This window comes from Nycticebus coucang, chromosome X, assembly GCF_027406575.1.
Source record: "Nycticebus coucang isolate mNycCou1 chromosome X, mNycCou1.pri, whole genome shotgun sequence".
Taxonomy (NCBI): Eukaryota; Metazoa; Chordata; class Mammalia; order Primates; family Lorisidae; genus Nycticebus; species Nycticebus coucang.
In genome coordinates, this window is record NC_069804.1 from 84,242,038 (window position 1) to 84,386,216 (window position 144,179).

A 144,179-nucleotide genomic window follows, 5' to 3' on the forward strand; every position below is an offset into this window, starting at 1 on the left:
CGTTGAAATTATATATTATTTTGGGTAGTATGGACATTTTGATAATGTTGATTCTTCCCAGCCATGAGCATGGTATGTTTTTCCATTTGTTAACATTTTCAGCTATTTCTTTTCTTAGAGTTTCAATGTTCTCTTTATAGAGATCTTTCACGTCCTTTGTTAGGTAAATTCCCAAATATTTCATCTTCTTTGGCACTACTGTGAATGGGATAGAGTCCTTAAATGCTTTTTCAACTTGACTGTTGTTGGTGTATATAAAGGCTACCGATTTATGGATGTTGATTTTGTAACCTGAGACACCTCTGTATTCCTTGATCACTTCTATGAGTTTTGTAGTAGAGTCCCTAGTGTTTTCCAGTTACACAATCATATCATCTGCGAAGAGCGAAAGTTTGATCTCTTCTGACCCTAGGTGGATACCCCTGATCGCCTTTTCTTCCCTAATTGCGGTGGCTAAAACTTCCATTACAATGTTGAAAACCAATGGAGACAATGGGCAGCCTTGTCGGGTTCCTGATCAGTGTGGAAATGATTCCAATTTAACTCCATTCAATATGATATTGGCTGTGGGCTTGCTGTAGATGGCCTCTATCAGTTTAAGAAAAGTCCCTTCTAGACCAATTTTCTTGAGTGTTCTGATCATGAAGGGATGCTGGATATTATCAAAAGCTTTTTCTGCATCAGTTGAGAGAATCATATGGTCTTTGTTTTTTAATTTGTTTATGTGCTGAATTACATTTATAGATTTACGTATATTGAACCAGCCTTGACACCCTGGGATAAAACCAACTTGGTCATGATGTATAATTTGTTTGATGTGTTGCTGGATTCTGTTTGTTAGGATCTTGTTGAATATTTTTGCATCTATATTCATTAGTGATATTGGTCTATAATTTTCTTTTCTTGTTGGGTCTTTTCCTGGTTTAGGGATCAGGGTGATGTTTGCTTCATAGAACGTGTTGGGTAGTCTTCCTTCTTTTTCTACATTTTGGAACAGGTTGAGTAATATAGGTACTAATTCCTCTTTAAAGGTTTGGTAGAATTCTGACGTGAAACCATCTGGTCCCGGGCTTTTCTTTTTAGGGAGGTTTTGTATAGTTGATGCTATTTCTGAACTTGATATGGGTCTGTTCATCATTTCCACTTGATTCTGGTTAAGTCTTGGAAGGTGGCGTGCTTCCAAGTATCGGTCAATTTCCTTCAGATTTTCATATTTCTGAGAATAAAGTTTCTTGTAATATTCATTAAGGATTTTTTGGATTTCTGATGAGTCTGTTGTTATTTCGTCTTTGTTGTTTCTGATTGATGATAATAGGGATTTTACTCTTTTTTTTCTGATTAAGTTGGCCAGAGGTTTATCTATTTTATTGACCTTTTCAAAAAAACAGCTTTTGATTTATTGATCTGTTGTATTCTTCTTTTGTTTTCAACTTCATTTAATTCTGCTCTAATTTTGGTTATTTCTTTTCTTCTACTGGGTTTGGGGTTGGAATGTTCTTCCTTTTCCAGTTGCTTGAGATGTCCCATTAAGTTGTTAACTTCCTCTCTTTCCATTCTCTTGAGGAAGGCTTGCATTGCTATAAATTTCCCTCTTAGAATTGCCTTTGCGGTGTCCCAGAGGTTCTGATCGTTTGTGTCTTCATTGTTGTTTTGTTCCAAAAAATTGGCGATTTCTTTCTTAATCTCATCTCTGACCCAGCTATCATTCAGCATAAGGTTATTTAACTTCCATGTTTTTGTATGGGTATGCAGATTCCTGTTGTTACTCAATTCAAGTTTTATTCCATGATGGTCCGAGAAGATGCATGGAATAATTTCTATTCCTTTAAATTTACTGAGGTTAGACTCGTGACCTAAAATGTGATCAATTTTGGAGTAAGTTCCGTGGGCTGATGAGAAGTATGTGTATTCAGTTTTGTTGGGATGAAATGTTCTGTAGATGTCTGCTAAATCTAAATATTGGATGGTTAGGTTTAAATCTAAGATTTCTTTGCTCAGCTTCTTTCTGGAGGATCGATCCAACACTGCCAAGGGAGTGTTGAAATCTCCAACGATTATGGAGCTGGAGGAAATCAAGTTACTCATGTTTGTTAGAGTTTCTCTTATAAATTGAGGTGCATTCTGGTTGGGTGCATAGATATTAATAATTGAGATCTCATCATGTTGAGTATTACCCTTAACAAATATGAAGTGACCATTCTTGTCCTTCCTTTCTTTTGATGGTTTAAAACCTACTGTATCTGCAAATAAAATTGCAACACCTGCTTTTTTCTGATTACCATTTGCCTGATTTATGGATGACCATCCTTTCACCCTGAGTCTGCATTTGTCTTTTAAGTTAAGATGTGACTCTTGTATGCAACAGATATCTGGCCTGAGTTTTTGTATCCAGTCAGCTAACCTATGCCTCTTTAGAGGACAGTTTAAGCCATTCACATTGATGGAGAGTATTGATAAGTCTGGTGGAATTTTGGGTATCGAGTTTTTCAAAGGTCCAGTGGACATTTTTAATCCTTTCACCAGTGTGGAAGTTGGAGTTTGATCCGAAGTTTCTGAGTGAGTTTACTTTTGTGGTATAGGATTGGGTTGGTCATTGTCGAGGATAGGTCTGAGAATATCCTGAAGAGCTTGTTTACTTATGGCAAATTTTTTCAACATATGAATGTCATTGAAGTATTTAACTTCTCCATCATAGATGAAACTCAGTTTAGCTGGATACAAGATCCTGGGTTGAAAGTTATTTTGCTTTAGGAGATTAAAAGTTGATGACCACTCTCTTCTGGCTTGAAAAGTTTCAGCAGAGAGATCTGCAGTTATTCTAATATTCTTACCTTTGTACGTAATAGTTTTCTTTCGCCGGGCTGCTTTGAGAATCTTCTCTTTCATGTTAACTTTAGTGAAGGTAATTATGATATGTCTGGGGGATGACTTATTGGGGTTGAATCGTGCTGGGGTTCTGAAGCTGTCTGCTATTCAGATTCAATTTCAGATTCTCTAGGCATGTCTGGAAAATTTTCTTTCATAATTTCATGCAGAAGGGCCTCTGTGCCCTTCGAGGCCACTTCATCATTCTCAGAAATCCCAATAATTCGTATATTGCTTTTTTTCGAATTATCTGAGAGCTCTCTGAGTGAGTGATCCGTTTTTGCTCTCCATTTCTCTTCCTCTTTGAGAGATTGGGAGCATTCGAAGACTTTATCTTCAATGTCAGAAATCCTTTCTTCTGCTTGCTCCATTCTGTTGCTGAGGGATTCTACTGTATTTTTCATATCTTTGAGGGCTGTAAATTTTTGCTTCAGTGTGGCTAAGTCTTTGGTGGTTTTGTCTTTAAATTCGTTAAATTCTTGAGACAACTTTTGAATTTTTCCTCAAATTCCTAATTCCATTTTATTAATCCTGTCTGCAATCCAAATTCTGAGTTCGATTTCTGACATCTCAGCCAGTTGTTTATGAATGGGATCTTCAATCACATCTGCCGTATCTTTTCTTGGGGGGGTTGATCTATTCTGGTTATTCATGTTGCCAGAGTTTTTCCCCTGATTCCGCCCCATGGTTATTTTACTCCCTTTGATTTTTCCCCTGGGGCTTTATCAATTGTCCGTACAGTGTTGTGGCCTGAGAAACTGGGGTCCTGTCTTGTGTGGTGGAGCTAAGTGGTTCTGTCTTGTTTTCAGCTGGTTTCTGTTCGATCCTATTGCAACTTCTACTCTGGCTTGAAGTCTCAGCTGTGTGGAAAAATCAGCAATTAAGTCACCCCGCCTGCCCCCCTCTGGCCCCAGTTGGAAAAGGAGAATCAAACCTTCCTACAACCGCACACCCAGGGCACCGCCTGAAAAGTCCCCAGTCTATTAGCCCAGTTCAAAGGGTCCAAATCAACTGTCTCAATTGGCACCTGTCTCGGGTGGGAGAGTTCAAGAGGTCTCTGGGAACTGGATCACAGGGGCCTGGTGACTACTATGACACGGCTCATCCCAGTGCAGCGTGGAGTCAGGAGGAGCCACCCAGCAAACAGAGCAGTCTGGGAAGGTTGACGTCTCCTTCCACACTTTGCCCCTCCGTCGGTCCCAGTCACTGGTATCTCTGCAGATGGCTAACCCAGTTGCCTGCAGTGAACAGACGCTCCAGGGGTTTGCACCTGCCTGAATCGCAAGGAATTCTGCCAGGCCCCCGCAGACTGCCGCTATTTAGCAGGAGGAGATGGGGCCTGACATCTTTGAGTGCTTGATGCAGGTGATGGGAAGGAGGTGTTCACTCAGGCTTAGCCCCGTCCCTGATGGATGCTGTTAACAGAACATAACAGAGAACTTTGAGGGGTTCTGTCTCTGTTCCTGCCAAAATCGCCTACAGAAGACGGGCTGTTCTGAGTTCAAGCTTCTTTGCTGCTGGAGGTTTGTGTCCTCTTTGCTGCTGAAGGTTTGCGTCCAATCACCTCTCTGGGTCGGCCCCGCCCTGGAAGCTTCCCGGGTTTGTGAGCAGTGTCAGGAAATCCCCCGCTCACCGGTGGCCTCCTCTGGTTGCCGAGGGAGACAGGGGGTGTGACCTCAGAATATCCAGAAGTGAGCCGTTCTTCCCTTAAAGAAAAAAACGGCTGTTTCTCTGCCTCCAAGGAACTGCAGCTCTGGTGTGGGCACTCAGCCAACCCTTTTCTCCTCTGTCTCACGCCCCAGAGTCAGCACTGAGCAGCCGCAGTTTATGCTGTGTCCACACCGCTCAAGAGATCTCCCAAGAATCCGAACTCTTGGGGGACAGGCCCCCAGACCCCAAGTGGGAGTGGGGGGGAAGCTAGAGTTTCATTCAGTTTTATGCCCGGCTGTATTGTTGCCCGCCCGGGGAGGGCTGCTGCACCACACCGCAGGGAAGTGCCACCAAGGCTTGATTTCCCCTCAGCAGAGTGCCCTCTCCTCGCTCACATGTCTCAGAGTCAGCGCTGACCTGACACAGCTCGGGCACTGTTCACTCCCCTTGAGAAATCACCCAAGGATCTGAACTCCTGGGGGATAGGCCTCCAGACCCCGAGTGAGATTAGGGGCGCTCAGCGGGGAAGATAGAGTTTTATTCAGTTTTGTGCCCGGCTGTAATTTTGCCCGGGGAGGGCTGCTGCACCGCACCGCAGGGAAGTGCCGCAGAGGCGTGACTCCCCCTCAGCCCGGTGCCTTCTCCTCGTTCATGTGTCTCAGAGTCAGCGCTGACCAGTCGCAGCTCGGGCACTGTGCACTCCCCTTGAGAAATCACCCAGGGATCCGAACTCCTGGGGGACAGGCCCCCAGACCCCGTGTGAGAGTGGGGGGGAAGCTAGAGTTTCATTTAGTTTTATGCCTGGCCGTATTGATGCACGGGGGGCTGCTGCACCGCACCACAGGGACGTGCCTCTGAGGCGTGAGTCCCCCTCAGCCCGGTGCCCTCTCCTCACTCGCGTGCCTCAGAGTCAATGCTGACCAGTTGCAACTCGGGGACTGTCCACTCCCCTTCAGAAATCACTCAAGAATCCGAACTCCTGGGGGACAGGCCTCCAGACCTCAGTGGGCGGGAGGGGAGTGTTGGGGATTCAGGGTTGCCAGCAAAGGATTTTTAAAGTTTTATTCAGTTTTATGCCCGGCAGGAGAACGCCACGGCACCCCAGTAGGGGAGGTAGGTCCAGTTTTTAGAAGGTCTCTCCTGTGGAGTGTAGTGGGAGGGCCTTTAATTTCTGCCCGTTTGTTTAATTGTGGGGCTCTTGAGCCGGTCTCATGGGGGAGGGGGACTCCGTCTGCTTGGTGGTGGATTTTGTACCTTTTGTTTGCATCCTTGTGATCACAGCTTGCCTCAGCAGTGTTGATGTGCGTTCTTCAACCTTCTCTCTTGGTGAGGCTCAAGTCCACCAGGATACTTACTAAATTCCTGTCCCTTAACTCTCCTTCTGGACGGGAGCCTCTGTTGAAAGCTGGCTTCCGTCCGCCATCTTGTCTCCCTCCCTCCCCAGAAGCTTCTTAATCTTCTTTTTTTTTTTCTGTCCTAAGTGTGTGACCTCATGCATACAACCTCTATAATCAACCTTGAATTTTTTGCACAGCTAGCTGTGATATTTGGTGAGGCATCATTTGGTCAACCAATGGTGTCCTTTGGTGTTTACAAGACTGACCACAGTGTATGGCACCCAGACTCTTAAGTTCTGTCCCGAAGTCAAATTATCAGCCTCTTTCACCAGCATGGCAGTGGCTCTAAATGTTCTTAGGCATGGGGGCCATACTTTCAAGACCCCATCAAGTTGCTTAGAGACATAAGCAAGTGGTCTTGCCCAGGATTCTACATTCTGGGTGAGCACTCCCCCAGCTATTCTACTTCTTTCTAATACATACAATTCAAAAGGCTGGCCAGGTCAGTGAGGCCTAACACCAGGGCTGCTTGCCGTTTTTCCTTTAGCCTCTCAAAGGTTTTGGTTGGTAAGATTTCTACTCTATTGTCCCTTTCTCTGCCCCCTTTTTGGCTTCATACAATAGTTTGGCCAGTCTGTATGTTTCACATAGTCTTTCATAGAAATCTCTAAGGCTTTCATCTGGCTTCTGCATGACCTCAGCCACCTTTGCATATGTTTGTGTATTTCTGGCTTTCCTACACTGACAGGGACAAAATCAAAGTGGGCTCCAGGGTATGAGAATGAAACCATTTAGCAGTCACCTACAAATGTCTACAAGTTCTGGATATTAAGGTTAAGGTTTGCACAAGGAGAACATTAGTATTCTTATTTCCAGTCTTAGCACAATTCTTAAGATAATACTTAGTTTTAAAAGTCCCTACAGAACTGATCCAAAGTTCTGGGCAATTCAAGCAAATATTCCTGAACATCAGTTGGATGTGGCCACTTGTGGGGCTGAGTTGAAGCCTTATCACATACTGGGAAATTTTCATTCAAGTTCCAAGTTCTCCAGAGGTATCTATATAGATAGTGTTTAATAGTGCACAAATTTTTCCAATGTAGCCAACAGGCGACCTTTGTTGAACCTTAAGACTTCAGAGCAAATATAACTACTGTATATAATTCTACATTCTTTGGCCAGTCTCTCAGTCCCATTTAACAGATTAGTATAGTTAGACAGCTATGTCTCATTTTATGAGGTGGTATTGCAGACAAGGCTAGTATCTAATACAGGTGAGCCACAGTTTTTCCTTTTTGAACCATTTTTCTCTAATTTCTCACTTTACTAAAATTAAATTATAGCAGAACTAATTTAACTGCCAAAATAAATTGTACTTTCAGTATACTCAGTCTGATTATTTCCATAAAATGCAGTGAGAATAATTTAGTCATTTGGGCTTCTCTTCCTTTTGAAATTGGCTTTGCTGAAACCGTTTATAAGGAATCTCAAGTTAGACTTGAAAGCCTTTCATGAGCTCAGGTTTCGTCTGTGCCGTTAGATATGCATTGGGTAAATTCCCCTTCTCTTGAGGTCCTAAAGCAAATTGTGATTCCCAGACCTGTCAGAAAGTGACATTCTTTACTCACCGCAGTTCAGAAAATGTTATTGATGAGGTATCTGGTCAGTCTTTTCCAGTGAACTGTTTTATTGGCCTTATAAAGTCAACCTTAATTCCTTAACAGTCTGGACACCTCTGAAAATCCTATTCTAGTCAAAGCCTTGGTAAAATAACCAGTGTCTTTCATTGCATCCTACAGAACTAAACAGATACGTATTGAACTTATGCAAATAACTCTATTGCTAGAAATTAAGAATACTTACATATGGTTTTCAAATTCTGGAGAAATCAGGAGAGAGAAAAATAAATGTTTCAAGTTTTGCTCATAAGTACATACATTGCTGAAAGCTACAAATAGCTCATGTATCTCAAAGAACAGAAAATTGTTTTCTTGACTTCTGGAAAACAGAACACAGAAAGAATTGCCAATGTTTCAAACAAAAAGCCATAACAAATCAGCTTGGTTCTGTGTAACTGCTTTCTGTTCTGTTTGAAGGTAGGTTAGCAATACTTATGGACATGTTAGCTTTCTAATTAAGGTTCTGGAAGTTTGCTTTTAGTCCAATGATATTTAATCTCTAAAGTCATTGGAAAATTGAAATCAAGAGAACTTGCCAGATTTTTATACTACTTTCCATGAAGGACAAACTTTGGACTTAGCCAGTTAGAAAAATACTTTCTGAGGTGAATTAAAATTATTACTGACAATAGACAGTAAAACAGACCAATATTTTATAATATTAAAACACATATAAACATAATCCACAGAAAATTAACCAATATTTCATATTTGACAATAATTTCTACACAGTTTTAACATACCAAATAAGCCTAATTTGTCTTTCTCAGACTTTCAGCGGTCTAAGTATTTTAAAAAGACCAAATTTAGAGTTTTGCTTTTAGGTTTGTCAAATATCAAAAGCTTAAAACATTTTTCAAACAGAATCACAAGCTAAAAGATTGTAAAGATAATACATAGCCAACTGGATCACATGCAAATTCCTTCACAAATTTCCTTTTATGAACCTTATTCAACCTGCACAGACAATTTACAAACATCCTAAACCTCTGGTTTGCCCTGTCTTTCATTTTTTCAGTAACCAGTCATTCTGTTTCAGGACAAAATTTAACACACAATATCTTTTCTTACACAATATCATTTTCCCTACTGTCTAATTTTTCTTACTCTGAAAAAAAAAAACACATAAAACAGGATCACAGTTTACTGTGGAGTTAATTATTCACTTGGCTACACTGCTAATTATAAGGTTTGAAAGGCAAGAATCTTAATCTTTGATGAAGACTCAGTTTACCAAACAATCTAAACAACCAAATTATTACATTTTACAAATGAGAAGACATTTTATAGACTGTAACAGGACATTAAGATTTTAAGTTACTGAGAAATGTTCTGAAACCACAACATAGGCATCATTTCTGATGTCTTTTAATTGTCCCCCTAAATCTCACATGGCCACATGGCATCAAAAATCACCAGAAGGGCCTGGACCTGTGTCCTTAATTCATTTATCACATGCAGAGTTCAAGACAGAAAGCAGGAAACCTGAATCCAGTTTCTCTAAGAATAGCCAGGAGGCAAATTTGACCATGTAGGCCAGACTGTGCCTTGTAGCTGCTGGCCTATGTATGGTGAACATGTCCCTTAGGCCTCAGCATAGCTAATTCTCTAGACCTCAGGATTCAGAGGCTCAAAAACCAAGGACATAAGTCCACAGTCAAATCTAGCAAATTTAGAAATATTACAGAGGTGGCAGTTTTATAATCTTCAAACATTTGAACTTTAATAACAGGTTTAAAACTAATTTTATCTCAAAAGATACCACAATCACCTGAACAACAGGCATTTGAGTCATTTCTGCTCACACAAAGTTCTCAATCTCCCCAGAGACATAGTTACTACACAGTCTCCTGTAAACCCTTTCTTAAAAAGCTTGAGCATAGTTCCCAATGGGGTGGGCTTCCTCTGTGTTTCCCATTTCCTTCCCTCAGACAAACCACAAACACATCAAAGATGGGGAAAAAAAGGGGTTCACAGATGGAATGGAAACGGTGATAGTCACACAACCATTTAGCCTTATTAAGGGGGGACAAAGCCCCACCTATTGTTATCTGCCTTAGTCAGTCTCCAAACACTCACATGCACACAATTCACCTTTTTCCTAACCTGGGCAGCCTTGGTTTCACCCTCAAAGTGCCACTTAGCCATATGAGGCATCCTAAGGTACTACAGTTGGGAACTAACACTTTTCTTGGCCCTGGAAGGCTACGGTGGAATTCCATCATCAGTCACACCACACCCACACTTTTTCATATACCTTCCCCCAGTCCTGTCAGAAATCTAATGCCCAGTTGATCAGATCCCTCTTCCACTCAAATATAGAGGGCCCCGACCAGTTTTACCTTGTCTGAGATGTCTCCCAGTGCAGATGCCAGTTCCTGCATTCTAGTTCCTCTCTGAGTTTGACTCCTCAAAGACCCACTAAGGGGGTCCTTTCTCTGCTCTGTCCAGGCATCCACTCAAGGAGGCAAAACTGCCATGCTGTAAGTGCTCAGTGGTTTACATCACCCTGGCTAATTGCTCCCCTCCCATGGATGTCCAGAGGATTGGCGACAAGCACCAGGTGAGTCTGAGCCTGTTCTCTCCTCGGGTGGTCTTGTTTCCTGGTCAGAGAACCAGAAATGTTGCAGGAAGCCAAGGCTCAATGGAGAGAAAGAACACCCAAACATCATGTTTAAAAGAGGAAGGGCTTTATTCCAGACCATGGAGCAGCAGCAGACCAGAGTCCAAAATGGCCATACTCCCTGACTGGCTCAGTCTTCTTTTTATCTCGTCAAAAAGTTTGGCACACAGATACCCTTCTCATTGGTTAGTTTGAATCAAGCTAGAGAATTAGCTTTTACAGAAGCAGAAGCATTAGTTTCCAGGTCCCAGGAAGTTAAGCTTCTATGAATTCCTAAGAGCTGAGTTACCATGGGGACGACCTTGCTGGTGTATCCTTGGGGTCTTCTTGAGAAGACCTCTGTTCTCTTAGACCTTACTTTTTCTGGGTACTCTCTTTTAATATAGTTAGGTATTTAAATACTTTTCTATTTCTTTATATAAAGTAATCTCTCAAGGAATAATATTCTAATTAAGAAATTTTCATTAATCTTAACACGAACTTACTCAAAATATATTTGTGGACTTTTTCCTTCCTTTTATAAGACAGGGTCTTGCTCTGTCACTTGGGCTGGAATGGACAGAGCTATAGCTCACTGCAGCCTCTGCCTCCTGGGCTTAAGCAATCCTCATACCTCAACCTCCAGAATAGTTGGCACTACAGGTATGCACCATCACACCTCAGGAACTTTTTTATTTTTTGTAGGGATGAGATCTTGCTATGTTACATAGGCTGGTCTCTAACTTCTGGCCTCAGATGGTTCTCCCGCTTTAGCTTCTCAAAGTCCTGAGACAGGTGTGAACCATCATGTCCAGACTTTTATTGCTTTCTTAATATTTTCTTCAGCAATATAATTTTCCCTGTGTGAATTAGCATACTTAGACAAAGGGGCACACAATTCCTATTTAAAAAATTTTATTGAACATCACACTTACCTAAAGTAAAAAGCTAATATATTACCTAAAGGTACCCTTTCTTCTCACAAGATCTAACCTAAAGTTTTTTTGTATTAAAAATATCGTCAAATATGAAATTAGTAAAATGCAGCATGTGAAAGTTTATGTTGAGCAATAAAAAGTCCAAAAAACGTTACCATATATCCATAAAATAATTACCACAGGACGTTTCCTATGTAAATCGTACTTGAATGCAATTTTTAGAACCATTAAAAAATGTATTTTGCAATTTGTTAATGGTAGGCATCCACATTTTTTTTTATCACATAAATATCTTCCTTTGATTAAGTTGACAATATCTGCTAGGATCCACAGAATGCAGCAAAAAACCAAAAACACAAACAAAAAAACGAGTAATTATTTCTCAAGGTTTGAAAAATCTGGTCCAGATTTAGTGTAGTTTCCTGAGATTTCTGCACTGAAGTCAAAACTAGGATTTTCTTTCTAGAATCTCTCTAATGTAAATTTTCTCTGCATTTGGTCTTGTGTTCAAGGATCAGCTATGTATTTAGATTCTAGAGAAGTCCTACAATCTGCTGCATCTCTCTTTGTCTTTGTAAGAACAATACAAAAAATTATTCCCTAAAGTTCATTATTCCTCATCAGCTATTGTAGAATAAAAGTCTGCCCTTGAAGATCTCATAGCCATCCTCAGCCAGAGCCACGTACCTGCTCTGTAGTCCACAGTAGATATCCTGAGTATGAGTAAGTGGCAGCCCTTCAACTTCAATGAACATTTCCTCCAAGGTTTGATACCACTGGCCCCACAGAGTTCTGCAAGGAACCAACCCATGTGCTCCTCAAATTGGGCTGACATAGTCCTGTGTTTTCTGGCCACAGCTTCATCAAGCAAGCCAAGCACATGCATGGAATCCCCTTATGATAAAACTGGATGAATTTGTTTATAGGATTTTACTAAAATTAGCTTTACCGGGGGGAGACAAGATGGCGGGCTGAAGCCAGCTTTCAACAAAGGCTCCCGTCCAGAAGGAGAGTTAAGGGACAGGAATTTAGTAAGTATCCTGGTGGACTTGAGCCTCACCAAGAGAGAAGGCTGAAGAACACACATCAACACCGCTGAGGCAAGTTGTGATCACAAGGACGCAAACAAAAGGTACAAAATCCACCACCAAGCGGACGGGAGTCCCCCTCCCCCATGAGACCGGCTCTAGAGCCCCATAATTCAAAAAGCGGGCAGAAATTAAAGGCCCTCCCACTACACTCCACGGGAGAGACCTTCTAAAAACTGGACCTACCTCCCCTACTGGGGTGCCGTGGCGTTCTCCTGCCGGACATAGGGCTGAATAAAACTTTGGGAATCCTTTGCCGGCAACCCTGAATCCCTGGCGCTCCCCTCCCGCCCACTGAGGTCTGGAGGCCTGTCCCCCAGGACTTCGGATCCTTGGGTGATTTCTCAAGGGGAGTGGACAGTCCCCTTGAGTGCGACTGGTCAGCATTGACTCTGAGGCGCGCCGAGTGAGGAGAGGGCACCGGGCTGAGGGGGAGTCACGCCTCGCGGCACTTCCCTGCGGTGCAGTGCAGCAACCCTCCCCAGGCATACGGGGCCCAAGACTGAATCAGACTCTGGCCTTCCCGCTGAGAGCTGAGAACCCCTACTCTCACTCGGGGTCTGAGGGCCTATCCCCCAGGAGTTCGGCTCCTTGGGTGATTTCTCGAGGGGAGTGCACAGTGCCTGAGCTGCGTCAGGTCAGCGCTGACTCTGGGACACGTGAGCGAGGAGAGGGCACTCTGCTGAGGGGAACTCAAGCCTTGGCGGCACTTCCCTGCGGTGCAGTGCAGGAGCCCTCCCCGGACCGTAGTATTGCGTGAAACTGAATGAAACTCTAGCTTCCCCCCGCCCCACTCCCAATCGGGGTCTGGGGGCCCATCCCCCAAGAGTTCTGATTCTTGGGGGATCTCTTAAGGGGTGTGGACCCAGCACAAACTGCCGCCGCTCAGTGCTGACTCTGGGGCGTGGGACAGAGTAGAAAAGGGTCGCCTGAGTGCCCACACCAGAGCAGCAGTTCCCTGGAGGTAGATCAACAGCCGTTTTTTCTTTAACGGCAGAACGCTCACTTCTGGATATTCTGAGGCCACATCCCCTGTCTCCCTGGGCAACCAGAGGAGGCCACCGGTGACACGGCTCACAAACCCGGAAGCCTCCAGGGCGGGGCCGACCCAGAGAGGTGTTCAGACGCAATTCTCCAGCAGCAAAGACGTTTGAACTCAAAACAGCCCGTCTCCTGTAGGCGACGACAGGAACAGAGACAGAACCTCACAAAGTTGTCTGTTCTGTTCTGTTCTGTTAGCAGCATGCATCAGGGACGGGGCTAAGCCTGAGTGAACACCTCCTTCCCATCACCTGCATCAAACACTCAAAGATGTCAGGCCCCATCTCCTCCTGCTAGATAGCGGCAGTCTGCGGGGGCCTGGCAGACTTCCTTGCGATTCAGGCAGGTGCAAACCCCTGGAGCGTCTGTTCACTGCAGGCAACTGGGTTAGCCATCTGCAGAGATACCAGTGACTGGGACCGACGGAGGGGCAAAGTGTGGAAGGAGACGTCAACCTTCCCAGACTGCTCTGTTTGCTGGGTGGCTCCTCCTGACTCCACGCTGCACTGGGGTGAGCCGTGTCAGAGGAGTCACCAGGCCCCTGTGATCCAGTTCCCAGAGACCTCTTGAACCCTTCCACCCGAGACAAGTGCCGATTGAGACAGTTGATTCGGACCTTTTGAACTGGGCTAATAGACTGAGGACTCTTCAGGCGGTGCCCTGGGTGTGCGATTGTAGGAAGGTTTGATTCTCCTTTTCCAACTGGGGCCAGAGGTGGGCAGGCGGGGTGACTTAATTGCTGATTTTTCCACACAGCTGAGACTTCAAGCCAGAGTAGAAGTTGCAATAGGATCGAACAGAAACCAGCTGAAAACAAGACAGAACCACTTTGCTCCACCACACCAGACAGGGCCCCAGTTTCTCAGGCCACAACACTGTACGGGCCCTCGATAAAACCCCATGGGAAAAACCAAAGGGAGTAAACCATGGGGCGGAATCAGAGGAAAAACTCTGGTAACATGAATAACCAGAATAGATCAACCCCCCCAAGAAAAGATACGGCAGATGTGATTGAAGATCCCATTCATAAACAACTGGCTGAGATGTCAGAAGTCGAATTCAGAATTTGGTTTGCAGACAAGATTAATAAAATGGAATTAGGAATTCGAGGAGAAATTCAAAAATTGTCTCAAGAATTTAACGAATTTAAAGACAAAACCACCAAAGACTTAGACACACTGAAACAAGAACTTACAGCCCTCAAAGATATGAAAAATACAGTAGAATCCCTCAGTAACAGAATGGAGCAAGCAGAAGAAAGGATTTCTGACATTGAAGATAAAGTCTTCGAACGCTCCCAATCTCTCAAAGAGGAAGAGAAATGGAGAGCAAAAACGGATCACTCACTCAGAGAGCTCTCAGATAATTCGAAAAAAAAACAACATAAGGGTTATAGGAATTTCGGAGACTGATGAAGTAGCTGCCAAGGACACAGAGGCCCTTCTACATGAAATTATGAAAGAAAATTTTCCAGACATGCCTAGAGAATCTGAAATTCAGATAGCAGACAGCTTCAGAACCTCAGCACGATTCAACCCCAATAAGCCATCTCCCAGACATATCATAATTAGCTTCACTAAAGTTAACATGAAAGAGAAGATTCTCAAAGCAGCCCGGCGAAAGAAAACTATAATGTACAAAGGTAAGAATATTAGAATAACTGCAGATCTCTCTGCTGAAACTTTTCAAGCAAGAAGAGGCTGGTCATCAACTTTTAATCTCCTAAAGCAAAAAAACTTTCAACCCAGGATCTTGTATCCAGCTAAACTGAGTTTCATCTATGATGGAGAAATTAAATACTTCAATGACATTCATATGTTGAAAAAATTTGCCATAAGTAAACCAGCTCTTCAGGATGTTCTCAGACCTATCCTCCACAATGACCAACCCAATCCCATACCACAAAAGTAAACTCACTCAGAATCTTCGGATCAAACTCCAACTTCCACACTGGCGAAAGGATTAAAAATGTCCACTGGACCTTTGAAAAACTCGACACCCAAAATTCCACCAGACTTATCAATACTCTCCATCAATGTGAATGGCTTAAACTGTCCTCTAAAGAGGCATAGGTTAGCTGACTGGATACAAAAACTCAAGCCAGATATTTGTTGCATACAAGAGTCACATCTCAACTTAAAAGACAAATACAGACTCAGGGTGAAAGGATGGTCATCCATATTTCAGGCAAATGGTAATCAGAAAAAAGCAGGTGTTGCAATTTTATTTGCAGATACAGTAGGCTTTAAACCATCAAAAGTAAGGAAGGACAAGAATGGTCACTTCATATTTGTTAAGGGTAATACTCAATATGACGAGATCTCAATTATTAATATCTATGCACCCAACCAGAATGCACCTCAATTTATAAGAGAAACTCTAACAGACATGAGTAACTTGATTTCCTCCAGCTCCATAATCGTTGGAGATTTCAACACTCCCTTGGCAGTGTTGGATCGATCCTCCAGAAAGAAGCTGAGCAAAGAAATCTTAGATTTAAACCTAACCATCCAATATTTAGATTTAGCAGACATCTACAGAACATTTCATCCCAACAAAACTGAATACACATACTTCTCATCAGCCCACGGAACTTACTCCAAAATTGATCACATTTTAGGTCACAAGGCTAACCTCAGTAAATTTAAAGGAATAGAAATTATTCCATGCATCTTCTCGGACCAGCATGGAATAAAACTTGAATTGAGTAACAACAGGAATCTGCATACCCATACAAAAACATGGAAGTTAAATAACCTTATGCTGAATGATAGCTGGGTCAGAGATGAGATTAAGAAAGAAATCACCAATTTTTTGGAACAAAATGACAATGAAGACACAAGCTATCAGAACCTCTGGGACACTGCAAAGGCAGTTCTAAGAGGGAAATTTATAGCACTGCAAGCCTTCCTCAAGAGAACGGAAAGAGAGGAAGTTAACAACTTAATGGGACATCTCACACAACTGGAAAAGGAAGAACATTCCAACCCCAAACCCAGTAGAAGAAAAGAAATAACCAAAATTAGAGCAGAATTAAATGAAATTGAAAACAAAAGAATAATACAACAGATCAATAAATCAAAAAGCTGGTTTTTTGAAAAGGTCAATAAAATAGATAAACCTCTGGCCAACCTAATCAGGAAAATAAGAGTAAAATCTCTAATATCATCAATCAGAAACAACAAAGACGAAATAACCACAGACTCATCAGAAATCCAAAAAATCCTTAATGAATATTACAAGAAACTTTATTCTCAGAAATATGAAAATCTGAAGGAAATTGACCGATACTTGGAAGCACGCCACCTTCCAAGACTTAACCAGAATCAAGTGAAAATGATGAACAGACCCATATCAAGTTCAGAAATAGCATCAACTATACAAAACCTCCCTAAAAAGAAAAGCCCGGGACCAGATGGTTTCACGTCAGAATTCTACCAAACCTTTAAAGAGGAATTAGTACCTATATTACTCAACCTGTTCCAAAATGTAGAAAAAGAAGGAAGACTACCCAACACGTTCTATGAAGCAAACATCACCCTGATCCCCAAACCAGGAAAAGACCCAACAAGAAAAGAAAATTATAGACCAATATCACTAATGAATATAGATGCAAAAATATTCAACAAGATCCTAACAAACAGAATCCAGCAACACATCAAACAAATTATACATCATGACCAAGTTTTTTTTATCCCAGGGTGTCAAGGCTGGTTCAATATACGTAAATCTATAAATGTAATTCAGCACATAAACAAATTAAAAAACAAAGACCATATGATTCTCTCAATTGATGCAGAAAAAGCTTTTGATAATATCCAGCATCCCTTCATGATCAGAACACGCAAGAAAATTGGTCTAGAAGGGACTTTTCTTAAACTGATAGAGGCTATCTACAGCAAACCCACAGCCAATATCATATTGAATGGAGTTAAATTGGAATCATTTCCACTCAGATCAGGAACCAGACAAGGCTGCCCATTGTCTCCATTGCTTTTCAACATTGTAATGGAAGTTTTAGCCACCGCAATTAGGGAAGAAAAGGCGATCAAGGGTATCCATATAGGGTCAGAAGAGATCAAACTCTCGCTCTTCGCAGATGATATGATTGTGTATCTGGAAAACACTAGGGACTCTACTAGAAAACTCCTAGAAGTGATCAAGGAGTACAGCAGCGTCTCAGGTTACAAAATCAACATTCATAAATCGGTAGCCTTTATATACACCAACAACAGTCAAATTGAAAAAGCAGTTAAGGACTCTATCCCATTCACAGTAGTACCAAAGAAGATGAAATATTTGGGAATTTACCTAACAAAAGACGTGAAAGATCTCTATAAAGAGAACTATGAAACTCTAAGAAAAGAAATAGCGGAAAATGTTAACAAATGGAAAAACATACCATGCTCATGGCTAGGAAGAATCAACATTATCAAAATGTCCATACTACCCAAAGCAATATATAATTTCAACGCACTCCCTATTAAAGCTCCACTGTCATATTTTAAAGATCTTGAAAAAACATTACTTCGTTTTATATGGAATCAGAAAAAACCTCGAATAGCCAAGACATTACTCAGAAATAAAAACAAAACAGGAGGAATCACACTACCAGACCTCAGACTTTACTACAAATCGATAGTGATCAAAACAGCATGGTATTGGCACAAAAACAGAGAAGTAGATATCTGGAATAGAATAGAGAACCAAGAGATGAATCCAGCTACTTACCGCTATTTGATTTTTGACAAGCCAATTAAAAACATTCAGTGGGGAAAAGATTCCCTATTTAACAAATGGTGCTGGGTGAACTGGCTGGCAACCTGCAGAAGACTGAAATTGGACCCACACCTTTCACAATTAACGAAGATAGACTCTCATTGGATTAAAGATTTAAACTTAAGACATGAAACTATAAAAATACTAGAGGAGAATGCAGGGAAAACCCTTGAAGAAATTGGTCTGGGTGAGTATTTCATGAGGAGAACCCCCCGGGCAATTGAAGCAGCTTCAAAAATACACTACTGGGACTTGATCAAACTAAAAAGCTTCTGCACAGCTAAGAACACAGTAAGCAGAGCAAGCAGACAGCCCTCAGAATGGGAGAAGATATTTGCAGGGTATAACTCTGACAAAGGTTTAATAACCAGAATCCACAGAGAACTCAAACGCATCAGCAAGAAAAAAACAAGGGATCCCATCGCAGGCTGGGCAAGGGATTTGAAGAGAAACTTCTCTGAAGAAGACAGGCGCACGGCCTTCAGACATATGAAAAAATGCTCATCATCTTTAATCATCAGAGAAATGCAAATCAAAACTACTTTGAGATATCATCTAACTCCAATGAGACTAGCCTATATCACAAAATCTCAAGACCAGAAATGTTGGCGTGGATGTGGAGAAAAGGGTACACTTCTGCACTGCTGGTGGGAATGCAAATTAATACATTCCTTTTGGAAAGATATATGGAGAACACTCAGAGATCTAAAAATAGATCTGCCATTCAATCCTGTAATTCCTCTGCTGGGCATATACCCAGAAGACCAAAAATCACAACATAACAAAGATATTTGTACCAGAATGTTTATTGCAGCCCAATTCATAATAGCTAAGTCATGGAAAAAGCCCAATTGTCCATCGATCCACGAATGGATTAATAAATTGTGGTATATGTATACCATGGAATACTATGCAGCCTTAAAGAAAGATGGAGACTTTACCTCTTTCATGTTTACATGGATGGAGCTGGAACATATTCTTCTTAGTAAAGTATCCCAAGAATGGAAGAAAAAATACCCAATGTACACAGCCCTACTATGAAACTAATTTGGGACTCTCACATGAAAGCTATAACCCAGCTACAACTTAACAATAGGGGGAAGTGGGAAAGGGGGGGGTGGGTAGAGGGAGGGGAATCGGTGGGATCACACCTGTGGTGCATATTATAGGGGTATTTGCGAAACTTGGTAAATGTAGAATGTAAATATTTTGGCACAGTAACTGAGATAACGCCGGAAAGGCTATGTTAACCACTGTGATAAAAATGTGTCAAATGGTTTATGAAGTGAGTGTATGATGCCCCATAATCATATCATTATATACAGTTATGATTTAATAAAAAAATTAAAAAAATATAAAATTAGCTTTACCATTAATAATACACTAATACAAAGGTAAAATTTGATTTTCTCTTTTAAACAAGATTGTTATATGATATTAATGGAAATAAAGTATTTTTGTTCACCTTTTGAATAAACTACAAAAATGTGGGGAGAAGAGAGACAGATTCACTTTGCCTCATTAGCTTGTTTTTCACTTCATTAGGTTTTATGATTGTTTGGAAAACTGAATCTCCTCTCTATCAAAGAATAAGATTTTTACTTTTTAAAATCTTTGAATTATTAGTTTAGCTAAATGAATGGCTATAATTTTATAATAACCTCTGATGATCCTGTTTTATGACAAATAATTTATGAGAGCCAAGTTTTTTAAACCTTTGATAAATTTTCCCAAATCAAAATTCTAAATTTAGTCTTTCTGATCTCAAACTAGCTTTTTAAATATTAGGGTCACTGAAAGTCTTAAGAGAGACAAGTGTAGATGATGGGAAGATGGCGGACTGACGCCAGCTTTCCACAGAGGCTCCCGTCCTAAAGGAGAGTTAGGGGATGAAAATTTAGCAAGTAACCTGATGGATTCGAGCAACACCAAGTGAGAAAGTTGAAGAACATCAACCCCACTGAGGAGAGCTGCGACCACAAGGAAGCAAACAAAAGGTACAACGCCCATCACCAAGCGGACAGGAGTCCCCCCTCCCCAACCTGATTGGCTTAAGGGCCCCACAAACAAAAGGGCAGAAATCAAAGGCCATCCCACTACACTTCACGGGAGAGACCTACTACAAACTGGACCTACCTCCCTTACTAGGATGCCTAGGTGTTCTCCTGCCAGGCATAAAACTGTATAAATCTGTAAATATCCTTTGCCAGCTACTCTGAGCACCCAGCACTTCCCTCCACTCTCTCTGAGGTCTGAAAGCCTGTCCCCCAGGAGTTCGGATTCTTGGGTGGCTCCTAAAGGGGAGAGGACAGTCCCCAAGCTGCGGCTGGCCAACGCTGATTCTGGGGCATGGGAGAGAGGTGAGGACAGTCAGCGGAGGGAGACCCTCACCAGGACAGCGCTTCCTCGAGGCGAGGTGCAGCAGCCCTCCTTAAGCAACAATACAACCAGGCATATAACTGAGTCAAACTCTCTACCAGCTGCTCTGAGCTCCCTGCTGCTCTGAGCTCCTGGCGTTCCCCCCACCCTTGCTCTGTGGTCCAGAGACCTGAGCGCCTGCTGTATGACCGGGCAGGGAGCCGGGTGGAGCTGAGTCTGTTTTTCGCTGCCCGGCGGTTCTGGGCTCCAGCCGCTCCCTCCACCCCACCCCCACTCTGAAGCCTGAAAGTTTGTGCTGTGATGGTACAACCAGGCGAGAGACTGGGAGGAACTGAATTTGCTCGCTGTTGACCGGGCTCCCTACGGTTCGGAGCCCCTGCTGGCTCTAGGCTCCAGGCGCTCCCCCACCTTCACTCTGTGTTCCAGAGATCTGAGCGCCTGCCGTGTGGCCAGGCAGGGAACTGGGTGGAGCCGAGTCTGTTGGCTGCCCGGCGGTTCTGGGCTCCAGCTGCTCCCCCCACCCCGCCCCCACTCTGAAGCCTGAAGGCTTGAGCCGCAGTGGTACAACCGGGTGAGAGACTGGGAGAAACTGAATTTGCTCACTGCCGACTGGGCTCCCTGCAGCTCTGAGCCCTTGCTGGCTCTGGGCTCCCAGCGCTTGCTCCACCCTCACTCTGTGGTCCAGAGACCTGAGCGCCTGCCCTGTGGCCAGGCAGGGAACTGGGTGGAGCCGAGTCTGTTGGCTGCCCGGCGGTTCTGGGCTCCAGCAGCTCCCTCCACCCCGCCCCCCACTCTTAAACCTGAAGGCTTGAGCTGTGGCGGTACAACCGGGTGAGAGACTGGGAGGAACTGAATTTGCTAGATGCCGACTGGGCTTCCTGTGGCTCGGAGCCCCTGCTGGCTCTGGGCTCCAGGCGCGCCCCCCACCCTTGCTCTGTGCTCTGGAGACCTGAGCACCTGCCGTGTGGCCGGGAAGGGAACTGGGTGGAGCTGAGTCTGTTCGCTGCCCAGCAGTTCTGGGCTCCAGCAGCTCCCTCCAGCCCGCCCCCACTCTGAAGCCTGAAGGCTTGAGCTGCGGGGGTACAACCGGGAGAGAGACTGGGAGGAAGTGAATTTGCTTGCAGTCGACCGGGCTCCCTGTGGCTCGGAGCCCCTGCTGGCTCTGAGCTCCCAGCACTCCCCCCCGCCCTCACTCTGTGGTCTGGAGACCTGAGCACATGCCGTGTGGCTGGGCAAGGAACTGGGTGGAGCTGAGTCTGTTCGCTGCCTGGCGGTTCTGGCCTCCAGCTGCTCCCCCCACCCCGTCCTCACTCTGAAGCCTGGAGGCTTGGGCTGCACTGGTGCGGTGGAGCCAAAGATTGGGAGGAATTGAGTGAGCTTGCTGCCAGTGGCTCTGAGCTCCCAGCACCCCACCCCACCCTCACTCTGAGATCTGGAGGCCTGTCCCCCCGGAGTCCAGATTCTTGAGGGATTTGTCAGGGCGTGGACAGTGCCCGAACTGCAGCTGGTCGGTCCTGACTCTGAGACACAGGAGTGAGGCTGGGGGTGACCTACATCAGAGCAGCAGTTCCCTGTGGCAGCTGAAGCCATAGCCCCTGCATCCCTGGGCAACCAGAGGAGGCCACCCCTGAGTATAGGATTTGCTTGAGGTGACCCACAGACCACGGAAACATCCAGGGTAGGGCCGACTCAGAGAACCCAGACTAAGTGCTTCACTGAGGTCAAACAGAAGCCAGCTGACAATAAGTCAGAACCACTCAGCCCCACCACACAAGACAGGGCCCCAGTCTCTCAGGCTACAACACTAAACGGGCCCTCAACAAAACCCTAGGGGAAAAATCAAAGGGAGTAAAACAACCATGGGGCAGAATCAGTGGAAAATCTCTGGTAACATGAATAACCAGAATAGATCAACCCCCCCAAGGAAAGAAATGGTGGATATAATTGAAGATCCCATTCATAAACAACTGGCAGACATGTCAGAAATCGAATTCAGAATTTGGATTGCATACAAGATTGATAAAATGGAATTAGGAATCCGAGGAGAAATTCAAAAGTTGTCTCAAGAATTTAACGAATTTAAAGACAAAACCACCAAAGACTTAGACACACTGAAGCAAGAATTTTCAGACCTTAAAGATATGAAAAATACAGTAGAATCCCTTAGCAACAGAATGGACCAAGTAGAAGAAAGGATTTCTGACATCGAAGATAAAGCCTTCGAATGCTCCAAAACTCTCAAAGAGGAAGAGAAATGGAGAGCAAAAATGGATCTTTCTCTTAGAGAGCTCTGGGATAATTTGAACAAGGCAAACATACGAATAATAGGAGTTCTGGAAAAGGATGAAGTGGCATTGATGGGCACAGAGGCCCTTCTGCATGAAATTATAAAAGAGAATTTTCCAGACATGCCTAGAGAATCTGAAATTCAGATAGCAGACAGTTTCAGAACTCCAGCACGATTCAACCCCAATAAGTCATCCCCCAGACATATCATAATTAGCTTCACTAAAGTCAACAAGAAGGAGAAAATTCTCAAGGTTATCAGGCGAAAGAAAGCCATTACCTACAAAGGTAAGAACATTAGAATGATTGCAGATCTCTCTGCTGAAACTTTTGAAGCCAGAAGAGGGTGGTCATAGACTTTTAATCTCCTAAAGCAAAATAACTTTCAACACTGGATCTTGTACCCAGCTAAACTGAGTTTCATCTATGATGGAGAAATTCAATACTTTAACGACATTCATATGTTGAAGAAATTTGCCACAACCAAACCAGCTCTTCAGACCTATCCTTCATAATGACCAACACAAACCTCTACTACAAACGTAAACTCACTCAGAAACTCTTGATCAAACTCCAACTTCTACAATGGCGAAAAGATTAAAATTGTCCACTGGACTTTTCAAAACCTCTATACCCAAAATTTCACCAAACTTATCAATAATCTCCATTAATGTGAATGGCTTAAACTGTCCGCTAAAGAGACATAGGTTAGCTGACTGGATACAAAAACTCAGACCAGATATCTGTTGCTTACAAGAGTCACATCTTAACTTAAAAGACAAATACAGACTCAGGGTCAAAGGATGGTCATCCATATTTCAGGCAAATGGTAACCAGAAAAAAGCAGGTGTTGCAATTTTATTTGCAGACTCAATAGGCTTTAAACCAACAAAAGTAAGGAAGGATAAGAATGGTCACTTCATATTTGTTAAGGGTAATACTCAATATGATGAGATTTCAATTATTAATATCTACGCACTCAATCAGAATGCACCTCAATTCATAAGAGAAACTCTAACAGACATGAGCAACTTGATTTCCTCCACCTCCATAATAGTCGGAGATTTTAACACTCCTTTGGCAGGGATGGATCGATCCTCCAACAAAAAGCTGAGTAAAGAAATTTTAGATTTAAATCTAATCATCCAGCATTTAGATCCAGCAGACATCTACAGAAGATTTCATCCTAACAAAACTGAATACACATACTTCTCATCAGCCCATGGAACTTACTCTAAAATCGATCACAACTTAGGTCACAAATCTAACCTCAGTAAATTTAAAGGAATAGAAGTTATTCCATGCATCTTCTCGGACCATCATGAAATAAAACTTGAGCTAAGTAACAACAGGAATCTACATACTCATACAAAAACATGGAAGTTAAATAACCTCATGCTGAATGATAGCTGGGTCAGAGATGAGATCAAGAAAGAAATTGCCAAATTTTTGGAACAAAACCACAATGAAGACACGAACTATCAGAACCTCTGGGACACCACAAAGGCAGTTCGAAGAGGGAAATTTATAGCACTACAAGCATTCCTCAGGAGAACGGAAAGAGGGGAAGTTAGCAACTTAATGGGACATCTCAAGCAACTGGAAAAAGAAGAACATTCCAACCCCATACCCAGTAGAAGAAAAGAAATAACCAAAATCAGAGTAGAAATAAATGAAATTGAAAACAAAAGAATAATACAACAGATCAATAAATCAAAAAGCTGGTTTTTTGAAAAGGTCAGCAAAATAGATAAACCTTTGGCCAACCTAATCAGGAAAAAAAGAGTAAAATCTCTAATCTAATCAATCAGAAATAACAAAGACGCAATAACCACAGACTCCTCAGAAATCCAAAAAATCCTTAATGAATATTACAAGAAACTTTACTCTCAGAAATATGAAAATCTAAAGGAAATGGACCGACACTTGTAACCTCGTCACCTTCCAAGACTTAACCAGAATCAAGTGGAAATGTTGAACAGGCCCATTTCAAGTTCGGAAATAACATCAACCATACAAAACCTCCCGAAAAAGAAAAGTCCGGGACCAGATGGTTTCACATCAGAATTCTACCAAACATTTAAAGAGGAATTAGTACCTAGAAACTCAAACTGTTCCAAAAGGTAGAAAAAGAAGGAAGACTCCACAACACGTTCTATGAAGGAAATATCACCCTGATCCCCAAGCCAGGAAAAGACCCAACAAAAAAAGAAAATTATAGACCAATATCACTAATGTATATAGACGCAAAAATATTCAACAAGATCCTAACAAACAGAATCCAGCAACATATCAAACAAATCACACATCATGATCAAGTTGGCTTTATCCCAGGGTCTCAAGGCTGGTTCAATATACGTAAATCTATAAATGTAATTCAGCACATAAACAAAGTAAAAAACAAACATCATATGATCCTCTCAATGGATGCAGAAAAAGCTTTTGATAACATCCAACATCCCTTCGTGATCAGAACACTTAAGAAAATTCGTATAGAAGGGACATTTCTTAAACTGATAGAGGCCATCTACAGCAAACTGACAGCCAATATCATATTGAATGGAGTTAAATTGGAACCATTTCCACTTAGATCAGGAACCAGACAAGGATGCACATTGTCTCCATTGCTTTTTAACATTGTAATGGAAGTTTTAGCCACCGCAATTAGGGAAGAAAAGGCGATCAAGGGTATCCACATAGGGTCAGAAGAGATCAAACTTTCGCTCTTTGCAGATGATATGATTGTATATCTGGAAAACACTAGGGACTCTACTACAAAACTCTTAAAAGTGATCAAGGAATACAGCAGTATCTCAGGTTACAAAATCAACATTCATAAATCAGTAGCCTTTATATATACCAACAATAGTCAAGCTGAAAAAACAATTAAGGACTCTATCCCATTCACAGTAATGCCAACGAAGATGAAATATTTGGGAGTTTATCTAACAAAGGACGTGAAAGATCTATATAAAGAGAACTATGAAACTCTAAGAAAAGAGATAGCTGAGAATGTTAGTAAATGGAAAAACATACCATGGTCATGTCTGGGAAGAATCAACATTGTTAAAATGTCCATACTACCCAAAGCAATATATACCTTCAACGCAATCTCTATTAAAGTGCCACTGTCAAGGGCGGCACCTGTGCCTCAGTCGGTAGGGCACCGGCCCCATATACCGAGGGTGGCGGGTTCAAACCCGGCCCCAGCCAAACTGCAACCAAAAAATAGCCGGGCGTTGTGGCAGGCGCCTGTAGTCCCAGCTACTGGGGAGGCTGAGGCAAGAGAATCACTTAAGCCCAGGAGTTGGAGGTTGCTGTGAGCTGTGTGAGGCCACGGCACTCTACCGAGGGCCATAAAGTGAGACTCTGTCTCTACAAAAAAAAAAAAAAAAGAAAAGTGCCACTGTCATACTTTAAAGATCTTGAAAAAACAATATTTCGTTTTATATGGAATCAGAGAAAACCTCCAATAGCTAAGACATTACTCAAAAATAAAAACAAAGCAGGAGGAATTACGCTACCAGACCTCAGACTATACTACAAATTGATAGTGATCAAAAGAGCATGGTATTGGCACAGCAACAGAGAAGTTGATGTCTGGAACAGAATAGAGAACCAAGAGATGAACCCAGCTACTTACCGTTATTTAATCTTTGACAAGCCAATTAAAAACATACAGTGGGGAAACGATTCCCTATTTAACAAATGGTGCTGGGTGAACTGGCTGGCAACCTGGAGAAGACTGAAACTGGATCCACACCTTTCACCACTAACCAAGGTAGACTCTTACTGCATTAAAGACCTAAACTTAAGACATGAAACTATAAAAATACTAGAAGAGAGTGCAGGGAAAACCCTTGAAGAAATTGGATTGGGTGAGTTTTTTATGAGAAGGACCTCCCGGGCGATTGAAGCAGCTTCAAAAATACACTTCTGTGACTTGATTAAACTAAAAAGCTTCTGCACAGCCAAGAACACAGTAAGTAAAGCAAGCAAACAGCCCACAGAATGGGAGAAGATATTTGCCGGTTATGTCTCTGACAAAGGTTTAATAACCAGAATCCACAGAGAACTCAAACGCATTAGCAAGAAAAGAACAAAGGATACCATCACAGGCTGGGCAAGAGAATTGAAAAGAAACTTCTCCGAAGAAGACAGGTGAGCGGCCTTCAGACATATGAAAAAATGCTCAGCAGCTTTAATCATCAGAGAAATGCAAATCAAAACTACTTTGAGATATCATCTAACTCCAGTGAGACTAGCCTATATCACAAAATCTCAAGACCAGAGATGTTGGCGTGGATGTGGAGAAAAGGGAACACTTTTGCACTGCTGGTGGGAATGCAAACTAATACATTCCTTTTGGAAAGATATATGGAGGACACTTAAGAGATCTAAAAATAGATCTGCCATTCAATCCTGTAATCCCTCTGCTGGGCATATACCCAGAAGACCAAAAACCACATCATAACAAAGATATTTGTACCAGAATCTTTATTGCAGCCCTATTCATAATTGCTAAGTCATGGAAAAACCCAAGTGCCCATTGATCCACGAATGGATTAACAAATTGTGGTATATTAACACAATGGAATACTATGCAGCCTTGAAGAAAGATGGAGACTTTACCTCTTTCATGTTTACATGGATGGAGCTGGAACCTATTGTTCTCAGTAAAGTATCTCAAGAATGGAAGAAAAAATATCCAATGTATTCACCCCTACTATGAAACTAACTTAGGACCTTCACATGAAAGCTATAACCAAGTTACAACCTAAGAACAGGGGGAAGGGAGAAAGCGTGGTTAGGAAGGGGGAAGGTGGGTAGAGGGAGGGGGATTGAAGGGATCACACCTGTGGTGCATCTTACAAGGGTACATGTGAGCCTTGGCAAATGTGGAATGTAAATGTCTTGGCAAAGTAACTAAGAAAATGCTAGGAGGGCTATGTCAACTAATGAGATGAAAATGTGTCAAATATTCTATGAAACAAGTGTATGGTGCCCTATGATCATATTGATGTACACAGCTATGATTTAATAAAAAAAAAAAAAGAAGAGAGACAAGTCAGGTTTATTCAATGTTAAAACCATATAGGAAACATTCTCAAATATGAAATTGTGTTTAACTTTGTGTTATACTTGTATAAAAATGTTATTAATATATATTCCAACATTGCATGATAGTGTTACAATTCTGATGTCTTGATGTACTCACATTGTATCAGTAATAATTATGATTATTATGCTAAATTGAATTGTTGCATGCCACAGAAATAACCAACTTTCTTTGTCAAGTGTCTCTTTACCCATGGCTATGCTAAGACTTTTGCCATCCATAAATAATTATTAGTTTATTTTGATTCACCTCAAAAAGTGGCCTTGATTGACTGATTGATTGAGACAGTCTCACTCTGTTGCCCTGGGTAGAGTGCTGTGGTATCATCACAGCTCACAGCAACCTCAAACTATTGGGCTCACGCGATCCTCTTGCCTCAGCTTTCCAAGTAGCTGGAACTACAGGCGCTGGCCACAGTGCCCAGCTATTTTTTTATTTTTTTTTCTATTTTTAGTAGAGATAGGGTCTTGATCTTCCTCAGTGTGGTCTCAAACTTCTGAGCTCAAGAAATCCACCCACTTTGGCCTCCTAGAGTCCTACGATTATAGGTGTGAGCCACCATGGCAGACCTTCAAAAAGTGATTTTTAATCTGGCCACAGTCCAAAGTTTGTTTCTTCAAGGAAAGCCATGGAAACGACAGATAAGTTCTCTTGAATATAGGTTTCAGATAACTTTGGAGATTATATCATAGGACTAAAACAAAACAAATTTCCAGGACTTTAATTAAAAAGCTGGTATGTTTGTGAGTATTGCTAACTCAACCTTAAACAGTACAGAAATTAATTACATGGGACTGCACCTATTTTTTAAGAGTCTTATTTAAAACATTTGATTTGTTTTCTTTTCTTTTTTTTTTTGTTTTTTTAGAGACAGAGTTTCACTTTGTCGCCCTCAGTAGCGTGCTATGGCGTCACAGCTCACAGCAACCTCCAGCTCTTGGGCTTAGGCGATTCTCTTGCCTCACCCTTCTGAGTAGCTGGGACTACAGGCGCCCACCACAACGCCCGGCTATTTTTTTGTTGCAGTATGGCGGGGGCCGGGTTCGAACCCACCACCCTCAGTATATGGGGCCGGCAACCTACTCACTGAGCCACAGGCACCGCCCTTGTGTTTTGCTTTCCAGAAGTCAAGAATCCTTTTCCCTTCTTAGGAGCTATTTACAGTTTACAGTAAAGTATGTATTTGTAAGCAAAAATTGAAGCATTTTCCCCTCTAGTTGATTTTTCCAGAATTTAAAAAGTATTTGGGAGTATTCTTAATTTATGCCGATATAGTTATTTGCTTAAGTTCAGTAAGAATTTGTTTTCCTCTGTAACTGGACACAGTGAAAGACATTGGTTATTTTACCAAGACTTGGATGCACTGGAATGGTACATTTTCACAGGTGCCCAGAGTGTGGTAAGGAACTAAGATTGACTTTAGAAGGCTGATAAGAAGTCCTTTGGAAAAATTTGCCAGGTTATCTTATCAGTGGCATATTGATCAGTGGTAAATAAAAAAAAATCACTTTCTGCCTGAGCCAGAGTGAGACCTCGTCTCTAAAAATAGCTGGGCATTGTGGCGGGTGCCTGTAGTACCAGCTACTTAGGAGGCTGAGACAAGAGACTCTCTCGAGCCCAAGAGTTTGAGTTTACTGTGAGTTATGACATCATGGCACTCTACCAAGGGCAACGAAGTGAGACTATGTCTTACCAAACAAACAAATAAAACAAAATCTCACTTTCTGACAGGTCCAGGAGCCCCAAGTTACTTTGGGACCTCAAGAAAAGAGGAATTTACCTAATTCATACAGGTATTTAATAGCACAGATAAATCCTTGGCTTGCCTCCAGAGGCTTTTACATCTAACCTGACATTCCTTAGGAAAAGTTCGGACAAAGCCAATTAAAAAAAAAAAGAAAAGAAAAGCCTATATGGCCAATAATTATTCTTACTGTACTTTATGCAAATTATCAGGTCAAATATAATGAAACTAAAGTTTATTGTTGCATAAACTAAAGTTTATTGGTCCTATTATAACTTGTCTTTAATAAAAATGGGAAAAGAGAATGAGAAAAAAATATTGTTCAGACTATAGAAGAAACTATAATTTCTAGCCTTGTCCACTACTTTTGAGCTTTTGTTATTTGTTTATATTTGGACTGAATCCTGAATTCTTTCCTGGCTACATGTCTCCAGATAACATTTTCAATTTTTCTTCCATTTTTTTGACTTGGACTCAATGAAATCACCACTATCTTTTCTGAAGACACTGCAAGCATACCTTGAGACATACAAACTCCAGGTGAAAAAATAAATCTGTTAGATTGCCACTGCCTATTTCTCTTTAACAGAAGATATTTTGAGTTTACCATCTAGATACTTCAGCTGGATGCCCTCCAGATTCTAAGAAAACTGTTGCATGAACCGTTCCAAATATTAACTTTTGTTTTTCTTCTGTTTGAAAACTCATTTGCAATACTAGCTCCTGGAATATGAACTAATCTGTTCATATGACTAAGAGACTAGCCAAAAAGATATAGTACAATATACTTAAATTTGTTCAAATTTGGGGTTTTTCTGGTCACACTCTTTAGTCCAAAGATAATAGTTCCCATTTAATATGTGAAACCTTCAAATTTCAAAGTGGGGGCTGAAAGAAATTTACCTCAAACTATTTCTTTGGCACATGGCTTCCAAAGAAGTAACACTGCAAAATTGTCTTTTGTGTGTGTAGTTGGGAGAAAATTTACATATATAGAGAATCTCCTTTAATGCAATCAGGTTTTTTCCATACTTGACCTAGAATAGATCAAATGAGAGTCTTCACTCCCTTTGCAATAGACTTACTAAAGGGTGGCTGGGAAGATACCAAGACACTTGGCAGCAAAACTTACTGGGAATACTAGTACAGAGTATATGCCAACAGATACATGATTAAAAATCAGTGACTCTGGGACTGATCACAAAGAAACTGCAAAGAGCCCTGGGGCTCAAGAAAAATCCTTCAATTTTCTAGCCTAGGTAATTGGGTAGTGATAGATTTCTTATTCGCTAAACAAGAGGGAACCTGTGCAGTATTAACTACTTGCTGTATTTTTATTAATATCTTAGGAAAAACTGAAACCCAAACAGAAGTTTCCCAACAAACTATGTGGCTATGACAATGCTCTATTAGTGACCCCACACTCGATGGGTGTTAGGGGTTATTCACTTGGATTCCCCAGAATTTTCAGATCAGTTCAGAAACTTTTATTTTTTTGAGACAGAATCTCATCTTGTCACCCTCAGTAGAGTGCCATGGCATCATAGCAACCTCAAACTCTTGGGCTCAAGTGATCCTCTTGCCTCAGCTTCTCAAGTAACAGGGACTACAAGTGCCCACCAAAATGCCTGGCTTTTTTTTTTTTTTTTTAAGAGACAGGGTCTTGCTCTTGCTCAGGCTGGTCTTGAACTCCTGGGCTCAAGCAATCCACCCACCTCAGCCTACCAGAGTGCTAGGACTATAGGCATGAGTCACTGTGCCTGGCCTCTGTAGGAACTTGAAGCTAGTTCTCACTCCTTCCCCTAAGGTTTAATATCTTATAGTTTGCTATTCACTTAAGTACTGTGCTAAGATTGTAAATTAAAGTAGCAATTTTTTGTCATGCAAACCTTAGGTTTGGGACTGCATATCCATGAATACTTGCAAACAATTGAAAACTAGTTTCATTCCTTTTATCCTGGGTTCAGCTACAACTTCGCCTCTTGTGAGCAGGAGGAAGCCAGAGGAGTTTCCAAAGGAGTTATCTGCCCCTTTCAACCTTATTAGTTTACAACTCAGGAATGAGGAGGGATAAAGCCCAAGGTGGGATTAGAACTGCCATTTATAAAATTAATAAAGGGCTACGAAGTGGGGACTGTGATAGGGAAAATATATATGAGGGATGTCTGGAAAGTATCCAGCTATCTAATGTGAAAAAGAGACATATGTGGCTGGGTACTTTCCATACAGCCTGCGCGCGCGCGCGCGCGCGCGCGCGCGCGCGCGTGTGTGTGTGTGTGTGTGTGTATAGACATTTTTCCCTAGCTTGCTTTCCTATAATTGAATACTACTCAGGAATCATATAGCCAATGGTCATAAAGATTATTAGCTTTCTTCATTGTTCCCATAGATAACATCACCCTTGTGAAAATTAAGTGTGGTTTTTGAGACTCTGCGTTCCAGTGGAATGGTTGGAACATCCACACCAATGGCCCATATCAAAAAACTGATTTAACTGGTCTTGTGACAATTTCTACACCCCTATTGTTCTGCCCTAAACCAAGCCAATTTAGCAAACCCAATGGCTTAGCCCTTTGCCTGCCAAACTATCTTTAAAAAGCCTTTCTCTCAGATTCTCAGGGAGATAGATTTGAGAACTTTCTACCATCTCCTTACATGATACCAGCAGTATTAAACTTTCTCTACGGCAAACCCTACTGTCTCAGTGCACTGGGTTCATGAATCTGATAAGGCCAACCCTGATGGGGGTGGGGTCGGGGGGGCAGTCTTTAAAACTGAGTTCCTGGCCAGGAGGGGAAGGGAAATCAGACACATATTATACCTCCATTCTGCCAGCCAATCTTTTTAAAAAACTTGGAACTCAGAAATAACAGTTTGTTTAATGAACCAAATAGTGAAGAATATTCTTCCTATGACACCTAATCCTTAGAGCCTCTTTACCACTTTATCTGGAAATGATCCCTGACTTTCATTAACAGATTTAAGAGATACTTTCTTTTGCATTCATTTTTCTCCTGAATCCCTAGTACTATTTGCTTTAAAATGGTAAGGCTTAAAGTCTAAAGCCAAATGCCAGTACTGCTATATTATACTTTGGGGGTTAAAAAAAAATTTGTACAATCTTCAGAAAAATTCTGGCCAGTGTTTTGAGGGAAAGTCTTAGGATAGGGAATGATTTTACAGTATGTAGATAATATCCTGATATCCAGTGAGACTGATGCTGAATCAACACAACATGCTACAATTGTATTAAATTTACTGGCTGACCAAGTCCATAAATCATCTCAGAAAAAGCTCGTATCTCACTTCCCATTGTCAAATACTTGGGGATTGAATCATCTCATAGGAGGTAGAAGCTCCTCCAAGATTGGAGAGTGGCTGTAAATTGAATAGCAGTCCCTACCACCCACAAACTATTGTGGGGATTCTTGGGTATGGCTAGGTTGTGCTGGATTCAAGCTAATAGCAAAACTCCTCTAAAGGGGGAAGAAGGAGGCGAAGCATGATGGCGGACAGGACAGACATGTAGCCCACCTCTCCCAAGCCACCAGGTGAGAGGAAAGGCGGTCTGGACCTTCCCTGTGTGTGGATTATTGGAGTGGACAGACAGCTGGAGACGCCCAGCGAACTGGCGGTTTGCTATATATGAGGGGTAATTTAAAATCACAGACTCTGTTGTAGAGATTCTTCCCTGCTCGGCCGTGCCGGCCAGCAGGCCCCTCCCCTACAGAGGTCAGCAGCTTGTAAATGCTGACAAAATTCAATTGACAAATAATTAATCCTGAACTGAGGGAGGCATCCGAAAGGAGAGCCACTCAAAACCACAGGGAGCTGGGCAAACTGTTGGACAATTGAAGGGAAGGGATCCTGCCCGGGAAACAGACATTTTGAACTACCCCAAAGGGCGGGTATCTTTCCCCCAGGTGTTGGAGGGGGCTGGCGGTTCAGGCTGCGCAGCGAACTGGTGGATGCCCATCCAAAACTCTGAACCATAAAACTCAGAACAAATCCCCCGAGCACTCCAACCACAGGAACCGGCTTGAAGCCTAGGACCCAGCTTTGGCTTCTGGAGCTGCGAAGATACTGAAGCCCTGGACCGGCTTTGGCTGCTGAAGCCCCGGGAACCAGCTTCAGGAGATACCGCGCGAACTCAACACCACTCCCCTTATGGCCGATTACAGTCGCCAGTTTGCAGGGGAACTTGGGAACAGAGTGGAGGGACTTCGGAAGCGTGGACACCTGCACTGAGTGGGAAGGTCTGTCGCAAGTGCTGTCCGGAAAAGAACAGCTGAGGTTGCACAATTCTTAGGTGATAAAATTTTACGGAAACTCCAAAATGGCGATCTGCCATGGAAGGTGGTTACCATGGTAATGGTATAAACTGTAAACCAGGTATAAGTCTCGAAACCACTCACAGCGCCACCTGATGTCCAGAAAGTATATTGCAGTATGAATATATTCCTACGAAAGTAGATCCCTACAGCAGACATATAGATATTTATAAGTATATTTCTACCACAAGAATATTTTTGCAATTGGTGCCTTTTTTTGTTTTGTTTTGTTTTTGGTTTTCATGAGGTTTTTTTGCTGTTGTTTTCTTTTTGTCTGATTTTTCCTCACCATTTTCTTAGAGATTTCGATAATTTTTTATTATTACATTTTATATAGATTTTTTTTTATTTCTAGATCTTCTAATTTCTTCTTTCTTCACACTTAACATTCCTTCTAACACCACTTTTTTCTCTCTTTTTTTTCCTTTCTTTCAATTATTTAATGTTATCACTATTTTTATTGCAGTTGTTCTTATATTGCTGTTGTCGTGGCTATTGCTTGTAAGTTTATGTGTTTCTGTCTGTCTCTGTATCTATGGGCCCATGTGCCTGGTAACCTTTGTATCTGTTTATTTGTTAATTTGGTCTCAATGAGCTTGGTGTTATGACCTGCAACCCTGAGCTCCTAACACCCCCCTCCACTCTCACTCCGTGATCTGGAGACCTGCCCCCTCAGGAGTCCAGATTCCTGGGTGAACTCTCAAGAAGTGTAGACAGGACCTGGACTGCAGCTGGCCAGTGCTGACTCTGTAGCAAAGGAGCTAGAAGACAACGGTCGGCTGAGAGGGAATTACACTGGAGTGGTGGTACCCCGAGGTGCAGAGCAACAGCCGTCTTCAACAATGACAAGGCCCACCCCCAGATATCCCATAGCCTCTCCTCCTGTAGTCCTGGGCAACCAGATGAGGCCGAGCATCTTCTCAGATGGCAACCACCATGGAACAGACCTGGGACTGAAACACAGGCCCCGTGAGTAAAGGGTTTTCCTGAGACAGTACTGACCTGGGTGGAACATGGGGACTAGAAAACACACCCGCAGAGCCGGGAAACTCCTAGGGTGGAGCTGATCCAGAGAACTGCTCTACTGAGCCTAAGACGCACCTGGCCCTTAGGGGATCACCAGCCTATAGACAAAGAAGGCCAAGAGGCTACAGCCAACAACTGATCGTGCTGCGAACACAAACCCGCAGGACTAAAGACAGGGCCTGAGACACAGGTTCTGGGAACTCAAATCAGCCTCTCCTCTGCAGAGGAATCTGGCAAGGTCACAAACAAACTCACACAGGGTTGTTCCCTTCACCCAGTAACATAAACTGAAAGTGGGGCTGGAACTGAGTGAACACTTAGAGCCTCCATCAAGTGCCCGAGGTTGACAGGCCACACCATTCCCTGCTGGATAAAGACAGAGAACAGCAGCCTAGTCGAGCACACACAGACTACCCTGTGACTTAGGCAGGTGCAAACCCCTGGAGTAACTGCTTACTGCAGACAACTGACTGGGTCACAGTCCTGTGGGGCTAGCAGCGACTGGGTCTCACAGAGCTGCAAGGTGGGAAAGGAGGCATCAATCTTCCTAGACTGATCTATTTACTGGTGGCTCTTCCTGACTCCATGCAGCACTGGAGCAAGCCATTTTAGAGCAGTCACCAGATCCCTGTGATCCAGTTCCCAGGGACCTCTTGAACTCTCCCACCCGAGGCAGCTGCTGAATGAGACAATTGACTTGGACCTTTTGAACGGAGTCACTCACCTGGGGACTATCCAGGTGGTGCCCTGGGTATGTGGTTGTAGGAAGGTTTGATTTTCCATTTCCATTTGTTGCCTGTGGTGGGTGGGGTGACTTAATTGCAGGTATTTCTCCACAGCTGAGACTTCAACCCAGAATAACTGTTTCACTAGGGTCACACAGAAACCAGCTGAAAACAAGTCAGAACCACTTAGCCCCTCTACACCAAACAGGGCCCCAGTTTCTCAGGCCACAGCACTGTACGGGTCCTCGACAAAACACCAGAGGAAAATCAAAGGGAGTAAAACAATCATGGGGCGGAATCAGCGGAAAAACTCTGGTAACATGAATAACCAGAATAGATCAACCCCCCCCCAAGGAAAGATACGACAGATGTAATTGAAGATCCCATTCACAAACAACTGGCTGATATGTCCGAAATCGAATTCAGAATTTGGATGGCAAACAAGATTAACAAAATGGAATTAGGAATTCGTGGAGAAATTCAAAAGCTGTCTCAAGAATTTAACGAATTTAAAGACAAAACCACAAAAGACTTAGACACACTGAAACAAGAATTTGCAGCCCTCAAAGATATGAAAAATACAGTAGAATCCCTTAGCAACAGAATGGACCAAGCAGAAGAAAGGATCTCCGACATCGAAGATAAAGCCTTTGAACGCTCCCAAACTCTCAAAGAGGAAGAGAAATGGAGAGCAAAAATGGATCACTCACTCAGAGAGCTCTGGGATAACTTGAAGAAGGCAAATATCTGTCTCATAGGAATTCCTGAAACAGAAGAAGTGGCCTCACTGGGTGCAGAGGCCCTTCTGCATGAAATTATGAAAGAGAATTTTCCAGATATGCTTAGAGAACCTGAAATTCACATAGAAGATAGCTTCAGAACCCCAGCATGACTCAACCCCAATAAGACATCCCCCAGGCATATCATAATTAACTTCACTAAAGTTAATATGAAGGAGAAAATTCTCAAAGCGGCCAGGCGAAAGAACTCTATTACCTTCAAAGGGAAGAACATTAGAATGACTGCAGATCTCTCTGCTGAAAATTTTAAAGCCAGAAGAAGGTGGTCACCAAAGTTTAATCTCCTCAAGCAAAATAACTTTCAACCCCAGATCTTGTACCCACCTAAACTGAGTTTCATCTATGATGGAGAAATTAAATACTTTAATGACATACATATACTAAAGAAATTTGCCATAACCAAACCAGCTCTTCAGGATATTCTCAGACCTATCCTCCATAATGACCAAACCAATCCTCTACTACAAAAGTAAACTCATTCAGAAACTTCTCATCAAACTCCAACTTCCACAATGGCAAAAGGATTAAAAATGCCCACTGGACTTTCAAAAAACTCAATACCCCAAATTTCACCAAACTTATCAATACTCTCCTTTAATGTGAATGGCTTAAACTGCCCTCTAAAGAGACATAGGTTAGCTGACTGGATACAAAAACTCAGGCCAGACATCTGTTGCATACAACAGTCACATCTTAACTTAAAAGACAAATACAGACTCAGGGTGAAAGGATGGTCATCCATATTTCAGGCAAATGGTAACCAGAAAAAAGCAGGAGTTGCAATTTTATTTGCAGACAAAATAGGCTTTAAACCAACAAAAGTAAGGAAGGACAAAAATGGTCACTTCATATTTGTTAAGGGTAAGTCTCAATATGATGAGATTTCAATTATTAATATCTATGCACCCAACCAGAATGCACCTCAATTTATAAGAGAAACTCTAACAGACATGAGCAACTTGATTTCCTCCAACTCTATAATAGTTGGAGATTTCAACACTCCTTTGGCAGTGATGGATCGATCCTCCAACAAAAAGCTGAGTAAAGAAATTCTAGATTTAAATCTAACCATCCAGCATTTAGATTTAGCAGACATCTACAGAACATTTCATCCCAACAAAACTGAATACACATACTTCTCATCAGCCCATGGAACTTACTCCAGAATCGATCACATCTTAGGTCACAAGTCTAACCTCAGCAAACTTAAAGGAATAGAAATTATGTCATGCATCTTCTCAGACCATCATGGAATAAATCTTGAGATGAGTACCAACAGGAATCTGCATACACATACAAAAACATGGAAGTTAAATAACGTTATGCTGAATGATAGCTGGGTCAGAAATGAGATCAAGAAGGAAATTGCCAAATTTCTGGAAAAAAATGACAATGAAGACACGAACTATCAGAACCTCTGAGACACCGCAAAGGCAGTTCTAAGAGGGAAACTTATAGCACTGCAAGCCTTCCTCAGGAGAACAGAAAGAGAGAAAGTAAGCAACTTAATGGGACATCTCAAGAGACTGGAAATGGAAGAACACTCCAACCCCAAATGCAGTAAAAGAAAAGAAATAATCAATACCAGAGCAGAACTAAATGAAATTGAAAACAAAAGAATAATACAACAGATCAATAAATCAAAAAGCTGGTTTTTTGAAAAGGTCAACAAAATAGATAAACCTTTGGCCAACCTAATCAGGAAAAAAAGAGTAAAATCTCTAATCTCATCAATCAGAAATAACAAAGACGAAATAACAACAGACTCCTCAGAAATCCAAAAAATCCTTAATGAATATTACAAGAAACTTTACTCTCAGAAATACGAAAATCTGAAGGAAATTGACTGTTCCTTGGAAGCACATCACCTTCCAAGACTTAATCAAAAACAAGTGAACAGGCCCATATCAAGTTCGGAAATAACATCAACCATACAAAATCTCCCCAAAAAGAAAAGCCCAGGACCAGATGGTTTCACATCAGAATTCTACCAAACCTTTAAAGAGGAGTTAGTACCTATACTACTCAACCTGTTCCAAAAGGTAGAAAAAGAAGGAAGACTACCCAACACATTCTATGAAGCAAACATCACCCTGATCCCCAAACCAGGAAAACACCCAACAAGAAAAGAAAATTATAGACCAATATCACTAATGAATATAGATGCAAAAATATTCAACAAGATTCTAACAAACAGAATCCAGCAACATATCAAACAAATCATACATCACAACCAAGTCGGTTTTATCCCAGGGTGTCAAGGCTGGTTCAATATACGTAAGTCTATAAATGTAATACAGCACATAAACAAATTAAAAAACAAAGACCATATGATTCTCTCAATCGATGCAGAAAAAGCTTTTGATAACATCCAACATCCATTCATGATCAGAACACTTAAGAAAATTGGTATAGAAGGGACATTTCTTAGACTGATAGAGGCCATCTACAGCAAACCCACAGCCAGTATCATATTGAACGGAGTTAAATTGGAATCATTTCCACTTAGCTCTGGAACCAGACAAGGCTGCCCATTGTCTCCATTGCTCTTTAACATTGTAATGGAAGTTTTAGCCACCGCAATTAGGGAAGAAAAGGTGATCAAGGGTATCCACAAAGGGTCAGAAGAGATCAAACTTTCGCTCTTCGCAGATGATATGATTGTATATCTGGAAAATACTAGGGACTGTACTACAAAACTCTTAGAAGTGATCAAGGAATACAGCAGTGTCTCAGGTTACAAAATCAATATTCATAAATCGGTAGCCTTTTTATATACCAACAATAGTCAAGTTGAAAAAACAAGTAAGGACTCTATCCCATTCACAGTAGTGCCAAAGAAGATGAAATACTTGGGAGTTTATCTAACAAAGGACGTGAAAGATCTATATAAAGAGAACTATGAAACTCTAAGAAAAGAGATAGCTGAGAATGTTAACAAATGGAAAAATATACCATCCTCATGGTTGGGAAGAATCAACATTGTTAAAATGTCCATACTACCCAAAGCAATATATAATTTCAATGCAATCCCCATTAAAGCTCCACTGTCATACTTTAAAGATCTTGAAAATATAATACTTCGTTTTATATGGAATCAGAAAAAATGTCAAATAGGCAAGACATTACTCAAAAATAAAAACAAAGCAGGAGGAATCACGCTACCAGACCTCAGACTATACTACAAATCGATAGTGATCAAAACAGCATGGTACTGGCACAAAAACAGAGAAATAGATGTCTGGAACAGAATAGAGAACCATGAGATGAATCCAGCTACTTACCCTTATTTACTCTTTGACGAGCCAATTAAAAACATTCAGTGGGGAAAAGATTCCCTATTTAACAAATGGTGTTGGGTGAACTGGCTGGCAACCTGTAGAAGACTGAAACTGGACCCACACCTCTCACCATTAACCAAGATAGACTCTCACTGGATTAAAGATTTAAACCTAAGACATGAAACTATAAAAATACTAGAAGAGAGTGTAGGGAAAACCCTTGAAGAAATTGGGTTGGGCGAGTTTTTTATGAGGACCCCCCAGGCAATTGAAGCTGCTTCAAAAATACACTATTGGGACTTGATCAAACTAAAAAGCTTCTGCACAGCCAAGAACACAGTAAGTAAAGCAAGCAAACAGCCCTCAGAATGGGAGAAGATATTTGTAGGTTATGTCTCTGACAAAGGTTTAATATCCAGAATCCACAGAGAACTCAAATGCATTAGCAAGAAAAGAACAAGGGATCCCATCGCAGGCTGGGCAAGGGACTTGAAGAGAAACTTCTCTGAATGACAGGCACACCGCCTTCAGACATATGAAAAAATGCTCATCATCTTTAATCATCAGAGAAATGCAAATCAAAACTACTTTGAGATATCATCTAACTCCAGTGAGACTAGCCTATATCACAAAATCCCAAGACCAGAGATGTTGGCGTGGATGTGGAGAAAAAAGGAACAATTTTGCACTGCTGGTGGGAATGCAATTTAATACATTCCTTTTGGAAAGAGATATGGAGAACACTTAGAGATCTAAAAATAGATCTGCCATTCAATCCTGTAATCCCCCTACTGAGCATATACCCAGAAGACCAAAAATCATACCATAACAAAGATATTTGTATCAGAATATTTATTGCAGGGCGGCGCCTGTGGCTCAGTCAGTAAGGCGCCGGCCCCATATGCCGAGGGTGGCGGGTTCAAACCCAGCCCCGGCCAAACTGCAACCAAAAAATAGCCGGGCGTTGTGGCGGGCGCCTGTAGTCCCAGCTACTCGGGAGGCTGAGGCAAGAGAATCGCTTAAGCCCAGGAGTTGGAGGTTGCTGTGAGCTGTGTGAGGCCACGGCACTCTACCAAAGGCCATAAAGTAAGACTCTGTCTCTACAAAAAAAAAAAAAAAAAAGAATATTTATTGCAGCCCTATTCATAATTGCTAAGTCATGGAAGAAGCCCAAGTGCCCATCGATCCACGAATGGATTAATAAATTGTGGTATATGTACACCATGGAATATTATGCAGCCTTAAAGAAAGATGGAGACTTTACCTCTTTTATGTTTACATGGATGGAGCTGGAACATATTCTTCTTAGTAAAGTGTCTCAAGAATGGAAGAAAAAGTACCCAATGTACTCACCCTTATTATGAAACTAATGTAGGACCTTCACATGAAAGCTATAACCCAGGTACAACCTAAGAATAGGGAGAAAGGGGAAAGGGAGGGTAGGGAGGGGGGAGGGAGTGGGAAGGAGGGGGATTAATGGGATTACACCTGTAGTGCATCTTACAAGGGTACATGTGAATCCTAGTAAATGTGGAATGTAAAGGTCTTAGCAAAATAACTAAGAAAATGCTACAAAAGCTATGTTAACTAATGTGATGAAAATGTGTCAAACGATCTATGAACCAAGTGTATGGTGCCCCATGATCATACTAATGTACACAGCTATGGTTTAATAAAAATAAATAAATATAAAAAAATAAAATAAAGGGGGAAGAAAAAGAACCACACTTACTTTTACCAGGGGGTGCCACAAGGCCTTTATTTTCTACTAAAAAGTTAATGAATGCGCACCCCTCCCAATTGGCGCCTCTGGATTTTTATGACTTTTGATTTGTTTATTCAAGACAAGGAATTGAACTGAGGGTATTGACACAAACTTTGGGGAATCATAAGAAACCTGTACCTATTTCCCCAAGCAGCTGGATGTGATAACAAAAGGATGGCCCACTTGTCTGAGAGTGGTGGCTGCCATGTATATCTTACAGGAAGTTGAAAAGTTTACCCTTGGGCAATTGGTGACTATTCATCACAGTATTACCTCTACAAGAACAAAAAGGCTTATGGTTAGCTGCAAGTAGCTGAATGAGTATCAGGCTACTTTATGAGGTAATCCTAATTAACTCTGAAGGTGGTATCCACCTTAAATTCAGCCACCTTGCTACCTACAGACTCTCATTCCACATTCTAAGATTATGTTCATTTTATTGACCAAGTGTATTTTAAGTCTCTCAGATTTGACTGAGTAGACCCTGTCAGACCCAGATGAGGAGCTCTTTATGGATGGAAGCAGCCATAAGAAATAGCCATATGGAACAAAGCTGGATATACTGCCATTACCAGCCAACGGGTAATGGAGCCATAAGCCCTACCCTTAGGACATCTTTCAAGAAAAATAAATTAATTGCACTAATCACACTGATTCTAAGTATGCTTTTGTGGTGGTACATGCTCATACAGGTATTTGAGTAAAATAAAGGTATTTTTCCTCTGAAAATGAGAAAATTAAATAGTGGACCACAAGTTCTTGAGTTATTAAAAACCATTTTACTGCCCAGGAAGATAGCCATCATACATTGCTGAAAACGTAAGAAAATTGTCTATAGTAGATTTGAGGGCCAAAAGAGCAGACTGGTACTTGTCCAACTAGTTGGCCTTAATCTTCCCTCCAATTGGATAGCTAGAGGACTCTTGTATGTACAACGCTACATCAGCAAGTTCTAGGGAAACTGATAACACACCAGCTGCCAGAGGGATAGGCAAACAGAAGCAGACACTGTTGGTGCACCCTGAGTCTATTTTTGTCTGTTAAGTCAATGGGAAAAAAACTTTTGGGTGTATAATTGTCTCAACAGCTATACAATGCAGGACACTTAGTTGTTAAAAATGCTTACCACCCACTTTTCAGTCCATAAGAGGTCAAAAGTTGCCTATTAACTTAGCTCCCTTAAACTGTTTACATGAATAACTAGGGGAATTTTAGATGACACTTTCATCTGGGGGGCCTGGGCCAGTATTTTACAGGAAGGATCCCAGAGAGGGAAGAGTACATCTTTTGATATACTTTGCTAAGTTGGTAGGGAGAGGGTGGCAACTTGAAAACATGTATTAAAAAGCTTTGGTTATAGGCCCAACATTTTTGTTCTTCCTTATAACCCAACTAGGTCCCATTTAGCAGGAAGTAGCCAGACAGATTAATGTCCTGATTCTCCAAGACTGAGCAATGAACTAGAAAGAGGTGAAGCATTATTATCCACCCCAAGAACAAATTTCATTGACCCCTTATATGTTTTAGATAATACTCTCCTTTAACTACTTGACCTTTTGATTTGTTTTCCAGAAATGGTAGGTTTTCTGCAAGACAAAGGAGCTGAGATTCCCTAGGTCCCTAGAAAAAGACTTCCTGTTGCCAAGATTCACTATCCCCTACAACTTTGGCTTTTTAGTTACACCATTATCAAGATACCTGGTCCCTCCTTTACAAGCCCATGAGCTCAATGGAAGAAACTGATTTAATGTACTTTCCCCCCATTCTCCAAAGAAGACACCTGCCATATTTTAAAATGCCTTTCTTTTTTTTTTTGTAGAGACAGAGTTTCACTTTATCACCCTCGGTAGAGTGCTGTGGCATCACACAGCTCACAGCAACCTCCAACTCCTGGGCCTAGGCTATTCTCCTGCCTCAGCCTCCCGAGTAGCTGGGACTACAGGCGCCCGCCACAACGCCTGGCTATTTTTTTGTTGCAGTTTGGCCAGGGCCGGGTTTGAACCTGCCATCCTTGGTATACGGGGCCAGCGCCCTGCTCACTGAGCCATAGGCGCCGCCCCTTAAAATTCCTTTCTTTGTTGGCAATCCTCACTGCCTTAATAACTGGATCTTTGTACAATGAGCAAATGGACCTAGACCAAAACTGCCTTGTGGTTTCAACAAGAATGTTCCCTTTTCTCTTTCATAATATTTCTATGTACTTTTTGTCTTAATAATCTGCCAAATGTTTGTCTATTTTAATTACAAAATACAGTAATCAAAACAATACCATACATACAGGCATAAAGATAAACATATAGATCAATAGAAAAGAATTGAGAATCCAGAAATAAACATTCAATTTAATTGACAAGAGTACCAAGACCATACAATAGGAATATAATAGTCTTTTCAACAAATGTTCTTAAGGCAATTGTATAAACACATGCAAAAGAATGAACCAGGACTCCTAACTCACGTTATATTGAAAAATTAACTCAAAATAGATCAGTAGATACAATGCAACAGATAAAACTATAAAAATCATAGAAGGTGTACAGGCACAGTAGCTCATGCCTATAATCTTAGCACTTTGGGAGGCCAAGGCAGAAGGACTGCTTGAAGCCAGGAGTTCAAGACCAGTCTGAACAAGAGCAAGACCCTGTCTCTACCAAAAAATAAAAATAGAAAAATAAGCAAGGTGTGGTAGCATGGACCTGTAGTCCCAGTTAATTGGGAGGCTGAGGCAGGAGAATCACTTGACCCCACAAGTTGGAGATTGCAGTGAGCTATGATGATGCCACTGTACCCTAGCCCAGGAGACAGAACAAGACCATGTCTCAAAAAAAAAATCATAGAAAAATATATGGATACCTCTTCATAAACTTTAATTTGGCAATGGATTCTTAGAAATGATACCAAAACCACAAGCAATGAAAGAAAAAAGATAAATTGAAGTGGACTTCATAAGAGTTGTGTGTCAACTCTTGGAAGAAAGATAATTCACAAAAGGAAAAAAATACATGCAAATGATTTATTTGATAAGCATCTGTTATTCAGAACATATAAATAACTCTTACAACTTAATAACAAAAAAAGACAAAAACCTCAATTAGAAACTGGGGAAGGCCAGGCATGGCAGCTCACAACCATAATCATAGCACTTTGGGAAACCAAGGTGGGATGATCACTTGAGACCAGGAATTTGAGACCAGCCTGAGCAAGAATAAGACCCCATCTCTACAAAAAATAGAAAAATTAGCCAGGCAGGGTGGTATGCGACTATAGTTCCGGCTACTTAGAAGGCTGGCAGGAAGATCATTTGAACCCAGGAGTTTGAGGTTGCTGTGAGCTGTGATGATGTCACTGTACTCCAGTTAGGACAGAGCGATACCCTGTCTGAAAAGAAAGAATTGTTAAATTAACATAATATTATGTAGCACTTAATACTGCATTTTTCAAAGAACAATGACACAGAAACACACTTGTTAATTATTAAATGAAAAATTAGAATATAGAATATTACAATATGTTGTCAATTTTATTATAAAATTATCCCATATACTTTTTTAACAGCTAGAAAGGCAATACACCCAAATGTTATAAATTATTGTTTTCTGGCTTATAAAATTTATAGATGTTCTTTACATTTTAATTTATACTATCTACTGTTACTTTTATCATCAAAGAAAATAACACTTTTTAAAAAACAAACCTAGCCCAATTTTGTTAGTTGCTGTCTTCACTCAAAAGGCCATACTGTGGATCACTGGGTGTTTGTCTTCTTGCTCCTTTAGGTACTGACTCAACATCTCTAAACACTTGTCAAAGTGAGAGAAAGGGTGGCAGCATCTCTGCATGCACATGAAATCTTTAAGTTAAACTGGCCTAGTAAGCCACAGGCTGACAGCAGAATCAATCTCCATAACCCACATAAAATACAGATGTCTTTAAAACCTATAATGCCCACCAGTTGGGAATGTCCCTTCTCCAATGAAAGAATCTTTTTCCAAAGCAACTCTTTTTATTTTAGATGTTCCATCATGCTTTGGGGCATCATAAATAATAGGTCTAATGATTGACCTTTCATTGCACTGTTTCCATATGCTAGATGTGTGTTTGGGGATGCCTGGAATCATTCTTCCTATTGTTCTTGGCCCATCTACTCTATTTTTTAAACTGCCTATGTAGCACTACTTATGCTAACTACCTCTCTGTCCTGGGCCCCTTTAACACTCTGTCACAGAATCAGAGAATTCTTTGAAGTTGCAAACCTTGTTCTGGGTTGTTTCTCAATTGGATATACAGAAACCTCCACAAAGGCAGCCTGGCCTGAGAATAGCAGTGACTTTCACAACTGAAGTATAGTATAATAACTTAGCCCCAATCCCCACTAAAAAGTTATGGATTGGCCAGGTGCAATAGCTCACACCTATAATCCTAGCAATTCTGGAAAGCTGAGGCAGAAAGACTGCTTTAGGTCAGAAGTTTGAGATCAGCCTGAGCAAGAGACACTGTCTATCTCTACTAAAAATGGAAAAAATTAGCTGGGCATGGTGGCGCATGCTTGTAGTCCTAGCTATTTGGGAGGCTGAGGCAGGAGAATCACTTGAACCCAGAAGTTTGAGGTTGCAGTGAGCTATCATGATGCCACTGCACTCAAGCCTGGACAACAGACTGAGACTGTCTCACAAACAAAAACAAGTTATGGATTTATGAAATAAGCCTTAGTGTCTACTTCACTGAAGTAAGGATTTTAAGGCTATCCCTCAGTTTTCTCTCTTCTCTCCCTCTATTCCTAAAGGCAATAAGGAATTCACTATCTTCACTCACAAATACAAGATAACTCAGGTTTGCTTCATTCATGTAAGCTTCTAGGTCTAATAGCCACTAAATTATGTCAAACATTTATAACTTAATTATGGCATTTCATAGCCTCCTTCTCTTTCCTGTCTGCCCTCCTCTCCTCTTTCTTCATATCCAAGGACACCACAAATGTCAATCCCATTACTCACTGAGGTTTCATTCACTTGTTTGCAAAAAAAACTCCTCCTAGATGCTACAGATGACCTAGGAAGAGGGAAAGGAAAAGAGACCTGCTAAAATCCATCAGGGTAGGACAAAAAATGGAGGAAGTTCAGTGAGAGCAACAAGTTCACTAGGACTCTGAAGAAGAAAGTCAGACCTACGATAAGGCACAGGTGTGAACAAGAGTATTCCTGGGATTCATTGGGAATATATATGAAAGGCACGTGGATTTCCACTTCCCCCATGCCCTATTTTGCCCATCCCTGAGAGACAAAAATAACCAGGACTCCCACTATTGTTTACTATTAACTCTGTTCCTATAAACCATACATCCTAAAACAAGTCCTAATATATGACCATGTCAGAATGGGGGGCTGGGTTCGGGAAAGCCTGCCTAACTGGTATTTCATGATTAACTGAGATGTCAAAAGTAAATCTTGGGGCTGAGGTTCATAGAGTTGCTGCCCTTGGCTACAACTTCTCCAGTGGCTGTCATAAGATCAAGGAGCAGGCATCAGATTTATCAACACAAGTACTATCCAACTGTAGCAGTAACTATGACAAATTTAACCTCAAGTTTAGCACCTATGCCTCTTTATATCTTAAAAGATGGGAAGGAAGTGTTATTAAAAGAAGATGGTGACTCCCAATGGCATATACATGGGCCAGAAAAGTGCCAGTGGAAGTCAAAAGTTATTGCTTTTGATTGCTTTCATCAGTAATATGTCTTAGTCATAGGGCTTACACAAGCAGAGGGATCAAGGTTTCTTTTAAATCAGCTAACTGTCCTCCCATGAAGCAGGAACGCTTTGTTGCTGAAATCTGAACCCCTTTCTAGTGGACTATATACTCAGCAATTTTTGACTATTGAAACCTATCTGAGCAAATATTTTACCATATTTTCGGAATTTGTTTTTTTTTTGCTGTAAACATGGGGAGCTCTTTCTGTTTATATACACATATCCACAAGTTATAGTACAACTTCTGAAAAGAGAGGGCTAAGCATGCAATTAAAAACAGCAACCTTGACCTGGAGAGGGTCTCAGGAGAGTGATGCCTTTGTTGAATGATGGTTTGTGAAGCTGAGATGAAGAAGGCTGTAGTCATCCTCTGCTGCTTCTTTCCTTTTCTTCTCCTTCATATGAAGTCTTCCAACAGTTCCTCCTGAGGAATAAATACGAAGCACCCCCTATAGGAGGGGATAGGTTTTCTGAGGGTCTGATTACTTCAACACAGTGGTTCTTAAACCTTTGTTGGAATATTGACTTATAGTGACAGAAGCCATAATCAAAAATGCATACATACCATGGTAGAGAGTTCACAGACTCTCTTCTCCTAAACTTTATCTTCTAAGTCCTTAGGGTTATCCCTCTGCTTCCATTTTCAGCCCGCTTTCCCCAGCAGCAAAGGAAAATTCTACAATGGATGTATCCTCACCCTAGAATGGCTGTTACAGAAAGCTTTTGTGACTCACCCATTAATGTGAGCTTTCTTTTGTTTACCCTTTATCCTAAAATTGAACTGGATAATAGGACTGTATCTTGTCATGGTTAATCGGTATGTTTTTAAATCACTGTGCCTGTTTCATTAAAGGCAATAATAGCTCATTGCTCAACTCAGAGACTCAGAAGCAAAGTCTATTATGAATCATGGCCAATGAAAGCTTGCAACATACAATGAACTTAAGTCAAGGTCAAGGAAAAAACTTGGATCGTAACAAAATCTTTATGCTACTGGAAGCTGACCAACCTGCTTTTTCAAAGAGTTGGGAGATGGCCACAGGATTCCAGCAGTGCTAAGGGCTAGCAAGTCCCCTAGCTATCCTCAACAGGGACTGCTGCTCATTCCCCCAAATCTGAAATGTGACAGACTCAAAAGGGGAAAATGGAGAGCAAAACACAGAGAGTAAGCACTTAATAAAGGAAGAGGGCACCTGGATCCCACCACTCTTCTAAGGCTCATACTACTATTGCACTATAGCATTACTTCTCTAATATTTGCATGGCTGTCATTTGCCAACCTCCCAGCCATTCCTTAGTCACTGAAGCCTTTTGTACCTGACCCAGAGTTCATTCTGAGCCCAGATTTTACCATAATCCTGGGCAACTTCAATGTCCATGTCAATAGACATCTGATGTCCTACCCCCATAGATATCTTAACTACTCCAGTTTTGAAATCTTAACACTCCAAAATCTACTCACTGATTACAGGTCCTATGATTCATTTTCCAATTATTCAACACCCATCTTGTTCACAATTAAAACCTTTTTTTGTGCACAGACTGAACATGCTCCTAATTTCACTTCCTTCCATACCCAGTCTAGATTCCCAAATTCATTTCTGTGGAACTCCTCTCCTGTTAGCTGTCCATCCCTCAATCAATCAAGGCAACCATGTGGTATTTGTGACAATGAACCAAAACCACTCTATATTTTCTTGGGTTTCTAATGTAGTTTCAAACTCATTTCTTACAGAGACTCTAGTTCATATCCAGCCCTCCAGTTTTCTATTTCAGCAGCTTTGTCTCCATAATCTTGTCCCTGATCAGTTTCCCCTCCATCATTCATCTCTGCAATCACAAATCTTCAACATGCTTGCTAAGTCTTCCTCCTTACTCTTATCCTCCAGTGAAGATGTAGCTCCTTTTCTCTAAGGACCCCTCAACCTGCACGTGTTCTACAGTCATAGGTTTCACCCTCCAGCTGTCACTTGCATCATCCCTCAAGATCTTACTCCATCTGTTATCACTTTCCTACATCTACAATGATTCTTCTCAGTTCCTCCTGCTCCATGGTCTGCAAACAAATTTACTCCCATATTAAAAGGGTGCTTATATGACTCACGGTAAGGCCCTGAGTGGTTTTAACTTCTGTTTTGCTTGTCACATCTGTAATAGGAAAGGCTGCTCATTATACAATGACTAAGTTCACCAAATAAGAATGAAAATATAAGCCTGCTGAGTGGTGAATAGAAAAATGGAGGCCTATCTGTCAATGCAGGCAAGGGAATAGCTATAGTAAAGTTGAAAGGGAAAATGTGAATACCAGCCACAGGAGCAAACCCCAGACACTGAGGATGAGGTTCCTGCTCAGACAATGACAACTACTCTGGTCCCACCCAAGGTGCAACTGGCAACAATTATAGTAGCCAGCAATAGTCATACAACATCTGCAAGTAGCCAAGACTAAAATGCGGCCTATAAATGGAGTATTTCATAGAAAACACAAAAATAACATATACAAGGTATTTGTGCTATTCCCCATTCTCCCACCCTCAGCAGACATCACTAATTAATTGTAACCCTCTTTCATACTGAGATGAAACCTGACTTTAGATTCTTTTTGTAAAACATAATGAGGCAGGCTTTATTATTCAATTAGAGATGGTACTTGAGATGAAGTGCACTCGCTATCATCGCAATACACAGAAAAGTCCTTGGCACAAGAATTAGAAGACAGGAATAAGCTTCAGGAGTAAGCATTCTGAAGAAAGCATGGACGTTCGTGACAACTGATGGGGACAAGCAGAGCTGAGCCCATGGAGATCACAGAGCAAGCGCCCAATTAATGTCTGTTGATGATTCATTTTTTCATTCAACAAACATTTAATGAGGCCTACAATGTGCACCGGATTGGGCATCACGGTTATAAAGGTGAATAAGGCATTGTCCTTGCCCTTAAGGAATTTAGGGTCTGGTAGACGAGAGCCATAGACACGGACAATGATAATACAACCTGATAAGTGCTAGGACACTTAGCAGGTTGTATTATATCCATCCGAGTAGGATTTCTTCAGAGGAGCACCACTCCAGGTTGCTGCTGGATCCATGAAGTCCTCCCAGGCACCAGGGTCTGCTGTTGTTCTGTCACATGGTGAGTGTCCCAAGAACTAACAATAGTTGTAACTTATAAAGTGTCTATGACAAACACTTTACAAATATCTTCATAGAAACCCTGAAAATTAATTATTATATTAGAGGAATAAACTGAGGCTCAATGTGGTTAAGTTACACAGCCAGTAAGGAGTTGAATTAGGTTTCAAATGCAGTTTTGAGCAATTACAACACATTTTTCTGTACTTTCAAGATAACCTTTATTCAGATATGACAGAAGTTTTCAACAACTCTCAATTTGGACTAATAGCAAAGGCAATTAGGAATCAAAGCATGGACTAAAGGCTTCCTCTGGTCTCCCACTCTACCTGGCAGAAAAATAAAAAGTGAAGTGACTTCACACTAGCACATCATTGGAAACCCTGAGGTTAGTTAGTTTTTCTTTCTCAACCCTAACATCACTGACAACTCAAAAATAAGTACTTCTAGTCAAACATTGTCTTTTAATAGTTGCCATATTCAACACCAATATCAACAATAACTAAAAACAAATATTATTCCTATTTTACATACAAAAAAAAAATCAATGTCCCAAAGAGGTAAAGAATCATGCTCAAGATCCCACTGGTAAGTATGAAAGTAAATGTAAGCCCAGGCTATCAGGTTCCAAGGCCCAAACTCTTATTTTGCAGCTTTGTTGCACTACTCAGGGCTTCTTTTCCCAGCTCTTCCTCCTCCAACAGTCCTCCATGATGGCATTATATAACCCCTTCTGAAAAACTCTGTTCTACTTTAACCTCATTAATAATTTTGGTCATAAGAAGCCATTCTCCGGATTCCCAAAGATCAATACTCTGAATCTTATGTGGAAAATTTCCCAAAGAACATTGAGTTTATATTGCTTTGACAAAAGAGAAAATTAAAACTAGGTATGTTTAGGATTTTAATTATTGAATATATTGTTTAGTTGCAGGTGTAGCCATAAACATTTTAAGAATCCTAAGCAAATAAAGCAATTAAGTCAATGACAACTAAGGCCATTTCTTTCTTGAATGGATCTTAGAAATAAAAGCCTCTAGTTTAAAATAAAACAAAATAAAACAAAACACCTTGGAAGACCTGCTACTGATAAAAATGACTAGGAACTTAGTAACATTATGAAAGGTCTGCTGCTGTTCAGATGTCTTCCAGAGAATCAACATTTCATATACAGCTGTTCCTATTAAACAATCTTGCATAACCTTTGCAACCAAGCCCTGGTCTAAATGGAGCTAACAGCAATATCTACCCAAAGAAAATGATAGCATTTTTCACTGGAGCCAAGGATAGGAGTAGGGGAATGTACATTTACCCAAGTCAGAATGCCTTTTTTCCTCTTTGCTACCCTGATTTTTCTATAAATTCTATTATGTCTACATAGTTATGTGCTACATAACAATGGTCAAGTTAATGAGGGACCACATATAAGATGGTGGTCTCATACGATTATAATTGTATTCTTACTATACCTTTTTTATGATTAGATATATTTAGACATACAAATACTATTATGTTACAACTGTCTACAGTATTCAGTACAGTAACATGCTATACAGGTTTGTAGCCAAGGAGCATACGTTATGTCTGTGTAAGTACACTCTATGATGTTCACACAATAACAAAAACACCTACGAACACATTTCTCAGAACATATCCTTATTGTTAAACAAGACAGTATTCTTATAACTTTTTTTTTTTTTTTGAGACAGAGTCTCATTTTGTCAACCTTGGTAGAATGCCATGGTGTCACAGATCACAGCAACCTCCAACTGTTGGGCACAAGCAATCCTATTGCCTCAGCCACTGGAGTAGCTAGGACTATCAGTGACCACCACAACACCTGGTTATTTTTAAAGACAGGGTCTCACTTTTGTTGATGCTCGTCTCCAACTCCTAAGCTCAGGCAATCCACCCACCTTGGCCTCCCAGAGTGCTAGGACTACAGGCATGAACAACCATGCCCAGACTTTATAACTTCTTAAGAGGTTATCTTCTCCGTTCTGGCTTTAGAACAGTTTTCACCTTAGCCACTACAGTATTATTCTGACTCATCACCCTGTTTGGATTTGAAAAAATTCCTGAACTTACTCCAGAGTAGTGCCAGAGTGATCATCAAAGGCATCACCTTTGGGTGAAGCACCTTGCATTGTGGGAAATCCTTCCTTTCTTGCTCCCTAGCCCTTTTAGCAGCTGGTCTTGGTGGGGGGCCATCTAGCACCTAAGGCAGGAAGATGGTGGCTGCAAAGAAGATGAAAAAAGTGGCTGGAGTCAATCAACTTGAGGATCCAGCTCATTACGAAAAGTGGAAAATATGTGCTGGGGTACAAGCAGACCTTGAAGATGATTATACAAGGCAAAGCAAAATTGGTTATCCTTGCCAACAACTACCCAGCTGTGAGGAAATCTGAAACACAGTACTATGCCATGTTAGCCAAAACTGGTGTTCATCACTACAGTGGCAATAATATTGAATTGGGCACAGTATGTGGAAAACACTAGAGTATGTACACTGGCCATCATTGATCCAGGTGACTTTGATATCATTAGAAGCATGCCAGAATAGACTAGTGAAAAGTAAATCATGTACATTTTTTCTTTAATAAAGCTTACTACAGCTTTTTTTTAAAGGCATCCCCTTTTGAATACAAAAATAATGAAATCCAAATCCCATGACATACTATATATTAGGACCTATTCGTGGCCTACATTTCTAGCCTAATTTCATGAACTATTTGTAGTTTCTCCAACTCATCATTTTGTTTCCAATATCCATGCTTTTGCTTATAGTCCTTCCTCATTTTTTGCCTAGTGAATCTTTCTTTTAAGACTCAACCACAGTATCAGTTTGCTCTGACCTCTGGCATTTCTAGACTCAATAAATTTTTATAAACCCCTTAGTACCTTGTACATATATCCACTGTAGAGCACACCATACGATCGTAATTATCTACGTACATGTTGTTCTCTTTCACTAGACTAAGAACTCCTTGAGGGCAGGGACTGTACCTAATGTATCTCCATATTCCCATTACCCAGCACAGTGCCTACAACTCAAAAGGCAGTAGATAGGAGAGAAGCTGAAGATACAAGAAAGAGAATGAATAAAACAATATTCTTGAGTAGTGGTACAATATAAATATGATGAAGTTAAAGCTGTAGAAAAACATATTTCAGCTCAATATTGTAAAAAGGTCTTAAAAGAAGAGACAAGCTGACTCAAGTAGATCTGTATCACCAAGTAAAGTGAGTCAGAAGCTAAAAATTCATTTTGGGGACATATTATGAAGAGGCCTGACCTATCTGGGATAGAAGACTTTAAAGATCCTTCCATTCTTGAGGTTCCAAATTTACAACCTATGTCATAATCAAGACCATCATCACTCTGAGTCTGTATCACAGAATCATGAGTCAACAGTGGCTCCCACAGTTGTAGACAAGAGCTGAAGACTCATTCTCATCCCTACTTAAGTAATTACATACTTGAAGCCTAACTCATTTCCCAATGGCCCTCTTCCCAGTTGACCCTTAAACCTGGAGCAAAAAATATTTCAAATGCTGTCAACAGAAGGATCCCATGACCCAAATTATCTTCTATAACCTTCTACCCAAAACTTTAAATTTCCATTTTAATCTTTGGTGCTCTTTGGTTAATGTTTGCTAAAGTGCCACTTAATGTGGTGAGCTAGTATCAATTCTATACGGTAGATACAAGGAACATACCTCCTACTCCAACACCTTATGAGATCATCTAATCCAGTCTTTTCCTTCTCCCAGTGTAAATCAAAGAACATCTACAAAATATCCAGATTTTTAACTCTGGTACCCAGTCTCCCCAAGTGCAAAATATGGAGGTTCTATTGAATGATCCTTCATATCCCTTTTACCCTGGAAATTACAAAGAATCTCTAAGTCTGCTTTCCATCTACAAATTACACATATAGGGTGGTTCCGGTAGCTCAGTGGGTAGGCCACATACACCGAGACTAGTGGGTTTGAACCCAGACTGGGCCAGTTAAAAAACAACAATGACAACTGCAACCAAAAAAATAGCTGGGCGTTGGTGGGCACATGTAGTCCCAGCTACTTGGGAGGTTGAGGCAAGAGAATCCTCAAACCCAAGAGTTTGAGGTTGCTGTGAGCTGTGATGCTACAACACTCTACAGAGGGTGACAGCTTGAGACTCTGTCAAAAAAAAAAATTACACACATAGATAGAATCTGTTTTTCCTATTTCTCCAGATTGTGAAAAGGGTCAAATAAAATCATGTTTATGAAAGGCTTCTAGAAATAATAAAGTGCTATACAAATTTAAGGAATTACTGTTGCAGATTAAGCTGTATGTGGAGAAGGAGGTAAAATTATGCTCTGCCATTAATTAGGTAAGTTACCTTAGAAAATTTACTCTACCCCTCCTAGATGCCTCATAGGGTTGTGGTGATGATTAAATGTGAACATGTTAAACAAGCATACAATAAAAGTTTCATTTACCAATTGAGAACTTTATAGAATCAGGAATAAAAGTAGCCTTAAATGTAATGTAATCCAGCCTCTCATTCTATGCAAGGAGATTTTCAAATTCCAACCCTCATGGTCATATAAACCTTTAGGTATCACTTCCAAGAACCCTTTCATCTTTGGACAGTTTTAAAATTTGTTTCTCTATTACTTAGAACTGCTTTCAAAAGCAATAAAAAACAACTGCCCATGACCCCAAGGATCTGAAAACAGACCACCAAACTCTCCTTTGTGTAGTTCTCCTACAATTTAAACAGCTCTAATTTCAATGAAGCTTCTCATAGGACTGAAGGTCAGATTCCTCTCTGTATCCTGGATGTTCTCTTCTAACTCCCTCTCAAAGAATTTCTGTTAGGGTTAAAACAAAATTATCATATGGAACAGAATTCTTACCTCCTTGGTTTTAAACATATTTCTAGTGAGAACACAACCAGTTAGCTCTATGTTGGAAGGTATAAAGGTCTTTAACTAGTACAAATTCTAGAAAACAATGAGTCTCTAGGAGTTTAGAAGATGAAGAAAGCCCTTCAAATGGGAAAGCAAAAGGTCAGAGGGATGCTGACACCATTAAAAACAAATGGCTTATGATTTAATTTTCCTAATGTTAACTCTTATTGCATTTACCCAAGACAGGGATATAGAACATTAAAAATAATTCAGGTTGGTAAGGACATCTGGAAGAAATGGTAGCATCAATTCTAAACCACATTTTGAAAATAACATTCTCTGATGGGCCCTACTCTATGCAGATGACATCTTCTGTACTTTTCCCACCAGAATTGGAGTTACTAACATGTATTTTTATTTTCTTTCAGAGATTTGGGAAGATTAAAGGTAGTAAGTAGAAAATACATGATAAAAGGAGAGAAATAACACACTAATGTATGGGAAAATTATAAAAAAACTAGCTCTCCCAAAAGTACTCTATAAATTTAATGCCACTCCAATTTAAATCCCAATAGTATTTGAGGTTAACAGTGTGAGATCTCTGAAGTTCACATGAAGAATAAGTACATGAAAGTAATACAGAAATTTTGGAAAAACTAAGAATGAGGGACGTGCCCCACTATATAAGGTTGTTATTAAAAAATGAAGTATGTAGGAAAGAATAGCACCCACATTATCTCATTGCAATCCATTAAAATCATAACTGTTTTCAGATAAAGATTAAAACACACTAAATCACTGTGGATCAAAAAGGAAATATAAGTTGTAATCAAACATATTTAGCAAACAATAATAATACTAATTACGAGATTCAGCCAATACCAAATCGGAGTCATAAAGGAGAGAAAAGGGGATAGAATATGTGAATAAACAATGGCCAATAAAATTCCAAATTTGATGAAAAATATTAACCAATATATGCAGAAAAATCAACATATGCTCCAAACCCTAAAACATTCAAACCTAGACATGAAAGTAAAACTGTCAAAGCCAAAAACCTCAGAAAGAGAATCCTGAAAGCAACAAGAGAAAAACTCATCACATTTACTTCATCTTCAATAATATTATCAGCTAACTTCTCTTCATAGATCATGACCACAAAATAGGAAAATACACATATATTTTAAATTGCTAAAGGAAAAAGAATGTCAACTGCAAATTCTGTACCCAGCAAAACTATCCTTCATAAACAAAAGCAAAATTATGGAATTCACGTATTAACAAAAATTAAAGAATTCAATTTTAACAGACTTGCCCTTGAAGAAATATTAAAGGGAGTTATTCAGGGGTGGCACCTCTGGCTTAGTGAATAGGGCGCCAGCTCCATATACTGAGGGTAGTAGGTACAAACCTGGTCCCGGCCAAACTGCAACAAAAAAATAGCCAGGCGTTGTGGCGGGTGCCTGTAGTCCCAGCTACTCAGGAGACTAAGGCAAGAGAATCACCTAAGCCCAGGAGTTGGAGGTTGCTGTGAGCTGTGACGCCACAGCACTCTACCGAGGGTGACAAAGTGAGACTCTGTCTCTTAAAAAAAAAAAAAAAAGGAGTTACTCAGGTATAAAAAGAATGGGCCCTAGACAATAGCCCAAAAGCATTGGAAAATAAGCAGCACCACTAAAAACAATTACTTAATTATAAAGACAGAATAAATTTATGTTTGAAACACTTTTCTTCACAGATCTGACTTAAAAGACAACTAGAGAAAGGAATAATTACAAAGGCATGTTGATATGCCTATACTGTATACAGATGCAAGTGGTATAACGTTGTAAAGGAGGGAGAGGAAATGGAAATGGTGAAGTAAATTTTGTATGCTATTGAGATTAAGTTGGTATTAACTGGAAATAAAATATTTCAAGGTAAAATGTTAATTATAATACCAGAGTAACCACTAATTTTTTTTTTTTCAAAAGAAATGAGGAAATTAAAATGGTACACAAGAAAACAGTTATTTAGCAAAAAGTCAGTAAAGGAACAGAAGGGAAAAAAGATGTATCAGGTTGGGAAACAAATATCAAAATAGCAGACATTACTCCTACCTTATCAAACACAAATGGAAAAACACTCCAATCAAAAGACAGGTTTTTAGCTGGGTATGGTGGCACACGCCTGTAGTCCCAGCTACTCAAGAGGCTGAGGCAGAAGAATCTCTTGAGTCCAGGAGCTATGATGAGGCCCTTTACTCCAACCTGGGTGACAGAGCAAGACCCTGTCTCAATAAAAAGATAGAGCTTGGCAGAATATATTTAAACAAAATTAAACACATTATAGTTTATATTCAAAGACACAAAAAAGATTGATAGTAAAAGGGTAGAAAAAGATGTACCAGGCCAAGAGTAATCAAGGGAGAGCTAGAGTAGCTATAATAACATGACAGAATAAAAATGATAGAAATGCAACTAGAGGTCAATAAGGATATTTCAGTATAATCAAAGGATCAATCTAGCAGGAAAATATAAGAATTAGAAATATATAGGCATCTAACAATAGAAGACCAAAAACAAAGAAGAAACTAAAAGAAAGGAAAAATGGGAAATTTAGCAATAATAGTTTGATACATCAATACACTTTCAAAGCTAGATAAAAATAGGCAGAAAAATATGGGGATAGAAAATTTAAACACTATAAAAATACTACCCAAAACATCCACAGAAAAATCCATCCAACAACCACTGTATACATAAATATTCTCAAATGCATGTGGAACACTCTTCAGGATAAACCATATGCTAAGTAATAAAATAAGTCAATTATCTTAAATAATTGAAATCATATGAAGTATATTCCTTACAACAATGAAATGAAAATACAAATTGGTAACAAATAAAATTTGAGACATTCATAAATAGGTATAAAGTAAACAACAAATTTCTCAATAACCAATGGGTAGAAGAAAAACTTAACAAAAATGATTAGAAAATACATTGAGATGAATACAAATATAAAACATACAAAAATTATGGAATGCAGCAAAGACACTGCATATATGGAAAAGTATAGCTATGATCACCCATACAAGAGTCATGTAATCTACAAAAGTAAAATACGAACCTCTCCAATAAATAATCTAACCTTCCAACTTAGAAAAAGACAATCAAAGTATATACAAATCAATTAGGATGAAGGGAATATGTATAATAAAAGACTAGAATAAAAATAAAGAACAGAAGGCCAGGTGTGGTGGCTCATATCTGTAATCCTAGCACTCTGGAAGGCTGAGGCAGGTAGATTGCTTGAGCTCAGGAGTTCGAAACCAGCCTGAGCAAGAGCAAGACCCTGTCTCTAAAACATAGCCGGGCATGTGGTGGGCACCTGTAGCCCGAGCTACTCAGGAGGCTAAGGCAGGAGGACTGCTTCAGCTCAGGAGTTTGAAACCAGCCTAAGCAAGAGTGAGACCCTGTCTCAAAATAATAACGAGGCATTGTGGTGGGCACCTGTAGTCCCAGCTACTCAGTTGGCTGAGGCAAGATTCCTTGAGCCCAAGAGTTTGAAGTTGCTGTAAGACATGATGCCACAGCATTCTACCCAGGGCGACAGAAAAAAATTTTTTTTTGGAAATCAAAAGTAAGGTTAAGCATAAAAATACAGTTAAGTATATAGAGTTATATTTGACATAAATCAACTGAATTCACTGCAACAAACACATACTAAAAGCACGTGAAATAACAATACTTGGAAATGCTGAGTCAATAGTGCGATAGATTTTTAACACTTAAATTTAGTCCATCACGCATTTTCCACATATCAAGCAATGGACTTCCACAAGATCGAGTGATTTAGGAGAAACACATTAACTTTGGTAACTGATGAAAATACATCGTCAATGTATATTTACTGGTAACAAAAAAGCAAACTCATGCACCTAACAAAAAGGGCTATTAAGAAACCGTACATCAACAGACTTATTATACAATATTAAATATGTATGTCAAACTATAAAATCAGTACCTGTGGCTATATAAATTCAAAAAATAAATTAAGTGCCCTTGAAAATTCTCTAACATATTTTTGGCTCACTAGCACAGTGATCGGGTTATTTTATTAATTCTGCCTCTATCAGAACCAAATTGGTGATGTAAGCCATACAGCATCATCTCAGAAGTGACACATTATATAGACTAATGCAGTACTAAAGATTTTCCACCAAAATTTAGTGTTCAAAAGTAGCAACACTAGCTATACTTCTGGACAATACAAGTGGAACAATAATAAAAAAGCCTGAATTGCAGGGGATAAGCACTTATGATTGCAGTATTCTCCCCTTAGTTGTAGTTTTGCTTTTAAATTTCACTCAGGGCCAAAGGTAGTCTAACATTAAATGAAAAATCTAGAAATAAACAATTTGTTGTCTTAAATTGTGTCTTTTGAATAGCATGGTCTACACCTGGCACCGTGGCTTACACAGTAATCCTAGCACTTTGGAGGCCAAGGATGCAGGATCGTTTGAGGACACGAGTTTTGACAATAATTTTGGCAACTGCAAGAACCCCATTTCATCAAAAACTTTAGAAAATTAGCCTAGGGTGATGGCATGCACCTGTAGTCCTAGTTACTAGGGATGAGGATGAGGTGGGAGGATCACTTGAGCCCAGATTACAGTGAGGTACCACAATGCTACAGCACTCCAACCTGAGGAACCGTTAAGACCTTGTCTCACAAAAATAATCTTCAGCTATCCAATTCTGTCTTATCAGGGACAAAAAGCATCCCTTTGACAAGTGTATCCTCGATGCATATTATCCACCTGTTAATCACTTGGAAGCTCATGGATTATCAAATTGATGGTTGTGGTATTACAGTGATTGTTTTCAAGCAACCCCTACTTTGAAGTCCCAAAGTGCAATGGCAGTGACACTGGCAATTCAGATATTCTAGAGAAGCTAAAAAATGATTTTATTAAGTAAAAAAGTAAAAGTTCTCAACTAATTAAGGAAAGAAAATAATTGTATGCTGTAGTTGCTAAATGTACAAGAATAAATTTTTTTTTAAAGAATGAATCTTATATTCATCAAATTGTGAAGAAAAAAATTCCTGATTTTGCTGTCAAAATCCAAGTTTTACCATACATAGGTATGTATGGATAGATAGCAACACATATAAAAGACTCACTACTATCTAGTTTAAAGGATCCATTGTGGGTTTGAAATATGTCCCATGGATAAATGGGAACACTGCACAAAAAATTAGTCACTGTAATACATATTATTGCATTGCCCAATTTTAAAATGCCACTAACCTTGGTGTGAAAATAAATATTATGAACAAATACATTTTGCCTATTTTTTTTTGCTCTACAGTAATGAGATTAGATTATATATGTTAACAGTATGTTCTTAGGACCAAATTTCTGGTGAATCTAGTTATTTCCAAATGATGTCTTTTAGCTAAATACAGTACTACAAGGTTTCCAAAACAATGGTTATTAGTTCTTTTAGTCCAGTAGGTTAACCAAATCTAAATAGATCCTAAATTCTCCTTGGAATTTCAAAATTCAAGGGTGAAAAATCCACTTTTGTTGTGTTGATGACTTACAATAAATATATCAAGCCTACTACTTTGCATACTGCATAAAAATCAAGCTGTAAGCAAGGCAATCATAGTAGCAAAACTATATACTTAAACTGCCCACCATAGTGGAAAATTGCAATGCCCAAGAATCCTATACTATTACTGTTGGCTTACTAACAGCAGAGCATCAAATTAGATCGCTTCTGGAGGAATAACCTCTGAAGGGAAATATGTAACCAATATGTAACAAACTATGAACTACTAGTGAATCTCCCTTATCATTACTTATTGCCCATAGGAAGTGACTAAATTTAGAGGTGCACAATAGATGAGGAAAGACACTTTGGTTACCAGTAAATAGCACTCCGAATACTTCAAACAATGTAAACAATTTATTGGGCCTCAAAATCCTATCAGAGTATTCCTTAAAATTTTAAATATATGCCTAATAACTGATGCTTAACAATCAAACAATATTCTAATGATGATTAATGGAAGAATCAGATGGCAATGCTACAAGAAAAATAAGGGATCAATTTCTGATATGTGCAATTCTTTTGTTCAGGGTACAACCATGTGGACAAATGTCATACATACTACACATCATATTGGTTACTTTGTGTCCGTAAGACAATACTAAAGCTAATAATTCACTCCAAAAATACAGAACTGACCATCACTTCTACAATGCCTTATTTTTAGAGGGCCTAAAAAGATAAATATGATTCAACCTGATAAAGCTGATTGAAAAAGAATGTTACGAGTGGCACCTGTGGCTCAGTGAGCCAGGGCGCCAGCCCCATATACCAAGGGTGGTGGGTTTGAACCCAGCCCCAGCCAAACTGCAACAAAAAAATAGCTGGGCGTTGTGGCGGGTGCCTGTAGTCCCAGCTACTTGGGAGGCTGAGGCAAGAGAATCACCTAAGCCCAAGAGCTGGAGGTTGCTGTGAGCTGTGACATCACAGCACTCTACTGAGAGTGACAAAGTGAGACTCTGTCTTTAAAAAAAAAAAAAAGAAAAAGAATGTTACATATGTACAATTTATAGTGACACAACAGAAAACCAAAGAGAATTACAGCACCAATATACAATTAAAAATACAATATAAAACTTTAAAGGTATTTATCAACTTCAATATATTCCTGGGTATACAGCACTGAACTATGAAACTAACTTTGTAATTTCACATGAACTTATAACCACCTAAATTAGCAAAATTCAGTGGTACATGGAACAAATTGGGCACTATGGAGTTTCTGAATAGGCACCAATTATACAGAATTTGGTAACAAAACTAGAAAGGCCCAATACAATCTTTAAAAACTACACACTATTATCCCACTTGATGGAGCACAACAAACAGCCATGAGAAAATGAGAGCCAAGAGACTCAGGAACTTATAACTAAATTCACCTATACTGCATATACGTGGGTCACTGTGAAAATTTTGACAGACTATGTTATGGCCCATTATTTAACTGACAAGAAACAGTTGGCAGCATCCTGATTCACCCATGCAAATTTCAACTTGCTCAGCTTATCAGTCTTGCTGGGAGGACTCCCATTTTTTTTTTACCATCTGCATAGATCTTGTTTCCTGATTTTCATGTATCTCAAAACTTTTGTAATGATTCACATACCAAATTGACCTGTCAACGGTCCTTATAAAATCTACTACTTTCACTTGTAGAACAATTAAGATCCCTATCATGACCAAGTTTTGATTCTAAAGTTCAGACTGCCTCACCAGCTAAATGATGCTGTGTGGATAAATTTAGTTCAAAATTCCCAACTGATTTGTCACCAAGTTCCTGAAAAAGCGCCAAGTTTAAAATAAACTAGAATACGTTATTAGTACAGGGGATGTGTAGAGGCTGTAAAATTACTTGCAAATGACAATGGCAATAAACCAAATACGGTTATGAAACATGCAGGCTTAAAGACCAAAAGCACATACCTCTACATTTAAGTTAAAAATATGGGTGTTGCTCCATCAATTGTCTTTATTACTGAATAGTTTTCTAACAACTGCCATCAGAGCTATACTAGGACAAACTTTCTTGATAAATTATTCATAAAGGGCAACACTATGAACACAAAGTACTACCAAAGATTCATCGCCATGGGTACTCTGAAAAATACATCTAATTTGGCATTGAGACGTGAAGAATTTGGGGGAGATCCTACTTATCTCTACCAAAAAGAGGCAAATGATATTCCCACCCCCTGAAAGAAAAGTGCACAGGTACCTAAACGTATGGAAATACATTTCATTCAATAGTTTCCTTTACGAGATTTTAATACATAGTACTGGATGAACTGAAGAATTCTAAAGAAATGCAAGTGGAAAACAAGCAGCAAGACATTTGCAGGTAGTGTCCTATTTAAAGGGGCAACAGAGACTGGACAATTAAGGAACTCTAAATATCAGTTAGTGTTATTTGTAAGATTCTAGGTGACATTGACATATAAAAGGCAGGTGGCTAAAGTTAAAGACATGATTTCAGTAACATGACAATGTGTTCACACAAATGTAGTGAAATCACCTAGGTTTGAGGTGTATCTATAATTAATTTATCCACAAGACTAAATATCCTACAGAAAATGTCAGATTGCAAAAGGCTACATTTGGGACTATGTATTTCCACATTAGTGGCTCACCATTCCAAAACAAGTGCCAGGCCTTTAATTTCCTGGGCAAATTCAGTGTACCAAATTCCTGTTTGGACAGGCTAGAATACATTAAACCTAAAAACAGAAGAGTATGACTGGCTTATCACTGCCATGTATATGAACATGAATATGTATTTCCTAGGGTTAAAGCCTGTAAGATCCTTAAAAATCAGCAAAATCTTACTGCTATAATTTTACTAGGCCTAAGCATACAGTTCTGTTGTACCTGGTATTTCCAAAAGTCATGCAATTACGTATGAAAGATGTTTCTCACTTTGCCCATATAAAAACCAAAACTGGAAATTCATTACAGTTGTTTACACACTAAAATACTCCATATGTCTAGTTTAACTGCCAAGTGGGCATTAAATCCAACTTCAAAAACAAAGCTGGAAAACTGAGCAGCACCACTTGGATTTTAACCTATTCCAGGAGGATATTTCTCCAGAAGTTGTTGGTAGCACAGGTGCAACATATACCTGTGTGTAAGGGCAGGTGTACCGTGACTAGTAAAGGATTGCAATATCAACTACCCTTCAAGAAGCCAAAATACTACCAATGCATTTATGAAAAACTGCCAAGAGAACTTAGCTGTACTACCAATATTGGGATTTGGTCTGCTTAACCTTACCTTTATCAAATTGTCTGTCTCAGGCAAAATATTTGAAAATATGAAGGGGCTACTAATATCATTAGGTCACTTAACACTCTAGTGGTTAACTATTATCTATTTGTTGGTTATGATAGTAAACTCCCAGGTGAAGTTTTATTGCCCAGTTCAATTTAGGTGACATTTTACTAGTGCCATAATTAGGTAATTCTGATTTCTTGGTATCTGGTGATATAGGAGACACTTCAGAACATGCTGACTGGTCCTAGAAAGCCCCTTTCTATGGATAGCCCAAGACAGACTATATGGACACTTACATGTTTCTAAATGATATGCTTTAGTCCAAGATAGGAAAGGATCAATGAAGGTGAACTAACCTTAACTTCCAATGATGGAAAATCTTCTGTGCTGCAACATGGGGCTCCTTTCCATTAGTGAAGCAGTCAAACAAGGAACTGTATCCATGAATCCCACCCATACTTCAAGGACACAGAAAAAAAGTATTTATTCCCCACCCACCTACACCCCACAGAAAGCATGCCCAGTTTATAGTTCCCCCACAAACAAAACCCAGTGTTTTTCACTTAAAAACACCATTTTGTGTGTTAGGGTCTAAATTGAAAGATTCAGAAGCCAATTTTATTCTCACCTGCACCAGTGCCTTCTTTTTCAAGCTTGAAATAAACCTAACTGTTTTTTTCTTAACAACCTTTAACATGTGGTTGATGTTGGGATTTAAACCAGTTAAGTTCAAAGGAAGCACAGTAAACATCTCCTACAGCCAAATGCCAGATAACTCAGAGTACTTAATACAAGATAAACTGGCTACTCCAGCTGGCAGAGATCAAAGATAACCTTTTCAATGTTTGTGGACATCAGAAAGCTCTTTCGGCTATGTGTACCACAAGCAAAAGGCTCTACTAGCATCGGGCTCATTCCATCTCCCAATAAGCAAGGATATACTTTATTCTCATCATTGCAAATCTTTTGCAGACATTCATAAGGGTGACACTTACAACCATCCTTTTGGCTCAAACCATTTTACTCCATCCTTTACCACATACTCTGGTCCTAATGTAAGGTATGGAATTTGCTAAATCTTTTCTTTTGGAGTGAGTGAGCCAACACCTCCTAACTCTAAATACATGCCACAGCATTGCACTTAGTTAAAAGGCAATTATGTAGCAAGACTCTGAGATGAACATGCAGAGTTCAACATAGGAAAGCATCTCTCTGAGCAACCTTCTGGTTCTGTGTAGCTAAAGCTAATTAAAGCACAGCTAAGCCAATACACCTTTTATAGTTCCTATCCCAAGGGATACTTGAAATTCCACCAATATACAGGTGACCAAGGGGCTTGCCTACATGGTGTCCTATTCCCTGGGGAATAAATGTCAGGTGTTGGTCCTTATCATTTGTGGAGGCATTCTTGTTATCTTTGAAAAATAATGGCTTCCTGTATCAGGTGAGTATTAACTCCAAGAGCAATGAAACTTGTTAGTAATTACCTTTTCTTAATAGTATCCTCAAATGTAGAACATGAAAAATAAGAAGTGTTTAATGTCAAGCTGCTAAAGCAGATAGCTTCTAAAGTTTGTAGTTCTACGTGTTACTTAAAAGTCCTGCCTGACCTTACCAAGCAATAAGATTCTTCAGGGCATATAAAATCCACAGGAAATCTTCAGGATCTTCACCCACCCCAAATCCCCATTATAGCCCATGTTCCACAAACCTCAAAACCTCCCATAAACACAATAGCAAGTACTCTGGAAATACTGATAGGGCACAGGCTGGCCCATCAACCCTAGTAAGGCCCTAGCAACCAGGAAAGGGGCAGAAAAGGCTGGATATAATAATGGAGCCATCACAAGTTGGAATTTCTGTATAAATATGATGATCTATCAATCCATGAACTCTATCTTCACCATACCATGCAGGCTGGAAGTGAAACAATAAAGGTGAAAAGGAGTAATACTTTCCAAAGTCGTTACTAATAACAAATGGCTGCTAGATAGGGTTGGATAATAGAACTGCTGCCATCCCTGACTTTGAAGGTATGTGATGGACTAGAAAAATCCGTGTCTCATGATTCTTACAGGATATGCACCCTTCCCTCCATGTTGCCCTAAATACCTCCTCTGCTACTCCCCATCACTCTAATACCATAGGAAACCATACCTTCCATACAAGGCTGGTGGACTAAATGAAGTCATCCCTCACCCAGTGTTTCAACTCACAGAAACAAGCACTGACCCTTGAAATACATGGAACCAGCACTGCATTGGAGGTAAAAGTAGGCCTATACCTAGTCAATGAAATAGGGGGCAGGGTAGGGCTGATGTAAAGACGGCTGCTGAGATCATACTTCTTAGAGTCATGCTCAATTTCTTCAAAGCACTACACAGTTTTTCCTTCCTTGAAATAGATTCCAGATGTATCCTCTACCTTTTCCCCTCGTTTGCTCTTACTCCAAATTCTCAGGGTTTCACCCCTAACTACTTCCCCTACCCACAATCTTTCAAACAGAATTCTTAATAACAGCAACATCTACAGGACCAGAGATGTTGACTAGCTATACACTATCCCATTCCTAATCCCTAGATCCCTTTTGTTATTTTAATATATGAGAAGTCAAGCTTCTAAAACCCTTAAGCTCCAAAAGCAGAAGTACTTGAAAGGCTCATGGCATTTGGTTGAGCTATTCAATCAGCCTCAAAAAGCCTAGACCAGCAATTCCACACCCAACCCCACATCTCAGTGTTCACACCTGAAAATTGATGAGGCCTAATCGGGTAATCATCCATGAGTTCTAACACTCTATTGAATATGGACTTGTGTTTCCTTTCTCAAACCATATACCCTTTACCCTGTGGCTCTGGAGGGTTACTACCAAATCCAGAACAGCTCTGGTGGTAGTAGTAGCCCCAAAGGACTTGGATGCAGGTCTTCCAAAGCAGCAGCAGGTTCCCTACCATGGGAAAGTCTAATGGAGTTCTTATCCTACTGTTCTGACCCTAAATCTGAAGGCAATTACCAGATTCTTCCTCAAGCTTTCTTGGACATTAGGCTTCTAATGATAGGGTAAAAGTAAACAAATACAATCCCTGATATTTGGCATTGCTCAGGAGCCAGGGTGAAACAAAGTGACGTCCTGGAAAGACTAACTTAATTCCATGGCACTGTGGACATGAGAGCTCACTGGTGACATAGTACAAGGCTAAAGATAAATTGGGGTCTCAAAGGGCTACAAGAATGAATGTGTATCAAGAAAGTCAAAAGATGACACTTGTTAGTGTTAAGTGTAGCAATTTAGAGGTTAGGCTCTGACACCATAAGACATGCTTTCAAGAAGAGAGTTTGGCCATTCTTGCCAAGTTCATAATTTCTATTGGTGTGATGCTCTGTCATCAAAATGTAATAAAAACACAATAGTAATATTAGAATTGCTGAGACAATTATGTTAAATTGTAGGTTTGGATATCTCTGACACAATCTGTAGGTTTGGATATCTCTGAAATGAGTCAACCTTGGGAAGAAATGGCTTATTTTTTTTTCCTTTTTTTAAAATTAAATCATAGCTGTGTACATTAATGCAATCATGGGGTACAATGTGCTGGTTTTATATACCATTTGAAATATTTTCATCAAACTGGTTAAAATAGCCTTCACCGCATTTTCTTAGTTATTGTGTTCAGACATTTATACTCTACACTTAGTGAATTTAACATGTACCCTTGTAAAATGCACCATAGGTGATGGTCCCACCAAGTACCCTCCCTCTACCCAGCCTCCCCCCTCCCCTCCCTCTCCTCTTTCCCCTTTTTCTTGGGCTATAGTTGGGTTATAGCTTTCATAAATTGGTTTCATAGTAGGGCTGAGTACATTTTTTTTTTTTTTAAAGAGACAGTGTCTTGCTATGTTGCCAAGGTTGGAGTGATCTCTGGATCACTCTCTTACTAGGTCAGTATATAAGTATATACTTTTGCTAGGTAAATACTGGGAAATTTTCTTATGTGTGAAGGTTATCTGTACTTCTCTTCCTTTAATATATCTGAGTTAATTATATCTTAAACAATTCAAAGTTTTCCTTGGACTATAAAATGACATGAATTGAGCTTCAAATTCAAACTTATAACTTAAAAGAATTCTGATCTTATTAAAATTATTTTCTCTCCAATTTGTAATTATCTCTACAAAATACATGATATTAATTCCAATAATAATTAACTCATCAGAGGATACAGGGAACAGAATTATCTGCAAGGCCCAGAGTAGGTAATAAGAAGTAGGAACACAGACATAAGATGTTTAGTTTTGAAATAGCAAAGCTATATTAAATTTTCTTTAAAATCAGAAAGCTGCACAAAGCATTAGTTTAGAACTTATACTATATTTAAATGCATAAACATTTCCCCAATTACAGAGAGATAGCCTGCCTCTCAGCAACAATCCAAACTACGAATGGGATGACTCCTCACCTGACACAAGTCTGCAGTCTTCGGTGAATGAGCTGGGAAGTTGAACTGAGACTGAAGACCTGAAGATGGAGGAGAATGAACCTGAAAAGAAACCACTGGAGCAAAACAGTTAACCTGATATCAGGTTGGATCCCAGGAATCTCTCTGTTGTGGTAGCCAAATAAAGGAATCAAAAGACAATTCTCTACTTGGGAAGCCACGGGAATACTTTTGAACAAGTCTCATGTTAAAGAACTTCTTCCAGGAGTATGGTTAAATTGCAAAAACATGTTTATAGTAAGATTGTTAGGACAGACTCATCATCAGAGAAAATACCAGAAAGGTCAAAGGTATCTAGGAAAGTTCTAAGATGACACTGCAGTATGGAGAAATTAAGAGGTCACTAAAGAAAAAAAAAAAAAGAAATTAAGAGGTCAGGCTCTTAAAATGTAAGACATGTATAGAAGGGGAGTTTCCATCTATTCCATCTTTGACAAGGGCTAGTTCACCCCTCCTTAGGAAACCTGGTTGTCCCTCCTTCCCAGAAGACCACCAGTACTAATGCTGAACTTAATGCCCATACCCAATCAGCACAGTGTACTACAGCCCAGAACTCCTGGGCACCAGTGATCCTCCTCTCTCTCAAGTGGCTGAGACTACAGATGCACAGTACCTTGTCAGGAGAAATAGACTTTATAAAGGTCATTTCTGAATGGGTTCATTGTTCTACCAGGTTTGAAAAACAGACACAGAGACAATGGTGATGTCCAGATGTCTTACTAGAGAAGCACTGTAGTTAATCCTAACATACCTATGCTATTAATTTTTCTGACTATATCTCCTTTGCTGATATTCCTAAGAGCACAAGCACCAATGGATATTGAAAAGGACCTTATTTTGAAAAGGACCTTATTTTTACATATCTGAGTTAATTATATCTTAAACAATTCAAAGTTTTCCTTGGACTATAAAATGACATGAAGCTTCATTGATAAAGATAATAAATATCTTCACTCTGTGACCACTGGAAGCAATGTTACTGAGTGTAACTAAACTTAATTACCCCATCCATCTGAAAAAAATAAGAAATAATATTAGAATTTACTTCCTAAGCATAAAAATTAAGTTAAGGTTGGATGTGGTGGCTCACGCCTGTAATCTAGCACTCTGGAAGACTTAGGCATGAGGGTTGTTGGAGGCCATGAGTTCAAAACTAACCTGAGCAAGAACAAGACACCATCTCTATTAAAATAGAAAAAAATTAGCCAAGTATAATGAAATGCTCTTGTAGGGCGTGCTATTTGGAGCTGAGGTAGGAGGATCACTTGAGCCTGGAAGTTTGAGGTTGCAATGAGCTATGTGTGATGAAGCCACTGCACTTTAGCCAGGCTGACAGAGTGAGATTGTCTCAAAAAGCCCACAAAAACAAAAACACTGAGTTAATGTACACATAGAATTGTGTGTAACACATAATATGAGCTCAGTCAATATTAACAATTGTTATCAAAAGGCTATTATAAAAAATATTCTATACGGCAGTGGTCTCAACCTGTGGGTCGCAACCAACAGGAACTGTACAAAAGAGTCGCAGCATTTGGAAGGTTGAGAACCACTGCTATAAAGGGACTGCTGTCAGAAATAGAACAAAGAGATAAGAGCTGATTAAGAGGTATTTACATGAGAAAGAATGCAGTTGTAGGGCGGTGCCTATGGCTCAAAGGAGTAGGGCACTGGCCTCATATACCAGAGGTGGTGGGTTCAAACCCAGCCCCAGCCAAAAACTGCAAAAATAAATAAATAAATAAGTAAATAAATAAATAAATAGAATGCAGTTGTATTTAGAAGAAAAGTGCTAGAAAGCATATTAAAAGGGTAGAATAATCTCAGCCATTAGAAATCATATAGAGAAAGAGAAATGAACAGAGCTTGTCTTTCAGCATATGGCTAAAACCAGACGGCAAAGAATGGTGGCTGACAGGAGGGTTCAGGAGGCTGATATGTGTCAGAGGGGAGAATGAACTAAGCATGAAAACAAATATGAACATATAATCCACATCTGCTTTTTAAACATAGGTCTGATTACACTTGACTCTGTTCACATTCGCTAATCAAGACATGTGAAAAAGGCAAAACAAAACAAAAACAGGTCTCACAAGTTATAAGTTCAGTTTATAATAAAAGAAATTGTCAGGCCAGGGGTGGTGGCTCACCTTTATAACCCCAAACGCTTTGGGAGGCTGAGGCGGGATGATTGCTTGAGGCCAGAAGTATAAGACCACCATGGGCAAAAGCAAGATCCCCATGTCTACAAAAAATTTAAAAAATTAGTCAGGCTTGATGGCACAAACCTATAGTCCCAGCTAATCAGAAGGCTAAGGCAGAAAGATTGCTTGAGCCGAGGAGTTCGAGGCTATCGTGAGCTATGATGACGCCACTGCACTCTAGCTCAGAAAACAGTGCAAGACCCTGTACCCTTACAAGCCCCTGCCAAAAAAAGAATAAAATTGTCAGAGAAACACATACATTTGTATATAAAAGTATATAAAAATGTTCCCATAATTATGTTAATTATATTACTTTCAAACTTCATGAAAACTAAAAACAATCCAAATGTTTAAATTAAAAGATAAAAGGGACTGTCCTAAAAAACATCATGGTTCAAATGAAAGACTTTTATGGATTCACATCTAAAGACAGTAAAATGTTGTTAAAAGCCACCTAAAAACACTATGAATATACACACACAGGAAAGAAATATAATCCAAGTGGCTATGCATATGCTTTTATTAACTGTCCCATGCCTTTTGTCAATTTTTAAAAATGAATATTTATGGCTTTTTATAATTTTTTAAATACATAGTACAGGAGGAAAAGAAAATGATTCTTTGTAACCCTAAATGATAGATATATATCTGAAATTATTGTTCTCTAAAGAAATTGACTAAGAGTCCTCAGAGAATATGGAGGAAAGAGGAACAAATAAAGGAAAAAAAGCAATACATGTTCAGGTGGTGAACACCAATTTTACACAACATCCCAACCTCCATTAAAAATAGTTAAAAGAAAAATCTTTTTAAAATCACAAACTATTTTAGTGTGATTGCTTAATTTTAATCAAGGAGGAAAAGAAAAGGCAGTAATGCCAAAGATATCACGTCTAGAATTTAAAAAAGTGTCAATTTTTAGATAGCCTGTCCTAACACTGACACGGCTGCGTCATAATCCCAGTGGATCAAAGTTGTATCTTCATACTTGAACGTCAGTATCAAGATTCTTATTGTAAGAAATTTAACAATTCTTTATTACAAGCAGTTCCCGAGTTACAAACATCCAACTGACATACGACTGACATATGACAGATAGAGGCAATTACAGGTAAGGTAAAAGTACTTGTTCCAACTTACATACAAATTCAACTTAAGAACAAATCTACAAAACTTATTTGTTGCCTGGGGACTACCTATATATAGTTTACTATGACCAAATTAAATTATTACCCTAATAAAATGTTGAAACAATTAACAAAAGCATTACATAAACATCTCAGAGCAGCACTATGCATCATAGAGCAGAAAAACAAAATGTGGCATATAAATAAAATATGTATATAAATAAATACATACTAACATATGTGGCATATAAACAAAACATGACATACAATATTGACATAAACATATAGTATTATTCAGTGACATAAACATACAATATTAGTCAGCCTTAAAAATAAAGCTCTGACATATGACAGAAACATGGATGAACTTTATAGACATTGTGCTAAAGTGAAATAAGCCAGACACAGAGGTCAAATATTGTATGATTCCAACTTAAACAAAATACCTGGAATAGGCTAATTAATACAGACTGAAAATAGATTAGAGATTACAAAGGGCTAGAAAGAATAAAATAAATGTACTATACAAATATAAGATGTTATATGAAACCCGCACATTGTACCCCTTGATTGCACTAATGTACATAGTTATGATTTAACAATAAAAAAAATTAATAAAAAAAAAAACAAATATAAGATGTTAACAAGGAAAACTAGGTGTGGAACATATTGGAACTCCCTGTACTATCTTTGTAACTTTCTATAAATCAATGACTGTTCTGAAACAAAATTTTTATTTATTTATTTATTTAATTATTTATTTGATTAGTGTTTTTTAAGAGACAGTGTCTCACTTTGTCACCCTAGGTAGAATGCTGTGGCATCACAGCTCACAGCCACCTCCAGCTATTGGGCTTAGGTGATTTTCTTGCCTTAGCCTCCTGAGTAGCTGGGGCTACAGGCACCTGCTACAACATCTGGCTTTTTTTGTTGTTGTTGCAGTTTGGCAGAAGGCTGGGTTTGAACCCGCCACCCTCGGTATGGGGCCAGCGCCCTACTCACTGAGCCACAGGCGCTGCCCAAAAATGTTTATTAAAAAAAAAAAAAAAAAACCAGAATGATGTTTACCCCCCCACAAAATCTTACCATATAAATAGGTTAACATACATTTTGATATATGTCCTAAAAATTAGACTTATTACAAATTAAATAAGGAAAACTGAATCAAGTTTACTATATCCGTGTGAGACCTCTAGTGTGCAAGGAAAATTTTAGAAAACCTATTTTGTGATACCACGCTAAAATTCAGGTTAAACAGCCCAGACTTTTGAACATTTTGAACAAAATTAGTTAATCAACTAAAAAATGGTTAAATAAGACCAGTGAAGTATAAACTAAAACATTTTTGGAAAGTCAATTGAGAGGAACTTTAATAAATATAAACTTTTGGCTCGGCACATACACCAGAGCTGGTGGGTTCTAATCCAGCCCAGGCCTGCCAAGCAACAATGACAACTACAGTCAAGAAATAGCCGGGCATTGTAGTGGGCACCTGTAGTCCCAGCCACTTGGGAGGCTGAGGCTGATTGTCTTAAGAGAATCACTTAAGCCCAGGAGTCGGAGGTTGGTCTGAGCTGTGATGCCATGCACTCTACCCAGGGCGATAGCTTGAGGCTCTGTCTCAAAAAAAAAAAAAAGAACCCCCACCCAAAACAAGAAAGAAACATTCATATTTTTTGCCAACTTTTCAAAAGATGCCATTATATAGAAATCATATGGAAATACTCACACAAAGACACCTGGATGGAATTTACACTGTGGAAGACACAACCCAAAGGCTTATTAATAAAGAAATGCTGGGCGGTGACTGTGGCTCAAAGGAGTAGGGTGCAGGCCCCATATGCTGGAGGTGGTGGGTTCAAACCCAGCCCCAGCCAAAAACTGCAAAAAAAAAAAAAAACAATGCTGAATGAATTATATTATATAACTTATGGTATCCATGAATTTTTATTTCAAACTAAGAGCCAAGTATTATGCTGCGTAGTCCAGAGTTACATGTTAAATGCTAAAATTGATGTTATTAGGAACTTAAAATTGAATGACCAGTGTATAAAAAAGAATCCTGGTTAAGCCGTGTAAAGACCCATAGCAAGACAAGAGGACTTTCTATGAATATAAGTCATGATATACTCCATAAATACTATCATTCAACCAAGAAAACAAGCAATGTGCACCAAAAGGCATGCAAGAAAGCCACAGATCATGAAATATTACCTAGACCTGTTTCTGATATAGTTCTGCTACTGTTATGATACACTGGACTTTGATTAAAACCCCCATGCACATTAATTTTAACATGTAAACTTTTCTATTATGAAAGTCCACATAAGGCTCAGCACTCATGGCTCAGTGGTTAGGGCGATGGCCATATACACCTAGGCTAGAGGATTCGAACCTAGCCTGGGCCTGCTAAACAACAATAACAACTACAACAAAAACAACAACAAAATAGTCAGGCATTGTGGCGGGCTCCTGTAGTCCCGGCTACTTTGGAAGCTGAGGCAAGAGAACTGTTTAAGCCCAAGAGTTTGAGATTACTGTGCACTGTGACACCATGGCACTTTACGGAGGGTGAGCAACATAGTGAGACCCTGTCTCAACAACAAAAACAAAAAAAAAAGGTCCACATATGTATATATACCATGTTACACATTTACGGGACAACTGGCAGAAAAAAAACATACATATAATAATAGCAGGGAAAAACCTAACTAGAACTAACACAAAATAATGAAAACTTTCAAGATGGAGACTACCCTAGTACACATATAGTAAATTTCTTAAGTAGGGAAGTCATGAGCCCTGACAAGGAATAGTCATTGACTCAAACGTTACTAAAATAGAATGAAGAAATTTAGAGTATAGGAAATGGCATCACATAAATGAGTCTAAATGTAGATAGGCAGCAAGTGGGCACAACATAAATAACAAGATTTATAACACACAATTAAAATAATTCTATACTATTATAAGTTAATGACACAAACCTGTAAGTCCAGAAGTAGACTCAAATAAATAATAATTTAGTACTGGATAGATGTAACTTTAAATGAGTGAGCAAGCTGGGTACAGTGGCACGTACCTGTAGCCCCAGCTAATCTGGAGGTTAAGGCAAGCAGATTGCTTGAGTGCAGCCTGGGCAACATAGCAAGACCTCATCTTTTTTTTTAAAAAGTGAGGAAACGGGAGGGGGGTGGGGCCTTGGTGTGTGTCACACTTTATGGGGGCAAGACATGATTGCAAGAGGGACTTTACCTAACAATTGCAATCAGTGTAACCTGGCTTATTGTACCCTCAATGAATCCCCAACAATAATAAAAAAAGAAAAAGTGAGGAAACAAGTACAAAATGGATTTTTAGGATAACACGCTAGCCATTTAAAATCAAATGTAAGATCATTCTATGGCTGCCAACATCAAAATAAGATCCAAATCAAGTTTAAAAATAAATAAAAATACTAAAAAGTTAAATTTATAGAGCTGCTCATGTAATATTTATTTCTTTGACCTAATAAAAGCTATATTCATAGATTTTCCTAAAATTGAACCACCCTTACATGACTAATACCAATACCACCACTTCTTGCTCATTGTGTATTAGGCATGAATTTGCTCCTGGATTTTTGTTGCCAAGCTTTTACTTAGGTTATTTGCTTATATTATCACTATCAAAAATGGGTCTAATACAGTGTTCCCCAATTCAGGGCTGGACAAAGACCTCTGCTTCCTAGGCCTAAACAAACTTCTTTTCCCCCAAACTGCACTCTCTGAACACAAACAAAACGAGAAAAGCAGTTTTTCCACTATTTCATGTAAGCCAGCCTCTTCTGAAGTAGACTCCCAGCCACTTTCCCAGGAGCTCAGAGGGACTGCCTTCGTTAATACACTCATTGCTAATCAACATTGGAAAGGTGACTTTTGTGTACCAAGCCCTAGCCAAGTGTAATTCTCAAGACCTCCCTATTTACAACAGTATATAACCCCTTAGACCAAAGACCCACAGGGACTTCCCACTTAGGTCTCCCTCCCTCTGTCAGAGGCTCTGGTGCCTTTCATTCCTTCTGTGTTCCTTTCTAATAAATCCTATCTTATCATTGAGATACCTGGTCTGTAAGTTCATTCTTTGAATCTCCAATACCAAAGACCTACTGCAGAAAGAAAATATGTCAACATATTTTGGGGGCTCACCCAGGTATGCAATAGGATCACTGAACTCTATCCTGTTCTTTCCTGTAATCATAATGGAGACTAATAATTTGGATGCCTATCAGCCCCTAAAAGCGCATACTGCATCTGCCGACTTGGTACGGGCAAAAGGCTAATGGAGAACGAACTTTCTAACTGCCCTTGGTTCCAAAAGAAAGGAGCAGAAGGGAAAGTTAGAGGCTTCTAAACTCATTCTGTATTCACTATTTTTCTCTGGTGGAGAGCAAAAGGTGGACAGATGAGTCACCCAGAGTTATTGAGTTCCCCAGCAATGATCGTGTCCCCACGTCACCATCACCAGAGGGCCTTCTGAAAATGTGCTCTCCCAGCTGTTTTACTAACCCCTCTAGTCTCCTGGATCCCAAACCTTTCCTACTTATCTCTACTCTCCCCTAGTAGTTTTTATGCTTTTGTATGGTAATAACTACATGTTAGTAATGTCAATAAGGACCTGCTTTGTTAAGTTTACACTGGCTCTTTCTACCGTTTCCCGGAAAATAAGACAGTGTCTTATTTTAAGGTGTGCTCCCAAAGATGCACTAGGTCTTATTTTCAGGGACGTCTTATCTTTCCTGTAAGTAGGTCTTATTTTCGGAGGATGTCTTATTTTCGGGAAAACAGGGTAGTGTTTTTCAAATGCTAAGGGATTTTAAAGGTCCTTTTCATTGCTTTTTCTTCCAAAATTAAATTTAATTGGCTTTTCCCAGTGTTTGCAAAAGAAGTTAAACTGTTAATCCCTCCCAAGACAAAAGGGCAAAATGACTCCCCAACAAGGCTTCTCTGGGTGATCAGGAGCTGGGGTAGGGGAACCTGTGTAGGGTAGCCTAGGGCAACTCCCTGAGGCAAGAATGGCCCTCAACCCTAGAGTATGGTTCAGTCTCTTCTTAAAAAACAGTAATTGAGGAAAAAAAAAAAAAACCTTTAAAAGTAAAGGCACAGAAAATGACCCTGGGTATTCTGATTTATTTATTATTTTTACATATACATGTGTTCATTAGGTTTCCATTTTTTGCCTTCACAGAATTAAAAAGGCTTAAATTTTAATAACAATAACAATGTTTAAAATAAGGACTAGAAACAAAAACCTCCTAAAGAATGAACGAACATAAATACATTCAGAAAAGGAATCAGACAACTGCTACATCAAAACATTAAGCAATAACAATAATGCAAAGAAAGTAACATTCACATTGTCAAATAAGAGTGTCTATTATAGAATGTTTTGACTCTGAGATTCAGCATGGAGTCAACAGTTAACTTCTTTTTAAGTCTCAAAAAATAGACAACTAATATTTATAAATAAAAGTAAAAAATAATTTCAAAAAATGGATCATGCCAAATCTTACAGACAATAGAAAAAGAAGAAATACTTCAAAATCATTCTACTTGATCTGGGTACACCTGATATTAAAATTGGAGAAAATATATTATTAATAAAGGGGAAATTACAAACATACGTCACTTATAAATGAGGATGCGATATCCTGAACAACATATTAACAAGTTGAATTAAAAATTAATGTTTAAGTAATGTACTTTAGTCAAAATTAAATCTAATTTAGGTGAGAATTAATTATTTTTTCTTGTTCTTTTTTTTTTCTTTTCCTTTCCCTCACTCCTTCCCTCCTTCTCTGTCTGGTCTCCCCTCCCCCATGCCCCACAACATCATTAACTGTCACTGTCTTCATATCAAAATTGAATACACAGGATTCATACTTCTCCATTCCTGTGATGCTTCACTAAGAATAATGTGTTCCACCTCCATCCAGGTTAGTACAAATGCTGCAAAATCTCCATTTTTTGATGGCTCAATAATATTCCATGGCATACATATACCACAGCTTACCAATCCATTCTGGGATTGAAGGACATTCAGGTTGTTTCCACATTTTGGCAATTGTAAATTGGGCTGCGATAAACAGTACAGGTGTCTTTTAATAAAAGTTTTCTTTTTTTTTTTTCCTTCTGGATAGATGCCCAGAAATGGGATTGCAGGATCAAACAGGAGGTCTAGGTTAGTTCTTTGAGGTTTCTCCATACTTCCTTCCAAAAAGGTTGTATTTAGTTTGCAGTTCCACCAGCAGTATAAAAGTGTTCCTTTCTCCCCACATTCGCACCAGCAACTGCAGTTTTGAGATTTTGTGATATAGGTCATTCGCGCTGGGGTTAGGTGATCTCAGGGTGGTTTTAATTTGCATTTCTCTAATACTTATGAATGATGAACATTTTTTCATGTTTGCTAGCCATTCATCTGTCGTCCTTAGAGAAGATTCTATACATCTTTCTTCTCCATTGATGTATGGGATTGTTGGTTTTTTTCTTGTAGATTAATTGAAGTTCTCTATAGATCCTGGTTATTAAGCGTTTGTCTGATTCAAAATATGCAAATATTCTTTTCCATTAGGTAGGCTGTCTATTTGCTTTGCTTGCTGTCTCTTTGGATGTACAGCTTTTCAGTTTAATTAAATCCCATTTGTTTATTATTGCAGTTGGTTCTATTGCCATAGCAGTCTTCCTCATAATAAAGTCGTTCCCCAAGCCAATATCTTCCAGTGTTCTTCCTATTCTTTCTTTGAGAATTTTTATCATTTCATGCCTTAAATTTAAGTCCTTTATCCATCTTAAATGAATTTTTGTGAGTGGAGAAAGGTACGGGTCCAGTTTCAGTATTTTACATGTGGATATACAATTCTCCCAGCACCATTTATTGAATAGGGAGTCTTTACACCAGTGGACACTCTTGCTTGGTTTATAGAAGATAGGGTGGCTGTAACTTGTTGGTTTCATTTCCTGGTATTCTATTCAATTCCAAATATCTATGTCTCTTTTGTTGTGCCAGTACCATGCTATCTTGACCACTATGGCCTTATAATACAGCCTAAAATCTGGTATGGTGATACCCCTGGCTTTGTTTTTATTACTAAGAACTGCCTTAAGCTACACGGGGTTTTTTATGGTTCCATACAAAATGCAGAATCATTTTTTCCAAGACTTGAAAGTAGGATGCTGGTACTTTAATAGGGATGGCATTGAATCAGTAAATTGCTCTGGGAACTACAGACATTTTAACAATGTTGATTCTTCCCAGACATGAGCATGGTATGTTCTTCCATTTGTTAATGTCCTCTGCTATATCCTTCCTTAGGGTTTCATAATTTTCTTTATAGAGGTCCTTCACCTCTTTTGTTAGGTATATTCTTAAGTATTTCATTTTCTTTGGGGCTATGGTGAAGTGAGTTGAGTCCTTAATTAACCCCTCATCTTGGCTGTTCTTGGCATATACAAAGGCAACCGACTTGTGGACGTTGATTTTATATCCTGAGACATTACTGTATTTTTTTGATGCCTTCCAAGAGTCTTGTGGTTGAGTCTTTAGGGTTCTCTAAGTATAAGATCATATCATTAGCAAAAAGGGAGAGTTTGAACTCCTATGCTCCCATTCGGATAACCTTTATTTTCTTGTCTTGTCTAATCGTGTTGGCTAGAACTTCCAGCACTATGTTGAATAGTAATGGACAACCTTGTCTGGTTCCAGTTCTAAGAGGAAAAGCTTTCAGTTTTATTCCATTCAGTAAAATATTAGATGTGGGTTTGTCATAGATAGCTTCGATCAGTTTAAGAAATATGCCACCTATGCCTATACTCCTCAATGTTCTAATTAGAAAAGCATGCTGGATTTTATCAAATGCTTTTTCTGCATCTATTGAGAGAATCATATAGTCTTTGGTTTTGCTTCTGTTGATATGGTGAATAATGCTATAGACTTGTGTATTTTAAATCAGCCTTGCATCCCTGAGATGAAACCTACTTGATCATGATGTACGACTTTTTTGATGACAAGCTGTAATCTATTGGCTAAGATTTTGTTGAGAATTTTTGCATCTATATTCATTTGTGAAATTGGTCTGAAATTCTTCTTTTTAGTTGGATCTTTTCCTGGTTTTGGTATCAGGGTGATGTTTACTTCATAAAACGTGTTGGGAAAGATTCCTTCTCCTCAATTTTTTTCAAATAATTTCTGCAGTATAGGAACAAGCTCTTCCTTGAAGGTTTGATAAATCCATCAGGGTGACTGCAGACTTCTCTAATGAAACTTTTCAAGCCAGAAGACAATGGTGATCTGTTTTTAATCTACTTAAACAGAACAACTTCCAGCCCAGAATTCTACATCCCGCTAAGGTAAGCTTTAAAATTGATAGGAGAAATCAAATATTTTATTGATATGCAAACATTGAGGAAATTTGCCACAACAAGACCAGCTTTACATGAAATATTTCAACTTTTTCTACACACTGACCATCACAATGGACCTCCAGCAACGTAAACACCCAGAAATTAAAGGACAGAACCTAGTCTCAAAAATGACTGTGGATAGACAAAACTAAGGAATGGACTTTCACAAAATGAGATGAACAGAACGCTACCACACTTATCAATTATCTCAATAAATGTCAATGGCTTGAATTCCCCACTGAAGAGGCACAGATTGGCTGACTGGATTAAAAAACACAAGCCATCTATTTGCTGTCTGCAGGAAACACACCTCACACCAAAAGACAAAGTAAAACTCAGAGTTAAAGGTTGGAAGTCAATTTTTCAGGCAAACGGAATTCAGAAGAAAAAAGTGGTTGCAATCTTATTTTCAAATACATGTGGATTTAAAGCAACTAAAGTAAAAAAAGAAAATGATGGTCACTTCATATTTGTCAAATGAAAAATACAAGACTTTTCAATTCTAAATATTTATGCGCCCAATTTAAATGCTCCCAGATTCTTGAAACGGACCTTGCTTAGTTTGAGCAATATGATAGCCTATAACAGGGGACTTCAAAACCCCTCTCTCAGAGCTGGACAGATCCTCTAAAAAGAAATTAAACAAAGATGTTAGCGATTTAAATGAGAACCTAGAACAACTGTGCTTGATAGACATATATAGAACATTCCATCCCAAAGATAAAGAATATACATTCGTCTCATCATCCCATGGAACATTCTCCAAAATTAATCATATCCTAGGACACAAAACAAACCTCAACGGAATAAAAAGAATTGAAATTCTACCTTGCATCTTCTCAGACCACAAGGCACTAAAAGTGGAACTCAACTCCAACAAAAATGCTCAACCTCACACAAAGGCATGGAAGTTAAACAACCTTATGCTGAATGACAATTGGGTGTGGGAAGAAATCAAAAAAGAAATCATTAACTTCCTTGAGTATAACAATAATGAAGACACAAGTTACCAAAACCTATGGGATACAGCAAAAGCAGTCCTGAGAGGAAAATTTCTGTCTTTAGAAGCCTACATTAGAAAAACAGAAAGTGAGCACATTAACAAACTCACAATCCATCTGATGGAATTGGAAAAAGAAGAACAATCTAAGCCTAAACCCAGCAGAAGAAAAGAAATATCCAAAATTAAATCAGAGATTAATGAAACTGAAAACAAAAGAATCATTCAGAAAATTAATGAAATTAGGAGTTGGTTTTTGAAAAAATAAATAAAATTGATAAACCTTTGGCTAGACTATCTAGAAATAAAAAAATAAAATGTCTAGTAACCTTAATCAGAAATTACAAAGGGGAAATAACAACTGATGCTACAGAGATACAAGAGATTATCTCTGAATACTACCAGAAACTTTATGCCCAGAAATTTGACAATGTGAAGGATATGGATCAATATGTGGAATCACACCCTCTCCCTAGACTTACCCCAGATGAAATAGACCTCCTGAACAGACCAATTTCAAGCACTGAGATCAAAGAAACAATAAAAAATCTTCCAACAAAAAAATGCCCTGGTCTGGATGGCTTCATACCAGAATTTTAACAAACCTTCTGATTTCTTTTGTCTATAGGTATAAATATAATGGTTTAAAAGCATGCTAAACTTTTCTAAGACTTCAGCTAGTTGTAACTAATTCTAATGCAAACATTTTTAAATGTCTCTTAAACCTGAGAAGACCAGATTGACCCCACTTGCATGCCCTCATCCCATACCCCTCACTTTCTCATGACCTGTCCCTGAGCACTTAGGCCCTGCAGAAATGGTAAGTGTTAAATAAACATACCCTATGGAGACAGGGTAGATTAGCCCAGGATATAAGCCCTTGTAAAAAACCCCATCTGGCTCCCCTTGTAATTGCTCAATCCCAACCTCCCTTTTGCTTCTGTAAATTGCTTTGCCTTAGGAATTCCAATCCCCTACCCAACTGAAAGAAGGGTATAAAAAATCCCCTATCTCTTTTGCTGAGATTTTTTCAGGTAGGAACTTGTCTTGGTTAGCTAGCCAATAAAGGAACCCATACCTAATTTGAACTCAAATTCCACTTTCATTGCATACGTTTGGAGGCCCCAGTGAGATCTCGTCAGCTGGAGGTTTGGCCTTCCTGTGCAGCCCCTGAGAAGTTCCAGGGCCCAGTAATTTCCTGAACTACTCTGAAGGTTCCAGAGGAACTCTGATCAACTCCACCAAATTCTTGGGTCCAGAACTCCCTCTTGAGAGGTAAGCCTTCTATTTCTAAGTGTGGTTTCTTTGTGTTCAGGAAGTAACATTATGTTCCCAGAAATGGGTCACAGAATAGTCACTGGGACACCAGTGCCACCAGGAGGTGGGTGAGTGCCCTGGGACACCAAGTTATCATGCAGGGAGGATGAGAGAGGCCCAAGAAGGAGGTGTATAGACTCCTGAGGGCGGCCAGGCAGAGGCCCAAGGAGACATAGGGGATTCTGAGGGTAGCCTGGTGCTGGGTAGGTCTGTTCCAGGTTCCTGGAAACATGGAGATGACGGTGGGGAACCTTGGCCTCAGATGTGCATGTTCAATTTGTTCATGTGTTTGTTTGTCATCATTGCCATCAGTGTGCCTATTACTCTTCTTGTCTGTCCTGATATAACTTGCATTGTTTTTGGCTGGGTTCACAATCATGGAAACTCAACCAAGTAAATCCCTGACACCCCTCCAGTGCATGTTAAAGAACTTCACTGTTGGCTTCTCCGATGACTATGGAGTCTGGTTTTCTAAGAACTGTCTCTCAGTCCTCTGCGAAGTTGAATGGCAGTTTTAATGTAGGGTAGACTTCCACTGGCTTCCTTGACCTGGCTCTCAAGACTGCAGTCCAAAAAGTGGTTACTGGCAAGCCAGGTCACCCCGGACCAGTTCCCCTACATTTATCAGTGGCTGATTTTAATCTGAAACCCCCCTCCCTGGCTTCACGTATGTGTGGTGGGTACCTATTCATCAGTATTACTTGTTCGTCCCTGGTCGCAAGGGGACTGCCACAATCAGAAGCCAGTTTTACCTCTATCGGGGAGGAGGATTTGCCTCTTCCCTACAACACTGACAGGCTGTCCTCCCCAACAGTGTCCTATCTACGGGGGAGGGCTTGCCAGTGCCTAGGCACCTGTCCCCCTCAAACTCACCTTCAGCTTCTCATCTTCAGTCCCATACGGACCCTGAGCCAAGGCGTGAAGCTCTCATTCTCCTCCTCAAGGAAGTACCTCCTGTGAACAGGGGTGATGGTGGCCGTCCCTTCCTTGTTTATGTCCCCTTCTCCACTTTAGACTTGTACAATTAGAAGGCACAGAATCCACCCTTTTCTCCAAAGTCCCAAGTCCTAACCTCCCTTATTGAGTCCTTCCTGTGGAATCACCTTCCAACCTGGGATGACTGCCAGCAACTCTTCCTGACACTCCTCATGTCTGAGGAATGGGAGAGAGTCAGAGTTGATGTGTGGAAAGCTTTCCTGGCCACCACTGGTGCTACAGAGGAAGAGGAGAGGGAGGGTTTTGATGTGAGTTTTCCTGGCTGAATGGCTAGATTAAGACCCCAATACCTTAGCAGGGTTCCCCAGGCTCTTGAAACTTTCCACTCGTCTCTCTTATCTGGCCTATGGTCTGCAGCCCGGAGGCCCACTAATTTGTCAAAAACAACCGTTGTAGTTTAGGGTGTGGATGAGTCTCCTGAGGCATACCTGGAGTGGCTCAGAGTCATTCCAAATTTACACCCCATTTGACCCATCTGCCCCTGAAAATGCTAGGGCAATGAATCTGGCTTTTGTCTCTCAGTCTGCACCTAATGTTAAAAGGAAACATCAAAACCCAGAAGGGTTTGCTGGAATGAACATTTCTCAACTCTAAGAAATTGCCCAGAAAGTCTATGACAATAGAGATACAAAAAATCAAAAGCAGAAGACAGCCACAGCTGAAAAAGCTACTTATAGGCAGACTAAGGTCATGATAGCTACACTGCAAGCTGTTCACAAGGACCATTTAAAAATGGAAAGAGAAAAAAGCCTGGGGCCTAGTCAGTGGAATCGGCCTAGATTAGAGAGAGACCAATGTGCCTATTGCAAAAAGAAAGGCCATTGGAAGAATGAAGGCCCAGAACACAATGCCAGTCAAAAAACCCTACAAAAGGTCTTGACATTGCCAATAGGAGATAAAAATGACTCTGACTGACAGAGGCAGGGCTCTCTACCACTAGGCCCCAGAGAGCCCATGGTGCAGGCTAAGATATGGGGCCGCATAATTAAATTTCTGGTAGATATGAGAGCAGAGTGGTCTGTCTTGCAGGAGCCAATGCGAACACTGTAAGAGAAAAAGTTCCCATCCAAGGGGCTACCGGGACCACTCAGATGTGCCCAATCACTCAACATCAAACTGTGGACTTAGGCAAAAAACAAGTTACCCATACTTTTCTAGTAAAACCATACTCAAACCCTCTTGTTGGCAAAGAACTGCTTCGAAAACTCTAAGCTGTTATTTCATTCGCCCCCCAGGGGGATTAGATTACACTGGGCTCAACCTCACTGCAGAGGAAATCCATTTATCAATTGAGCTTGTCAGAAGAACATCGCTTACTCCCTCCTCCAGAGGGGGAGGGAGAAGGACACAGAGAAACCTCAACCAAATTAAAGGCTGAATTCCCCCAGGTTTGGGCTGAATCTAATCCCCCAGGTCTAGTTGGCCATCACCTGCCGGTGGTAGTTCAACTCCTGGCTGGGGCCTCACCTGTCCAAGTTCAACAATATCCAATGAGCCACCAGGCTCGCCTGGGGGTAGCCCCACATGTCCAGCGCTTGTTAGAAACTAGAATTCTGATCCCATGCCAGTCATCCTGGAACACCCCGTTTCTTCCAGTCAAGAAGCTGGGAACATCAGATTTCCAGCTGGTTCAAGACCTCTGGGAGGTAAACAAGTGAGTAGAAACAATACATCTAACTGTTCCTAATCCATACACTCTCTTAAGCCTCCTCCCACCAGAATTCCAGTGTTCACAGTTCTGGACCTAAAAGATGCCTTCTTCACCATCCCACTAGCCCCAGCCAGTCAACCAATCCTCACCTTCGAATGGATGATCCTGAATCTGGAAGGACCAGTCTACTCATATGGACAAGATTCCCCCAAGGCTTCAAAAACTCCCTCACTCTGTTCGGGGAAGCCTTGGGAAGGGATCTAAAGATTTTCAAAGCAAGATATATGAACTGTGTTCTCCTGAAGTATATAGATGATATCCTGCTAGCAACAACCAATTATGATGGAGTGTACCCCAGGCCTTTTGAAATACCTCTAGGAATTGGGGTACCGGGTATAAGCTAAGAAAGCTGAGATTTGCCTGACGAAAGATACCTCAGATACCTGCTGTCAGAAGGCAAACAAACTCTGACCAGTGAGAGAAAATGAGCAATTCTTCAGATCCCTATACCAGCCACAAAGAAACAAGTTCGGGGATTTCTAGGGGCTGAAGACTATTCTTGTTTGTGGATTCAAGGATTTGCTGAAATAGCGAAGCCATTTTAGGTAGCCACCACTGGAGACAGCCCTCTGTTATGGACCAAGCAAGAAAATAAAGCTTTTAGGGCCCTAAAATAGGCCTTAGCCACAGCTCCTGCCTTAGCACTCCCACACATTACAAAGCCCTTCCATCTGTTCACTCATGAAGTGAAAGGCATAGCAAAGGGTGTACTAACTCAAGCCCTTGGGCCATGGAAGTGGCCTGTAACCTATTTGTCAAAGCAGCTAGACCCAGTGGCCACAGGATGGCCAAGTTGTTTACGGGCTGTTGCAGCCACACCCCTGTTAGTATGAGAAACCGATAAGCTAACTTTAGGCCAGGACTTAATTCTAACGGCACCACATGCCGTAGAAAACCTCCTGCAGGGAGCTAGCAGCCGACAGATGTCTAACACCAGTTACCCAGTACTAGAGCCTGCTTCTAGACCAACCATGCCTGAGATTCAGTCCCACCCTGAGCCTAAATCCGGCAACCCTGCTGCCAGATGATGACCTGCAAGAGTCCATCCATGACTGCAAAGATGTGCTGGACCTTTGTCAAAAGGGCCTTATGGACTTGCAGGACACCCCATACCAGAATGCTGATGTCACAGTGTACACCAATGGAAGCAGCTATATTTGAGACCAAACCTGGAAAGCAGGAGCCACCGTGACCACCCAGGATGAGGTAATATGGGCACAGGACTTGCTGGTGGGCACTTCAGCTCAAAAAGCCGAATTAATTGCTTTAACTCAAGCCCTCCAATGGGGAAAGAACAAAGCAATTAACATCTATACTGATAGCTGGTATGCATTTGGGACAGTATACACAAATGGCCAGATTTACAAAGAAAGAGGACTTCACACCTTGGCAGGAAAAACTATTAAGAACAAAAATGAAATACTGGCCTTATCAGAGGCTCTTTGGCTCCCCAAGAAGGTAGCAGTCATCCACTGGCCAGGGCACAAGAAGCCTAATTCCCCAGAGGCAATCCGTAGCAGACTGCTGGAGAAGTGGCCTTAACCTCAGTGAAACCCCTGGGCATTCTACCCACAACCATCCTGTTTCCTGCTCCAGTCCTCACTATAGCCCCCACATACTCTGAAGAAGAAATTCGCAAAAGAACAGGGAGCCAAAGAAATCGGAGGCTGGTTGAGACTCCCTGATTTATCTACCTGACCCAGTAGGGAGGGAGCCGATACAACTCCATTCAGTAACCCATTTGGAGGTAAGAAAATGCAAAAACTTTTGGAACCAAGGTACTTGTTTTAAACCTTGGCAGAAGTTGCCGGGTCCACAGCTGCCCAGCTGCCCAGTGTGTTAACATGTGAAAAAGTAAATGTGAAAGCAGGGCAAAACTCCCAAAAGGAATTCGCCTTAGGGGACAAATGCCAGGAGAAAGTTGGGAAATTGACTTTACTGAAATCCACCCTACCAGCAGAGGATATAAATACCTCCTAGTATTAATAGATACATTCTCAGGATGGATAGAAGTCTTCCCCACCAAAAATGAAACAGCCTTCACCACAGCAAAAAAACTCTTAAAATGCAATTATCCCTAGTTTCAGATTACCTCTTTCCATTGGCTCAGATAACGGGCCAGCATTTATTTCGGCCCTAACTCAAGTAGTCAGTAAAGCCCTAGGCATGCAAAGGAAGCTTCACTGTGCCTATCTGCCCCAGAGTTCAGGCCAGAATGAACCAGACCCTAAAAGAAACCTTAACCAAACTCATTGAAGAGACCAGTGAAAGGTGGACGGAGCTCCTCCCCTTAGCAGCCCTTAGAGTACAATGTACCCCATACAGAGCAGGTTTCACCCCTTATGAAATAATGTATGGCACACCCTCTCTCCTACTCCCCCGAGTATGTGAAACCCACCTTGCATAAATAACTAATCACTCTTTCCTAAAGTATCTCAAAACCCTCCATCAGGTTCAATCAGATCTTCAATTCCTGGTTCAAGATGCACACCCCAGTCCATAGGAGGAGTAGTAAATTTGAACCTGCCTTCAAGCTGGGGGACCATGTGTATGTAAAGACATTCCAGGAAGAGGGACCGAGTCCACAGTGGATAGGCCGTTATACTGTCGTCCTTACCACCCCAACGGCTATAAAGGCAGATGGTCTGACAGCATGGATTCACCACTCCCAAGTGAAAAAGGCCAGAGAAAATGAAAAACCTGCCTGGACTGCTATCTCCAGAGAAGACCCTCTCAAGCTAAGACTTAAAATCTTAATTTGCTTTCTATGTGTCTGCTTGGCTTTGAAATCCCTCCCCAAAACCCTCACTTCAACCACTACTTATTTTGTATTATCCACTTGGACTAAATGGAGGGTGGTGGTGAATATATCCTGGGCAGATAGTACTAAAGTCCTCAAAGCCAAGGAACAGAATCCAGATCCGGTATTTCCTACTGATCTGTGTAGGTTGTTTGATTCATTTCCGTGGAACCAAGAAGGTCTCTGTACTAAGTCTGGAACTTATAGAATGCTCCAGGAGTATGGGACAATGCAGGGTGAAAGAGGCTTATAGAACCTCGAATTCTACCTCTGTGGGACCCCACCAATGAGACCATCCTCCCCTAACCCAAATGAATACCATTGTCCAGCCTAGGAATGTATAACCATCGCCACTTATGAAGGAGGGCCGAATAATACTGAACATATCATCATCCAAAGGACTGGGTGACCCGTATGTACCGTACCTCACACCTGTAATCCCATTTCCATCCAGGTGTGGAACCCCACCCTACATATCTGGGCAAGAGGGTGAACATGGGGAATCCGGTTGGAGGAATGGACCAGACCATGGAATGTTATTCACAATTCAGCAGTTTTCCTTACCACGAAGCCCACCAAAACCAGTGGGGCCTCTCACTAGAATTGAATAGCCTGTTATTTGATCCCCATAACCTTGGACAACCCCAAAGTACAAACCAAAAGCCCCTCCTTCTATCTATAATGCAAATGCTATGTAAATAGTTGTTACACTGTATTGATTTATTGCACTATTTTTACTGCCGTTTTATTTTGAAAATTTTTTTTTTCTTTTTTTTTGGTTTTTGGCTGGGCTAGGTTTGAACCCGCCACCTCCGGCATATGGGACCGGCGCCCTACTCCTTGAGCCACAGGTGCCGCCCTTATTTTGAAATTTTTTTAATTTTTTTTTTTTTTGAGACAGAGTTTCACTCTGTTGCCCTGGGTAAAGTGCCATGGCATAAACATAGCTTACAACAACCTCAAACTCTTGGGCTCAAGAGATCCACCTACCTCAGTCTCCTAAGTAGCTGGGAACTAGGATGCCCAGCTAGATTTTCTATTTTTAGTAGATATGGGATCTTACTCTTGCTCAGGATGATCTTGAAATCTTGCTCAGCCTCCCAGAGTGCTAGAACTACCACCACACCCAGCCTTATGATTGTGTTGTTATTTATTGTTTTGTCCACAAATTTTTGATCGACATTTGGCAGAAATCATGAATGTGGAACCCACTGATAGGGAGGACTTCTTGTACTTACCAAAGGGAAAGTACAGATGACAGCTAGTATTTTCCTATCTTTTATTTATTTATTTTTTTTAGAGACAGAGTGTACTTACCAAAGGGAAAGTACAGATGACAGCTAGTATTTTCCTATCTTTTATTTATTTATTTATTTTAGAGACAGAGTGTTATTGTGTCGCCCTCGGTAGAGTGCCGTGGCGTCACAGCTCACAGCAACCCCCAGCTCTTGGCTTAGGCGATTATCTTGCCTCAACCTCCCGAGTAGCTGCGACCACAGGGGCCCGCCACAACGCCCGGCTATTTTTTGTTGCAATATAGCCAGGGCCAGGTTCAAACCCACCACCCTTGGTATATGGGGCCGGCACCCTATCTACTGAGCCACAGGCACCGCCCTTCCTATTGTCTTATCTGTATCTTATCATTGCTTCCTAATCTATTCCATTCTAACATATATAATGGCATTCAAAACTGTGGACCAGTTTTAAACACTGCCCAAGGGAAACTGCCAAGCTCCTGGCCCAGTTGAACACATAGTGATACATCCCCATGTTTTGTACCATGTGGGAAAAAGGTAACATTACAAATAAGCCAAAATTATGAAGAAGCAGAAGCTGTAAGGTTATAAAAGCATTTATAAATATATTCTGAAACATTTAAAACAAATTGAAACCAAAAAAGTTGGGCTGGCACAGTGGCTCAAGCCTGTAATACTAGCACTCTGGGAGGCTGAGGCAGGCGGATTGCCTGAGCTCACAGGTTCGAGACCAGCCTGAGCTAGACCAAGACTGGTCTTGTTTCTAAAAATAGTCGAGCATTGTGGCGGGACCCTATAGTCCCAGCTACTTGGAAGGCTGAAGCAAGAGAACTGCTTTAGCCTGAGTTTGAAGTTGCTGTGATGTATGACACCACCACACTCTACCAGGGGGGCGAACAAAGTAAGACTCTGTCTCAAAAAAAAAAAAAAAAACAATAAAAAGAAACCAAAAAAAATATGAAGCTATAGGAGAAGGCGGGAGGGTGGGAAAGAAAAAAAAAAATGAAGCCAATTTGGCTTTTTGACAAGAGCTGGAAATCCTGGCAATCTGAGATCCACATTTCTACTGGGCAACCAGGAAGCAAGCACTAAAGCCTTCCGCTTTGGATGAAAGGTCTGTGTTCCAACTGACCACAATCCCAAATACTCCCTATTACCCTCCTAATAAAAGTGTCAGTTACTCTTTACCATTCCACTTGGACTCTTGTTTATATTTTAGAGAAAACTCTCCTCTAATGTTTCTATCAAAGGTGGATAAACAAAAGAAATGCACTCACCACCCCCATACTTCCCCATCACCACCACCCGGAAAAAGGAGTGTTTCAAGAAAAAGGAAAAGAATATCAGAACCATCTTACACATTTACCACATCTGGATCCTGTGGTCATTTGCAAATGCAATCCCTGAAACGAAAGATAAAGAAGTCAACTATTAATAGATACATTAGAAGCTATAAGAAAAAGAGTAAAAGAAGCAAAGCCTGAGTGTAATCATCATATTAACGGCAGAACACAAAGACTCATAAACTGCTGCTATTGGTATATAAATTATCTAACTAATCTAGGAATATGACAGACCTCAGAATTTGTGTTCTCAGAAATTAGAATTGGGCTATCAAAAGTAATCACAGCAAAGGGAACTAAAGCTGAAAGGATACAGGAAGTCAACACAAGGCAGAGAGAAGGGCCAGAAGCAAGCAAAGTTTATGAGAAAGATGAAGCCATTAAGTAAGCAGAATATTATGAATAAGCTAAAATATGAGGTAAAGAAAAAACAAAGTGGATGGGCAATAGAATACTTAAAAGGAGAAATTAAAATACACAAAAGATAAACCGAGAGAGTAGCTCAGTTACATAAATAGCAACAATACTAACAGAAAGATGCACAAACTCCTGTTACTAGGTTTCTTAGAGCTTCTCTAGACTCAGTTCCCACCCTAAGAGGCACAATCATATCAAGGTCACTCAGTATCTGTGGGGGATTGGTTATAGTCATCCATCAGTATCTACAGGAGACTGGTTCCAGGAGTTCCATATAAAATGGCATAGAAGTTACACATAACCTATATACAGCCTACCATATACTTTTAAAATTATCTCTTGATTACTTATAATATCTAATAAAATGTAAATGCTATGTAAATAGTTGCCATACTATATTGTTTAGGGGATAATTGCAATGGAAGTCTGTACATGTTCAGTACAGATGTAACCACCCATTTTCTTTTCCTAATATTTTTGATCCACAATTGGTTGGAAGCACACTATGACTAAGCAGAAACTATGAGAGCAGAAGTTGTAAGAGTAAAATATCATTAAGTAGGTGTCACCAAATTATAGCCTCACAGACTAAATCCAGTCCAGTACCTTTTTTTGAAATACAGTTTTGTTGGAACACAGCCACACTCATTCATTTATGTATTGGCTATAGCTATTTTCACACTACAATAGCAGAAACTACATGGATTACAAAGCCTAAAATATTTAAAATGAGTCCAAACAGAAAAAGCTTGCCAACTCCTGTCATAGACAAGAGCATAAGCCGGCGGCAGCAAAACTGAGAAGATATTCAGAGAAATGGGCTGACAGAATATTTATGTAAAACATGTTAAAAGCTGAGCACTAGAAAAAAGATTCTGAACTTCTTCCTGCTGAGATCCCTGTGAGTACCCTTACTACCACCTTCCAAACCCTGAATGTAACTAGATATTTAGAAAAATATTACATATAACACAAAGAGATCCCCAATGGGAAAGATTTATATTAAAAATATAAATAAATAAAATGCATAAATGAAATACAAACTATTAATAAAATATATTTATCTTCATATTATGGTGAATAAACCATAAAGAAAAGGATATTTGAGCTACATAAGAATTAATCATTAAGGCCAGGTGTGAATCCTAGCACTCTGGGAGGTCAAGGTGGGTGGACTGCTTGAGCTCAGGAGTTTGAGACCAGCCTGAGCAAGAGTGAGATCCAAATAGCCTGGCTTTGTGGCAGACACTAGTTACTCAGGAGGCTGAGGCAAGACAATTGCTTGAGCCCAGGAGTTTGAGACTGCTGTGACCTATGATGCCACAGCATTCTACCAAGGGCAACAATGTCAGACTCTGTCTCAGAAAAAAATTTAATCATTTATAGGTGAAACTGGGGAAAATACCTATAACATAGGTATATGTTTAAAAAATATAAATAGATAAATTAAAAAAAACAGTGTAAAAAAGAAACTAAAGCAATAAGACTCAAGAAAGATTTTTATCTGTTCCATCTCATTAGGAATCAAAGAAATACAAACTCTCGGGAGGCTGAGGCAAGAGAATTGCGTAAGCCCAAGAGTTAGAGGTTGCTGTGAGCCGTGTGATGCCAGGGCACTCTACCCGAGGGCGGTACAGTGAGACTCTGTCTCTACAAAAAAAAAAAAAAAAAAAAAGAAATACAAACTAAAATATCAAAGGATAGTCCCAGCTATTTGGGAGGCTGAGGCAAGAGAATCGCTTAAGCCCAGGAGTTGGAGGTTGCTGTGAGCTGTGTGATGCCACGGCACTCTACTGAGGGCCATAAAGTGAGACCCTGTCTCTACAAAAATAAATAAATAAATAAAATAAAATAAAATATCAAAGGAGACCATTTTTCACCTTTGCAATTGGCAAATTTAAAAAAAACTATAATATAGGGTATTGGTGAGGAAGAAAAATAGACATTCTCATACACTACTAGAGGGATTATACAGTTTATCTAACCTTAGGAAATAAACATGGATATGTGCAAAAATCTATCTATAGGGATGTTCAATGTAGTATTACACACAATTAAAAGGGCAGTAACTAAAAACAAGGTGCCAAGTATCAAATACAAATTAAATTTTTATATTCATGCAGTGGTATATTATATGGCAATTTTAAAAAGATGTTATTGAGGCATATTTAATGGCATGGGGTATGTTAGAGATCTGATTGGTTTAAAAAAGCAGTTAACAGGGAGACGCCTGTGGCTCACTGGAGTAGGGTGCCCACCCTACATGCCAGAGGTGGCAGGTTCAAACCCAGCCCCGGACAAAAACTGCAAAAAAAGAGAAAGCAGTTAACAGGTCGGGCACAGTGGCTCATACCTATAATCCCAGTGCTCTCAAGAGGATCACCTGAGATTGGGAGCTCCAGATCAGCCTGAGCAAGAGTGAGACCCTATATCTACCAAAAATAGAAAATTTAGTTTAGTGTGGTGGCACATGCCTGTAGTCCTCACTACTTGGGAGGCTAAGGCAAAAAGATTGCTTGAGCCCAGAAGTTTGAGGTTGCTGTGAGTTATGATGCCACTGTACTCTGGTCAGAGCAATAGAGCAAAACTTTAGTATCAAAAAAAGCAGACAACAAAAGATTTCATCAGTGACTTTAATATCAATGACTAACAAAGACTGCTCTCCCCCCTCAAAGTCTCACTTTTGAACATATAAAATGGAAAATAAAATTAAAATTAGCAAATTTAGCAAACACGATTCAAAATCCTTGAAAAGTAGACATTTTCTTCCAGAAATGCAAGGTTGGCTCATTATTAGGAAAACTATCAAATATGACAAATACAACAAAAAGTCAAAGCAAAATATTTACTTCCATGTTCAACAATCACTTACCTGACTGAGATACCTGTTCCTTTCTCCAGATAGCCTTTTGAGATATCAATGGAAGAATTAATTCTTCCTAATCCCGAAAGCCGAATCTATGGTTTGACATAGCAAATTACCATAACCACAGCACCCTGTATACTGACTGTTAAAGACAGTAATTATATCCAAAGTAACCTCTGTACTAGATTCACTTATGAGCCTAAATAGAAGAGAAAACACACTGGTGAACAAAATAAATAAAAAGCTGACAATGTCACTGCTAAGCCAGAAAGCATGATGTCAAGGAATAGGTTCCTGTACAGGAATGGTTAATAACATGAAGGTTATATATCACTCATCAGTCACGCACATAAGGCACAGATCACAAGAGACTTTTCATTGCTGATCTAAGTACAGCTATGTTATTGTTACTATATTACACATATTGTGAATAACATCACTCTGAATGTTTGTGTATATTTACTATAGAGCAGGGGTTGGCACGCTACAACCCATGGGCCAAATCCAGTCTGCTGCCTGTTTTTGTGAGTGAAGTTTTATCAGAACACAATCATGCCCATTTGCTTCTATATTGTCTATGGCTGTTTTCATGAAGCAGAGTTTAATACAGACTACCTGGTCCTTTACAGAAAGTTTGCCAACCCCTGCTGCCGAGTATCCCTTTATGGGATGCTGGATAAAATCTAGACTTAGTGGAAAACCTAGACCTAGCAAAATCAAGGAAATGAATATTCATAATAGCTCATCAAATTAATTAGAGACCACTCCTAATAAACAGCGCTAAGTCATCAAGTCAGAATACTGTATTGTGATCTGGTGTAAGAAAGAGAATAGTGAGTGATTAGAAGCAATGATGCCAATAAACAATAACAACAAAAAGTACGTGTGACTTCACAAGGGGGTGCTGAGAAAATGATAACTTCCAAAACGAGGTCCTATAAAGGAACACATATCTGATAGAACCTAATAAGCATGTAAAACAGCATAACACTTAAATTATCACTAGCAAAGAGTTGCCAATGAGTAACTGATGCAAAACATTATGTAACCCTTAAGGTATAAGATAGATTTAGAACCATCTCCAAGTACCTTTATATAGTTTCCTACCTCACCACTTTTTAAAATTAAGGATCATTATGGGGTACTGCGAAAATGGCAATGCATCTAAAGTACAAATGATCTCAGTGCATACAATATTCTTAAGCATAATAATCTATCTGACCTTGTCACTAAAAAGTTTCTTTTTTTGTTTTGTTTTTTTGAGACAAGAATCTCACTCCATTGCCCAGAATAGAGTGCCAGGTGTCAGCCTAGCTCACAACAACCCCAAACTCCTAGGTTCAAGCAATCCTCCTGCCTCAGCCTCCTGAGTAGCAGAGACTACAAGTGAATTTTTCACTTCATTTTTTAAGTAGAGACAGGGTTGGTCTTTAACTCCTGAACCCAAGCAATCCTCCCGTCCTGGCCTCCCAGAGTGCTAAGATTACAGGCATGAGCTATCACATCCAGCCACTAAAAAGTTTTTTACAAGATAGACTGTTCAGAGTTCCTGATCCTTCCAGAATCACATGCACTCCCCAAATCTATCACATGCACTCCCCAACTGTAAAGATACTTAAAAGCAACAGTGACTCCATGACTCTGTGCCTCCCCCAGGGCTACCCACACCTCTACTTTTTGAGTCCATGTGATCTTTATTCATTATATGAATCAGGTAGCTACTTTATTTTTTCACGTTTTAGATACTTTATGTTTTTTCCTTTTATTAAGTCATATACACATAGATCATGGAGACTTTACCTCTTTTATGTTTACATGGATGGAGCTGGAACATATTCTTCTTAGTAAAGTATCTCAAGAATGGAAGAAAAAGTATCCAATGTACTCTGTACTTTTATGAAACCAATTTATAATTATTCACACATTTTTAATAAAAGATAGATCACAACTATAGCCCAGGATGAAGGAGAGAAGTGGAGGCAGATGAGAGGGAAGGGGGAATGTTTGACAAAGGGAAGGGTAAACGGTGGGACCACATCTATGGAGCATATTGCAAGGGTACAAGTCAAATCTATCAAGTATAGAACATAAACGTCTTAACATAATAGTTAAGTAAATTAAGTGAAAGCTATATTAGTTTGATGTAAGCACTCCAAATTGTATAAAAAATCAACACATTGTACCCCACAAATGCATAAATGTATTCAGGTAGCTATTTTAAACAGAGAGAAAAGATTAATTATATTGTAGGAGAGAATAAATATGGTTGCCTGTGTATAAAAGAGAAAGAGGAATGAGGTATTATAGTCAGATGAGGAAATGAAGACATTTCAGAGCACAAAAGACAAAAGACCTAAGGTCAGACCACTGCCATATGTATACATTCAGCTATATTTTATATATATATATATATACACACACACATACACACATATATACATATATATATTCACTTAGCTGTGTCATAGTAGAGTGAATCAGAGGAAGGAAAAGTAGGGGTACCCACTTAAAATCTGTTTCTTGAGTCTAGTTAGTTTTAATGGTGCTAACATACACATTGAATTCTAATAAGCTTGGTTCTGAAACCAGAAATTTCTATAAAGAAAATAATCAGTAAAGTACACTAAAATTCCATTTAAAATTAATATTTTGATAAAAAAAATGTTAAGACCTAAAGTATGTTTATGTATGAAGAAAAATTTTTGTAAGACTAAAAATAGCACATGTCTGAGTTGTGGGATCATAAATAAGTTTTTATTTCCCGCTTAATACTACCATTTAAAAAAGAACAGAAACCTGGCTCAGCACCTGTAGCTCACCAGCTAGGGCACCAGTCACATACACCGAAACTGGCTGGGCCAGCCAAACAACAATGACAACTACAACCAAAAAATAGCCGGGCATTTTAGTGGGCGCCTGTTAGACCCAGCTACTTGGGAGGCCGAGGCAAGGGAATCGCTTAAGCCCAAGAGTTGGACGTTGCTGTGAGCTGTGAAACCACAGCATGCTACTGAGGGCAACAGCTTTAGACTCTCTCTCAAAAAAAGAACAGAAACCTGCTGAGTACACCTCATAGTCTGGACAGATAACAACACTGTTAATGACAAAAAGACTAAATTGGGGGCTGAGCTCACACCCTTCCAACCAGCACTTTGGGAGGCCAAGGCTAAAGGGTCACTTGAAGCCAGGACTTTGAGACCAGCCTGAGCAAAATAGCAAGATCCTGTCTCTACAAAAAAATAAAAAAATCAGCCAGGCATGAGGGCACCTACCTGTAGCCTCAGCTACTAGAGAAGCTGAGATGAGAAAATCACTTAAGCCTAGGAGTTTGAGGCTGCAGTGAGCTATAATGAGTTATGATCAAGTAACTGCACACTAGCTTGGGCAACAGAATGAGACTCTGTCTCAAAAAAAGAAAAAGACTTTAAATTGGTTGGGGAATGTAGCAGAGACTCAAAGAGTGGCCTAGGAAGGAAAAGAGAAGGGGAATTAAAAACAGGACATACCTATGACAAAGAAGAAGGCAGACAAAATAATCACAGGAGAATGTAAAGAAAGTAAGTAAGAGGAGGGTTCAGAGAAAAAAAATCTTGTTTACATAACAAGATTAAGAAAGGAGACTAAAGGTTTTTTTCATAAAATGCAATCCTTTCTACCGAGGGACTATGAGGGGGCCACTTGATCTTTCTCATCCTTAATGAACGTCTCTCTCTAGTCACCAAAACATCCAAAGCATAATTTAGGAATGCTTTGTCATGAATTGAGAGAGAAATTAAGGCCCCAAACTGACTTTTATACTCAGAATGGAGGTTATGGAGCTCTGAGTGGGGCTGACACATAACCATTTTTCACTTTATTTTTGAACCATTTCAACACTCCATATAGCCCCTAAGAGGCAAGGCCATGCAAAGGCCAATGATGAGTGCCACTCCACCAGTTAAAGGGGTGTTCAGGCTCAGTGCCTGGAACTCAGTGGTTAGGATGCCAGCCACATGCACCAGGACTGGTAGGTTCCAACCAGCCCAAGCCTGCTAAACAAAGAACAACAAAAAAAAATAGCCGGGCATTGTGGTGGGCACCTATAGTCTCAGCAACAAGGGAGGCTGAGGCAAGAGAATTGCTTGAGCCCAAGAGTCTGAGGTTGCTGTAGCTATGATGCCATGGCACTCTACCAAGGGCAACATACTAAGACTCTGTCTCAAAATAAATAAATAGATAAATAAATAAATAAATAAAATAAAGGGGCATTCAATCAAAAAGATCTTGTAGTCTAAACAGTGAGCCATCCCTACTTTACAAAGCCTTTTTACTACTCATTTCTCTGTGGCAAACCATTATGTCTGTCATCTTTTAAGACCCTGCTGTAGAAGGGTCCTACCATGGTTTATCCTGACACTGACATGCTGGAAATTCTTCTACTGACTATTTTTATCTGGTCTCATATGGCATTAAAGTTCTAAAAAGTTAACCGAATTCTTTAAAGTTTCCAAACCCTCCCCAAAACTCAATTATCCTCAAACAATTAGTTATTAAAAGGAAAAAAAAAAAAGTGGCTCTAGTCTCTTTGAGCATGAGAACCTATTTACTATTATATAAAGCCGTCACCTGCCTTGAAAAGATTAAGAGAGTAAGGACATATACCTGGAAAGTAGGCATATGCCTAATCTTGGAGAGAAAAAAGTAGAAAGGAGAGTCTGCTAAGAAGAGCTTTAGCTATGGGCAGCGCCTGTGGCTCAGAGGAGTAGGGTGCCGGCCTCACATACCGGAGGTGGCAGGTTCAAACCCAGCCCAGGCCAAAAACTACAAAAAGAAAAAAAATGACGAGCTTTAGCTAGAGGAGCATTACCAATTAACTCCTAAGTAGTTAAGAGAAAATAGAGAAGAGATAATCATTTCTATATACAGCAAGTGTGATATGCCAGGGAAGGGTGAAGAAGGATATGTAGGGGTAAGTGATCAGAAATGTCTTCTAACTTCTGATTCCAGTGAGCATCGTACTTTGTACCCATCAAGTTAAGTTTTTCCTAAAGAATTCAAAGACCTTTTACTCCATTTCAAGTATTACACTTTGCTAAACCACCCAAACAGAAAACACTAACATGGATTAGTGACCTAGGTATCAGATAACTGATTAACACATACTTTTTGGGTTTTTTGTAAAGATTCAGTGAGACCGTATACATGAAACATGTAGTAGGTGCTCAATAAATAGTATCAAATTTAAAAAAGCTAAACGTCACTTATTTCCCCAATAGAGAACTATGGAAAGCTAACCTTCTAAGGGTGCTTGTTCCCCAGAAAGGTCAAGACATCTGCACAAATACACAGCTATACCAGAGAGGGGAAGTATATTAAAATTAGGATAAAGTAATAATTAGAAAAAATGAGTTGATACTCATGAGTGGCTGAATTTTAAAAGCTATCCCTGAGGCTTGGCACCCATTGCTCAGTGGTTAGGGCATTGGCCACATGCAATGGGGCTGGTGGGTTCCAACCCCACCAGGGGGTGCTAAACAACAATGGCAACAATAACAAAAAAATAGCCAGGCATTGTGGTGGGCGCCTATAACCCCACCTAGATGGTAGGCTGAGTCAAGAGAATCGCTTAAGTCCAAGAGTTTGAGGTTGCTGTGAGCTGTGACGCCACAGTACTCAATCCAGGGCGACAGCTTGAGACTCTGTCTTAAAAAGAAAAATAAAGCTATCCCTGAAAAGAAGGGAAAATATGAGAGAACCATACATGATAAATGAGTTAACCACAACAAAACATATAAAACATAATTCCATAAACATAAACCCATTCTGTGAATGTGCTTTCTTGGTGAACTTAATATGAGTGGGAAGAAATTGAGAAGCAAACTGATTACAGAGATTCCAAACATTCTAGGATCAGCTGTAAATGCAAGTCCCATGAAAAAGAAAATGGAGGGAGGAGGATTTGTGAGTATAGGAGATGGCAAACTTTCTGTGAAGGGCCATATTGTAATACTTCAGGCTCCATGAACCATATGGTATCTGTCATAACTACTTAACTCTACTATAGCATGAAAGTAGCCATAGACAATAATGAATAATCAGGATTGTATTTCAACATAATATTTACAATAACAGGAGCTTATGCCACGTAGCTTACTTGGAAACTATTTCAGTTCTTATGACCCTCAGCAGAGGTGATCAGAAACTGGGTAAACATATAATCTATCCAAATTGTTTTAAGAAAGTTATATCCTAGACTAAGTTGCAGACTTTGAAAGTACTGGTCTTGTGCTCTGAAACTGTATTTCCAAGAGCCTCCCTGACAGAAATCAGGGCAAAGTCAGTTCCTCTTCCCCACTTACCTTTAATCACTGTGTTACCACTGAGAGACACATAGAAGATCTGGTGGACCCTAAAACCTTTTTCATAGATATCCTTCACAATCCAGCCTAGTCAGAGGTTACAAAAAGGAAAAAGACTTTGCATTCCTTATGACCTACCCCACAGTCAGGTTGGTCAGCCTCCACTGCACTGAGAGACAACGGCAGGTTTTTAAAGGAATAATGTTAAGAGAGGAGGAAAAACACAAGATGTTGCTTAGTTTAACCCAAACATTTTTACATACAATTTTCCACATCAGAATGGGAGGGGGAATCAATCTAATACTATGATATGCCATACAGTTACTGTTATTCTTTTGTCCCACCTCACAAGAATGAAAGCTCTATAATGGCAGGACTTTGGTAATGTCTACAGGTGTTCCTGGCACTTAGTAGGTACTTACTATTTACTGAAGGAAGGCTCTAAATACCACATCATGACTGCTTTCCCTTCTCTATTTTACCAACTGTGAAACCCCCACCAAAACCACGGATGCCTTACCTCACAAGGACATCCATGGTTAACAGTGATTTATCCTGGCTCTCTGGTGAACTTGCTGGGGAAGAAGCATCAGTGTAAGTAACAGGTGGTTCTTAATGTTGCTCTTAACTAATGACAAGGTTTCTGGCTACCCAGGAATCTGTAACTTAATAAGCAACCCCAGGTGATTTCATGTATTCATGTATAATAAGATTTTATACCACAGAAATTTCCATCATCAAGGAAGATCTTAGAAGCTACCATAAAAATCTTTTAGCATGAAAGATCCACACAGTACTAGTATGGATTCAAATCCATTTTATACACCAATTAGCTATAATCTTGGGATAATTTCCAATTCTCCTATCTGTAAAAATGGGAGAATGTTTGGGAAAGGAGAGGTTAGACTCTTTACGCTCTAGTACAGCTTGAATATTTTAAGACTTTTCTTCATATCATAATGGGAAAACATCCAGCAACTGCCTAAAGCCTATTAAGACCACCTTCCCCACCCCTTCCCACTAACTGAGTAAGCCCACCAAAGCCACTGACCACTTACCAAAACTTCATTTCATAAAGGTTTGATAACCACATGCAAGATGCCGATTCGAGCGTCTCCTAATTCTCTAATAATCTTGCTAGAGGTTAACCAGGCAGGGCTTAATATACCTCTTCACCAATAGAATAGTTTCTGATTGCATTTGCTGTCACCTGTAGGATAGGGAGAAGGAAGGAAACAAATGTAAGACAAAACAGTTAAGGTTTGAGATCTAGCTTTCATTTTAGTTTTACCACCTCTGTCAAGCCAGCCAGCCAGCCACACCATGGACCTCACTCTTGCTAAGCATTCACATTAGCATCATGATTATGTTCTTTATCTGGAAAAAGTTACTGTAAGGTCTACCATTATTGTTTAGATTCTTGCTCCCATTTTAAGTTGTAAGTTGGGTACAGAGTCACCTAATGACTATACCAAAGTGTTAGAGCTCAGATGTGAACTCTAATGCTGACCTTCCTAGTTTCCTTCAAGTCCTTCCCCTCTTTGGACCTCAATGTCTCTACCTTTGAATAGGGGGTAAAATTGACCCCCTACTAGGCCTTCTACATCTAGCAGTTAATGAATGAACATTCTTTACTTCTGACTAAAACAGTCCCCAAAAGGTGAATGAAACTTTCATCTAGTCATCAAACAGCACCTGGTTCACACTGATGTGGAAAAGTAACAAAACTCTGTGCTTTGGACCAAGCCCTATCATTTATAACCTCAACTTCCACCAGGACTCACCTTACCATAAATGAAAAGGAATCAAACATTATCTGTTCCTCACCTAGCTTCCTGGGTTATCAAAAGGAACACAAGGAGTTAGGTAGGCTAACTACTAGTCCCCTACTCCCAAGACTCAATCACTAAGGAGAACAGGGCTCTAAAACTTGAGACCACAAAGAATAAGCCAAGGATCCTTAAGGGTCCTTTCTTTTTATGGAAGCAGCCTATAGCTTTTTGGAGTTTTTGGCCGGGGCTGGGTTTGAACTTGCCATCTCTGGTATATGAGGCCAGCACCCTACTTCTTTGAGCCACAGGTACTGCCCTAAAGCAGCCTATAGCTTTAAAGTTTCCTAGTCCATAACTGCTTAGCATGAAAAGCAACCCAGAAAATCTGGCAATTCAGCAATGGCCCAAAGCCCAGGCTATTAATTGCTAACATTAGTTGCTGGCAGCACCAGCTAATGCTGCTAAGTTTCCTATTACTCAGTGAGATGCTGGCAACTCTCAATGCAAATCCCAGAAAGACCCTATTTCTATGAAAAATAGAAAAATTAGCCAGCATGCTGGAGTATCATTGTACTCTAGCCCTGCAACAGAACACAGAGAAATGTACTGAACCAAATTCCTATTGACAAACAGGTAAACTTTCCTGTTACTGCTATGAACACTGTGAACATGCTCATACCTAAATCTTTTAGAATATCCTTGAACATATACTTGGGTATATATTCTTAGAAATACAAACCTTTATTGATAAGAGAATTGCAAAGATGAGTAAGATATGGTGGTCTCTACCCTTAAGTTTAAATCAAAGGAGATAAACACAAATGGGTAACATTTGCCATTACCATGCCCATGGATAAAGTTAAGTAAAATTTCATGGTGCTTCCTAATTGAAATGGTGGCTATGGCTGTCGTTAACAGAAAAGGTTTAAAAGGATACAATTAGACAGTAGCCCAAATCAAAAATCTATTTGCTAGAATTACAAAGAGTTAAACTAATGGTAAGTATCACCTCACTGGCATTTCAATGTGACTTTGTTGCTTTGTTGTTTCTCCTTTATCAATTCTTTTTTTTTTTTTTTTGAGACAGTCGCATTATGTTGCCCTCAGTAGAGTGCTATAGCATCACAGCTTACAGCAACCTCAAAATCTTGGGCTTAAGCAAGTCTCTTGCCCCCGTCTCCCAAGTAGCTGGAACTACAGGCACCTGCCACAATGCCCAGCTATCCTTTATCAGTTCTTAAAGGAAAGAACCAAGGAGAGGATGCTCAGAAAACCACCTGCCCAAAGCCAGAGAAATGAATAAAGTGCAGTATATAACACTAGACCTTGACTTCCATCTTTCCTTCCTCCAACTTTTCCAGTAAACAACAGTGGGCCACAGACATTTTCTTTCAGAAACAAAATGGCTTCCCTCCTTGGGGCTCCCATTCCCAAGCAGATCTGTTTATATACTTAGATTATGGTAGTATTCATGATAACTTGGAAGATATAGGTAAGAATCAAAAGAAGCTACTTTTCACACCATGATGGGTCAGATACAGATGAGATTTAAATGGATGACAGAGGTAATTTTAAAACATAATCAACAAAGATGAGTTAATATGATAAAACAAACAGTCACTAGCCACATAACAATGTTTTGATCAATGTCAAGCACATATACAATGGTGGCCCCATAAGATTATAATACCATATTTTTACTCTACCTTATCTGTTTAGATACATTTAGACACAAAAAATATTTATCATGGTGTTACAATTGACTACAATATTTAGTAAAGTGATATGTTGTATAGGTTTATAGCCTAGGAGCAGTAGGTTATAACACATACCCTAGGTGTATAGTAGGCTATACCAGTTAGGTTGGAGGAAATAAACTCTATGATGTTCACATGATGACAAAATTGCCTAAGTACTCAGTTCTCAGAATGCAGCTGGTTAAGGTACAGGTGACTACCTGGTATAGGTGACTATATAGTTAAATGTTGCACATATGACTTTTCACTGTATGAATATTTCAACTTTTCTGTATGCTTGAAAATTTTTGTAATATAATGTTGGGAAAAATCATCAAGCAACTTGAAAAAGAAAGTTGTAAGGCCTTTTCAAATTCTATTTTGCTCCTAGAATATGCCTATATGTATGTAATGAGCCTATTTGGTATTTGCTCTCCCCCTCCCCTTTTTTAGGGGTAGCTTTCTGGCATCTGACCTGGAGCTTGCTGACTTTTTAAAGTTGAATCAGATGGTGCCCGTAGCTCAGTGGGTAGGGCACCAGCCACACACACCAAGGCTGGCAGATTCAAACCCAACCCAGGCCAACTAAACAACAATGACAACTATAAAAAAAAATATATATATAGCTGGGCGTTGTAGCGGGTGCCTTTATTCCCAGCTACTAGGGAGGCTGAGCAAGAGAATTGCTTAAGCCCAAGAGTTTGAGGTTGCTGTGAGATGTGACACCATGGCACTCTACCAAGGGCAACATAATGAGACTGTCTCGAAAAAAAAATTAAAGTTGAATTAACTACCATGATTCATAGGCAGGCAGGTTACCAAGATAGTGCCTATAAGATTGGGGAAGCAGGTGGGGGAAACTCTAAGGTCTTGGAAGTCCAGGCTTACTACCCGTGTAAGTCTAAATAAATGAGTATTTTAGAAACTCCTTTTCATTTAAAAATTAGCACTAGGACCTTCTAACCATTGCCTCAGCTTATTTTTCTGCCTTATGCCACATTAATTCCTTATTTTCCATATTCTTAATGCAAAGAGTTATATAGAAAGGAGGAAAGCAAAGGAAAAGGCACCAAGGCATTCTATGTCCACATGCTTCAAGTTGGGATATAATAAAAGGTATTTTTAGAGTTGAAGCTTGAAACTTCATATTGAAGGACAGGGCATAACTGATTAACTAACAGCAGGACCCTGGGGGGAGGCCTTTTAATCTCCCAGTTTAAAATGTGTCCTAGCTGGCCCATATGTAAAACAAGGAAAAGATTTGTCAAAAGCAGTAACAAATGAGTTTTTGCACTAGTGAATGGAGTGGGAAATAAAACCATCACTGCTGAGTCATGATACAGACCAGGCTCAGCAATCCTTTTCTGTAAAGGCCTTGCAGAACACAATGTCTCCAACTCAACTATACTGTTGTTGTGCCAAAGTGATCCCAGACAAAGCAGCAATGAATGAGCATGGCTATGTTCTGATAGAATTTTATCTGCAAAAACAGAATCTATGGGCCACACAGCTTGCCCAACCCTGGTTTAGAACAAGGATCCCTATGTAGGAGTCCTATGTATTTGGAGGATGACCCAGGGAGGATAAGCTTACAAATAGGAACCATTTAGGAAACACTGGGCTGTGAGAATGAGACTCCCAATCTAGCAGCTATCACCCAGGTCCCATGGAGAAAGTGAGTGCCAGCAGGAGCAACAACAGCAACATTTGTAAATAGGAACGACTGAAATCCAAATACAAAAATAGCATTATCTCATGAGAAACTCTTCATAAGATATAAATATAATTAAAAGGAAACAGCCAGTTTCTAACCACATGTCTTTTGAAGAAAAGAGCTAACAGTCCAGAGCCTGTGGAAATCACTTTAGCAGGCACACAGTAAATGTTTGTTGATGAGTCATTCATTTATTCATCCAATAAACATTTACTGAGGCCTACTAATGGGCCAGGCTGGGCTCCGAAGACGAAGATACCATCCCTGCCCTCAAGGAGCTCACAGTCTAATATACCATGTGAAGACAGACAGGCTATACACAGACAGTTACAATACAATCTGATAAGTGCTGTAACACTTATCAGGTTGTATTATAATGGCCGATGTAAATTTCTTTCCAGGAAGTGCTGCTCCAGGATGCTGCTGGCTGCAACAAGAGATGGGAGAAATGAAATCATAGAATCAGCCATTAAATGCTCTTCAGCTATTTCAAATACCCAGACTCACCCTAACTCCTACTCACAGATGGATTTAAAAACTAGTAGGATGTAAAATAGGACTTCCATGTTTAAGATGGGCACAGATCTCCAACAAAGCACCTTTTCTCAACAACCTCTTCTAAAACATGAGCTTTTTTTCTTCTTTTTGCTTATGCACCTCTCAACCTCCCCCCTCTAAAACACATGAGCCTGGTTTAGTATCTGCAGTTAGCAAAATGCTGAAAAATAGGAGTTTACAACTAACTGGATTAACCCAGTATAAAGGAATAGCACAGAGCAGTAACAGCTCATTTAGCACCTCTAAATCCAATCTAATTCCTACCGTTCAATGAAAAAACAAAAGAACGCTACTAAAAGCAAAAGAGATATAATATACAGCTCATGGAGTCAATAACAAGCTAGAAAGATTTACTTAATAAACATACTTAAACAGATTCTCTGAACCAGACAGAAATAACAGACTCATTTAGGAAACCAGAATTAGACACCTAAAGACCTTTTAGAATATCTAATTTACTGGGTGGTGCCTGTTGGCTCAAGGAATAGGCGCCAGCCCCATATACTGGAGGTGGCGGGTTCAAACCCGGCCCTGGCCAAAAACTGCAATAAATAAATAATGAAGACTACCTAATTTACCTATATATTATAAGCAAGAAAAATGAAACAGGGAGACAATATACTTTACCCACTCTGTTGTCAAAAGTGGGTGAGTGGTAATAACAGGCTTTTTGAGGAGAAATTATCACTGTAAATAGTTATTCGGTTAAGATCGTTTTATAGAGAATAACATTTTTCTGTGCCTCATACCTAATAAGGCCTAGGTTTGTTGGTTTGTTTGTTTTGAGATAGAGTCTCTTACTCCTCACCCATAGTAAAGTGCTCTGGCGTCATAGCTCATAGCAACCTCAAATTCTTGGGCTTGAGCAATCAATCCTCGTGCCTCAGTCTTCCCAGTAGCTAGTACCACAGGCATCCACAGTGCCCACAAGCCTGGCTAGTTTCTCTATTTTTAGTAGAGATGGGGACTCCCTCTTGCTCAGGCTGGCCTCAAACTCCTGAGCTCTGGCAATCTATCCTCCTCAGCCTCCCGGAGTGCTAGGAGTGCTAGGATTACAGGCGTGAGACATGCCCAGACAGGCCTAGGCTAGTTTTTTTTTGTTGTTGTTGAGACAGAGTCTCACTTTGTCACCCTCAATAGAGAGCAGTGACATCATAGCTAACAGTAACCTCCAATTCTTGGGGCTCAAGCAATTTTCTTCTTGCCTCAACCTCGAAAGTAGCTGGGACTACAGGCGCCAGTCACAACGCCCAGCTGTTTTTAGAGACCGGGATCTTGCTGTTGCTGAGACTGGTCTCCAACCTATGAGTTGAGGGTAATCCATCCGCCTCCACCTCCCAGAGTGCTAGGATTAAAGGTGTGAGCCACCATGCCCAGCCCCAGACCTAGGTTTTTAATGGCTCACTTGGCAGTTACACTGAGATCCCTGTTTTGAGACCCAATATGTCCATGAGTCTGTTATTTTATAAGCTTAACATACTACTTTCCCCTAAAGTTATTACACTGCTCTCACCTACACACTGTTCCATTCTACCAAGTGTCAATCTGCTCTCGAGGCCTTCTCAGGTATTACAGTATGTTCTTATTAGCATTTCACACACTCCTGGCACTTAGAAGTATTTATAAATGTGGACATTTCTCTATTGTCCATGTCCTCCCTCAGATCATTCAACAAGTATTTAAAATAAGACTAGTTCCCGAATGGATGGAGGTGAGAAGACAACTGTTTTGTTTCTCATCTAAACTGGTTTCTTACTAGGGACAAAATGTTCCCGTCTATTCCTTACTCCTAAAACCAGGGAGCACCACTGTAGTGAAGGACTCAAAAGTGCTTTCCTTTTAGATTAAAAAAAAAAAAAATGGCTTTCTATTTCAAAGTCAGACTTATGTTATCTCAAAATGGCTACCAAGAACCTGACACATATCCTATAAAATAGTTGTCTTTGGAATCACAAACATTTCTTCAGACCCAATAGCAACACACATTAAGCCTTTCTTCAGACTGGATGGCAACAAATATTACAGGAGCATATCTGCATATTAACATATGTCCTTTAAAAGTAGCATTCAAGCCCAAATTGAATAATTCACAAAAGAAAATAAGAATAATTGAGATCTAGAAGTCCAGCCTTGCCAATAAAAGAAATGTATCACAAAACAAAGATTTCATTTTTTCACACATAAATTAGCCCCCCAAAAATCAAGTACTTAAATGTGTGCAAAAGTTAACATAATTTTTTGGAAAGCAATGTGGCAACTCTTTATAATGTTCAAACCTTTTGACAAGTCTAATTCTAGAGCTCCATAAAGAAGTAACCTAAAACAGATTAACTAATAAAAACTAGATGAAAAGACATTTTTTGCATAATTTAAGATTCTGAAAATCTGTAAAATACTTTCATACGAGAGTATAAAAAAACCATTAAGTGACAATTATGAAAATGTTAAAGTGAGAATACACATGTTATAATGTTAAAAACAGAATGCAAAATAAAATAGTGCACATACATAATCAAATGTATAGAAAAATGCAGAGAATGAAAAGAAGTGAGCAAAATCACAAACACTGGTTATGGGTGGTGAAACTATGGCTCTTTTTGTCCCCATATTGATGGTTATCTTCACACAAAGCTACAATGAATATTTACCAAATTTCTAGATTGAGGGAGCCATTCCAATCTAAACAATAGAAGAAAAAAACACAAATTGGATGATAGATTTGACCGCTTGATTTCAAATCTTTACTAGCCAAAAATTTTAAAACAAAGCAAACAATAACTTGGAGTAGGTATTCATAACATTACAGAAATCTCTAAATTTATTTACAGTAATAGTCTTTATTTACAGACACATTCAAATAAGAAACACTAAACTAAAACTTCAACAGATAAATCAGCATAAGGTATAAACTATCATTTTATTAAAGGAAACCTAAGAAAACATGGAGAAAAAAGAATCCAAACTCACTAATAACCAAGAAATGAAAAAATACTGGTTTTTACCCATAAAAATACTTTTTAAAGAAAAACATCATTCAGTGATTATGTGAGTAAAAACTGGTGCAACCTTTATGGGAAGAAATTTGGCGATACATACGGAATGTTTAAAATGTTCATAACCTTCGCTGTAGTAATTCCACTACAATAAATGTAACCTAACCAAATAATGAAAGAAATTCGTGTATTTTCAGTCTTTAATTACAAGACAAAAGGCAATAACCTTTTTATTGTTGTATATTTGGATCAACACGGCAAAATACTAGTAATGGTTAAAAACAAACAAAATTCTCTAATGTAACACATAGCTGGTTTTGCTTGGCTTTACATCAGATGGAAAATCTGGCAAAACAAGAAGGGTGTGTCCAGCCTGCAGCAGTCGGCCATTTTAGACCCTCTGCAGAACAAAAAGCATGGAAGATATGGGTAGTTATAAGGATAGCGAACCCAGTAGTACAATTCTTCACCCTTTTGTCTCCTAGGGATGTAACTCTGTACTAGGCGTGGAGTTGAAAGAAGTAAAAACTCTCCTTTCTAAAATGGCTTAGGTAAGTTACAAACAAAATTTGAAATCGTAATAGAAGAGTCCTTTGAACTTGCCCCTTCATTTTAGGGGATAAGACATAACGCTTAAGAGCACAGGATTCTGGAGCCATACTACCTGGATAAAAATCCAGTCTCAGCCATTCAACTGGCTGCAAAGCCTTGGAGAAATTAATATATGTCCCTCAAATTTCTCATCTGTAAAAACTGAATAACAGTATTGCTATTTGATAAGACTGTTGAGAACACTAAATGAGTTAAGGCATGTTTTAAAGCACCCAGACCAGTACTTCGCACATACTATACAACAGGACCAGAAAAGGAAAAGGTACAACATGAGATCTTATCTAGGGTTATCGCAAAGATGTATTCCTCACTTTTGAATCCTGTGTCCTTTCTACTACACACACACACACATACACACAGTGAATTATCAATGTTAGCGATTAACAACAGATCCTTACTGGTGGCCCTCAGAGGAAAAGTGCAGCTGCCTAAAGAAAACTCCAGTCTAACGGCTAGACAAAACCGCGCTGAAAGTTTTACCGAGGGGGAAATAATAGAGGAAAGGGTGAGAGCCCAGGTCATTTTCATACCATCACTATCATTAGCTACTTTACACCAGTATGGGTCCCAGGCAGCCATTTGCCCAAACTCCAGGTTTAAAGCAAAGTGTAACAAGCGTTTGGAAACGCAGCCAAATCCTCACCCCTTTGTTCTTAAAGGGAAAAAGTTAAGGACTTTTGGCTACCACGAGTGAGTCTCATCACACTGCAACCACTGTTTTACTACTGTAACGCGATGAAACAGTGTATCCAGAACCGAGGATAGCGGCCCCAAATCGCCAAACCACGCAGGGAGCCCTCCGAATGTGTACTGCCCAAATGTGGCTTATCTCCAAATGCTCCCCTTTTATACATTTCCTAAACACAGCCAGCTGCCGTAACGTTTTGCAGAGTCATGGCCTCCACATCTTCAAACCCACTTTTCCATAGGCCAGCGAGGGGCTAAGATTCTGGGATCTTGGTGGCTTTGGCTACAGCCCAAGACAACTCCAACTCTGGCTGATCCGATCACCCAACTAACCAGGCAGATGTGTTTTCTCTGCAGACCCTGCCAGTCTAAAATGGCCAAGCAAAGACAACTTACCTATCCCCACGCCATATTGCAACCTTTACTACACGTACACTGAGCGCCTCCATTCCCCTCCCAGGCAGTCCGTCTGAAATACGCATGCGCATCTCTCCCTCCCAACAGTTGAAGTCTGCGGTCATAATGGTGTTTCAATTACGCATGCGCGCCTTATCCCTCTCAGCCCCGGCTGCCAACTCCCAACCAACTTTGCCTTCTCAAATACGCATACTGTCTTTTTCTTTCCGCCCTCTCCACATGCTCCCAGCCACCCAGGTCGTGTGTGAACGTGCCTCCGTCTCTCCACTCTCACTGGCGCCCCTTCACCTCAAATCAGGTTTTCTCAAATACGGTATATTTGCAAGCCGCCACTCGGCGCCGCGTTTCCCCATCCTCTCAAATACCACGCGTACGCGTCTAGTTCTCCTTCTTTCTTTCCCTTCCCACTCCCACCTTCGCTTTTTATATACAGTATATATACATGGTGCTATCTGGACGTGTTTCTCGACACAATTGTGCCCCAATGCTCATGAAGAGGCATTAGCAACTTTCTCAAAGGCGGGTAGATAACGATAAGCCATGGAAGTTGACTGCGGGAAAGAAGACGTTGCGAGTAATCAGAGCAGATCCCAGATCTAGATGGAATCCGCCCAGACCCCAAGGAAGGGGCTAGAGTACCCTTGGATTCACGTAATAAGACCCGCCAACCTGAACAAAAGCAAAGAAAGCTCTCATAAACCATTGGATGATCCTAAAACTAAAACCTCACCCTTTAAATACACCTGTTACAAATTAGAACCCCCCAAAAGGGAATTGTATGGAAAATACTGATGCTCAGGTGCTTCAACCCTGGTTAGAGGAAAGGAGTCTGCATACCTTTCACAATGAGAAGTAAATGTTCAACATCCTTTTGGAGAACTAAGGCCTATACTAGGCTCTAATTTTTACTCCGCTGAACAGGAAGAATGCACAAATTAAGGACCACCCTAACCCAAGTTCCCTCCTCCACCCTCCATGTTCTTCCCTTACATCGTTCCTTTACCTCCTGGCTGAATCAAGTGTTGTGTCAGGAATTCTTAGATTAGCTGTTCCAAGACAGAGTGGAAAGAGCAGTGGGACAGAGAGGTGCTTGGGTAGTGGCAGCAGCAGGCCTTACTGGTAGTGAATAGCAAGCAGCGGACCAGTTTTATTTCCAGCTGCAACACTGAAGCCAAAAAAGGACAGCCTACTGGATCGCCCGCAAAGTGCTTTCGGCGCATGCGCTGCGCACGCCCTCTCGCCCCTCCCCCTCTCAGAATCTAACCCTTAGCAATTCCACCCCACCTCCTTTCACCCCTTCAACTGTTCCCAGATCCCTAAGCCCACCCTGCTTCTTCCACCTTACCTCTTCCCTTGGTCACACCAGTCTCCCCCATCATCCCTCCCTCAGCCCATCCTTCTTTTGTCAATTCCTCTCACAGTCTTTGTAGCCCACCATTCCATTGCCAAGTCCCCCTGTTGGCTACCTGTATTCCCCTTGTTATACTTAGCGGCCTATCCTCTGATTCTTGACCTTCCCTGCCCATCTGAAGTCCTACTGGGCTTCTTACTCTTCTGACTTCTGTGCCTGATGTTGCAGATTGTAAAAAATAATGCAAAAATAAAGTTTTCTTTTTTTAAAAAAAGAGTATTACATCCACACAATATTCTCCAAAGCTGGGCCAACAGAACACATTATTGATGATGACCCATGTAGAAAACCCAGAAACAGGGAACCAGAAGACCCCTTGCACAGAGAAAAATGGCAAGGGTGTTCAATACGTTTGAGGGCAAGAAGCAGTATGCCATCCATATGGAAGACTTTTCTTTCTCTTCACAACTCTTGTATTGTCTGGACTTTAAAAATACTCTTCAATGTCTGTAGGAGACCGTGGACCAAGCTTGTGGAAGCCGTCACTGGCTCTTGAGGGAGGCGCTGGAAGTGGGACAATCTCCTAGCTGGCATGGAGTTGTTTGGCTACCTGGAGACAAGTCCTCAAGCAGTTGCAGGCGTTAATGAGTTAAGATGGTAGCTTGTTGGCAAGCAGGTGTTATACTTTGGACATTCCTGGTGCAGGAGGGTAGGGGTCGAGCTGGGGGAGAAACGGCAGGTAGGTCTTGTGTGTGGGCCCCCACACCTGTTGTATAATGCTTCAGTAAAGGGCCCTGGCAGTGGTGGCTGGAGGATTTCCCTGGAATACGGGAAGCCCCCATCTTGCAGGCATTTGTACTTTCAATTTGTGGTCTGGGCTGGTTTTATTCATGCAGCAAGGGGGTGCCCACAGCAGGCACCGACAAGTGTCCTTCATTGCTAACTCCAAGGCATGTTCCTGTTTTCTGTAAGAACTCAAATATTAATTTCTTTTGGATGTGACATGGAGATAACATCAAATAATAAAAGTTTTTCCTTGTTATGTTTTTCTTTGGTGTTTGGTTCTTCTTCCCTTCTAAGAAAATCAGTTTGGAAATATCAAAAACTGAGACCCACAGATTCATAAATCCTGAGACCCATAAACTTGTTCATCATCATCATCTCTAACTTGTTTTTCTTTTTTTGATACAGAGTTTCACTTTGCTGCCCTTGGTAGAGTGCAGTGGCATCACAGCTCACAGCAACCTCCAACTCCTCTTGCCTCAGCCTCCTGAGTCGAGTAGTTGGGACTACAGGCACCCACCACAATGCCCAGCTATTTTTTGATGCAGTTTGGCCAGGGCAGGGTTTGAACCTGCCACCCTCAGTATATGGTGCCTGCCCCCTATCCACTGAGCCACAAGCACTGCTCCTCCTCTCTAACTTGTTAAGAATGTTATATCAACATTATGCAGAGAAATAATGAAAGTTTATATTTTAACATAATATTCGATAAAATGTTAAACAAAAATGTTCATATGCAAGATAAAAAAGGAGATAAATAGAAATCCGTGAAGTCATAATGGTCTCTCCTAAACTAACATAATCATTTATTATTACAGAAAAGTTAAAATATGAGAAAAGGAAATTTTACCTAAAATTCTACATCACTATTATAACAAATCCTTTTATCTCTTTCCTTTTTTGTTATAACAAGATAGTTGAGATATAATTTACATATCATACAATTCACCAAATTAAAGTGTTCAGTACACTCAGAGTTGTGCAACCATTACTATAATCACCTTTAGAATATTTCCATCACCCCCAAAGAAACTTTACATCCATTAGTATTGTCTTAGTCTATTTTATGCTGCTATAATAAAATACCATAGACTGTGTGGATAATTTTAAAGAACAAAAATTGTTTCCTTTCAGTTCTGGAGAATAGAAACCCACTCCTGAAATAATGGCATTAATCCATGCAAAAGAATGGTACCCTCATGACCCAAACACCTCTTATTAAGCTCCACCTCCCAAAACCACCGCATAGGGGATTAAGTTTTCAACATATGAACTTCGGGAAACACGTTCAAACCACAGCAAGCATCTTTGTGTTCTCCTCTGCATTTTGTTCAGCTATGTAATGTTGTAACTCCAAGATTTTATAGACATAATATTGTGGTACTTTCATTAATTTTCCATGTTCCTAATTACTTATCATCTTTATCATTTTTAATAAATGAAAATTTCATTTTTTTAAATTATTATAAAATTGAATTGAGCACATAATCCTGGCAGATGAAGTTATTCATCCTTTCTACTTATTTATTTATTTATTTTGAGACAGAGTCTCAAGCTGTAACCCTGGGTAAAGTGCCATGGCATCACAGCTCACAGCACTCTCAAACTCTTGGGCTCAATTGATTCTCTTGCCTCAGCCTCCTGAGTTGCTGGGACTACAGGCGCCTGCCACAATGCTCAGGTATTTTTTTAATATTAAGTTCAGGTATTTTTAGAGATAGGGTCTTGCCCTAGCTCAGGCTGGTCTCCAACCCGTGAGCTCAGGTGATCTTTCCACCTTGGCCTCTCAAAGTGCTTCTACTTCTCTTAAGAAAAAAAAAAAAAACTTTCTTGGGCTGGGTGCAGTGGCTCACAACTGTAACCCAGCACTTCTGAAAGCCAAAGAGGAAGAATTACCCGAGGCCAGAAGTTTTAGACCAGTCTGGGGAACATAGCAAGTTCCTGTATTTACAAAAAATAAAAAAATTAGCTGGGCTTAGTAACATGCACCTGTAGTCCTAGTTACTCAGGAGGCTGAGGCAAGAGGATAGCTTGAGCCCAAGAGTTCAAGGCTTGGTGAATTATGATCATGGCACTGCACTCCAGTCTGGGCAACACAACAAGATACCATCTTTTTAAAAAAAAGAAGAAAGAGTGAGGAAGAAAAAAGAAGAAGAACTTCTCTAATCTTCCGTTTTTCCATCATAAGATAAATTCAAGAAAGAGATGCTATTTGTAAATCTTGAGCCCTGTGAAATACTTGTCCTGGGCCTAGCTATTTATTTGAACTTCCAGTTCAAAATAATTCATCAGGAAAAGTAAGGAAAAATGTGGGAACCTCTACTCTATCCACCCATCTTAGGCTAACATTCTGAGGCTCTGTTTTTCTTTTTTACTCTCACCTATACATTTCTTAGGAGACAGGACCTCTTTTAAAGGATGTGATGGTTAATTTTATATTCCAACTTGTCTGGGCCACAGTACCCAGGTATTTGGTCAAATATTATTTTGGATGTTTCTGTTAGGGTGTTTTTGGATATGATTAACATTTTTTAATTTTTTGTTTGTTTCAGACAAAACCTCTACCATTACACTTTCCGTTTCCCAGGTAAAGTGTAGTGGTATTAGTCTAGCTCACAGTTACCTCAAAGCCCTGGGTTTAAGCCATCTTCCTGCCTCATCCTCCCAAGTAGCTGGGACTACAGGCATCCATGATGCCCACCTAATTTTTCTATTTTTAGTAGAGATGGGGTCTCATACTGAGTCTGGTTTTGAACTCCTGAGCTCAAAGGATACTCCTGCCTTGGCCTCTCAGAGTACTAATATTACAAGTGTGAGCCACCACGCCTAGCCTAATTTTTTATTTTCATATATTCATAGGGTACAAGGGCAGTTTTGCTGCATTAAGGTGAGGTCAGGGCCTTCAGTGTATCCATCTCTGGAGTAATGCCCATGGTACCCACCAAACAACCTCCTGTCATCCACCCCCTTACCTCACCCAGAGTCTTCAATGTCCATCATTACACACTCTGCTTCCATCTATACACATTGTTCAGCTCCCACTTATAAGTGAGAACATGTGGTATTTAGAGGCTGAAGCAGGAGGACTTCAGGGAGTTTGAGGTTGCTGTGAGGAAGGTTGACATCACGGCACTCTGGCCTGGGGCAACAGAGTACAACTTTCTCTAAAAAAAAAAAGTACCTAGCTTAGTGGTACATGCCTAAAGGGAACATTCCCTTGGGAGTTTGGAAAACTGGGATCTAGTCCTAGTTTTGTCACAGTCTCAATTTGATCTTGGGAAAGTTATATCCTCTCTCAGCCCTAACAGATTTTATCTAGTAATTATTGAGAAGAAAGATTTTAAGCAAGAGAGTGAAATGATCATTTTTGCATTTTAGAAAAAGTACTTACTGTTGTGTGAAGTTCTTTGATCGGTGTCTCAGAGACAAGACCGGCAGTGAGAATGTGCAAAGGATCAGAGGGCTGTAGCTCACTTAGGCATGCAGCAGCCTCACTTCATTTTCCACTCACTTATATACTCTAACAATTTAACATCCTACATGTACACACATATATCACCAACTCATGCCTATACCAGCTGGCGTCACCCAGATGGTTCCAAATATTACATTTCAAAGAAATCATAAATCTAAGCTAACTAACTATAACCACAAAAAACAAAGCATTCATCTAAAAAAACAGATGTAACCTTTAACTTAGCTATACATTAACCTTATCTTGATTTTCCACTCCTCAGGCCCTTTCCAGGAAATTCCAGTCCAAAGCAGAACCTGTTTGCATTGCTTGCCCCCTACAAGACTAGTTTGCTAATTACTTTGGAGGGTCTTCAAAGGAATATCCCTTCCTGTAGACCATGAGACAGTTTTTCACCAAGTATAAAGTTATGACAGCCTAAGTTTAAATATGGTTACATTAACCTACAACTTACTCAAGAAATGATGTAAGGCCTGCAAAATAGTAGTGAGTTAGAGAGAAATGTAACATCTCTGAGAAATATTTGACTGATTAAAGTATTTTATAGTGATATCAGGATCAGTTCATTCATAAAATAACAATTATAAACATATATGCACCTAAGAATAAAACTGCAAATGGGAGGGGAGTTATAAAATTGAATAGATAAATGGATAATTCAACAATAATGGCTGAGACTTGAATACTTCACTCTCTATAATAGATACTAAAAATAAACACAAAATAAACAATGATATATAGAAGACTAGGACATTCTCAACCAAATTGACATAATTGACCTGTATAGAATGCTCTAGTCAATAACAGAGAAATAAACATTCTTTTCAAGTACTCACAAAACATTTTCCAGGGAAGATAATATGCTAGCCTCAATAAATGTAAAATAATTGAAATTATACAGAGTATGTCTTCCAATCACAATAGAGTAAAATTACAAATTAGCAAAGAAGAAAATTTGAAAAATTCACACCTATGTAGAAATTAAACATTACACTTCTAAATAACTGATGAGTCAAAAAAACAATCACAAAAATACGAGAAAATAGTTCAAAATGAATGAAAAAGAGAAATCATCCTACCAAAATTTATAGGATGCAGCTAAAGCAGTGTGTAAGGGGGAATTTATATTATACTATAAATGAAGAAAGCTCTCACATCAATAACCTAACCCTCCACCTTAAAAAAACTGAATAAAGAAAAGCAAAGTAAGGTTAAAGCAAGCAGAAGGAAAGAAGTAAAAATTAGCGAAAATAAATGAAATATTGAATAGAAGAAAAATAGAGAAATAAACAAACCCAAAAGTTGGTCCTTTGACTAAATTAATGAAATTGAAAAAAAAATTTTTTTTATCTAGACTAATAAGAAAAAGAGAGAAGACTCAAATGTCTAAAATAAAGAATGAAAGAGGGGTGTGGTGGCTCACACCTGTAATCCTAGCACTCTGGGAGTCAAGGCAGGTGGATTACCTGAGCTCACAGGTTCTAGACTAGCCTGAGCAAGAGTGAGACCCTGTCTCTAAAAAAGAGCCAGCCTGTGGCAGGCACCTGTAGTCCCAGCTGCTCAGGAGGCTGAGGCAAGAGAATCACTCAAGCCTAAGAATTTGAGGTTGCTGTGAGCTATGATGCCATTGCACTTTACCAAGGGTGACAAAGTGAGACTATATATATATATATGAAAAAATGAAGTAGGGGCCTTTCATTTCCGGATGCCCAGGTTGCACACATGAGGCCTCTCAGTTACCACTAAGATGCACTACTTGGCTTCCTACTTGCTGGTTGCCCTCGGGGACAACCCCTTCCCACCGCCAAGGATATCAGGAACATCCTGGACAGCATTGGCATTAAGGCAGACAATCACTGGCTCAACAGGGTCATCATCAAGCTAAAGGGAAAAGAAAACATTGAAGATGTCATTGCCCAGGGTATTAGCAAACTGGCCAGTGTATCTGTTGGTCAGGCTGTGGCCAATGTCTCTGCTACCTCGGGTGCTGCATCTACTGCTGCTAATTTCACCCTTGCTGCAGCAGAGGAAAAGAAAGATGAAGAGAAGGAGGAGTCCAAAGAATCAGATGATGACCCGAAATTTGGCTTATTTGATTAAATTCCTGCTCCTCTGCAAGTAAAGGATAACTTAAGTCCGAGAGTTTGAGGTTGCTGTGAGCTCCAGTGAGGCTAGGCACTCAACCCCGGGGCAGAGGGGGCTGGGTGTGGTGATTTATGCATATAATCCTAGCATCCTGGGAGACCAAAGCAGGAAGAACACTTGAGCTCAGAAACTCCAGACAAAGCCTGAGCAAGAGCCAGACCCCAATTTGTACTTAAAAAAAGAAAAATTGGCCAGATGTTATGGGGAGTTTCTGTAGTCCCAGCTACTCTGAAGGGTGAAGCGGGGGATCGTTTGAAAACAGGACTTTGAGGTTGCTGTGGAGTAGGGTGATGCCACTGCACTCTAGCCTGGGAGAACAGAGTGAGACTCTGTCTAATGACCTTACAATAATAAAAGCAGCAAAAGAGAATATTATGAACAACTCCATGTCAATAAATTAGATAATCTAGATGAAATGGACAAATCCCAGAAAGGTACAAACTGCCAAAACTGACTCAAGAAGAACCAGAAAATCTGAATAGACTTATGACAAGTAAGAAACTGAATTAGTAATTAAAAAACTCCCACAAAGAAGTCTAGGCCAAGATGGTTTTGCTTAACAAAATGTTCCAAGCATTTAATGGAGAAATTATACCAACTCTTTATAGACCATTCCAAAAAATAGAAGAGATGGGATGACCTCCAAAATTATTCTATAAGGTCAATATTCTCGTGCAATGAAAACCATACAGACACATTACAAAAAAAAAAACTATATATCAATATTCCTTACCAATATAGATGTACAAATCCTCAACAAAATACTAGCAAATCAAATCCAAAAACATGTAGATTCTGTCTTAAGCAAATGGAATTTATCTGTGGAATGTAAGGTTAGATGAACATACAAAATTTGTTCAATGTAAGCCCATTAATACACTGTATTAATGAATTTAAAAACAACCCCCTCACACATGATCATCTCAATAGACACACTTTGACGAAATCCAACACACTTTCATGATAAAAAAAACACTTAATAAGCCAGGCATGGTGGTGCACACCTTTTGTTCTAGCTGCTTGGGAGACTGAGGTAGGAGGATCCCTGAACCCAGGAGTTCAAGGCTGTAGTGAACCATGATCAGACCACTTCACTCCAGCCTAGGTGACAGAGTGAAACCCCAGTTTCTTAAAAGAACAAACAAAAAAACAAAAAGCAAGAAGCTAGGAATAAGAGGGAATTTCTTCTATCTGACAAAGGGCATCTACCAAAACCCCATAGCTAACATCATACTTAATGGTAAGACTGAAAGCATTTCTTTTAAGATCAGAAACAAGGCAAGGATATCCACTTTCATACCTTCTATTCAGCAATGTACTGGTGGTTCTAGCCAATGCAAAAAGGCAAGGCAAACTCAAGAGATGTAGAAAAAGGCTCAGGGCCTGTAGCTCAGCAGCTAGGGCACCAGACACATACACTGAGGCTGACAGGTTTGAATTCAGCCCAGGCCTGCCAAACAACAATGACAACTACAACCAAAAAACAGCTGGGTGTTGTGCTGAGTGCCTGTAGTCCCAGCTACTTGGGAGGCTGAGGCAAGAGAATAGTTTAAGTTTAATATTGCTGTAAGCTATGACACCACAGCACTCTATGGAGGTCAACATAGTGAGACTCTGTTTCAAAAAAAAAAAAAAAGAGAGAGAGAGAGATGTAGAGATGTAGAAAAAGCATTTGACGAAATTCAACCTCCCTCCATGATAAGAATACTCAATAAACTAGGAATGGAAGAGAATGTTTTTAACCCAATAAAGAGTATGTATTTTAAAAGCTTAATGATCAAATATTCAGAGTTTTTCCTCTACTATCAGGAGAAAGACAAGAAAGTCTGCTTTCATTGCTTCTATTCAATATTGTATTGGAAGTTCTACCTGGAGCAATTAAGTAAGAAAATAAAATAAAAAGCATTCAGATTGGAAAGGTAAAATTCAAACTATCATTACTTGTAGATCACACAATCTCATCTATAGAAAATCCTTAGGATTCCAGTGGTCCACGCCTGTAATCCCAGCACTCTGGGAGGCTGAAGTGTGTGGATTGCTCGAGCTCAGGAGTTCAAGAACTGCCTAAGTCAGAGCAAGACTCCCATCTCTACTAAAAATAGAAAAACTAGTCGGGTGTTGTTGCAGGTGCTTGTAGTCCCAGCTACTCAGAGGCTGAGACAAAAGGATCACTTGAGTCCAAGCTTTTTGAGGTTGTTGTGAGCTATGACATGGTACTCCACACAGGGCTAAAGAGTGAGACTCTGCCTCAAAAAAGAGAAAGAAAGAAAGAAAGAAAGAAAGAAAGAAAGAAAGAAAGAAAGAAAGAAAGAAAGAAAGAAAGAAAGAAAGAAAGAAAGGCCTAAATAATCCACTAAAATTCTACTGGAGCTATTAAATCAGCAATTCAGCAAGATTGCAGGATACAACATCAACATACAAAAGCATTGTACTTCTGTACACTAACAATAAGGAGTCTGACAATATATGAAGAAAACAATTCTATTACAATAGCATGAAAAAGGAATGAAATATGTAGGGAAAAATTAACAAAAGAAGTGCAGAAGGAGAGGCAAGATGGCCAACTGGAGCCAGCTTTCAACAGAGGCTCCCATCTAGAAGGAGAGTTAATGGACAGAAGCTTATCAAGAAAGCTGATGGTTTGGAACTGAGCCAAGAGAAAGGATTGAAGAGTGCACATCACCCCTGCTAAGGTGAGCTGTGACCCCGAGGAAACTAACAATAGATACAAAACCCTTCACCAAGCAGATAGTCCCCTCCCCCATGAGAACAGCTCACAGTGTACTTTCTACAATCAAGTGATCAGAGTTCAGATCTCCTATTTTATCCCATGGGAGAGACCCACTAAAAACTGGAACTCCTACTCAGAGATAACCCACTCGTGGGCCTTGGCATTCTCCCACCAGGCATGAAACTGAACATATACTCTACCCACAATTCTTAACTCCCAGGACTCCCCTCCACTTCCACCCTGAGGTCTGGAAGCCTATCCCCCCCACAGAGTCCAGAGGTATTTCCCAAGAGGTATGGGCAAGGTGTGGGCTGCTGCAAGTCTGTGCTGAATCAGTGGCATGGGTGTAAAGTGGGGACTGTGGAGTGAGGGAGCCAACCTGGAGAGGGAGAAACAGTGCCCTGCAGCAGAGTGAGGCAGTGGCGTTGCACCAGCAGGAACAATAGGGCTCACATCCCTGGTGGTATTTTGGAGAAATACTTCCCATTTCTCTTAGCAAGGAGAGGGAGTTTAGCCTGTAGTCCAGGGACAACCATGGGTGGAGCAGATCTGGGATCAAAACACAGGCCCTGTGAGCAAAAGGTATGCCTGCAGTGATACCTGCCTGGGCAGAGCTTGGAGGGGACTGAGACTAGACTATGTAAGCACAGAGGCCACATACTCCCAGGGCAAGGCTGAGTCAGAATTGCTGCTTTTGTGAGCCCAAGACACAACCTGTCACCAGAGAAGCATAGCTGGAACCAAAGGGCATGTGGCAGTGGCATCAGCCCAGGATGGGGCAGGAACTGAGAGCCCTTTGTGAGCTCTAATCATGCCCGCTCCAACAAAGAGTGCAGCAGAGACCGAGACACCAGCTCTGCCAGAATTTGCACTGTGGCCATGGCACAGGGCGGGGCTGAGTCGCAGCTTCTGTCAAATCAAAACATGCCTGCTCCATGGTGGAACACAGCCAGGACAGAAATGCAAATTCCACAAAAATATAAGTAGCAGTAATATCAGCCCAGGGTGGGGCTGGAACTGAATGACACTCCCCAGCTTCCATTGAGCACCTGTGGTAGTCAGGCTTCAGCTCCCCCTGTCTGCTGGTGGCAGAGTGTGGTGGCCTGGTTGAGGAGACATTGATCTCCCTGTGATTAAGGCAGGCACAAACCCCTGGCACATTTGCTCATTGGAGGTAAATGGGCCACAGCCCTGCGGGGTTACCAGTGACTGAGTGTGACACAGGTGCAAGGTGGGGAAGGAGGCTGATGCCTCCCCGGACTAACTCATTTGCTGAGCAGACCTTCAGACTTCACAGAACACTGGAGCAAGCCACACTTGAGCTGCCAGTAAGACCCCCTGATAGCTAGTTGCTGGAGACCTATTCAGCTCTCCCACTTGAGGGTGGGTGCTGACTGGGACAATTGGTTCAGAACTCTTGACCTGGGCCAGTCACCTGAGGACCCTCCAAGGTGGTACCCTGCTTGTGTTGTAGTGGGAAGATTTGATTTTTCTCTTCCAGTTGTTCCTGTGAGGGTGGGGTGGGGTGTCTTACTTGCCTGTATTTCTCCACAGCTAAGACTTCAGCCCAGAGTCACTGATTCACTATGATTGGAAAGAGACCAGATGAATACAAGACAGAGTCACCTAGCCCTACCATATCAAACAGGACCCCAGAGTCACAGGCTGTAGTACTGTACAGGACTTTTGCAAAGGTGTAGGGGAAAAGCTGCAGTCACAAGTCCCAGCTCTTTAGCAAAGGGCTGGTTAACCACAACCCCAGGAGTCCCCAGTCCAACTTCACCTTACCTGCTCATCTAGCCAAACAGTAAAAAATAATCACAGGGTGAAATCAGCGGAAAAACTCTGATAACATGAATAATGACAGTAGACCAACTCGTGCAGGGAATGAAAAGGTGGACACACCAGAAGATACCATTCATAAACAAATGGCTGAGATGGCAGAAATCGAGTTTAGAATTTGGATGGCAAATAAGATTAACAGAATGGAAGTAAAGTTGGAATTAGAAATTCTAGGAATAATTCAAAAGTTGTTTCAAGAATTCAGTGAATTCAAAGACAAAATCAAAGATTATGACATATTGAGAAAAGATTTTGCAGCTCTCCAAGATCTGAGAAAAACAGTAGAATCCCTCAGTAACAGAAGTGAGCAGGCAGAGGAAAGGATTTCTGACATTGAAGACAAAGCTTTTAAATGATCCCAAACACTCAAAGAGGAAGAGAAGTGGAGAGGAAAAAAACAGATCATTCTCTCAGAGAGCTGTGGGACAATTCCAGAAAAAAAAAAAACAAAAAAAACAAAAAAAACAAATGTTTGCCTTATAGGAATTCCTGAAGGCAATGAGGTTGTTTCAAAAGGTTCAGATGCTCTACTCCAAGATGTAATAGAGGAGAACTTCCAAGACATGGCAAGAGATTCTGAAATTCAGATAGCAGAGAGTTTCAGAACCCCAGCACGACTCAACCCAAATAAAGTATCTCCCAGACACATTGCAATTAACTTGGCCAAAGTTAATATGAAGGGGAAAATTCTGCAAGCAGCCAGACTCAAGAAAACCATACCCTACAAAAGGAAGAATATTGGAATGACTACAGATCTGGCTACAGAAACCTTTCAATCCAGAAGAGGATGGTCATCTACTTTTAACAACTTAAACAACAACATTTCAACTGAGGATCCTCTATCCAGCTAAACTGAGGTTCATTTATGATGAAGAAATTAAATACTTTAATGACATTCACATTTTGAAGAAATTTGCCATAACTAAACCAGCTCTCCAGGATATCTCCCATCCTCCACAATGACAAGCACAAAGCTCTGCTACAAAAGTAAACTCACTCAGAAACTCTTTTTTTATTAAATTATTAATGTGATCATGGGGCACCATACACTGGTTTCATGGACCGTTTGACACATTTTCATCACACTGGTTAACATAACCTTCCTGGCATGTTCTTAGTTACTATGCTAAGACATTTACATTTCACATATACTAAGTTTCACACATATCCTTGTAAGATGCACTGCAGGTGTAATCCCACCAATCCTCCTCCCTCTGCCCACCTCCGCCCTCCCTTTCCCCCTTCCCCCTATTCTTAGGTTGTAACTGGGTTATAGCTTTCATGTGAAAGCCATAAATTAATTTCATAGCAGGGCTGAGCACATTGGATACTTTTTCTTCCATTCTTCAGATACTTTACTAAGAAGAATATGTTCCAGCTCCATCCATGTAAACATGAAAGAGGTAAAGTCTCCATCTTTCTTTAAGGCTGCATAATATTACATGGTGTACATATACCACAATTTATTAATCCATTCGTGGATCGATGGACACTTGGGCTTTTTCCATGACTTAGCAATTATGAATAGGGCTGCAAGAAACATTCCAGTACAGATATCTTTGTTATGATGTGATTTTTGGTCTTCTGGGTATATGCCTAGTAGAGGAATTACAGGATTAAATGGCAGATCTATTTTTAGATCTCTAAGTGTTCTCCAAACATCTTTCCAAAAGGAATGTATTAATTTGCATTCCCACCAGCAGTGTAGAAGTCTTCCCTTTTCTCCACATCCACGCCAACATCTCTGTTGCGATTTTGTGATATAGGCTAATCTTACTGGAGTTAGATGATATCTCAAAGTAGTTTTGATTTGCATTTCTCTGATGATTAAAGATGATGAGCATTTTTTCATATGCCTGTAGGCCCCGTGCCTGTCTTCTTCAGAGAAGTTTCTCTTCAAGTCCCTTGCCCAGCCTGCGATGGGATCACTTGTTCTTTTCTTGCTTATACCTTTGAGTTCTCTGTGGATTCTGGTTATTAAACATTTGTCGGAGACATAACCTGCAAATGTCTTCTCCCATTCTGAGGGCTGTTTGCTTGCTTTACTTACTGTGTTCTTGGCTGGGCAGAAGCTTTTTAGTTTGATCAGGTCCCAGTAGTGTATTTTTGAAGGTGCTTCAATTGCCCGGGGGGTCCTTCTCATAAAATACTCGGCCAGACTGATTTCTTCAAGGGTTTTCCCTGCACTCTCTTCTAGTATTTTTATAGTTTCATGTCTTAAGTTTAAATCTTTAATCCAATGAGAGTCTATCTTAGTTAATGGTGAAAAGTGTGGGTCCAGTTTCAGTCTTCTGCAGGTTGCCAGCCAGTTCACCCAACACCATTTGTTAAATAGGGAATCTTTTCCCCACTGAATCTTTTTAATTGGCTTGTCAGAGATTAAATAACAGTAAGTAGCTGGATTCATCTCTTGGTTCTCTATTCTGTTCCAGATATCTACTTCTCTGTGTTTGTGCCAGTACCATGCTGTTTTGATCACTATTGATTTGTAGTATAGTCTGAGGTCTAGTAGCATGATTCCTTCCGCTTTGTTTTTATTTCTGAGTAATGTCTTGGCTATTCTAAGTTTTTTCTGATTCCATATAAAACAAAGTATTGTTTTTTCAAGATCTTTAAAGTATGACAGTGGAACTTTAATAGGGATTGCGTTAAAATTACATATTGCTTTGGGTAGTATGAACATTTTAACAATGTTGATTCTTCCCAGCCATGAGCGTGATATGTTTTTCCATTTGTTAATGTTCTCAGCTATTTCTTTTCTTAGAGTTTCATAGTTGTCTTTATAGAGATCTTTCACATCCTTTGTTAGATAAACTCCCAAATATTTCATCCTCTTTGGCACTACTGTGAATGGGATAGAGTCCTTAACTGTTTTTTCAGCTTGACTATTGTTGGTATATATAAAGGCTACTGATACATGAATGTTGATTTTGTAACCTGAGATGCTGCTGTATTCCTTGATCACTTCTAAGAGTTTTGTAGTAGAATCCCTGCTGTTTTGAGATATACAATCATATCATCTGTGAAGAGTGAAAGTTTGATCTCTTCTGACCCTATATGGATACCCTTGATCACCTTTTCTTCCCTAATTGCAGTGGCTAAAACTTCCATTACAATGTTAAAGAGCAGTGGAGTCAATGGGCCGCCTTGTCTGGTTCCTGATCACTCAGAAACTTTTGATCAAATCGAAACTTCCACAGTGTTGAAAGGATTAAAAATGTCCAGTGGACTTTTAAAAAACTCAACACCCAAAATATTACCAGTCTTATCAATACTTTCAATTAATATGAATGGCTTAAATTGTCCTCTAAAGAGGCAGAGGTTGGCTGACTGGATACAAAATCTCAGGCCAGATATCTGCTGCATACAAGAATCTCATCTTACCTTAAAAGATAAATATAGGTTCAGGGTGACCAGATGGTCATTTATAATTTAGGCAAATGTAAATCAGAAAAAAAAGCAGGTGTTATAATTTTAATGACAGATACAATAGGCTTCAAAACAACAAACGTAAGGAAATATAAGGATGGTCACTTCATATTTGTTAAGGGAAACACTTAACATGATGAGGTTTCAATTATTAATATTTATGTACCCAACCAGAATGCTCCTCAATTTATAAGGGAGACCCTAACAGACATGAGCAACTTGATTTCCTCCAGCACCATAATACTTGGAGATTTTAACACCCCTTTGGCAGTGTTGGATAGATCCGCCAATAAGAAGCTAAGCAAAGAAAATTTAGACTTAAACTTAACCATTCAACAATTGGATTTAAAAGACATCTGTAGAACATTTCATCCTAACAAAACTGAATACACATTCTTCTCATCAGTCCATGGATCATCCTCCAAAATTGATCACATCTTAGGTCACAAGTCTAACCTCAGAAATTTTAAAAGAATAGAAATTATTCTTTGTATCTTCTCAGACCATCATGGAATAAAAGTTGAACTCAGTAACAACAGGAAGCTGCATACTCACACAAAGACATGGAAACTAAATAACCTTATGCTGAATGATAGCTGGGTCATAGATGAGATTAAAAAGAAAATTAACAAATTTTTGGAAGAAAACGATAATGAAGACATGAATTAGCAGAACCTCTGGGATGCTGCAAAGGCAGTCCTTAGAAGGAAATTTATAGCATTTCAAGCCTTCCTCAAGAGAATGGAGAGAGAGGAAGTCAACAAATTTATGTGACATCTCAAGCAACTGGAAAAGGAAGAACATTCCAACCCCAAACCCAGCAGAAGAAAAAAAAAAAAAAAAAAAAGCAAAATTAGAGCAGAATTAAATGAAATTGAAAACAAAAGAATTTTACAACAGATCAATAAATCAAAAAATTGGTTTTTGAAAAGGTCAATAAACTGGCTTGGCACCTGTGGCTCAAGCTGCTAAGGCAATAGCCACATACACCTGAGCTGGTAGGTTCGAATCCAGCCTGGGCCTGGCAAACAACAGTGATGGCTGCAACCAAAAAATAGCTGGGCATTGTGGTGGGCACCTGTAGTCCCAGCTACTTGGGAGGCAGAGGCAAGAGAATCACTTGAGCCCAGGAGCTGGAGGTTGCCCTGAGCTGTGATGCCACAGCACCCTATTCAGTGTGACAGCTTGAGGTTCTGTCTGTCTCAAACAAAAGAAGAAAGAAAGGTCAATAAAAGAGATAAAACTTTGTCTAACCTAACCACAAGCAGAAGAGTAAAATCTCTAATTTCATCAATCAGAAATGACAAAGATGAAATAGCAAAGACTCCTCAGAAAATTAAAAAAGAAGGATAATGTCTGTGGCTCAGTGGGTAGGGCGCTGGCCCCATATACTGAGGTTGGTGGGTTCAAACCTGGCCCAGCCAAACTGCAACAAAAAAATAGCTGAGGGATGTGCCTGTGGCTCAGTGGGTAGGGCGCTGGCCCCATATACCAAGAGTGGCAGGTTCAAACCCGGCCCAAGCCAAACTGCAACCAAAAAATAGCCCAGTGCTGTGGCAGGCACCTGTAGTTCCAGCTGCTCGGGAGGCTCAGGCAAGAGAATCACCTAGGCCCAGGAGTTTGAGGTTGCTGTGAGCTTTGTGACACCACAGCACTCTACTGAGGGTGATAAAGTGAGACTCTGTCTCTACAAAAAAAATAGCTGGGCATTTTGGCATGTGCCTGTAGTCCCAGCTACTCCGGAATCTGAGGCAAGAGAATTGCCTAAGCCCAGGAGTTGGAGTTTACTGTGAACTGTGACACAATGGCACTCTACTGAGGGTGATAAAGTGAGACTCTGTCCCCCCACCAAAAATTCAAAAAACCATTAATGAATATTACAAAAAACTCTATTCTCAGAAATATGAAAATCTGAAGAAATTTGAGCAATACTTGGAAGCACACCACCTTCTTAGACTTAGCCAGGAAGAGATGGAAATGTTGAACAGGCCTATATCAAGTTCTGAAATAGCATCAACTATACAAAATCTCCCCCAAAGGAAAAGTCCAGTACCAGATGGCTTCACATCAGAATTCTAACAAAATTGAAAGAAGACCTAGTACTTATATTACTTAAATATTTCCAAAACATAGAAAAAGTGGGAATGCTTCCCAACACATTCTACAAAGCATATATCATCCTGATCTCTAAACTAGGAAAAGAGCCAACAAGGAAAGAAAATTATAGACCAATATCTCTAATGGATATTTTTATAATTGAATCATAGCTGTGTACAATGTGCTGGTTTTATATACAATTTAAATATTTTCATCGAACTGGTTTAATATAGCCTTTACGGCATTTTCTAAGTTATTGGGTTAAGACATTTATATTCTACATTTAATAAGTTTCACATATACCCTTGTAAGATGCACCGTAGGTGTGGTCCTATCAATTACCATCCTTCTACCCATCCTCTCCCCTCCCCTCCTCTCCCTTTCCCCTTTCCCCATATCCCTGGGCTATAATTGGGTTATAGCTTTCATATGAAAGCTATAAATTAGTCTCATAGTACGGTTAAGTGCATTGGATATTTCTTCTTCCATTCTTGAGACACTTTGCTAAGAAGAATATATTCCAGCTCCATCCATGTAAACATGAAAGAGGTGACGTATCCATCTTTCTTTAAGGCTGCATAATATTCCGTGGTGCACATATACCAGAATTTATTGATCCATTCATGGGTTGTTGGGTACTTGGGCTTCTTCCATGATTTAGCAATTATGAATTGGGCTCCAAAAAACATTCTGGTACAAATATCTTTGTTATAGTGTGATTTTTGGTCTTCTGGATATATACCTAGTAGAGAAATTGTAGGATTGAATGGCACGTCTATTTTTAGTTCTCTAAGTGTTCTCCAAACAGCTTTCCAAAAGGAACATATTAGTTTGCATTCTCACCAGCTGTGTACAAGTGTTCTCTTTTTTCCACATCCATGCCAACATCTCTGGTTTGGGGATTTTGTGATATGGGCTAATCTTACGGGAGTTAGATGATATCTCAATGTCGTTTTGATTTGCATTTCTCTGATGATTAAGAATGATGAGAATTTTTTCATATGTCTGTAGGCCATGTGTCTGTCTTCTTCGGAGAAGTTTCTCTTCCAGTTCCTTGCCCACCCTGAGATGGGATCACTTGTTCTTTTCTTGCTAATACGTTTGACTTCTCTGTCAATTCTGGTTATTAAACCTTTGTTGGAGATATAACCTGAAAATACCTTCTCCCAATCTGAGGGCTGCCTGCTTGCTTTACTTACTGGGCTCTTGGCTGTGCAGAAGCTTTTTTGTTTGATCAGGTCCCAGTAGTGCATTTTTGATGGTGTGTCAATGCCCCAGGGTGGTCCTCCTTATAAAATATTCGCCCTGGCTGATTTTTTCAAGACTTTTCCCTGCACTTTCTTCCAGTATTTTTATAGTTTCATGTCTTAAGTTTAAATCTTTAATCCAGTGAGAGTCTATCTCAGTTAATGCTGAAAGGTGTGGGTCCAGTTTCAGTCTTCTATAGGTCTCCAGCCAGTTTGCCCAGCATCATTTGTTTTTTTTTTTTTCAGTTCTTTGCAATGCCATTATTTTATTTTATAATGGGAATTTGAAGATTATTTTTCTTAATTTTTTTATTAAATCATAACTGTATACAATGATATGATTATGGGGCATCATACACTCACTTCATATACCATTTGACACATTTTTATCACAGTGGTTAACATAGCCTTTCCGGCGTTATCTCAGTTACTGTGCCAAAACATTTACATTCTACATTTACCAAGTTTCGCAAATACCCCTGTAATATGCACCACAGGTGTGATCCCACCGATTCCCCTCCCTCTACCCACCCCCCCCTTTCCCACTTCCCCCTATTGTTAAGTTGTAGCTGGGTTATAGCTTTCATGTGAGAGTCCCAAATTAGTTTCATAGTAGGGCTGTGTACATTGGGTATTTTTTCTTCCATTCTTGGGATACTTTACTAAGAAGAATATGTTCCAGCTCCATCCATGTAAACATGAAAGAGGTAAAGTCTCCATCTTTCTTTAAGGCTGCATAGTATTCCATGGTATACATATACCACAATTTATTAATCCATTCGTGGATCGATGGGCACTTGGGCTTTTTCCCATGACTTAGCTATTATGAATTGGGCTGCAATAAACATTCTGGTACAAATATCTTTGTTATGTTGTGATTTTTGGTCTTCTGGGTATATGCCCAGCAGAGGAATTACAGGATTGAATGGCAGATCTATTTTTAGATCTCTGAGTGTTCTCCATATATCTTTCCAAAAGGAATGTATTAATTTGCATTCCCACCAGCAGTGCAGAAGTGTTCCCTTTTCTCCGCATCCACGCCAACATCTCTGGTCTTGAGATTTTGTGATATAGGCTAGTCTCATTGGAGTTAGATGATATCTCAAAGTAGTTTTGATTTGCATTTCTCTGATGATTAAAGATGATGAGCATTTTTTCATATGTCTGAAGGCCGTGAGCCTGTCTTCTTCAGAGAAGTTTCTCTTCAAATCCCTTGCCCAGCCTGCGATGGGATCCCTTGTTTTTTTCTTGCTGATGCGTTTGAGTTCTCTGTGGATTCTGGTTATTAAACCTTTGTCAGAGTTATACCCTGCAAATATCTTCTCCCATTCTGAGGGCTGTCTGCTTGCTCTGCTTACTGTGTTCTTAGCTGTGCAGAAGCTTTTTAGTTTGATCAAGTCCCAGTAGTGTATTTTTGAAGCTGCTTCAATTGCCCGGGGGGTTCTCCTCATGAAATACTCACCCAGACCAATTTCTTCAAGGGTTTTCCCTGCATTCTCCTCTAGTATTTTTATAGTTTCATGTCTTAAGTTTAAATCTTTAATCCAATGAGAGTCTATCTTCGTTAATGGTGAAAGGTGTGGGTCCAATTTCAGTCTTCTGCAGGTTGCCAGCCAGTTCACCCAGCACCATTTGTTAAATAGGGAATCTTTTCCCCACTGAATGTTTTTAATTGGCTTGTCAAAAATCAAATAGCGGTAAGTAGCTGGATTCATCTCTTGGTTCTCTATTCTATTCCAGATATCTACTTCTCTGTTTTTGTGCCAATACCATGCTGTTTTGATCACTATCGATTTGTAGTAAAGTCTGAGGTCTGGCAGTGTGATTCCTCCTGTTTTGTTTTTATTTCTGAGTAATGTCTTGGCTATTCGAGGTTTTTTCTGATTCCATATAAAACGAAGTAATGTCTTTTCAAGATCTTTAAAATATGACAGTGGAGCTTTAATAGGGAGTGCGTTGAAATTATATATTGCTTTGGGTAGTATGGACATTTTGATAATGTTGATTCTTCGTAGCCATGAGCATGGTATGTTTTTCCATTTGTTAACATTTTCAGCTATTTCTTTTCTTAGAGTTTCATAGTTCTCTTTATAGAGATCTTTCACGTCTTTTGTTAGTTAAATTCCCAAATATTTCATCTTCTTTGGCACTACTGTGAATGGGATAGAGTCCTTAACTGCTTTTTCAATTTGACTGTTGTTGGTGTATATAAAGGCTACCGATTTATGAATGTTGATTTTGTAACCTGAGACGCTGCTGTATTCCTTGATCACTTCTAGGGGTTTTGTAGTAGAGTCCCTAGTGTTTTCCAGATACACAATCATATCATCTGCGAAGAGCGAGAGTTTGATCTCTTCTGACCCTACATGGATACCCTTGATCGCCTTTTCTTCCCTAATTGCGGTGGCTAAAACTTCCATTACAATGTTGAAAAGCAATGGAGACAATGGGCAGCCTTGTCTGGTTCCTGATCTGAGTGGAAATGATTCCAATTTAACTCCATTCAATATGATATTGGCTGTGGGTTTGCTGTAGATAGCCTCTATCAGTTTAAGAAAAGTCCCTTCTAGACCAATTTTCTTGAGTGTTCTGATCATGAAGGGATGCTGGATATTATCAAAAGCTTTTTCTGCATCAATTGAGAGAATCATATGGTCTTTGTTTTTTAATTTGTTTATGTGCTGAATTACATTTATAGATTTACGTATATTGAACCAGCCTTGAGACCCTGGGATAAAACCAACTTGGTCATGATGTATAATTTGTTTGATGTGTTGTTGGATTCTGTTTGTTAGGATCTTGTTGAATATTTTTGCATCTATATTCATTAGTGATATTGGTCTATAATTTTCTTTTCTTGTTGGGTCTTTTCCTGGTTTGGGGATCAGGGTGATATTTGCTTCATAGAACGTGTTGGGTAGTCTTCCTTCTTTTTCTACATTTTGGAACAGGTTGAGTAATATAGGTACTAATTCCTCTTTAAAGGTTTGGTAGAATTCTGACGTGAAACCATCTGGTCCCGGGCTTTTCTTTTTAGGGAGGTTTTGTATAGTTGATGCTATTTCTGAACTTGATATGGGTCTGTTCAACATTTCCCCTTGATTCTGGTTAAGTCTTGGAAGGTGACATGCTTCCAAGTATTGGTCTATTTCCTTCAGATTTTCATATTTCTGAGAATAAAGTTTCTTGTAATATTCATTAAGGATTTTTTGGATTTCTGATGAGTCTGTGGTTATTTCGTCTTTGTTGTTTCTGATTGATGATATTAGAAATTTTACTCTTTTTTTCCTGATTAGGTTGGCCAGAGGTTTATCTATTTTATTGACCTTTTCAAAAAACCAGCTTTTTGATTTATTGATCTGTTGTATTATTCTTTTGTTTTCAATGTCATTTAATTCTGCTCTAATTTTGGTTATTTCTTTTCTTCTACTGGGTTTGGGGTTGGAATGTTCATCCTTTTCCAGTTGCGTGAGATGTCCCATTAAGTTGTTAACTTCCTCTATTTCCGTTCTCTTGAGGAAGGCTTGCAGTGCTATAAATTTCCCTCTTAGAACGGCCTTTGCAGTGTCCCAGAGGTTCTGATAGCTTGTGTCTTCATTGTCATTTTGTTCCAAAACATTGGTGATTTCTTTCTTAATCTCATCTCTGACCCAGCTATCATTCAGCATAAGGTTATTTAACTTCCATGTTTTTGTATGGGTATGCAGATTCCTGTTGTTACTCAATTCAAGTTTTATTCCATGATGGTCCGAGAAGATGCATGGAATAATTTCTATTCCTTTAAATTTACTGAGGTTAGACTTGTGACCTAAAATGTGATCAATTTTGGAGTAAGTTCCGTGGGCTGATGAGAAGTATGTGTATTCAGTTTTGTTGGGATGAAATGTTCTGTAGATGTCTGCTAAATCTAAATATTGGATGGTTAGGTTTAAATCTAAGATTTCTTTGCTCAGCTTCTTTCTGGAGGATCGATCCAACACTGCCAAGGGAGTGTTGAAATCTCCAACGATTATGGAGCTGGAGGAAATCAAGTTACTCATGTCTGTTAGAGTTTCTCTTATAAATTGAGGTGCATTCTGGTTGGGTGCATAGATATTAATAATTGAGATCTCGTCATATTGAGTATTACCCTTAACAAATATGAAGTGACCATTCTTGTCCTTCCTTACTTTTGATGGTTTAAAGCCTACTGTATCTGCAAATAAAATTGCAACACCTGCTTTTTTCTGATTACCATTTGCCTGAAATATGGATGACCATCCTTTCACCCTGAGTCTGTATTTGTCTTTTAAGTTGAGATGTGACTCTTGTATGCAACAAATATCTGGCTTGAGTTTTTGTATCCAGTCAGCTAACCTATGCCTCTTTAGAGGACAGTTTAAGCCATTCACATTGATGGAGAGTATTGATAAGTCTGGTGGAATTTTGGGTATCGAGTTTTTCAAAGGTCCAGTGGACATTTTTAATCCTTTTGCCAGTGTGGAAGTTGGAGTTTGATCCGAAGTTTCTGAGTGAGTTTACTTTTGTGGTATAGGATTGGGTTGGTCATTGTGGAGGATAGGTCTGAGAACATCCTGAAGAGCTGGTTTACTTATGGCAAATTTTTTCAACATATGAATGTCATTGAAGTATTTAATTTCTCCATCATAGATGAAACTCAGTTTAGCTGGATACAAGATCCTGGGTTGAAAGTTTTTTTGCTTTAGGAGATTAAAAGTTGATGACCAGCCTCTTCTTGCTTGAAAAGTTTCAGCAGAGAGATCTGCAGTTATTCTAATATTCTTACCTTTGTACGTTATAGTTTTCTTTCACCGGGCTGCTTTGAGAATCTTCTCTTTCATGTTAACTTTAGTGAAGCTAATTATGATATGTCTGGGAGATGGCTTATTGGGGTTGAATCGTGCTGGGGTTCTGAAGCTGTCTGCTATCTGAATTTCAGTTTCTCTAGGCATGTCTGGAAAATTTTCTTTCATAATTTCATGTAGAAGGGCCTCTGTGTCCTTGGCAGCTACTTCATCAGTCTCCGAAATTCCTATAACCCTTATGTTGTTTTTTTTCGAATTATCTGAGAGCTCTCTGAGTGAGTGATCCATTTTTGCTCTCCATTTCTCTTCCTCTTTGAGAGATTGGGAGCGTTCGAAGACTTTATCTTCAAAGTCAGAAATCCTTTCTTCTGCTTGCTCCATTCTGTTACTGAGGGATTCTACTGTATTTTTCATATCTTTGAGGGCTGTAAGTTCTTGTTTCAGTGTGTCTAAGTCTTTGGTGGTTTTGTCTTTAAATTCGTTAAATTCTTGAGACAATTTTTGAATTTCTCCTCGAATTCCTAATTCCATTTTATTAATCTTGTCTGCAAACCAAATTCTGAATTCGACTTCTGACATCTCAGCCAGTTGTTTATGAATGGGATCTTCAATCACATCTGCCGTATCTTTTCTTGGGGGGGTTGATCTATTCTGGTTATTCATGTTACCAGAGTTTTTCCGCTGATTCCGCCCCATGGTTTACTCCCTTTGGTTTTTCCCCTGGGGTTTTATCGAGGGCCCGCACAGTGTTTTGGCCTGAGAAACTGGGGCCCTGTCTGGTGTGGTGGAGCAAAGTGGTTCTGTCTTGTTTTCAGCTGGTTTCTGTTCGATCCTATTGCAACTTCTACTCTGGCTTGAAGTCTCAGCTGTGTGGAAAAATCAGCAATTAAGTCACCCCGCCTGCCCACCTCTGGCCCCAGTTGGAAAAGGAGGATCAAACCTTCCTACAATCGCACACCCAGGGCACCGCCTGAAGAGTCCTCAGTCTATTAGCCCAGTTCAAAAGGTCCGAATCAACTGTCTCAATCGGCACTTGTCTCGGGTGGAAGGGTTCAAGAGGTCTCTGGGAACTGGATCACAGGGGCCTGGTGACTCCTCTGACACAGCTCACCCCAGTGCAGCTTGGAGTCAGGAGGAGCCACCCAGCAAACAGAGCAGTCTGGGATGGTTGACGTCTCCTTCCCCACTTTGCCCCTCCATCGGACCCAGTCACTGCTATCTCTGCAGATGGCTAACCCAGTTGCTTGCAGTGAACAGACACTCCAGGGGTTTGCACCTGCCTGAATCGCAAGGAAGTCTGCCAGGCCCCCGCAGACTGCCGCTATCTAGCAGGAGGAGATGGGGCCTGACATCTTTGAGTGTTTGATGCAGGTGATGGGAAGGAGGTGTTCACTCAGGCTTAGCCCCGTCCCTGATGCATGCTGCTAACAGAACAGAACAGAACAGAACAGACAACTTTGTGAGGTTCTGTCTCTGTTCCTGTCGTTGCCTACAGGAGACGGGCTGTTTTGAGTTCAAACGTCTTTGCTGCTGGAGAATTGCGTCTGAACACCTCTCTGGGTCCGCCCCGCCCTGGAGGCTTCCGGGTTTGTGAGCCGTGTCACCGGTGGCCTCCTCTGGTTGCCCAGGGAGACAGGGGATGTGGCCTCAGAATATCCAGAAGTGAGCGTTCTGCCGTTAAAGAAAAAACGGCTGTTGATCTACCTCCAGGGAACTGCTGCTCTGGTGTGGGCACTCAGGCGACCCTTTTCTCCTCTGTCCCGCGCCCCAGAGGCAGCACTGAGCGGCCGCAGTTTGTGCTGGGTCCACACCCCTTAAGAGATCCCCCAAGAATCAGAACTCTTGGGGGATGGGCCCCCAGACCCCGATTGGGAGTGGGGCGGGGGGAAGCTAGAGTTTCATTCAGTTTCACGCAATACTACGGTCCGGGGAGGGCTCCTGCACTACACCGCAGGGAAGTGCCGCCAAGGCTTGATTTCTCCTCAGCAGAGTGCTCTCTCCTCGCTCACGTGTCCCAGAGTCAGCGATGACCTGACGCAGCTCAGGCACTGTGCACTCCCCTCGAGAAATCACCCAAGGAGCCGAACTCCTGGGGGATAGGCCCTCAGACCCCGAGTGAGAGTAGGGGTTCTCAGCTCTCAGCGGGGAGGCCAGAGTCTGATTCAGTCTTGGGCCCCGTATGCCTGGGGAGGGTTGCTGCACTGCACCGCAGGGAAGTGCCGCGAGGCGTGACTCCCCCTCTGCCCGGTGCCCTCTCCTCACTCGGCGCGCCTCAGAGTCAATGCTGACCAGTCGCAACTCGGGGACTGTCCACTCCCCTTGAGAAATCACCCAAGGATCCGAAGTCCTGGGGGACAGGCCTCCAGACCTCAGTGGGTGGGAGGGGAGCGCCGGGGATTCAGGGTTGCTGGCAAAGGATTCCCAAAGTTTTATTCAGCCCTATGTCCAGCAGGAGAACGCCACGGCACCCCAGTAGGGGAGGTAGGTCCAGTTTTTAGAAGGTCTCTCCCATGGAGTGTAGTGGGAGGGCCTTTAATTTCTGCCCGCTTGTTCAATTGTGGGGCTCTAGAGCCGGTCTCATGGGGGAGGGGGACTCCCGTCCACTCGGTGGTGGATTTTGTACCTTTTGTTTGCGTCCTTGTGATCACAACTTGCCTCAGCGGTGTTGATGTGCGTTCTTCAGCCTTCTCTCTTGGTCGGGCTCAAGTCCACTAGGATAGTTACTAAATTCCTGTCCCTTAACTCTCCTTCTGGACGGGAGCCTTTGTTGAAAGCTGGCTTCAGTCCGCCATCTTGTCTCCCCGCAGCATCATTTGTTAAACAGGGAATCTTTTCCCCACTGAATGTTTTTAATTGGCTTGTCAAAGATCAAATAACGGTAAGTAGCAGGGTTTATCTCTTGGTTTTCTATTCTGTTCCACATATCTAACTCTCCGTTTTTGTGCCAGTACCATGATGTTTTGATCATTATTGATTTATACTATAGTCTGAGGTCTGGTAGTGTAATTCCTCCTGCTTTGTTTTTACTTCTGAGTAATGTCTTGGCTATTCCAGGTTTTTTTCTGATTCCATATAAAAAGAAGTATTATTTTTTCAAGATCTTTAAAGTATGACAGTGGAGCTTTAATAGGGATTGCATTAAACTTGTATATTGCTTTGGGTAGCATGGACATTTTAAGAATGTTGATTCTTCCCAGCCATGAGTATGGTATGTTTTTCCATTTGTTAACATCCTCAGCTACATCTTTTCTTAGAGTTTCATAGTTCTCTTTATAGAGATCTTTCACGTTCTTTGTTAGGTAAACTCCCAAGTATTTCATCTTCTTTGGCATTACTATGAATGGAATAGAATCATTGACTGTTTTTTCAACGTGACTATTTTTGGTATATATAAAGGCTACCAAGTTATGAGTGTTGATTTTGTAACCTGATACACTGCTATATTCCTTGCTCACTTCTAAGAGTTTTGTAGTAGAATTCCTGGGGTTTTCCAGATATACAATCATATCATCTGCGAGGAGTGAAAGTTTGATCTCTTCTGACCCTATATGGATACTCTTGATCGCCTCTTCTTCCCTAACATTACAATGTTAAAGAGCAGTGGAGACAATGGACAACCTTGCCTGGCTCCTTTTCTGAGTGGAAATAATTTCAATTTATCTCCATTCAATATGATATTAGCTGTGGCCTTCTGTAGAGGGCCTCTATCAGTTTAAGAAGTGTCCCTTCTATGTCAATTTTCTTAAGTGTTCTGATCATGAAGGGATGTTTGATGTTATCAAAAGCTTTTTCTGCATCGATTGAGAGAATCAAATGGTCTTTGTGTTTTAATTTGTTTATGTGCTGGATTACATTTATAGATTTACGTATATTAAACCAGCCTTGAGACCCTGGGATAAAACCGACTTGGTCATGATGTATAATTTGTTTGATGTGTTGCTGGATTCTGTTAAGATCTTGTTGAATATTTTTGCATCTTTATTCATTATTGATATTGGTTATAATTTTCTTTTTGTGTTGAGTCTTTTCCTGGTTTGGGGATCAGGGTGATGTTTGCTTCATAGAATGTGTTGGGTAGTCTTCCTTCTTTTCCTATATTTTGGAAGAGGTTTAGTAATATAGGTACTAGTTCATCTTTAAAGGTTTGGTAGCATTCTGACATGAAGCCATCTAGTCCCGGGCTTTTCTTCTTAGGGAGCTTTTCTATGGTTGATGCTATTTCAGAACTTGATATAGGCCTGTTCAACATTTCCACTTGTTTCTGACTAAGTCTTCAAGGTGATGTGCTTCCAAGTATTTGTTAATTTCCTTCAGTTTTTCATATTTCTGAGAATAAAGTTTCTTGTAATATTCATTAAGGATTTTTTTAATTTCTAAGGAGTCTGTTGTTATTTTCTCTTTGTCATTTCTGATTTATGAAATTAGAGATTTTACTCTTCTTTTCCCGGTTAGGTTAACCAAAGGTTTATCTTTTTTATTGACCTTTTCATAAAACGAAGTTTTTTATTTATTGATGTGTTGTATAATCCTTTTGTTTTTAATTTCATTTAATTCTGCTCTAATTTTGCTTATTTATTTTCTTCTGCTGGGTATGGGATTGGAATGTTCTTCCTTTTCCAGTTGCTTGAGATGTGTCATTAAGTTGTTAAGTTCCTCTCTTTCCATTCTCTCGAGGAAGTCTTGCAATGCTATAAATTTCCCTCGTAAGACTGCCTTTGCAATATCCCAGAGGTTCTGATAATTCATGTCTTCATTATCATTTTGTTCCAAAAATTTCATTATTTTCTTCTTAATCTGTCTATGACTCAGCTATCATTCAGCATAAGGTTATTTAGCTTCCATGTTTTTTTATGGGTATGCAGATTCCTGTTGTTACAAAGTTCAACTTTTATTGCATGATGGTCTGAGAAGATGCCAGGAATAATTTCTACTCTTTTAAAATTGCTGAGGTTAGACTTGTGAACTAAGACGTGATTGATTTTCGAGTATGTTTCATGGGCTGATGAGAAGAATGTGTATTCAGTTTTGTTGGATGAAATGTTCTGTACATGTCTGTTAAATCCAAATGTTGAATGGTTAAGTTTAAATCTACAATTTCGTTGCTTAGCTTCTTATTGGAGGATCTATCCAACACTGCCAAACTAGTGTCAAAGTCTCTGAGGTATGGAGCTGGAGGAAACCAAGTTGCTCATGCTTCTTAGAGTCTCTCTTATAAATTGAACAGCATTCTGGTTGTGTGCATAAATATTAATAATTGAAATCTCATCATATTGAGTATTACTTCGATCAAATATGAAGTGACCATTCTTATCCTTCTTTAATTTTACTAGTTTAAAGCCTATTGTATGCACAAATAAAATCGCAACACCAGCTATTTTCTGCTTTCCATTTGCCTGGAATATGGATGACCATCCCTTCAACCTGAGTCTATATTTATCTTTTCTTTTTTCTTTCTTTTTTTTTTTATTGTTGGGGATTCATTGAGGGTACAATAAGCCAGGTTACACTGATTACAATTGTTAGGTAAAGTCCCTCTTGCAATCATGTCTTGCCCCCTTAAAGTGTGACACACACCAAGGCCCCATGCACCTCCCTCTGTCCCTCTTTCTGCTTCCCCCCCATAACCTTAATTGTCATTAATTGTCCTCATTATCAAAATTGAGTGCATAGGATTCATGCTTCTCCATTCTTGTGATGCTTTACTAAGAATAATGTATTCCACTTCCATCCAGGTTAATACGAAGGATGTAAAGTCTCCATTTTTTTAATGGCTGAATAGTATTCCATGGTATACATATACCACAGCTTGTTAATCCTTTCCTGGGTTGGTGGGCATTTAGGCTGTTTCCACATTTTGGCGATTATAAATTGAGCTGTAATAAACAGTATAGTACAAGTGTCCTTATGATAAAAGGATTTTGTCCTTCTGGGTAGATGCCCAGTAATGGGATTGCAGGATCAAATGGGAGGTCTAGCTTGAGTGCTTTGAGGTTTCTCCATACTTCCTTCCAGAAAGGTTGTACTAGTTTGCAGTCCCACCATAAGTGTAAAAGTGTTCCCTTCTCTCCACATCCACACCAGCATCTGCAGTTTTGAGATTTTGTGATGTGGGCCATTCTCACTGGGGTTAGATGATATCTCAGGGTTGTTTTGATTTGCATTTCTCTAATATATAGAGACGATGAACATTTCTTCATGTGTTTGTTAGCCATTCATCTGTCATCTTTAGAGAAGGTTCTATTCATGTCTCTTGCCCATTGATATATGGGATTGTTGGCTTTTTTCATGTTGATTAATTTGAGTTCTCTATAGATACTAGTTATCAAGCTTTTGTCTGATTGAAAATATGCAAATATCCTTTCCCATTGTGTAGGTTGTCTCTTTCCTTTGGTTATTGTCTCCTTAGCTGTACAGATGCTTTTCAGTTTCATGAAGTCCCATTTATTTATTTTTGTTGTTGTTGCAATTGCCGTGGCAGTCTTCATCATGAAGTCTTTCTCCAGGCCAATATCTTCCAGTGTTTTCCCTATGCTTTCTTTGAGGATTTTTATTGTTTCATGCCTTAAGTTTAAGTCCTTTATCCATCTTGAATCAATTTTTGTGAGTGTGGAAAGTGTGGGTCCAGTTTCAGTCTTTTACATGTAGACATCCAGTTCTCCCAACACCATTTATTGAATAGGGAGTCTTTCCCCCAAGGTATGTTCTTGTTTGGTTTATCGAAGATTAGGTGGTTGTACGATGTTAGTTTCATTTCTTGGTTATCAATTGGATTCCAAGTGTCTATGTCTCTGTTTTTGTGCCAGTAAAATGCTGTCTTGAGCACTATGGCTTTGTAGTACAGACTAAAATCTGGTGTGCTGATGCCCCTAGCTTTATTTTTGTTACAAAGAACTGCCTTAGCTATACGGGGTTTTTTCTGGTTCCATACAAAACGCAGAATCATTTTTTCCAAATATTGAAAGTACGATGTAGGTACTTTGATAGGAATGGCATTGAATAGGTAGATTGCTTTGGGAAGTATAGACATTTTAACAATGTTGATTCTTCCCATCCATGAGCATGGTATGTTCTTCCATTTGTTAATATCCTCTGCTATTTCCTTTCTGAGGAGTTCATAGTTTTCTTTATAGAGGTCCTTCACCTCCTTCGTTAGGTATATTCCTAGGTATTTCATTTTCTTTGAAACTATGGTGAAGGGAGTTGTGTCCTTAATTAGCTTCTCATCTTGACTGTTATTGGTGTATACAAAGGCTACTGACTTGTGGACATTGATTTTATATCCTGAAACATTACTGTATTTTTTGATGACTTCTAGAAGTCTTGTGGTTGAGTCTTTGGGGTTCTCTAAGTATAAGATCATGTCATCAGCAAAGAGGGAGAGTTTGACCTCCTCTGCTCCCATTTGGATTCCCTTTATTTCCTTGTCTTGCCTAATTGTATTGGCTAGAACTTCCAGCACTATGTTGAATAGTAAAGGTGACAGAGGACAACCTTGTCTGGTTCCAGTTCTAAGAGGAAAAGCTTTCAGTTTTATTCCATTCAGTAAAATATTGGCTGTGGGTTTGTCATAGATAGCTTCAATCAGTTTTAGAAATGTGCCACCTATGCCTATACTCTTCAGTGTTCTAATTAGAAAAGGATGCTGGATTTTATCAAATGCTTTTTCTGCATCTATTGAGAGGATCATGTGATCTTTATTTTTGCCTCTGTTAATATGGTGGATAACGTTTATGGACTTGTGTATTTTAAACCAGCCTTGCATCCCTGGGATGAAGCCTACTTGATCATGATGAATGACTTTTTTGATGATAAGCTGTAGTCTATTGTCTAGGATTTTGTTGAGAATTTTTCCATCTATATTCATGAGTGAGATTGGTCTGAAATTCTCCTTTTTGTTTGGGTCTTTTCCTGGTTTTGGTATCAGGGTGATGTTTGCTTCATAGAATGTGTTGGGGAAGATTCCTTCTTCCTCAGTTTTTTGGAATAATTTCTGCAGTACAGGAATAAGCTCTTCCTTGAAGGTTTGATAGATTGCTGGAGTGAAGCCATCTGGACCAGGGCATTTTTTAGTTGGAAGCTTTTGTATTGTTTCTTTGATCTCAGTGCTTGAAATTTGTCTGTTCAGGAGGTCTATTTCTTCCTGGCTAAGTCTAGGGAGAGGGTGTGATTCCAAATATTGATCCATTTCCTTCACATTGTCAAATTTCTGGGCATAGAGTTTCTGGTAGTATTCAGAGATGATCTCTTGTATCTCTGTGGGATCTAGTTGTTATTTCCCCTTTAATGTTTCTGATTGAGGTTACTAGAGATTTTACTTTTCTATTCCTCATTAGTCTGGCCAATGGTTTATCTATTTTATTTATTGTTTTCAAAAAACCAACTCCTTGTTTCATTAATTTTCTGAATGATTCTTTTGTTTTCAATTTCATTGATCTCTGATTTGATTTTGGATATTTCTTTTCTTCTGCTGAGTTTAGGCTTAGATTATTCTTCTTTTTCCAATTCCATAAGATCTCTTGTGAGATTGTTGATGTGCTCTCTTTCTGTTTTTCGAATGTAGGCATCTAAAGCGATGAATTTTCCTCTCAAAACTGCTTTTGCAGTATCCCACAGGTTTTGGTAGCTTGTGTCTTCATTGTTGTTATGCTCAAGGAAGTTAATGATTTCCTGTTTTATTTCTTCCTGCACCCATCTGTTATTCAACAGAAGATTGTTTAATTTCCATGCCTTTGGGTGGGGTCGAGCATTTTTGTTAGAGTTGAGTTCCACCTTTAGTGCCTTATGGTCTGAGAAGATACAAGGTAAAATTTCAATTCTTTTGCTTCTGTTGATATTTGTTTTGTGTCCCAGGATATGATCAATTTTGGAGAATGTTCCATGGGGTGATGAGAAGAATGTATATTCTTTATCTTTGGGGTGGCGTGTTCTATGTGCGTCTATCAAGCACAGTTGTTCTTGGGTCTCATTTAAATCTCTTATATCTTTGTTTAATTTTTGTTCAGAGGATCTGTCCAGCTCTGTAAGAGGAGTGTTAAATTCCCCTGTTATGATGGTATTATCAGATATCATATTGCTCAGACTGAGTAAGGTCTGTTTCAAGAATCTGGGAGCATTTAAATTGGGTGCATAAATATTTAGAATTGAAATGTCTTCTTGTTGTATTTTTCCCTTGACCAATATAAAGTGACGATCTTTGTCTTTTTTGACTTTAGTTGCTTTAAATCCACATGTATCTGAAAATAAGATTGCAACTCTTCTTTTCTTCTGAATTCCATTTGCGTGAAAAATTGTCTTCCAACCCTTGACTCAGAACGTTAATTTGTCTTTTCAAGCCAGGTGTGTTTCTTGCAGACAGCAAATGGATGGCTTGTGTTTTTTAATCCCGTCC

The 144,179-nt window shown here is 40.0% G+C and overlaps 1 protein-coding gene and 3 pseudogenes across 13 annotated transcripts; 2 read left to right on the forward strand and 2 right to left on the reverse strand.

Moving 5' to 3' along the window:
* Positions 1-11,446: 11,446 nt before the first annotated feature.
* On the reverse strand, positions 11,447-11,906 carry LOC128577275 (nudC domain-containing protein 2-like; annotated as a pseudogene).
* Positions 11,907-43,636: 31,730 nt separating this feature from the next.
* On the reverse strand, positions 43,637-112,057 carry LOC128577277 (uncharacterized). 13 transcript variants are annotated; one of them, XR_008377538.1, is made up of 13 exons: positions 111,890-112,057; positions 101,456-101,607; positions 100,918-100,972; positions 94,066-94,099; positions 93,547-93,625; positions 85,134-90,836; positions 83,743-83,882; positions 83,544-83,624; positions 73,645-73,796; positions 70,735-70,829; positions 68,546-68,640; positions 57,315-57,464; positions 48,845-50,396 (listed from the first exon to the last, which is right to left on the reverse strand). XR_008377538.1 is itself a non-coding variant. In XM_053579442.1 (9 exons), the coding sequence occupies exons 3-8, from the start codon at positions 100,932-100,934 to the stop codon at positions 57,455-57,457; spliced, it is 309 nt and encodes a 102-aa protein (XP_053435417.1). In that variant the 5' UTR covers positions 100,935-100,972; positions 101,456-101,607; positions 111,890-112,057; the 3' UTR covers positions 48,845-50,396; positions 57,315-57,454. The 13 variants fall into 13 exon arrangements, 5 of the variants coding, with proteins under 5 accessions (XP_053435419.1, XP_053435420.1, XP_053435417.1 ...); XR_008377539.1 differs by lacking the exon at positions 93,547-93,625; XR_008377536.1 differs by having other exon boundaries at positions 93,547-94,099.
* Positions 50,392-56,002, forward strand: LOC128577276 (60S ribosomal protein L30-like; annotated as a pseudogene).
* Positions 112,058-118,242: 6,185 nt separating the features above from the next.
* On the forward strand, positions 118,243-118,595 carry LOC128578558 (60S acidic ribosomal protein P2-like; annotated as a pseudogene).
* The last annotated feature ends 25,584 nt before the right edge of the window (positions 118,596-144,179 follow it).

What these genes read in the sequence shown, in the direction of transcription:
- LOC128577277 (XM_053579442.1), bottom strand. An exon ending in TTCCATCCAGGTGTCTTTGT is followed by an intron (nt 70,830 to 73,644) that starts GTGAGTATTTCC and finishes AATTTTTTGTAG; the next exon opens with ACATGGGGATCTTGCTTTTG. An exon ending in AAGCGTTTGGGGTTATAAAG is followed by an intron (nt 68,605 to 70,734) that starts GTGAGCCACCAC and finishes CTCCATCTTCAG; the next exon opens with GTCTTCAGTCTCAGTTCAAC.